Genomic DNA, 102,933 nt, shown 5'->3' on the forward strand with positions numbered 1-102,933 from the left:
AGTGGTGAGGTTGCAGATTTCAACCAATTGAATACCCCTCACCCTCTTCCTCCCCTTCCAAGTCTGGGTTACTGTAAAAACATAGCGGTGCAACATTGTGGGCTCTGCTCCCTCTGTATATATAAAGGGCTCATTCTAAGGTAATGAAAACACAACAATTCTTATTTTCAGGTTATTATACACTAATTAAAACATACTTATGAATATTACATTCAATTTCTGCCAATAAATCCCCCTAAATCTTACACACTGGTCCTTTAAGCTGCTAGTACTTACTTTTATATTCATATTACCTTCAAGGTCCAAAAAGACATTTTAGTAGGAAAACACACCACTACCATGAGCTGACCAGATTTTTACAATCAGATGTCAGCAGATTTAGAAAATAGATGATGTCTAGTGATGGTGACCATGATTATAAGACTTTTCCCACCTGAATTTCCCTGTGTATTTTTCTGTCGATACACTGCACTTTTACCACTGGAACACCTTGATGAAAATATTTTTCATCATCCAATGAAAATGAGAAACTGCTGGCTCTCGACATGGAGCTCTGTAAAGCAACATGAACATGTTTATTGCTCAAGTAATAAAGAAGGAAAGTAGATACAGCTCTTTCTCCTGCTGCGAAAATCAGAACACAGCAAGTAAAAATGTTGGTTGTTTACACATGTGAAGTCAAATGAAATGGATCCAATTAACAAGCAAGAGTGTGTGTGTGTATATGTGCATTGTTTTTGAGTTTCAAGAGCCTAGGGAGAGATGGATAACACATTTGTAACACACATGTAGTCAGAGTAGAAATGAAAATAATTAAGGCACAATGGAATGATTTTGGAACATAATATGACATTTATTTCTTTTACATAAAACACAATAGTGTAATACTGAAGGAGGTGAGTTGTTCTGATGCTGTCAAGACAAGAATATGAAGCGTCCAAACATATGGAGCACCGGACACAGATATGCATGAGTGATTGCTCCCCCACCAGGACAAAAAAAGCCGCAACTCCCACCCCCTAACGTATGGCGGCAACCAGCTGTCAGCTCATTAGAGAGGAGAAGGTTAGGGACTGTGTGGTTGCCAAAGTGTCTCCATGAGGGTTTTTTAGTGACACTTTTGTTGGTTTGGCTCAGTTGGTTCAAGCTTCAGAAACATGAGCGTCTCTTCTAATGGTAGGAGGGAGGAAACAGAGGAGAGGGAGGAGAGTGAAGAGGATGCTGATCGGAAATCATAGAAGAAGGAAATGATCCAGCATGATGACTATGCTGTTGCTGCTGCTGCTGCTGATGATGATCCAAGATGTTTTAGAAACACAGCAAAAAATTGGTACAGCTGTTATTGAACAAGAAATGATATTACAACATACAGTATAACCACAATGTTTTACAAGTACAAAAAGGTCTTCAATGGACAAATACACACAAAGTTCCTATTATAGCTGTATTGTCTGTGAAAAATTATTTTATATTATATATATTATATTTTCTGATATATGTGGCAAATATATAGAATGAGGTAAATGCAGTATGTGTTAATAAATGTATACCTTTTGCACAATGAAAACAATTGTTGATATATTTAGCAAATAAATTGACTCATTAACATACATGATCCCCTTTATTTCCCCTTAAGTAGCTGTAAGGTTTTTTTTTATTTTTATTTTTATATATCCTCTTATTCCACAATGTCTTACAGCACAAGTTCTGTATCACCATGTGAAGCTATATGAAGTTTGCACTGGGTGATATATGCACCTTTCTTATAGGTTAGTGCAATCCAAAGTGCTTTACAGATGAGTGAAAAGCCAATGAAATAGTAAAACAATCTTCAATCTTCATAAAAAACGATGAATAAAAAAAGTAATAAAACCAATAAAATAGATTTAAAATAAGAGATAAAGCAGATAAAAGACAAAAGAGATGTTTTATGGCTATTTTATCAAATGGAAATGTTACACTTCCCCAAAATTCAAAGACATATTTGGAAACTTTGGAAACGTTGGCATGTTTATAAGATGATGTTTGGCAGAACAGCACCAGTTTATAATGAGGTTTTAATATCTGATATATTTCGCAGTTCATAGTGAATATTGGATTATTAGGCTTAATGTATATTGGATATTTATCTATGGGGAATATGTTTACTTAGCCATAATATTAAAGCCCTTATAGGATGGTTAAATGTTAAAGCCATGCTGTAAAGCTCTTTGTCACTGATGTGATTCGTCATGTTCAGCCTGCATGATGCGAGGTGATCCAGTGACGTCATGATGAAGTCAAAAAAGAGGCGGAGAGAAAGAGAGAGAGAGAGAGAGAGAGAGAGAGAGAGAGAGAGAGAGAGAGAGAGAGCTTAGATGTAATTGAGTCCTCTGTGCATAACAGTAATAATACAAACACAGCAAACACACTATATGTTCCGGTGAATCCGGCTCCAGGTGAATCCTCTACTTCTGGCTGCCAGCGGCTCTGATGCGGGCAGGACAGGCAGCGTCCTCTCCGGCATCCAGAGGTGCATGAGAAGAGCCGACAGGGAGGGGTCCTTTGATATTAGGGCTGCTTCCTCCTGGATGGAGACCGGCTGTTTGCAGGCAGCGATGGCCATGGAAGATGTCTCGAAAAAGGCGTCCGCCCGGAATGTGGCAGTGGAGCGAAAAAACCTCATCACTGTTTGCAGGTAGGCTGTATTTTCGAGGAGACGCTGTGTTTGTGTATTTAAAGTGTCTGAGCTCTGATGGGCGGCGAGATTTAAGTGGTCATGTTGTAGGTGTTTGGTTAATTTGTGTCTTATAACAACAAAATGATGCTGGACATGTAAATATGGCATTTTTTAACATCCACGCTTACGTCATCCTCACAATAAGTAATTTTTTCATGAAGTGTGTGGGCCTGCATGGACACGAAGCCTGCATGTGCACTAAAGACCTTTAACTATAAATATAACACATACATACCTCTATCCGACAGCACACAAACAGTCTGTGTGAGTTTAGCCATGTCATCTTTGTCTCTGCGATTCATTTTCTCCCCGCTGATGGCGTGGTTGCTATGACGACAACCTTCCTGGGGCAAGGACTAACTGGCACCCCAGGGACTCGGGGCAGGGAGGCACTATAAGGCCTGTACATCACGTCCTGATTGGACTTTGTGGGCTTGTTGAAAAGAGGATTGAGCTTAAATTGTCTTCGCTAGACATAGACGAATGAACACAGGCTATAAACTGCATAGTGTGCAAACACATATACACAAACTCTATAACTGTGTTTATAAATGGATTCTGCAGACATGCATTTATTCTATAACTTGGGTTAAAGCCTTTGATGTCAGCAGGTGTCCACCTTACTGAGGAGACCGTGAGAGAGAAAGATCTGTAACTGTGTCTGACCTCTGAGCCTCCTATTTCAAAATGTAAACACCTGTACAGTTTTAGTTAGTAGCAGCACATTTAAACAGGCATGAATTGTGAATGATTTATCCAATTTGTGCTAATTAACCTTTCCAAACTTCCCAATCACAAAAGAGATTTTAGTATTTGACTAAATCCAAAAACTGTACTGCAGTTGAAATGAGATTTAGACTCTTCAAACTAGAGCACCACAGAATTTAACACTCAAATAGCCTACTAAATATAAGGAAATCTGTCTCTTTTCTGTCCATCCTTCTCTTCCTACAGATATACACTAGATACCTAAACTATATCCTGACTTAAAGTTATAATCGTTCACTCAAAAGCACGTCAAAAGTATTGACTTCCAGAAAATCTATAGTTTGAACCCTGGCTTCATGTCTGCTCTGCAGCTAAGCTGCTTGTGCTTCAAAGATTCGAGTCATCAATGTTAACGTCAAAGTCTAAAGTCATCAAATCACTCAAGCCTGTTTCATGGGTCCATTTCAAGCCCAAGTCATATGAGTGGAGTCCACAGAAAGGACATGTCACATGTCACATGGTCACATGTTCAGTCATACAGCATGTCCTGTGTATGTTACACTTATTAAACACATACAAACATTAAACACATATTCAGACAGCTGGACAGGTGAACTAGACAGGACTGCACCTCTGCTGAGCCACTGACAAGCTTATCTGGGTCATGACACGGCCCTGCTGTGTGTAATACAGTGAAAACACAGGGGATTGTGCTCGTTTTGATGTGGAGGATAGTCAGCCAATTATTGTCCAGTATCTGGCCCGGCTGAATGAGACATTGTTGTGTTTGGAACAATGGGGAGTGAAATCACTTGCCTCACTGGCTCGTGTTAGGATAAGCATTGTCTTGTGGACACGCAAACTGAAAGTGTGTGTATTAGTATGTTTTACTAATAACACGTCCAATAAAAACAGTTTAAAAGTAGCCACTGAGGCACAAACTTGGTGATTCCAGAGTCAGCAAAACATGACCAATATCTATATCTGAAGTCATTTCTCTCTATCAAACGTACATTAAATTGCTGACATATCTGATTTTGCAAAAGACTATTTCTCATGGTCACTGCAGGACCATATCTAGTAGGGTTTAAGTAACCCATATGGCCTCTCTTGGCATATCTCCTTGTGTCTGGACAAATAGCATTTGGCAGGTATTCTTGCAGCAAATAGACCTGCTGAATTATTTAGTCTTCAGGAACATATTTAGGAGCGGTCATTTCAGGGGAAGGATGATGTGGCCTGGAAAAAAAATGTATTTTAGTTACCAAAGGCACATGGGTTTATTATTGTGGCAGGAAATTACATGAAACCCCTAATTATGCAGGTACATTGTTACACTAGAGAATACATATCCATAAGTTATATCTAAATATGTTTTATCAGCTACTGTAATTCCCCAGAACAGTAACAGTAGCAATGAAATTAGCACATGCTCATTGGAAGATATTACAGAACCAAGCTCATCCTATAGTGTTAGCATGGATAGCAGGATGACTGGATGACTCAATGTCCTGGATCTGATCTAGAGCTGTTCTGTTTCAATTATTGATTAATCTGCTAATTTATTTTCTCTATTAATCGTTTTGTCTTTAAATTGTTGGGAAATGGCCACTATGTTTTCCCAGAGCCCAGGGTGGCATATTGCTTGTTTTTTAATGGTAAACAGTCTAAAACCCAAAGATGTTCATGATGATGTACAGTAGACAAAGACAAACATCAAATCATCACATTTAAGAGGCCAAATCCAACTAACATTTGGCATTCTTGCCTGAAAAATCATGGAAACTATTTATCAAATATTAATATAGTTGTCAAATTTACTGTCAAACGATTAATCAATCAACCATGTCAGCTCTAATCTGATATTTCAGCCAAAATTCACTGACCTACCACCACAGTTACCCAGTTATACTGTACATCACTATTTCACTAACATAGCATTCACATAATGACTAAGAACAAATTAATAATGTAATTTTATGAACATGTTTAAGATTGGGATCACAACAGTTTGTATCAGGTATCCTTTACTTTACTGTCATTACTTTCATTCACAATTTTTTTTGCCTCAAATCACATTAATTGTACATTTTCCCTACCATCCCAAATATTTTTCTCCTGACTGTGCCTTAAACTGCTTATGTTGGGTGTTTTGCTGAAGTGTGTTTGCTGAATATATTCATGTATGTCAAAAAGTACATGGTAAGCTACAGCGAGGTGCATCACAAACAGGCTTCCTTACAACTGTGAATGTATTACATCAGAGCAGAGTCATAAATCCAAGCTGTCCAATAAAAGGTGATTGAGTAGTTGGAGCTTCCTGAAAGCTCTGCCTAAACGTCTTCCTCCCAGTAAATGAGTGACATCAGGCTCAAGTATGGAGATGAGAGTCAGCAGCAAATGGATTGTACGATGTGACTGTGGTGGAAATCTACAGTCATATGAGATGCATATTATTTGACCACAGTGTCTCTAATGCATTTCATTCTCTTTTACTAAATATACTATAAAGATACTTACATTGATTTATTTAATCAGATACCAAAAAGTTGAATTATAGTTTCATCTGTGATTAGTTACCTACAGTAAACTGAAACTAAGCAGTAATACATTAAAGGTAAAATATGTAATTCTTCTGCATTAAAACGTCTAAAAAACGACTAGACCTATGTTATATATTTTGTTGAGTTGTCTACTTACATTATCCCAAATGTCTCCAACAATGTTCAAATTCAGAGAAATCTGTCATTTCAAGCTCATTCTCATTCATTTGGTCGGCAGTCAATGGCATCATATCGCTGTGGTGCGTGCGTCAGTGTTGTGGTTGTCTGCCAGAAGCTTCATAAATTGACTTTTTATCCGGTTTTAAGTCACATTTTTATGATATACTTTTTTAGATCTTGGCCATTTTTAATTATATCTTTTAACCAGATGAAGGATTTTAGTAATCAGATGTCTGGATCCTTAGTTGTCAGAGAAACAAGTTGAGCAAACGTTAGCAGCAGCTTGGCTCGCAACCCCTCCGGACATCCTGTGTCCGCTGAACAGTGTGGAAGAAACATAGATTTTTAAAGCGAGACTGCTTTATTTAGTGTTTTTACCAGTTTTAATTACCAGGTCTGCTTGTTTTGGAGAGGAGGGGGACTCTGCGGATGATTTAGCTCCCAGCAAAAACATCCTGAACGATGAAGGAATCCTAACCAGGAGAAGCTGATTGCAATGACGGCAATGGTGGTTGTTTAACAGTGAAGACAACAACTCCCATGATCACATGCTACTTCATGACGTCATCAAACTCTGTCTTTTGTTTTTGTTTTGATTGAGAGACCCCTGGCGGCAGAAATGACATATTATCATATTGTGCATCTAATCTGTGACTAGTTTAATCCCATGATGACCATTACTGGAAAACCAAACTCCCTGTATGAATACTCACTCTCTCTCTCTCTCTCTCTCTCTCTCTCTGTCTCTCTCTCTCTCTCTCTCTCTCTCTCTCTCTCTCTTAAATAGGTTTTCAGTAAAGACTCTATTAGAGAAATACACAGCTGAGCCCATTGATGATTCATCAGAAGAGTTCATCAATTTTGCAGCCATCCTCGAGCACATCCTCAGCCACCGCTTTAAGGGTAATGAACCCATGAGGAATTTGTCCCTTATATACTGCATATTATTTAAGATAAAAATAAAAAAATACTGAAACATAAATGGAATCTGATATTGAAAATGTCCAAATGCTGTTACTGACAATGGATTTTTAGAAGACAATACAGGTTTCCACAAAAATGATGTCATTATTAAAACTTTAAAACAAGGAATTAATGTTTATTTGTCATTAATACACATAAACATAAAGAGGAATCAATTTAATGTTGCTACTAATAATGAAATTACTGCATATCATTATTATAATGTATCTGTATGAAAATGTTGTACTGAGTTTTTAAACAAAATACAGTCGACCCTTAAAGACTGAAGTTCCAGATGCATTTACGAAGTGATAAATTAGTAATTTATTGTGTCTGTGTAGTAAAATATGTATATATATATATAATTAATAAACATTATATACAGTATACTGACATGTTACATGTTTTTAGAGCAACATAGAGACAATATTATTGTTGCACTGTGTTTCTAGGCTCCAGCAGCTGGTTTGATGGCCAGAGAAGTTTCTGGGACTTCATCCGGCTGGCCTGCGCTAAAGTGCCCAACAGCTGCATTAGCAGCATCGAGAGCATGGAAAACATCAGCACCTCACGAGCAAAGGCAAGTCCTACCAACAATGATGGTGGAGATGAAGATTATTAAAAAATATATCATGATAAAAAAAATGGTAAACAAAAACATAGAACATATGAAATCACTGTGAAATATGGTAAAATGGGCTATGTTATGTTATATAGGATAAAATAGTATAGTTAAGTAGTAATTTTTTATTTGACGTGACTATTTAAGTTCATTTTTTAACCTCTGGTGACCCCCTTAGGGCCGAGCCTGGATTAGAGTAGCCCTGATGGAGAAGAGGCTGTCTGAATACATAGCTACTGCTCTGAGAGACAGTAGAACAACCAGGTTAGAGGCTTCAGCACACATGTTTTATACAGTAGTATCATCTAATCCCAGCTAGAACCTTGTTCCCACCTGGCTGTACCTGTGTCTGTACTTCAGGAGACTCTATGCAGAAGGAGCTGTCATGTTAAGAGAAGAAGCCACAGTGCTAACAGGGATGCTCATAGGTCTTGGAGCCATAGACTTCAGGTGAGGAGTCTTGCCCTTCATACAGTGACCTTTTATGCATCCAAATAATCGTTGATGAGTCTCTGTAGTTTTTTGTCTTATTTCTATGCGGTTTCTCCTCCACAGTTTCTGTCTGAAAGGGGAAGCCTTAGATGGTAAATCCTCTGCTGTGATTGACTACACGCCATATTTGAAATTCACACAAAGGTATATCTTTGACACAACTTATAAAAAATCTTATATACTCAACAATACATTGGAAGACCCAATAAATATTTAAACTTTTATGTACTTGAAAAAGAAATGGTTTCATCTTGGTATTTACATTTTTTAATCATGAAAATACTCTTGATATCTTTACATATTTTTCTTTGGTTTTGTGCAAACTTACTTTTTCATACAGTTACATACCAAAATGTTTTCTGTAAAATAGGGCAATTACAAAACGCTGACTGTGCTGTGCTGTAAATATGATTAAGCAGTTTCAGTTCTGTCAGTTTTTCACTGTCCAGTTTTTTAGGGGAGTTCTGCAATCTTGAAACATATTGCAAAAAAGATATAATTTGACTTATAGTCCAGTTTGAAATGTGTTAAAAACGGTACGTGCAAAGTCAATATTGGCACTAAAAAACAGTCAAATTGACTGCTTCTGTTGTAGCTATGATTACATGAGTGATGATGACGATCGACGGAGTGTTGACAGCAGCACAAGTGATGACAGCGTCCCTGAACATCCCTACATCCCTCTGGTCACTGATGAGGAGAGCTGGAGCACAAAGTGTCGCAAGATGGAGCAGAGGTTCAAGATCGTCAATGCTCAGAAGGTGCCATCTTTTTATGTTTGAACATACACAGGACAGGATTGCTTAAAGGAATATTTTGACATTTAGGGAAGCAGACTTATTCACTTTCTTGCTGAGAGTTAGATGAGAAATTTGATAGTGCTCTCATGTCTGTGTGCTGAATATGAAGCTATAAGCAGCAGCCCTTTAGCTTAGCTTAGCACAAAGCCTGGAAACAAGGGGAACAGCTAGCCTGGCTCTGTTCAAGGGTAACACAATCTGCCTACCAGCACCTGTAAAGCTCACAAATGAACATGTTATATTTCATTCAGCTTACATAAGAGTGGTGTTGATGTTCTCATCTAACTTTCGGTAAGAAAACAAATAGATGCATTACTCAAAACTATTTCTTTAATTGAGTCAGCTGACACTTGTTTAGCTCTGCATAAATGTTAACTGTAAATTTTGAGTGTTCACAGTAGTGTTGAGCAAAAGTGGGCACATCCTAAATTACAACATCACAAAATAAATTCTGTAATATCACAGCTGATGATCACAGATGAATACGAGTATGCAGGGGTGTCATTTCCTTTTACTCAGTGTGTATGTGCGTTGTCAGGGTTACCTGGAGGAACTTGTGCGTCTGCGTGAGTCTCAGCTGAAGAACACAGAGACGGAGAACAAGAGGCTAAAGGCCCGGCTGGAGGAACTACAGAGCCAGAGCCAACAGGAAAAGAAGGAACTGGAGGGCATAGTCCTGGAGCTTCAGGAGCAGCTGTGAGTACAATAGACAGATGGTAGTGCTCAGATTTCAGATTGTTTTAGTTATATCATCAAAGATGTTGAATTTGTTTCTGATAATGTACTGCACGCTCTTGTTTGTCAGGACAAGCTTGATTCCATGTGACTCCAACCACTTGGCCAAAAACCTTTCAATCCCCCTCGTCAACCAGTGGCCGACGCTAGAGCCGTTCAACAACGAGGAGGACGTCAAGCTGTTCCGCAGGTTTGACTGAGTGTCTGTCTCCTCTCCTGGTATAACTGAGCTTCAATGCAACACAATTGCTCACACTCTGCAGCATATAATCAACCAGCAAATGTCATTTTAGAGAATAATTTTGTTCATGCAATACTGAACATATATACAGTACATACACTGTATTCATGTACAGTACATCACATCACACCATGCATGTTCTACTCATTCATACATACTGTATATTAAGTTGCACATATAGTTACACATGCATTTGCTACCTATGCCCATATACAATATATTTGCATACTTTTCAATTCAATATTTGTTTACTGTTTTTACATAAACAGTCAAGATATGGAGCCTGAAATTTGACTTTTAGAGCTGCAACAACTGGTCGATTAATTGATTTGTTGCCAACAATTAAATTAATCTCCAACTATTTTGATAATCAATAGTTAATAATAGTTTTGAGTAATTTTTTATGATCACTCGTTGGCAGATCAAGAGTGATCAAGATTTTTCACAATTTTCTGATATTTTGTGGACCAAACAATATAATATAATAATCGTTATTTGCAGCCTTAGTGACTTTTACCAGTGACTTTTTAATTATAATCAACTGATAAATTGATCCATTTTAAAAAAAAGCTTTTATAATGCTACGTTTTTGGCAGTAGTCTGGCCAGTCAGAGCTACTTCTACTCCTCAGCTGGTTGGATTCCATGTCATTTTTAAATGGCGCACATGTCTTTAATTAAAGAGAACTGTCTTTAATTAAGCCGTATGTTAAAGCTAGAAACAAATGAACTGTGAGGTAGAATATGATAGGCAGTCACATTAGTAAGTATAATGACAGAACATTGTATTTAAAAGCCTTTTCATTATTAATTGGTGATTCCATTTTTTTAAAATTTACTTCAAGTTTTATAATGAATAATTTAAATTCAATCTTGAAACATTACTGTATAATGGCTTTTTCAAAATGTATCCATTTATTAATTGATTATGAATAAACACTGAATGAGTCTGAAATTATTCAGGTGACATGCTCCATGGTTCAAGGACATAGTAAAGCAAGTTTTTTCAGCTCCAACCAATAAAAACCCCACATATTTCAGACCTGCCTGCCTTCTACTATAGTGTTGACCTTTGTTGTCCTTTTGTTGACCTTTAGGAGAAGTTTCCCCAGCACAGAGCTGCTGTCAGTGGAGATCAGCCTGGATTCAGACTCTCAGAGGATCGAGGGGAAACAGAATGGAGGAGCCTGGTGCACAGGTGACATTTTAGACAGTCACACACTTTACCACACTGTGTTCTTATAAAATGATAACTGCGTAAAAACACACACACACACACACACACACACACACACACACACACACACACACACACACACACACATTTGAATTCACCCTTCTTTCCCACCCCTTCAGGAAAGGACTACACTCCCTCCATGATGGGCCTGTGTGGGTCCTTGGCCTCCATTCCGAGCTGCAAGTCCCTGGCAAGCCTCAAGTCCAGTGAGTGCCTGGTCAACATCAGCACAGAGAACAGTCCTGCCCTCTCTCCCAGCTAGGGGGCGCCAAAGAAACACTGCCAACCACTGAACAGACACTGAGACAATTCAACATGAAAACAAAAATGACTTCTTTTGGTAGGCGGACAAATGCTTGCTCTTTCGTGGCCCTTACGTGAGTCCCTTTACTTTTAGGCTCTGAGCCCAGCTCTCTGTCAACTTACACCTTTTTGTGAAAGAGTAGCCTCCCTGTGTGGGACTGTCCAACAAAGACGCAGGAATAGCTGCTGTACTGCCCGATGGCCTCCTTCAGTTTCACTGTCTTTCATAATCTCGACATGATTAAGCCTCGTGCAATGCAAACAGACGGTTCAAGTTTGAACTCTCTTACGTCATGAAGCTTGATTTTGTGCAATTACAGTCATGTATCTGTACTGGTCATATTCATCCAAACTCACTGTAGTGTTATGTACGTATTTGTCCATTTGTCTGTGTCTTATCAGTCTGTCACTGTATCTTCTGCCTGTTGCATAATACTGGCAGTGCAGGATGGATGAGCTGTTATAACCCTTTAGGGAACAGAAACAATGTTTTGCCATACACTTATAAGAGGACTGGTTAAATGATTACAGAGATGAAAGAGGGGCTTATAATGTGCGAGTTAAAAATGTGGCTAGAGGGTTTTATGAAAAAGATTATTTAAATTTAACAGAAGCAGCTTTATGATATTCAGTTGAATGACAGTTTAGGCCTTATTCAATCATACATTAGTTACAGATTTTAGGATGTGACATGAAAAACCTGTCAGGCTAACAAGGTTTGCAGAGCCGCTACAATGTGAACATAAAAAAAATAGACATACTATCTATTGCATACAAATGCAAAGTGCATTGAGACTATGCAGAATGAATGTTTTCATTGTCTTTCTCTACAAACCTGGCTTGATACAGCAGGAGAGAAATAGTGAATGTGCAACGTGCCTATGTGTGTATCATTTGATTTTTGGTTTTCATTTTTTCCTGTGATCTGTTCTTCTTCTATTATCATTTATTTTATGACATACTTACTTGTATCATTTGCCATTATGTAAATTGCAATCTCATGCAGTGTTGTTGAGAGTCGGGATAAATTGTGTTATTTAAAACTGCAATAAAACTGCCTTTTTTTGAAACGTTAAATGCTAGTATGCATTGAATATGTACTTTTTTTTTTAGCCACACTAGCGGTATGGCTCCTGGGATGGCAATGACAGTGTTTGTTTGCTGGTCAGTCGGTCCACCACTTTGTTGCAGACTGAAATATCTCAACAACTATCAGATGTATTGCCATGAAATGTTGTACAAACATTCACCGCCCCCAGAAGATGAATCCTTCTGACATTTGTCATGCTTTGACTTTACCTCTAGTACCACCATGAGGTTCACATTTATGGTTTTGAGTGAAATGTCTAGACAACTATTGTCCGATTTGAAACCTGTTGACACAGACATTCATGTCTGCCACAGCATGAGCTGTAATAACTGTGGTGATCCTTTGACCTTTAATTTTACACCACCATCATGCTAAGATTTCAACTTGTCCAATACTTTGTTTATGACCTGCAAAATTAGCAACATCCCCATTAACTTAAGATGAGCATCGTAATTAGTGCTAATTTGCAAACGTTAGCATGCTAACATGCTAAATGAAGATAGTGAATGTGGTAAACAAACCTGACAAAGGAGATTAGCATGATTATTTAGCTCATAGCTCTGCTGTGCTTTAGGCTCACACAGTCTTGCTCATGCACATATTGTTCATGAATTGCCTCCACACTCACATTCAACAATATCTTTTTCTGCAAGTCATGTTGCTTGCATTTGACCATTTACTTACTCACTACTAACTTGGTAGCTGTTAAATGTCACGATTTACAATAAAATAAGACACAAAAATGACAGACTGGGGAGAAAAAGAAAACGTATTCTCAATGCTGACGTCATAGCTAAGTCATTTACTGTAGATTCAAGACACTCAACACATGATCTTTCCCCCTGTGCCTCGGTCACTCTTTGTGTTCACGTCTCCTCTTTTAGCTTGACTTTGTGAAGCATGAAGCATTTGTGTTTCTCCTAAAATGGGTTCCAAACAGCCGAGGCCTAACGTGGGGTCATAGGTTAGAATCATTCATTCATTAACACAGACAAATACACAGAGCTAAACAAACAGCAGCTGAAAGTCCTTTGGTAAACATTGGAAATGCATTATGTAGGAGACACATTCCAGATTGACATACTGTCCAATTAACTCCCTGGCTGTAAATGAATGGATACCAAAAAGGTTGTGAAAAGTTGGTTTCAGTTATTTGGCTTTGTCTTTGGCTGTTTTGTGTTGGTGACATCAATTGTTGGGTGCAGTTTCACTAGATAGATGAGCAGGCTGCTGGACACATGGTTCAGCACTTCACCCTTCTGTGATAAAGCACATTCACTCCCATTTTGTCGTGCCACACACAAGCATGTTATCTAAGAATGGGCTGAGGTGAATAAGTTCAAATGTTACGCCAGTTTGGTTTGGGTGAGGGCATACTGGAGCCACTGGTCTAGGATCTGCTTAAGTGCACATCATGTTATCTATGCCTCCTTTCCCTGACCCACCATTGGCACTCCCTTTTACACAGAACATTTATCTCCCACAATGCACACTGTCTTGCACATACATGCACACACACCACCCCAAACCACCTCATAGTCCACCCAGATGGTGCACACACACACCCAGCTTGGATGATTTCATCAGCCTACAAATAAATGAATGAATGAATGAATTAATGTGTTGAGAAAGATATGCTTCAGTACACTAAATATCAGTGGTGGAAGAAGTACTCAGATCTTAAATAAAGTAGAAGTCCTGCATGAAAAATCCCACTTAAATAAAAGTACATAAGTATTAACAGCAAAATGTACTTAAAGAATTAAAGTAAAAGTACTCATTTCTCATTTGCCCCATTTCGGACTGATATATTGTTATATATGACATCATTAGATTATTAATACTGGAACAGCAGTCAATACAAAGAGCAGCATTTAACTGTTGTAGCTGCTGGAGGTGGAGCTAGTTTGAACTACAGTACTTCATGTACAGTTAGCTAGTTTAGCCCATTGGTTCCAAATCTAGTGTTCGGGCCCCTCTTAAGGGTCACCAGATAAATCTGAGGGGTCGTGAGATGATTAATGGGAGAGGAAAGAAGAAAAAATTAAGTTCTGATAAACAAATCTGATTTCAGACTTTTTCTCTAGTCTTTGATTTTTGGTGAAATATTGCATCATTTGAACATTTTTTGAAATGAAACCAGAGGGGAAAACCAGAGGGAAAAATCACTATTTATTGGAGCTGTTAACAACTCATAGACATCTGAAATGTGACCCCAACTACACACTGCTTTTTGTAAGACGTCAAAAGCCAAAAAGATTGGAAACCACTGGTGTCATCTTTAAAAGTATGTTGTATTTTAAAAGTTTGTTATATTATCCATTGTGTCAAATCTTCTGTAACTAAAGCTGTCAAACAAATGTAGTGGAGTAGAAAGTGCAATATTTCCCTCTGAAATGTAGTGGAGAGGAAGTATAAAGTAGCATCAAATGGAAATGCTTAAGTGAAGTACAAGTACCTCAAAAATGTGCTGAACTACAGTACTTGAGTAAATGTATTTTCCACCACTGCTAAAAATGGTAAACTACAGTAGCTTGTTTAAAAAAGTAGTCTGTATTTTTTTTAACTTTAAATGTGACTGTTTAAAGTTACTACTGCTGATTACCAGGCTTTAAAAGTTCAAATAAGGCATTTAAACAAGAATTTTATGGTGAAAATCAGTTAATATGAGATATGAATCGGAGGCGGTGACAACACATTTCATTGTCCGAGTTTGATGGATTTATGGCAAACTGTCCAATAGGGTCGAAGCTTGACATTGCACAAACCAATCAAAAGTGAGATCCAGGGCTAGTCCCGCCCCCGACATAATTAAACCCACACCAGCGTGGAGGAGGAGGTGGAAGTGTTTGGAGTTGAAACAAGAACGCGGAGGGCAGAAATCTTCTGTCCACCTCGCAACTTTTTTCTGGGCCACCAAAACTCGCTCCGGCCCGAAAAATTATAATGAAATATACACCCAGGTTTGCTCAGAAGACGTAGGAGTTGACGTTAAAGTGACTTTTTAAAGCTGGAGCCGCTTCCTTGTTCGACAACGGGGCGAAATATCTCAACATCTTCACAAAGAAACTTTTGCTTGCTAGGCAGCTAACTCGCACTCAAGCCAGAAAAAAAAGTATGATCACCGCCGAAGACTTGATCACAAGCCATAAATAACGACTCATCTGTCGAGCTAAGTGTTGCTGGTAGTTGTATAAACTTGGAAATGGTGTCTGTGTGACTCAAGACTGAGTTTTGTAACGGTTTTTGAGTAGTCATCATCACCAGGAGGAGGAAGAGTTGCAGCTGGTAGCCAGCACACCACCAGTGTTTCCACCAGAGCGCCCCCAGATCTCCATCAGGCAGGACATACATTGCTCATTTCAGCTAGTTGAGAGCCAGGCTGTCCCAGATTTGTCACTGGAAAGATGTCAGGCCGAAGTGGAGCTGGACAGACCCGGGGAGCTGCGGTGGGTCCACAGCCCCTCAAGGCGACCATTCCCTACCAGCTGGCCAGCAAACCTCGACCCAGCCGGAGAGATGGAAAGTCAGGTATGAACTACACCTGTCACACTGTATGGATCATATAGTCATGAAGAAATTGTATGATGGGAAATGCAAAAAAAGGGAAATAAAAATAAAGCTTTGCACAGGTTGCAAGTAAAATTCATGACTATAGTTAGTTTCAAACGTGAAATTGACTGATTTACCTCAGAAATGCCTGACCCAATAAAGCCCCAGTGATTAGAAAACATCTGTAGCTTCATCCAATCATATAATAATCAATAATATCAACACTGAAGTCACTACAGCATCTCTGTCTGTGATTTCCTGAACAAAATTTTTCAACAGACAACCACTAATCAGCTATTAACCTTCACTGTTAAATGTGTATTGTGTGCTATGAATTTAGCTGTGTTCAGATTAAAGATTTGTCTATCATACTATAATTTGATTTTGATGATAAAACAATAACATTGACTTCATATAAATAAAGTATTAATATTACAGCAGTGTATGGCAAATGGTTGTTACTATATAGATACTATATAGATCTGTTAAGGCCCACAACTTACAATTATTACAGTAATGATTGATTAATGATGAATACCTTGTCGATTAACTGTTAACAACATGAAATACTGAAAAATGCTCATCAGAGGTTCCCAGAGCCCAAAGTGACGTCTTCAAAGTGTTTTTGTTTTGTCTGAACAACAGTTCTCAACCCAAAATATTCAGTTTATTATCATAGCAGACATAGAAAAGCAGGAAATATGAACATTTAAGAGGCTGGGACCGGCCATTTTGTCATTTTTCCTTAAATTATTTAAACCATTAATCAAGTATCATAATTGTTGTCAATATAACAATCAAAAGTATTTACATTACATTTTATGTTGATAAACTAACTGATTAGTCAACTAATAATTTCAGTTCAGTGTGATCAGTGTTGACATGAAGTAGCCTAAAGCTTGCTCACTGTAGCTGTTTTACACTTTTCACACACTTTTTGAATTAGAGCTGCAACAATTAGCCTAATCGACAGACAGAAAATGAATCGCCAACTATTTTGATAATCGATTAATTTTGTTGAGCCATTTAATCTCGTTCCAGCTTCTTAAATGTTAATATCTTCTGGTTTCTTTAGGCCTCTATGATAGTAAAATGAATATCTTTGGATTTTGGACTGTTGTGTCAGGACAAAACGAGACATTTTCGGTTGCATCTCGGGCTTTGGGAAACAGTGATCAACCATTTTCTAAACGACTTATTGATGAATCAAGAAAATAATCAACAGATTAAATAATAATGTTGGTTGTAGGGCTGATGTGGGAGCTGTATACATAGACAGTCAGTAACCACAGTATTGTTCATGTGGTTTCTGTTATGTTGGTGAAAAGAGTGAATGTTAATGAGTACAAACTGATATTAGCCTCAAAAGTCTGTCACCAATTGAGGCAAACATAAAAGATATTTGAGTCTGTTGCCACATGTAAAATAAAAAGTTGTTATCCTACTGACAGCTGGGAAAGCCAAACCGCAGCAGCTGAGCCCCGGCATGAGGCGGACGATGTCTCTTGATGCCATCATCGGTCCGTACCTGCAGGGACACTGGCCTAAAGAACCAGAGGGTCAGGGCAGCCTGTCTCGCAAGGACAAATCCACTCAGGTCAGCTCCGGATGAAGAATGTTCCTTGGTGTTAATATATTTAGGGTGGCAAGTTTGAATCGAAACCGTTTTGTCAGGGAGAAATGCGTGGAATGCAACTTTACCACTCATGTTTCCATAGTCAAACTGTAAGTCTGACTTTTATATTTTAACTCTTTGAATGTGTCTGTGTAGCTGTGGTTTATTTTTGGAGTTGGGTTATGTGTTAAAAGATTAGTTAGCACTTTTTGCTTAGAGAGAAGTTGCTAGGAGACGGACTGAGGGAGGGAGGGAGTGAGTGTGCTTGCACAGTTATTACAGAGTGAGAACCACAGCCATGAGAACAGTCCCTGAAGTCAGCTGACGAGGCCGTTTTGGCTGCACCCATCCTCTCTGCTCAGTGTGCAGGCACTCGCCACTGCTTTTTGGTTGCCCACATCCTCCCCCCCCTCTTTGTTTTTCGGTTTCCCCTGCTCTTTTGTTCCTCTACAAGTGCGAAGACAGAGACTCTGTGGGTGTGGATGGTGTGATTTGGCTACAGATCAACCTTTCGGCATGAGAATCTGATCTGTGCTAAGTGTGCAACAAATTAGTAAAATATGTGTGAAGTCCTGATGTAATGTGCAACTTGAACGTAACATTTTCCAGTCAGGCTGAAACTTTAAATATTTATAATCACATTGAATGTTATTTGAATGGTGTGAGTCACCATATTGTGGTTTCTTCCTCCTCAGACCCCAGACTCATGGACAGACAAAACGCAGAGCAGGAGAGGCAGCAGCAGCAGCAACAGCAGCAACAGCAGCAGCAGCAGTAGTCACAAACGGTCGGCATCATGGGGCAGCGCTGAACATCTCCGGGAGGTGAATCTCTGCCTTTATTGCTCAACTTTTGTGTTTGTGGGAACCAGATTTGCTAAAGTGAGCGTTTATTTTTTTTTTTTTAATTTTTGTATCAAGGAGAGAAAGTTCTTGAAAAACACCTAACTCAATTATTTTGACAGCATTGAGCAACACGAGACAAATGATCTCATCTCTCAAGAAACTTCCCTTTCTGACACTTTTCCTTGAGCCGCACTCTTCATTACTCACTGCTAAAATAATACAAAATACTTATGAAGAATTCTTGTTGTAAAATGTGGCATTTGTCAGTTTGAAGGATTTCCTGCGAGCTGATTGACTGACAATAACCTCTGTTCATTGCAGATTGCTAAACTAAAACAACAGCTGCAGCAGCGCAGCAAACCTGCAGTCTCAGGGGGACATGACAAAGACCGCCAGTGTGGGTATCCTCAGGGGAGCTGTAGCCTGGGAACTACTCAGGTACTTTACCATCTCATCACCACACATAAACATATACTACACAGCCTCCTTCATACATGCATGCGTGTACATTTTTAAGAAGTACATCTGACAGTATTTTTATATTAGCGCAACCTCTCTGGCTTCATGCCATGTATGTATCTTTATCTTAATAGTGTTTAATACAACTATGTGAACTCTCACTCATTACATTCATCATCAAAGTGAATAAACGTTGCTGCTCATCAGCAGGAAGTGAACAAAATCAAACACTGAAGCAACAGGAAGGCCACTACATCACGTTGCTTCTCCTTTTCAGAATGAAAAACGTTCTTCTGCTTTTCAGCACAGCTGTTCTGCACTGTTTAGTTGGTGGTGCCACCCTCCACTGGGCCGAGGAGGTTTCAGATTTGTGTGTTGCAACATGATAAACCGACAAGGAAGTTTATGAACCTGATTCGTGCCAGAAAGTGTTTATAAGTTTTCATGAGCACCATCGTTTTAGGACTTGGTGAATTTCTGTGATCTCTCCAGCACATGCTGCTTCAATATTTAACTCATGAAGAATGTGCTTTGTTGTTTGTGTTCTCAGACTCAGCCAATTCCCATCCCTCTCGCTCCCCTGTCTACACTGGTCCCTCGGCTGCGCTGCAGCGTGGAGGGCCTCAACCAAGAGCTGGAAGGCATGTTCATCTGCCAGCCAACACATCAGCAGCACAGGGTACCTCTCACCTCCCCTCCACACAACAAACGCATGTGCAAAAGGATCAGAAAGTATTTAACTTGTATAAAGACTCCGAGATTTCTGAAAAAGCTTCTTCTGATGTTAATTAAGCAGTGTAAACATTGTTGTTTCCTCCTCTTGGCTCAGCTCCTTGAGGTTCCAGACGGACACCGGGCTCCAGTCCCTTCACAGAGCCGCAGCAGCGGATCTCAGAGTGACCCCGCCGCCACCACACCTCTCTCCTCATCTCCCACCTCCTCCTCACCCTGCTCCTCTCCCACCTATATCTCCAGCTCCCTGCCCAATTGTGAAGACGCACTTCTGGACTCGCACCAAGGTTGGTTTCAAAGTACAAGGTGTCATTCAGTCTTTTGGTCACGACAATCAGGATAGTGCAGTTTCTCTAACAAATGTATACAAAGGTGAATGATAGATGAATAGAAAAAGACGTGTAGATGAAAAAAACAGAGAAAATTCATACAAATTCCACGGTGGTTAAGAGTTTAGTCCAACACATCTTTTTATAGCACATATGTGCTATAAAAAGCCTTTCCACTTCTTGGAAAGGCTGAACGAGAGAATTTTGGATTTATTTATGACCACTAAGTTGACCACTAAAGTGATTGCTTTGTTTTTTTTTTTTTGCTTTTGTTTTTAATCACCACAAAAATTGTATTTTTCTTGGTTTTTAGAATATACTACATTGACAATACCTGTAGTTGCCATCTAGTATGTTCTGTACAGAAAGTCCCTTTTTACAGGCATCACAGCAAACCAGCAACTGTTTGTTTATCATGTCAATAGTAGAGCATTTTCAAATGTGAGACCTAGAAGTAGCCTTCAAACATGTACCTGGGAGTCGATGCTTTAGGACAAAACCAGTTAGTAGCTTTGAAAAGCAGAAATGTTAGAAAACAAAAGGGAAAGTGAACTGCTGCTGTGTGACATTTGCACCTGTTGCAGACAATCAAGAAACAGCCTAAAATCAGAAACCCACTCAGACACAACCTAAAATCAGAAAACCAATCTGCATATAAACACACGTTCCTGCAGCCAAACTGAAACAAACACTCACATTCAAAACAGGGGTTTGGGGAAACGAATGCACATATTTTCCCCTTTTTTTTTTATAAATTACAATCAACTGCAAAATGTGTGCGTGCGATTGAACCTCATATCCCACCAATTTCACTCATACAGTTAACCATAAATGGAACAATGCAAAAGGCCACAAGAATATTGTCGTACATGTTGTTCCTGTGGAGAACGGCAGCAGTATTAAAAACAGAAGAAAGTTCGAGAGGCTGAAGGCTGCAGCAGTAATGCAGTCGGTGCAACAAACGAAACAATTCAATAAATAAAACAAAGTGGTCAGACGCGGAAGCACCAAGAAGCTCATGGCTGCACACTGTCAGTGTATAGACTAGTGGAGGCACAGGGGACGCTGAAACTCACCGCTTGGTATTTAAGAATCTACTGTAGGCCTATATAGATACATGCATGACTGATGAGACCTCACACTCAATATCTAAAATACAATAATCACAGGTGCATGCAGGTGGTGAAGTGAAGCGGTTGAAGTCGTTGTCTTCAGTGCTCTGTGCACCTGACAACGTAGTCATGTGTTCACTGCAGTGATTTTACACACAAAAACTATATGAAAACTAAAATGGTACGTGGTGATCTATGCACAGTATTCGAAGATATTATCAAATAGCTATCAGCGATCAGTTCTGCAGTTATTTAAAGCGATTTGAGGTAATCTTGGATTCTCTACAACCGATAATGATAATTGCATCAGTTAACATGATTGAGGTAAAAAGGAATCGGTGTATTTAAGCTGAATATCGGGGGGTTGGGGGGGAAGGCAAGCCAGACTTCCCAGAATCCTGCCACATCCTGGCATCATCCTGACGTTATCCTGGCATTCCAGCAGTGCTGTGCTGCTCCACAGCTGACCAGGAGTGGGAGCACCGTACGGCCTGGCCCTCTCCTCTTTACTTTAGGGGTTAGGAATGTGATTGTGAGAAAGTGCATTAAGCTCAGTGTTTCAATAATAGTTCAATAATAAATTACAGATGTTAATTGAGTAAGATTTTAGCTGGCTTGTATCTTTTTAACATTGAAAGGTTCTTATGTAATAATTATGGCTCACTAGCACAAACAGAAGTAACACTGCTGGCTTGAATGTTTATAATAAAGTGGATCTATAATTAACGTTTGATTATGAAATGTGTGAGAGGAATCGTTATACAATCTGGCTTTAATTTACCACCTCACCATCTGCGTCACCAGTTTCCCCTGTCTCTAAGATGTTTGTACGCATTGGTCAGAGTTTCAGTAAAAGTGCACACATTCTCCCGTCAAGTTTGTTTTTATAAATCCCAGCTTTGTCGTGGGAAGTGACGTATGTATCTTTGAAATCCCCGTTTAGCTATAAATTTGTCTTTGGTGCTCATGTCCTCATATTGCTTATGTGTTTACACAGAGCTACTAGGAATTATACTACTTTTATCCTGTTTTAACACACGGTACTAAATTAATTTGACACATAATCAGTTGGAACAAAATAAACTGAGAATAAACTTTTCTGAGGCTTATTTTGTTCAGAGACCTTTAAATGACAGATCACATAAATAGTTTGTGTAAATTGAAACCGTTAGGTGCAACTAACTAATATCAGTCGATTAAGTAGTGTGTACATCACCTCGAATCTTGGTGTAAACTTAAAACTGTCTTCAGAAATGTAGAATCTTTCAATATACTGACACTTTTTTGCTTTCCAATTTCAGGGTTGATAGACGGCGCAGAGATGTGCCTCCTGTCTCCGTTCTCCTCCCAGAGCGAGGCTGACCTCTCCCTGCCTCTGCTGATCTCCTCCTCACCAGGGCCCAACAAAAGCTGCTGCTTCCAGAGAGAGCCTCCAGAAGGCTGCGAAAAGATCCGAGTCTGGGAGGAGACCAGGTACATTTTAGTCATTAGTCATTTAGTTATTAGTCATTTTAAAATGTCATATTCTTCAACCTTAACCAACGTTTTAGCAGACTTCACACAGCCTTTGCAACCACAAAAATGCTTTACACAATTTGTTTCCCATATGCTGTAGTGTTCCTCAAGACCTGTAGCCTTTGATGTGTAAAATAGGAGCAATTACTTACTCTGTTATTATTACTTAGATGTTTTTGTGCCTTTTTACACAGAGAAATATCTAATAAAAGGCTATTTGGAATGAAGTAAGAGCTCTAAACCTGTTTAATTTGACTAATTGTAGCATCTCGGTTCAGACTGAGTCAGTGTGTGGGCGCCCTCTGGTGGCGACCAGTTTGATGTGTCCTCATACATTGACTGTAAACGGATATTTATATATAGACCTGATAGTTTAATTAATGTGCCTTGAACAAGTTTGGTTAAAGTTAGGCAATTAAAACAGTTTTTTAAAGTTTAGTCAATAAAATTTAAAAAATTTAAAACTGTCTAAAGTTTCATTAGGATTTTAGTCCAGATAAAGTACAAACTTGTGATTACTCATTAATAGAACTGGAGGAAATGTAGAAGATGTGTATGTACTGTTCTCTTGCCTCCACCCTTTGCCTTACTGCCTTAAGTTCCTCCTCCTCTTCTTACTCAACATGTACAAGTGCAATATTTCTTGTAACTGCAGCTATAGTTGCGATATACTTCTGGTGGTTGTTATTGTTATAATTTTAGTGGGGGTTTTTTTTTCCTCTTGTGTCTCTGTAACTTGTATCATGTTACACTCCGAGCACATTAAGTGAGGTTTTAGCACAAGAAGTGACTACTTTTAGTTAATTTGTGAGGGACAAGTGTATTTATTGCAACATTGATAACAATATCTGACTGTGTGTGTGTGTGTGTGTGTGTGTGTGTGTGTGTGTGTAACCAAACCTCATTTCTACCAATTCTATTAGTTTTGTCAGTTTTCTCACAGCCTCCCTCCTCTCATTCTTTTTAGCGCTCCACGCGAGCAGAAACCAGCCCTCATCTCCTCCTGCCCAGACCCCAACAAGGTCAACTTTACCCCCCATGGGGGCTCGGCCTTCTGCCCCGTCAGCCTCCTCAAGCCGCTGCTCCCCTCCATGGACCTGTTGTTCCGCAGCCTTGCGGTCTCCCCAGCAGGCAGTTGCTCAAACCAGGGAACAAGCTCCTGCCAGGCAACCTCCTCCGGCAACCGGGCCGCTCCTCCAGATCCCCCCGCACCCGCCGCCGTCATGGGAGAAAGCTCTGGAGAGGGCCTCGCTTTCTGATCACAGCGGAGGATCTCCTCTGCGGAAAACGACAAAGCGTAATGCAAATATTTCAGATTTGTTGCTGTTGCTTTGTTTTAGGAAAGGACCATTCCTTTTTCTAAACAGGTATAAAATGTTTAAAAAAAAAACAAAGATAATATTGAAAAAAATAATATCATACGCAATCCAAAGGATATGCTTTATAAGCTACTTGTTTTAGGTGTCCATGCATTTCTAAATTAAGACCTTTTTTATGTTCTGTCATTTCATAATCCAAAGATATATTTTTGGCCAAACACGAGCGTGTGAGAGATGAGACGACTTCTCACTAACTCTACTCTTAACTCACTTGCTGCACAGATTTTTTTTTTTTTTTTTTCCCCCCCAAAGAAGCAAACACACACACACACACACACACATGTACGTTGTTGATACTGATTTTTAATCTCTGACTGCAGTGTGTCATCTCTGTCCAAAATGTTACAAATAGAAGAAGCAGCAGAAGAAGAAGCAAAACCCTTCTTGGATAAATTTGGTTGTTTTTAAGTATTCAAAGATATTTTTCTGCATTTCACCTCAATATTTTTTTTTATTTTTACCTAACTTGACCTTGCACCGTTGGTGGTGTACAAAGCACGACAAATCAGTTGGGTTTTATTTACCTGATGAAAACATTTCACAATGAAATCACATTTTGATTATTGTAGACTGAAGGGAATTATTCCAGCTGTTGGACTCTGGTAGCATCAGTACCTAAAAGACTTCAGCTCCTGCATTCCTGCTTTAAAAGTTGTACAGTATGTTATTTTTGTTGTCATTTGTTTACTTGCAAAAAAAAAAGTAACGTGCACGCGTTGATGGATAAAACCTGTTTATTCCTTGATGTTCTAGATGTGTGCTTTATGGTATGTTTATAGTTTTGAGGTTTCACAGCCTAGTAGACTACCTAACCAGTTTTAGTGGTGTAGTATTGTGATCCTTCATGTTTAGCATTTCTCTGGAGATGTTGTTTTTGTTTTTTTGTTTTTTTTCTCTGCCAAGCTGACAAGTTCACGTTCAAATAGTTTTTATTTCTGGTAGATATGTTTGCACAAATTGAACTGCTACTTTTGAGTCGCAATTCTTATTTTTATATTCACTTTTGTACTTTTGGTAAATGTAAGAGTAGTAATGTGTATTTTCTACATCGTTTTCAGTTACCTGCAACATAAGCTAAAAAAAAAAAAAAACCCTGTTACTTTTAGTTTTGTTCTGTCAGTATAATCGAGGCAGGTGTTATACATGAGATATTGTATCGGGTGGATTTTTATGCACTTCCAGGAGAGGGGTTTTTTATGTGGAGGAAAAGACGTTTTCTTCCATACGTTAGTCCTGGGTTTATTGTGTCTGACAGGATATTTTGTTTTTGTGTGTGCACGTGGATGGAAGGTTCATTAGTCTGATCGTTTGATTAACTTCTCCTAGTTTTAGTATCCTGGTGAAATGCTGATGGATTCAAACATTGTCTTTTTTTCCCAAATAAGCCTAAATTTCAATGTTTTATACATCAGTGTGAATGCTGGGGACATACTGTTATCTCAGGTTCTGTGTTCTGTCCACATAAATATATGATTGATAACGTGTTGTCTTTGTGATTTATTAGACTAAGTCATAACTTTTAATACTCTGCTCTGGTCTGCAGTGAGGTGTAGTAACTGGAGTCTGAAATTGGTCTGATTTGGGTCATCATGAAAGTAGAGCATGAGCAAAAACCATGTAAACATATGTGATTTTTACACCATGTGCTCCCTGCATTGCTAAACTCCTGAAATTTATGGCTAAACCTACTGTTATATCTTCTCTGTACTGGCAGATGTTCAACTGAATTACTTCCATGTGCTATTGTGACTATTTTTCCCTCGTCCTACGTCAGATTTCTCAAGACCTTTTAGATCTTTGACTTTTTTTTTTTTACATATTATAGTTCTGTTCATTCATTTCTACAAGCCTCTTTAAAGTGTGGGAAACAGTCAAATCAGTCCAGTAAACTTCCAGCGAATTGTTAACTTTCTCTCGGCTATTTTTAAAATTGATTGAGTCACATTTTTTCAAAATGCCAAACATTTGCTGGCTCCAGCTTTTCTCTGTGGGACTGTTGGATGAACCAAAAAAATGATCAAATTTTTCAGGCTCTGACAGACTGTGATGGCCTAAAATAATAATCTAGAAAAAGTCTTCAGGATTTCTTCTTCTTCTTCTTCTTTGGAATCAGAATAATTGAGCACAATGTTGGTTTATGTTTTTATTTTTTCAAGTTTAAAAGGATTTAAATGGTCCCCTTCTATGTTTTAAAATACAGAAGGTGCTGTTTTAGATTTATTTTCACCATCTCTGGTGTGCATGTTAAAGATCTTTAACATGAGGCAAGGCAACTTCTCAACAACAAGGCAAATTAAAGTACTTTGCATAAAACAGAGACATTTTCACAAAATGTGAAAGAACCACAAGACATAACAATTTAAAAGAGTTAAACAGAATAGGAAATTGCTGACTAATACTGGCTGCAGGTGACGTCATGTTTGTAAGACAGCAGCGCTCTGCACTGAGCCAACATATGACACACAAATAGTAAGCAAGATCAGATTGTCATATAAAGTCTTCTAATTGCATAACAATTGGGGGTTGCAGCTCTGACATTCTTAATGGCTTTCACTAAAGGGTGCTGGACTCGCATTGCATGATGGTAGATAATCATGTTAAGTAGCTTCATTTACAAGAGCAGAATTAAGAGGAGTGCTGCCCTGAGCGAGTACTGAACCCAGAACCTTGCAATCTCACAGGGAAAGCATTTTGTTGAGGAAAAATTAATTTGCCAAAAACGAAGCTTCTAGCTCAGAGATTATTACTGACAGCAGGATTTGCTGAGAATGAGGAAGTGTTTGAAGGAAGAGAATCTGTAAATGTAGGAAATGGGAGAGTGAGAGCCTTTGGATTTTATTGTATTCAATGAGTGTGACACCTGTCGAGTAAGGTTTAGATCTCAAAAACTAAAATTCCTATGTGAAATATATTTCCATTTTGAGAGAGAGGAGGCTTGTGGCAAGATTTTGAGGTATGATATGTGCTTGAAGAGTTAAAACTGTGGGACATGTTTAGAATTTCTTTGCGTGTCTAAAAACTCTCTGCTGTCCCCTCTGCCTGATCACATGACACACTAGTGAGACCTGAAAACTGCTGTAAAGGCCCTCACTTTGGACTTAGATTGCTCCAAAAGTACAAAAGATCTCACAACATGGAATACAACTTTGAAAATTCAAAGTTTTGTGAACGTTTTAAAGTTTGAATGGGGTCCCAAGGATAAGATATTGTATGTCCAAGCAGTTGAGTTTCAAAGTGTCAAAGGTTTCAACTCAGTTGGATCAAATTCTCTCATAGACTATTATAAAATTTGATTTTCAAAAAATAACATAAAATGGAATATGCTAGAAAACTAGAAAGTAAGCTAGAAAGTAATAGCACACATCTGCTGAATGAGCTGCAGTTTGACATTTTCATGGTATGCAGCAGTTGAAAAGGTCCAAAAAACCTTATGGAAGAAGTAGCTGAATAATAAAGAGTGACAAAAACAAAGAGTGATTGTTTTCAGACAAAAATAAGCGAAAATAGAATAAGACAGCTAAAACAGGCAGCCCTGACTATGTTGGTGCCCCAGGCGAGATTTTAGATTGAAGCCCAACCTGCAGTCCAAGAACTTCAGATAGGAATTCACACTAAAATCAGCTGCCACAGTGGTTCCTCCAGCCCAGACGAAGTCCTCCCAGTCCTCCAGACAAAAAGGCCACTGGGGGTCAAGGTGCATTCAAAAGTGTTTGCTGGCATGGCCTGTTAGCACATGAACTTTGGTGGCTGTTGTTAGAAAACTGACTGAACAGTAAGGCTTTAAAAAAAATCTAATCAGATGAAAATCCATGCAAGTTAATGGAGTAAACAGACGGTAAAAACGTTAAGAGGGGAGAACATGTGACATGTTTTCTTTACGACCTACACTTGGCCCACATATGACATACTGTACAGATACATAGTACAGCTGTTATCGTTGCATTGTCGGATTGGCTAACAGCAGAGGAGGAGGGGAGAGCGCATTGCACTGCATCAGGCCTGCAGGAAACGGTAACAGATCCCTCGCAGCCCCCAAGAGAAGCGCGCCTTTCGCCCCGCATACATTCGCTTTACCGGACCCTGTCAGTGGGAGGATTATCCACCATGTTGGGGGTCGTCGCCAAACAACTTAAGAGCCACCCTGCTGTAAGTATAACCCATATTTTTTGTAATATGAATGGTGAAGGACCCGATGACATTGACATGTGTCTTGAAAGGACGCGCACGCGCTCGTTTCACCAAATCACTCCTTAATTATCTGATGTGTGATCGCCCATTAATGCGCTCAAGTGGCATTTATTAAACACATCCTTCTGCAATTAATGCGACAATTAGGATGTCAGACAATATAATATAATATATATATATATATATATATATATATTACAGTACGTGTAATATTTCTTTTATATAGGTCCAGAAATTCGCTGATGTAGCTCCAGATTTCGGATGAAATGGATGATTAAGGCAATTTTTCATCAATACAATTCACTTAAACCTTTAATAAAGCCCGCATTTCCTTTTACCGTACACCTGTAATTATTCTCCCTCATGTAGAGGCTTTTATCTTTGCTCGACCACCCTCTTCAGCTCCATGACAGGATTATTTTTTGCTCTTTGTATTGGACAGCTTTAAAAATGAAAGTCACCTGCTCTGATGCGGTATGATCCATTCATACAGAAATTAAATATCGTAATCGAAATCGTTGTAATAATGATCTAATGGCACGATGTGAGTGGAAAAACACGCGTGCCTCAGAGGAACAGCTCCACAGCCATTCCTGTAGGTCGCTGCAGCACGTATGGTTTCCATACTGGCATGACTGAAGGCCAGGCCAGTGCATGCAAGAGAGTCACACTGTTTATCCAAGGACGACGGGGTGAACGCGTCCATATTAATAGACCACTGGTGATATGTGTTTGTCCCCCGTTAAACAGTGACTACAGCCACACTGGTTCCTTTAGTGTGATCCATTCTTGCTATTGTACTTAAAAAAACATGACGTATAGCTATAAAAAAGGGAAATCTTATGTATTTTAAAGTATGTTGTCATGTGATAGACTGTTATTGCGTCTGTTCTCACAATCAGCCTTTATGATTTTTTTTTTTGAATATATACACTGTATATATACTGATAAGCTGTATACACTTGTGATTTTGCTGCTGGAATGGAATAAAACCAACCTTGAAAGAACAAGAAAGTCCTTTTTTAAAGACTTTCTTTTAATCATTGTAAAATACTGTACATTATAAAAATAGAACAAAGGGGGGAAGTTAAGCCAAATGTTTCAGAAGCACTGGAGTAAAGGATAGTAATATGAACAACAGCATATCTTTGTTGTTGGTTAGCTTGTATCCTCGTAATACAAATAATGTTAAGTGATTTTGTTCTTTGCCTACCAGCTGATCCCTCTCTTCATCTTCATCGGTGGCGGGGCAACCATGAGCATGATGTACCTGGGTCGGTTGGCCTTGAAAAACCCTGATGTCTCGTAAGTTCCAGAGACATCTGAGGATAAATCCCTCTTTTTTTTTTCAGCCCTCAGTTGGCTTTTTGTTCATTAATGTTTGTTAAACCTGTTAAGTATTAAGTTTTTTGTGAGGAACGCCAATAACCTCAGGGATACTTTGTTTTACTAACAAGTTTTCTTCTTCTCTTGTCCCCAGATGGGATCGCAAGAACAACCCTGAGCCCTGGAACCACTTGGGGCCCAATGATCAGTACAAAGTATGAGCCTTTCTGCATATTATCCTTAAATTCACTCCTCCAATTCTGATACATGTTGATGATTTTGTGTCATTTTTCATACTTCTTTACATGGCATGTTGGTTAGATTTTAAAGCACAGGCCTATTTTTGTAGAGAATAAGCCATATCTTTTCTGTTATCTTGCCTCAAAGTTCATATCGCCTCCCTCATACTGATTGCATACATTTGTTTTCCTGTGTATGTGTGTGTGTGTGTGTGTGTGTGTTTTCAGATGTTCACAATTAACATGGACTACTCCAAGCTGAAGAAGGATAGGCCCGATTTCTAAGTCACGGTGTCTTTGCACCTCGGCCTCTGATTGTCGTCAGCCTGAGGAGCCTTTGCACTTTTTTGCTAAATATAAATAAACCTCTGGCACTGAATGAAGTTTGAATCACGCTGTGTGCTTAACTCATTCTGTCAGTTCCTTTCCAGTGTGAAGGGGGGCGGGATCATGCATTTATCAATGACTGTCTCAATAAAACAGACAACCACCTGTTTTACTAATTGATGAATTTATTTTTGACTTTGCTGTGTTGTAAATTATTAAAACTGTTTCAATCACCCCTCTCACTGACATTTGTGATTTTTGCACAAATCCAAGAACATTATGGTCACATTGCATCTTACATTCAATACGTGTAGCATTTCCCTTTAAAGTAACGCTTGTTTTAGCTGTAAACTGAGTTGTAAAGTACATTCGTCTACATCATCCATAATCTACTTTTCGTATGGTGATTATTCTTTAAATTATACTATTCCACTTTTAACAATTTCCTTTCATCTCTTTATGGCAACAGGTATAATAGTTGTAATAGTTAAGATCCCAGTATGTGCCATACTGCTTTGAGAGTTTGGACTTTAGCCACCCATCTTGCTTGGTTTGCTTTAATAAATCATCTCAACCCAGTAACGTATTGAATTTCTGTAAGCTGTTATTCCTTTTTTGGCCAGAGGAGGATGCTGTTGCATTTACAGTTTGAGAAATAGGTTATAAAAATGTAAGTTACTGTGAGCAGGAAAGGGATAGAAACATTTTTTTAAAAAAGAGCAAAGTCTCAAGTTTTAGGTTTTAGGTTTTTTATTAAACGTGGAAACAGTAGTGACAGATCTCAGGTCATCTGGTAGTTTGTTCCAGACAGCAGGACCAAAGTAACCAAAACCTCCCTCTGAAGACCTGGATCTTATTCTGGGTACAGTTAGACGACAAGCACCAATTGTCCTGAGGGGTCTGTTTGGACTGTACTCAGTCATGTACTGGGGAGCCAAACCATTAAGTGCTTTGTGGACTATTAGCATTATTTTTAAGTTGATTCTGTGCTGTACTGGGGGCCAGTGAAGAGATTTAACAAGGCTGAGGGTAGGACACACCAGACTAAACAAAACACGCATTAAATAAGCAAACATCCCTCAAGATTATGTGTATTTAGAGGAATCAGTGGAGGATGTGGTTTGTCATAGCCAAAAGAACTCTCAAGAGACATTAAAGTGGGAAATCAGGAAATTTAACCAGAAGACCTGTAATTAAGGAGGAATAGAGGGATAGGAGACTGCGAAGGCCATAGCATATGATTCATTCATACTCATCAAACCATTTAGTGGCTCCTCGTGCCCTGTGACTTGGGGCATAGTCTTCCTGGAAGAGACCACTCCCATCAGGATAGAAATGATTCATCATAGGATAAAAGTAATGACTCAGAACAACTCTGTGTTGATTTGCAGTGACCCTTTCCTCTAATGGGACAAGTGGAACCAAACCATGCCAGCAAAATGCCCCCCACAGCATAACAGAGCCACCAGATCCCCTCACTGTAGGGGTCAAGCATCCAGACCTGTACCAGTTTTTCCTTTAATTTGTCACCTGTCTGTATGTATAGATATGAGTATGTGTGGCACATGTATGTTGTTTATGCATAATCATTGGCCACTACTACATGGGATGTGCAGTGTGTATGTAACCTGAGCTCAGTGTTTGTTCCAGGACATGGATATATGCAGTGAATTTACTTAACCACCTTGTTATTTTGTTTTAAATCTTTTTTTTCTGCACTTGAGCTGATATATGCAACGTTTTATTTCTGTAAAACAGCATGAAATTAATAATAAAAAAAGAAATCTAGGTGTTTTTTTTTAAATTAATTTATTTTTTAGAATGTATTTATTTATCAAATGTTCTCGTGTCTATTTGTGGGGGCAGACATAACTGTGGTTCACACTCCAACCTGGTGGGTGGCGGTAATACGCTTTAAAGCTCGTTTGCCACCCGCCATAAAACCGAAAAGAGAAGATGCTAGTCTCGCGAGACTTCACTTAAAAATAACGCGGGACCGCGAGACTGAAGAATGAATCCGTTGACTTGAATCAAACACGAAACAGCGAAAAGACGGTAAACAATGGAGAAGTAGCTCAAACCTGTAAAACATGACACTGTCGTCAGTTGAACTCCGTTTGTTTGAGACAGTTTCCGCCTGAATTATCAAAAGCTGCAGCTTAGAAACGACCAACATTACTGTTTTACGGTTCACAAACGTTTGCTAGCTCACATCAGTTAAACAGCTGAGATGGACACAACGGAGGACTTGTCTGCTCGGGTCCTGCTGAAACATATTCTCACTACCGAGACACCCAGGACTCCCATCACCCGCAGGTATTTGAGCATCTTATTAGCTTATTCTGCAGAAGATAACCTAGCTACGTTAAGTTGACTCAACCTTAACTTAACTTAACAATTAACTGTAATTTACTACTGCTCTGCTTGACAGCGAAAACATGTACTGTGCCTTTCTTCACTCCTTTCTGGACTTTTCCACATTTTGTCATGTTAAAAATAAAAATTCTGAAAAGTGTTGAGTGCATATGTATTCACCCTCTTTGCTGTGAAACACATAACTAAGAGGCGCAACCAATGGCGTTCAGAAGTCACATAATTAGTTAAATATAGTCCACCTGTATGCAATTTAATCTCAGTATAAATACATCTGTCCCGTGAAGGCCTCAGACTTTGTTACTAAACAAACAGCATCATGAAGACCAAGGAGCTCACCAAACAGGTCAGTGATAAAATTGTAGAGAAATGCAAAGTGGGGTTAAGTTATTTAAGAATATCCCAAGCTTTGAATATCTCACGGAGCACCATTAAATCCATCATTAGAAAAGGGAAAGAATATGTCACAACAGCAAATCTACCAAGAGAAAGCTGTCCACCTAAATTGATGGACCGGGCAAGGAGAGAGTTAATCAGAGATGCAACCAAGAGGCCAATGGTAACTCTGGAGGAGCTGGAAAGATCCACAGCTCAGTTGAGAGAATCTTTCTACAGGACAACCATTGGTCTTGCACAACACAAATCTGGCCTTTATGGAGGAGTGGTGAGAAGAAAGCCATAAGAAATCCCATTTATATTTTGCCACAAGCCATGGGAGACACGGCAAACATGTGGAGGAAGGTACTCTGGTCAGATGAGACCAAAATTGAACTTTTTGGCCCTTGTGCAAAACGCTATATGTGGCGGAAATCCAACACTGCACATCACCCTGAGCACACCATCCCCACCGTGAAACATGGTTGTGGCAGCATCATGCTGTGGGGATGCTTTCCATCAGCAGGTACTGGGAAATTGTTCAGGATTGAGGGCAAGATGGATGGAGCCAAACACAGGGCATTTATTTCAAGAAAACCTGTTTCATTCTGCAAAAGACTTGAGACTGTGGAGGCGGAGGTTCACTTTCCAGCAGGACAATGACCCTATGCATACAGCCAGAGCTACGCTGGAATGGTTTAAGGCAAAGAATGTTAATGTCTTAAAATGGCCCGGCCAAAGCCCAGACCTCAATCCAATTTAGAATCTGCGGTGAGACTTGAAAATGTTCTCCATCCAATCTGTCTGAGCTTAAGCTATTTTGCCAAGAAGAATGGGCAAAATTGCAATCTCTAGATGTGCAAAGCTGGTAGATACATACCCCAGAAGACTTGGTGCTGTAATTGCAGCAAAAGGTGGTTCTACAAAGTATTGACCCGGTGGTGGTATGGATACTTGTGCATCCAACAGACATCTGCTCTTTCATCTTAATTATGTTTGTGTCACAACACAAAGTATTTTGAACTTTCAAAGCACCGTGTATGTTGTGTTAATCAAATGGTAAAAAGCCCAATAAAATCTATTTGAATTTCAGGTTGTAACACTGCAAAATGTGGAAAAATACAAGGGGGTGATTACTTATGCAAGACACTGTATGTCTCCATCTATAACCTTAAGACTTATATTAATCCTGATAAAGGACATGAAGTGGCTTTATATCAGGTTGCCATAACCCAGATTTTCAAATTGTTACAAATGAGTCGTAATGATTTTGTATCCAATATAGAACTAAACAGCTCATCTGTTTTATTAGCCAAGTATGCAAGCATACAAAGAATGTGTCTTGGCGTTTGCTCCCTCAAGCAACAAGGAAGAATAAAATAACAAAAGTAAGGTAATAATAATAATAATTTAATAATATAATAGTTTTGAAATGGGATATAAAGCTTGAAATTAAATATTGACTGTACCAAGGAAATATGGACTGCACTATGGACAAAGAAATTAAGTGTATTAAATGTATGAAGGTGACAAGTGCAAAAAATTACATATGATGTACAATAAATAATAATAGTAATAATAATTAAAATGTACTGTAACAGTGGAGGTTGAATGCAATGTACAATGTTAAGTCCAGTTTGATGAAATATATAAAAGTGATCAGTTCAGGGATTAAACTAGGGTTGTGAAATGTAAAGTCTGGTTTGATAACAGAACAGTTCAGCTATTTAGTAGTGCAACAGCTTCTGGAAAGAAGCTGTTTCTGTGTCTGCTGGTGGAGTTTTTATGGATCTCAGTCTTTTTTCCTGAGTGAAGAAGTTCAGAGAGTCTGTGTCCAGGGGTGGGATGGGTCAGAGATGATCTTGCTTGCATGCCGCTTGGCCCTGGAGGAGTGCAGATGATCAATAGTAAATGTCTTTTCTTTAGGACCTCAAAAACACAGACTGACAAAAAGGCAGCCTCCAGCGGGACCCGGCGCAGTGCCAGATTAAGCAAGAAAGATGCTGGTGGCCAAACCCCACAGGACATCTTACGGCGCAGCCTGAAACATAAGATTCGTGAGGTGAGGAAGACGAGCAGAGTATTCGCAAATCATGTACTATGTTGTTGATACTCTCAAACTTGACTATCTACCTTCCTTTCCAGAGTATATCCACAAAATCTCCGCTGCCTGTTAAAAGGAGAACCACTGTATTCAGAAATACACTCACGTCTGCCCGGGCCTCAGAGCTGTTCGATGAGGGAGACACTCCAAGGCACATACTCATGAACATCCTGCGGACAGGTATGCACGAGCCTGCCTTTATTCTCACATCATGTTGCAGTTGTTTGTTTCTCCTTTTTAATTGTCTTTTGTCACGTGTTTCAGAGCCTGTGAAGTCCCCTGTTGTTCACGAGAAAGCTGCATCAGAAGAGCCACAGCTTCCTTCAGCCAACTCCAGCATTACCAGCAAGGATCCTAGGTGAGCTGTGTGTGTAACAGGAATGATATGTTGCCAACATTTGGGAGGTCCATCCAACAGTATTTTAAATAACTGAACTAATATTAATTGTGAGGAATGGACTTTTGTATCATTGTTTGTCCTTAACAACATCCACCTAACCTGCAGTCTCTACTAATACTGGCTATTTGTATACAACTTTTTCTTAATTATGTTGTGTGTGTGTGTGTGTGTGTGTGTGTGTGTATAATGAGTTTATATTTACTTGGTTTTCAGTATTGAACTGTCAGGGTTGGAGCTGTCTGATATAACTATTGGCGGTGCAGCAAGCACTGCAAAGGGACTGAGCAAAAAGAGACCACGTCGCAGCCTTAATGTAACTGCTTTTGAAAAGCGACTTCAAGGTGGAGATGGTAAGTTTAAAGCCACTACTGATAGGCCTCAGTACTTTAATGGGATTGTATAAGATGTTGAGACGTTGTTGTTGTTGTTGTTGTTGTTATAAATTCATACTTTTAAGGGTTGAATTGTTCTGTTTACTTCTGCTGCTACAAAAATGTGAGACACATAGAAAAGGTTTTTGTACAGATGGTGTTTACAGCTGTATTAGTGAACAGTTATCATGAATTGTGTGTTTTGTTGACTAGCTGTTGGATGCTTGTGCTTACAGATGTTGAAGATGAAGAATCAATAGATAACCATTCATCGCTTTCTTTGTCGAGGTAAATTTCATTAAAAAAACTATATCATGTCTACTTTTCTTTACATGTTAACAGTCAATTAAGGTATTTGACTGTTCACTATGTCAATGAACAAATACTATAGATAAATATTTGGCCTGTCCAATCTGTCTTGCAGTTCCACTTCACTGAGTCTAAAAACACCCTTTGTGGATGTTCATACTGAAAAAAGGGGCCTGCAGAGAAGGGTTTCTAACCGTCGCAAAATCACAGAGGAAGAATTTGACGCTAAGATGCAAATGGAAGGTGATAACGGTGATCACAATACTCTTCTTAAGCTAGCATATTTTTCATGTTTGTTCCATGTGTGATCATATGTTTAACAAATCAATGAGAGCACTGATAAATAATCTGTCATGTAACATTTTATGTTAACCACTTAAACTGTAAAGTGTCAAAGATAATGAAAAATACCCATCAGTGGATCCCAGATTGTTTTTTCTAAGATTTCTTAGAGATTGATAAGCAGCTATAAAAACCAAATGATACAAAACAAAGAAAAGCAAGCTGATACAAGCATTGTTGTAACCAGCATTTTTTTCTACAATGTATAATGTTTTTACTTAAGATAAGCATTTGTAAAAAAAAAAAAAAAAAATGTAGTAATTTTTTGCTAATTGGCAATATTTTTTTTAACCCACTAATATTTCAAGACCAGACCACGTTATGTTTAAAATGTACCTATGCTGAAGTGTTATCTGTTACACTGTAAATGTTAATTTTAAATCCCAGCTACATGAACAAGCAGGTAGAGGGAAGCAGAGGAAGCTTGTTACTTTTTTGAAGGGAGGTGCAAAATATTGTAGTATGTATGGAATGAATTTTAAGATGTTTTCAACTACTGTTCTCAGTGTCACTGCTAATGCTTTTTTTCCCCCTGCATTGTTTGCTCTCTTTCATCCTGTCACCCAGAGGTGGGCAGTGTTGTGCTGGCAGAGCAGGGTCTCAGTGAGAGCACCCACTTTGAGGGCTTCACTTTAGGCCTGACCAAGCTCAGTGAACCTGATATCACAACTGACATCATCAACTGTGACACGGCTAACTACGCTCAGACTGATGTCATGACATCCAACTTCTCCATCGTTGCAACGCAGGACAAGCCCACTGTCATGGCGTCTCAGCTTCAGAGAGAGATGGGAGAGATGGAGCAAGAGGAGCAGTTGGAAGTGGAGCAGAGCCAGCTGGAGAGGGAGAAATCCGCTTATGTATTTCCAACTGAAGAGGGGGCTGTGGTAGAACCTCAGGATGAAGACTGCCAGTCTCAGTCAGAGAAAGAGGAAACTGAAGCTCAGACCGAGGAAGGGAAGCATACAGCCGATTGTCAACCTGAAGATGCTGTAGCCATGTTTGAATCTGAAGATGTAGCGGAATCTCAAACTAGTGGAAGGGATGATGCAGACGAGTCTGAGGAAGATGAAAATGGAGTGGAATCTCAAACAGAGGAGGAAGGTGCAGCTGATTCTCAAACTGAAGAGGATGTTGCACCCAGGTGTCAGTCTGAGGAAGAGGAGGATGCTGAAGAATGTCAAAGTGATCAGCAGGATCCTGCGGGAAATTCTCCGTCTGAGGAAGAAGATGTAGAAGCTGATTCCCAGACTCAAGATGAGAATGATGGGGAGCAGAAGGACGAACACATCAGCCGAAGGGCTTATCGCTCTGAAGGTGGACTCATTATGCCTGTTACAAGGGTAGAGGGGGATTTACCAGACTCCACAGAGGCAGGTAAGGATGTCAAAAATATCAGCTGTCACTGTGGATATTTTGGCTGCAGCTAAGCATTATTTTCTTTACTAATTTCACAGCTATCTTTTTAAATTAATAGTGTACAAAAGATATTTGTCATAGGAAGACAGAAAAGCCACAAAATGCTCACACTTGAAATGCTGGAACCAGGAAGTGTCTGGCATCTCTTTACTAAAGGAAGGAATCTCTGTATGTATGTATGTCCTTCGCATATCTTGAGAACTGTTCATTTGATCAATTCCACACTTGGCGAGTATATTGCTGGGGACCCAAGGGAGTGCAGTGTCGAATTTGGTGCAGTTTGGACATGGGATACGTTTAATATTTAAACTTTTAATAAACCAGCAACCAGCGAGCTGCTCCGCTCTGTGCAGAGGCAGGGCGGAGCTTCAGGACTCTGCCGACTGACTCATCATGTCAGGGAGAGACAAGAGACGAGCTGTGACACGAGTCAGAGAAAAGTGCTCTAAAGAGAGAAAAGTAGACAGCGAAAACAGAGCTTTCAATCAAGAATGGACACTCTTACCCTGTGTTCAGACAGAAAACATAGTGTTAGCAGCACGTTTAGCAGATAAGCAGCAGCGAGTGAACCGTTGTGTCTATACAGGAGGCGTTCAGGTACATTGTTGATTGTAGGTCACCCGTGTTTTGGAAGTGCTCAGAATGTTAGTTTCTTTCATGTTGTTCGTGTATATGCTCGTTCACACCTCATTTCAACTCTATTCATTTTTCTATGCGTTGAAGTAACAGCCAGAGGCCAGGCAATCTGCATGTTTTGAACGGGCACTGCACTAGTCTTAATAAAAGCCTCAAACAGTTAATTGATCAAAATTCCTGGTGATTAATTTTGTCAGTTGATTAATTGGCTGATTGTTTCAGCACTAGTGGACAATACTGTATATTTACAGCCAGCTGAATATAAGACACCAACTATATTGAGTACACAATATACCTTAGACTGCCCATGTGTGTTTAAGTGAAACAAAGCAAAGATTAATCCTGTTAGTCGATCGTCAGGAAAGTAATCAGCAACTATTTTGATAATCAAATAATTGTTTCAGTCATTTTTCAAGCAAAAATGTCCAACATTTCTGGTTCCAGCTTCTCATATGTAACTATTTGCTGTTTTTCTTTCCTTTCTTTCTCATATTTGACAGTGAATTGAATATTTGAAGGTTTTGGACTGTTAGTCAGACAAAACAAGCAAATTGAGGACATCACCGTGGCCTGTAAGAAATTGTAAATGCAATTTTTTCACTGCATTTCTTTAACATTTCATAGACTACACGATTAATCAATTAATTGATAAAATTATCAGCAGATTAACCAATCATTAAAATTATTGTTAGTTGCAGCCTTAGGGCTGGGTTATACAGGATGAAAAAATAAGAATCGCATAATCCAGAAAGCCGTCTTTCCATATCTTCATATAGCACAATATTGTTGAGATTTAGAATATCATGACTGAGCGATAAGTGGAAGTCAAACATATTGCTACAGTATAATATAATCTGAGATAAAAAAAAAAAAAACAACAAACCTATCCTTAATGCATGTCAAGGTATTTGTAAGTGACATTTATCGCTAAACATCTAAATGATGCTTGTGTGTAGGATGGTCTGAAGAGAAGTCCAAAGCTCACAGTGCCAGTGATCTACACAGTGGCCTGGAACTGGAAGGCTGTGAGAGCAGTCCACCTCATACTGGGATCCCTGACTTGGCTGAGTCCTCAAATCAAGGACTTGACCAGAATGATGTCTCTAGCACAGAAACAGAACTGGATGCTGATAAAGAGAACTCCTTTCATCTTCCGGAGCTGACGCATGATATGGAAGACAGTGGCCACCTGAGTGATGCTTCACCTGAAGAGGCTGCAGCCTCAGACCCTGCTGAACAGGAGGAGAAGGAGGAAGAGGAGGAGGAGTGGGAGGATGATGAGGAGAGTGAAGGTCAGTCTCTCTTTTTCTCTTTATGTGTGTTTGTTCTTTTTTTATGTCAAAGTTTTTTAGTTTGATAAATTAAGAATAAAAGTAAAAATGTCTTCTTTTCTAACATCTTTAGAGGTCCCCATGAAGACTCCAGCATTTGTCAAAGAGAAAAGGAACTTTTTCCTCTCTGATCTTCTGGCCTCACCTACTGCTTTTAAGAATATTCAATCCAGGCAAGTTGCTGTTCCTGTTTCCTAGGAACATCTATTCCCCTTTTCAGAAAAACTGCATTTTTGACATTTAACTATATCTTTTGGCTGATAAAACATTGTACAATTGTTGCAGAATGTCAGATGTAAAATAAAGTGTTTAAAAAAATCAGTTAATTCAATAGTCAGTACAGTCTCAATAGAAGTTTAATTATGCGGATTGCATGTATCATATTTTATGTAACTGACAGTCTCTTCCAATGTCTGTTATGCCACCAGTGATGAAGGCTTGCCTCCAGGTAAAACCAAGCAGGTGAGACAGAGGAAAACTGGAGCAGCTAAGAGAGAAACAGGCCTTCCCAAGAGCTACCTTATGAACGTTTTCAAGCACTTTGCCAAAACAAAGGTCTCCGCGGATGTTTACCCTGTTCTAAAAGATATGTAAGTAACTGTGACTTATAGAGGTTTTGGATCGAAATAAGCAAAAAGTGGATTACAAAAAGTGTTTGGAACCTCATAATTGAAAACTGTTGAAATTCCTTCAAAGCCAAGTAGCAAAAGTGTTTTTTCTGAACTGCAATGTAGGGACAATGTCATGGATTCACTACTCATATGTACCTGCTTCATTGTATTTTACTCTCTTTAACAGAATGGACAAATTCTTTGACCGCTTGGCGGATGACTTGGAGACATATGCTGTTCATGCAAAGAGAAAAACCATAGAGGTTGAAGATGTTGAACTTCTGTTGAGAAGGTAGGTGTGCAGACTGTCTTCATGCTGTTTATTGACATTTGGGATCGAATCTTTTACATGTGATAATAAAATAAAATACAGGGGGACAAGCTCAGTTTTAAAAGTAAAATAAGATTACATTAAAGCTTTTCTGGACTCCAACTCTAAATGTGTTTATGGTCACAAACATTATTTGCTATTCCTGGATAATTGAAATATTGTTAATTCTGAACTACTATGATTAATTGTATGACTTCTGCATGCAACATTTTAAAATGAAACATCATAATATGTGTATTTCAATATAAAACACTTTCCACCATACATAGATTCTTTTTTCTTCATAATGGACTTTCAGCTCTACCTGCCATTTAGAGTTGGGTGAAATTAATTAAATCCACAATAATTAAACCTGTATCAATGGATTTTTTGGACACTTGTAGGCAACAAAACAGGCTGTAAACACATTATTACCTTATAAACTTGTTCTGGCAAATGTGTAAGCAAACAATTTTGGAGTAGTTTTTCTGGCAACCTGAGAAATGTGAGTCAAATATTCACTCTTCCTTTCAGCTCTGATTTGGTCTCCACCACCTCCTCAAAAATATTTTTCTCTTAAGCCGCTAAAATCTTCACTATGTTCAGCAGCTTTAACAAAATACCAATTTAAAGCCTTTTTAAAACCACAAATGCAGCAATCACCAAAAGATTTGCTACTATACAGCTGTAATGTTGTCAGCTGTATTGTATATACAGTACTGTACAGTATAGTATGAAGAAAGAAATGCTAGAGCAGAAATGACAAAAAACACAGCCACACTTCCACTGGGATTATACTGACCTCTAGTTGGCAAGATCGAGCTCCATATTGAGTCTGAAGAAAAGGACTGGTGACTGTGACATGATCAAAGAAAGAAAGAAAAAGATTGAAAAACTCTCTAAAACACTCATCTGTCACAACCCAGCTCTAGACTGTGGCAAAAAAGGGAAGTCACACGGGTATTCAATAATAAAAAAGTAAATTTATTTAACACAAAGTACTCAAAACAGACAAAAGATAACAATAGGTAGAGTTAGTCTGTAAAATCAGTCATGTAGGGAGTGGATGAGTGAATGTGTGCTGTGTGGGTGTTTGTATGGTTAAACAAGAGAAACAGAACCAAAAGCAACACAGGAATGTGTGGAGGAGAGAAGAGAGGATCCCATCCTGCTAATTAGTGTGCTCAGGAACCCGCCTCCGCAAACAAAGAGCACAGCAGCAACGAGCACAAAGCAGAGGGGCCGTGACGGAGAATACATATTGCCAACAGTGAAGACGCATTATTTTCTCACATTTGACCTCACTGATGTGTTTTTGCACTCTTCAGGCAGGGATATGTGAACGACAAAGTGCCAGTGGAAGTGCTTATCGAAAAATATCTTCGCATGGATCAGCGCAAGCTCCTGATCCCCATCGCAACCAGCGGAAATAATGTTGTCCCTAAAAGACGGAGATGAAAGCCTTGTTGTATGGCTGTTGTTGTCTGATCATCTCTGGACTGCTACACATTTTAGCTACACTGCATTTGAGTTGGACAAATGATGTCTCCATTTTTGACTAGAATAAAGTATTTCTATGTGATGTTTGTATAGCCTTTTCTTTTTCATATTATCAATTAAAACAGAACACACTTGTGCCCTTATTATATTGAGTGGGGGGACGAGTGTGGCTGTAACTTTATTCATTTATCATTTCATGTATATACTTTCTTTTTATGTGTGAAACAATTGAGGATGTGTAGACTTCTACAATGAACAAATATTAAAATAAAGCTTCCTGATGTTTCACATGTCTGTGCTTTGTTAGTAGACATTGAAGATCTGATGCCTGAACTGTAAAACTGGTGAAGAAATACATTTAAACAGCCTTCTTCAATCCTTATCTTCCCCTCATCCTTTTCAGGCCTGAAGATGGATAACTTGTGAGTGTTCTCTCATATAATATATTTTTTTGTTTGTTTGTTTTGTTTTTTATTTAAACAATTAACTATCAAAATTACACTTTCTGTTAACTGATAATTCGTTATAGACTAATATTTCAGCACTAGCTGTATAGTTTTTCTTTAATGAGCGTATCTGTAAAGAAAGAAACATGCTTTTGCTAAATATACTGTGTGTGTATATATATATATATATATATATATATATAGTACATTGTACATATACTACATATATACTGTATATGGTGTATTCTTTATATACTAAAAGATCACTGCTTGGGCCAATATGTGCACTAGATGGCGCAATTCATTAAAACTAAACCTGACCCTCACCACAACCAGTCGAACCATATGGTCCAAACTAACAATATTAACATAAAAGAAGTACAGTAACTGTAAAAAACACTTGAAATTTTTATCGACATTGGAAGTTTGTTCGCACAGTTAATCACTCACTTCACAGACATCAGGTCGTGAACATTAGAGGTTGCAGAGGTATTTATTAAAGCCGCCTTCAAGGTGAGCTGATGAGTCCAGAGATTAATTCACTCCACACCTTAATTAAAGTCAATCTTTTAACAGTCGATATCCGTTAATCTTCGCAGACTGTGTTAATAACCTTGGCACAAAGCAATAGCTCATCTGCTCTGCTGATTAAATTATGATAAAGTCGTTTTCAGTGGTGGTAAAATTAAACCCTGCATCTTAACTACGTGGACGACCTGTAGACACAACAGAGCTGTAATTCAGTTTCACCCCTCACAAACAGCCAATGAAGAGTTGTTTAAGTTAAGAATTAATTATATAAGCTACACCATACTAGACAGATATATGATTAATAACACTGTGTAACACATTTTACCTGTTTTTTGTTCCTGGGTCGTAAGTGTTAATTCCTAATTGTGTATACCTAAAAAGTATAGAAAACGACTTTTATTCCCTTCACACTTTGCTCTTGTGACCAGAACATTGATATTTTGAAATTAACCTATTTTCAATGAGAAAACCGGCGAATTTGCACATTTTCATTCACATAAAGTCAGAAAAAACAACATATGAATGACAGGATAAGATGATGGGAGACAATATTTTGGGACTGATTGGTGGAAGTCATTTACAGTAAACTACTCAATTCTAAATCTTTTGTGGTCATTTTTGTATAACTTTAGTATAAATACACATTAATTATGAGTCATGTTTTTTTTTCACAAAAGCAAAATGTGAAGGTAATAATAGCCATTTTCTATACTTTTTAGGCACAAGCAATTAGGAAATAACACTTTTATTGAACACACATATAAGAACATACAAGAACTTGTAGAGAATATATAAATATAATACAATATAAATGTTATCAAAATAAATGAAGAGAGAAGAAAAAAACAAAATATGGAGAATTTATTTACAAAATATTATATATATCTTCTGTATATCCTTTACTTAACCAGATAAAAGTCTCATTGAGACTAAAACCTCTTTCCCGAGACCCAGCATAAACATTGTTACAACAATAAACACAAACAATACAAACAGACAAATACAACAGTCATCATCAGTTAACATAGCAATACAAGGTCAAGGACAAATATCTAATTATGATGCATAAACAGGTACAATTCTTTAAAATGATTTCTTTGAAAACTTAGGAGCAATCACATTTACCAAGAGTACTATTTTCTCGATCCTTTAAAATTAACTTAAATTCCCCCAGAGTAATCAGCTCTGACAATTTCAGGTCCTTCTGTACATTAATCCAGGAGGAAATGGCAGCATAATTAAAAGTTTTTTTTATTTGTTTATTTTTTTGTCTAATTCTTTTCTAACTCCAGGGATCAACATCTGTAGATAAATAAATACATAAACAGTGAGTAAATCAACAGTAAATAAACATTTCTTAATCACTAGGCACAGATAAGAACAGAAGAGGAGCAAGGACTTCAGAAATAAGGGGCATAAATCAAAACAAGAGGTGAGATATATGTCCCCACGAATCTTTCTTGCTTATTTTAGTTCATTTTTTTATGTGATGAGAAAAATAATTTGAAGTCATTTACATGCCAAACAAAGGAGGGCTTGCTATTTCTCCACTTCCTATAATGAATATGATATTTGGAAATAACACCTAACTACCGAGGAACAAGAAGTTGTGTGAAATGTTAATTGGTGACGGGTCCTCCAGTACAGCAGGGGGCGCTGTTGGTGAGACAACACTGTTCATGTCTGCCACTATCTACAGACAGCTAGCCTGCTAGCTAACAACAACAGAAGATCCCGGACAACTAGCGTTATAATTTAACTCAACACAGAGGTAAGCCCGCCGGAATATAAAACAAAAAACAGAAATAGAAGAACTAAAGACTTCAAAATCAACCCGGTAAAGGATGTTATGGCGTATCTTTAGTCGCAGCTGTTTCGGCAATTTACGACCCTTTTTGTTTGGCTTAGCTAGTAGCAGATATGTGGCTATCAAGTTAGCTGCTGGCGTGCTAACGTTAGATTGGATTTTTAAACATTGTGTATTTATAAATGAATCAGATATTATCACCCCTATGTCTTTCTCTTTAAGCAGACTCGTCTGCTCGGGTGGCTAAAGTATATTGTTGTTATATTGCTGCATTGTTAGCAGGTTAACTACCTGCTACTGTCACCGCCTACATTAATTGCAAAGTGAGTGAGTTTCAGCTTCCAACGTTGTCTGTTTATATTCTAATATTAGTCTGTTACCTCAATGGAAACATGTTGAGAAAGGCTAGGATACGTTTAAACATTGGTTCAATAGTATAAATATTATATGTAGTGGTTAATAGATTCAGAAATGAAAGAGACATTAATGAAATCAATGTTTTGGGCGACCCTTCATCATAATTTTTATCAGAACCAGCACTATAATATGTAATTCAGTGTGGTTAGATTACTTCGGTTTGCTAATGAGTTATGGTTTGTTTTCCCAAGTAATGGTTATCCAAGCTGCTCACAAACAGCTGATGAGAACAGAAGTAACTGAGACAGGATCAGTAGACCAAGCTCAATCAGACTGGACTATTAGGTCAATACACCAGCTGTCATATATAATTATTTGAATAGGAAGAGATGAGTAAAAGTCAAGTGTTACCCTGAGCGAGTGAACAGTGTCATATTGATGCGTCAGTACATAAACAGAGGTTTGAATGACTCAGGTCCACTGGAAACAGACCAAACACCACTGCAGTGATGTCAAATATGTCTTCTTATTGAAAGGAGGTGGTGTGTATCTCTCATGCAACCATACACTGTAACATAAACATAAATATAATCTAACTCCAGTACAAAATGTCTGCCAGAAATACAAAAATGAAGATTATGTGATTATGATTTTTTTGTTGAACCTTAGTTTGTGATGCTGTAACTGATTACAGTATATTAAGTAGGTGACTAAGGTGTCTAATGTCCTAGTCTTAGGGAAAATTGCAAAGGGAATAACCTAGTAGCCAAGACCTCTTGAACTATATTTCAAATGCATGAACAGTATTTTAAATCATCAAACCTAAATGCAACTGTAATTTCCATTCTGATGATGTTGAACAGTACTGTTCCCCGCAAGTCAAGGCCCTCTTGTAGTAGCAGCAGTTAAATTAAATGTCATAAAGCTGCCACACAGCAGATTTGAAATGGCTTTTAATGAAAGTTTTCCCTGAGTCTGTCTTTTTGCCTTCTACATACACAACTATACACAACTCTTTTTAGCTGAGTTCACCTTTTGTGTGATGACCCTAAGGAAAATCCTGTACCATTAAGCTTTCCAGTTTTCAAACTATGTACAAAAGAAATGCAATTTGGAAGAATGACTTAAGTCTCAAATCAGTTTCCAGCTCAATGCAAATGATCCAGTCTTTGTATCAAGAAACTGAGTCACAAACCAGTATTTCATCCCTGCTAAGTTAAGTATTTTAACACTAAATAGCAATTTCTAATGTTTTAATGTTTTATAATGTTTATTAGGATAGACTAGTAATATGGTTGAAATTATAATAACACTATTAGTTGTTACTATTAAGATTATCAAGACTTATTTAGATGCTGGCCCTTTTCTGGCAAGAAACAAGAAGTAAGTGGTTTGTTTTCCTCCTGGATCTTGAGGTCAGACTGATCTGCCTCAGTTAGACGAATTGTACAACTTAAAAAACAGAAATCAAATGCCCTGGCCGTGTTTCCCAGCAGTCATGAGACTTTTATTTTATTAGCTGTCATGATGGCACTAACAGTATCAAGACAGATCTGGTAATTGCAGGCATGTGCATTCCAGCGGTGGAGCTGCCAGCAGTAGAGCTGAGTGGTGTCAACATATTCACATTTTGATATTGACTCACAATTTGGATTCACTCATAAAAACAAGTGGCCAAAAGAAATAAGTTATAAATAGGCTACTTGATTTTAAAAAAAAACAAAAACAAACAAAAAAACAATGTCTTGAAATGCCTGTGAATTGTTATTACAGTTACATGGTTCATAAGTGTATCTTGTTGATTTCTGGTGGCTTTTTTTTTGTTGACATGAAGTTTAATGTGTTGAAACTTTTTGCGGTGTGGACACAGATACAGTCCAGTCACACTTCTCTTAAATTACAAATAGAGCCAGAGAGCCTTTCTGTGATTTTTAGATATTTAATTATGTGCCTTTTTCAAACAGATGGATAATATATTAAGCCAACCTATGGGCATGGATGCCTGGCAAATTTAGACAAACCAAATTAATTTCTGAAATTGTGCATAGTAAAACTAATCCTTTGCAAGAAGCAAAAATGAAAGTATCCTAATTATTGTAAATCAGTGAAGTTTTAGTTCCACTCTTTCTCATGTAAGCCCAAAACGGCTGTAATGACTGGACTATTTGTGGTGTTTTTCAGCCTGCAGTAGCGTCTGCCCTTGTAGGTCAACATATCAAGAGTAACTGCTGGTAACAGTATGAGCCAGGTGACTGGAGACATTAGATATGCATTGAGGTCCCTCCTCCCTTTAACCTCCCGTGCCTGGTGAAGTGAGCAGGGTTTTAGTGAGGAAGTACAGGCAGGAGGTGAAGCCAGGCTGCTAATGCTTTTTTCGCCCTGTCAAATCCCCCTTCAATGTAATTGTGGGTCTGCACAAAGTCAGGGATGAGAGCGAGGCGGGCTGATCGCTGTAGCAAAATCAATAGTTCATACCTCTCTGAGATTGAGTTTTTAGGAAAGGAGGAGCACCGTGACCAAGGGCAGAATATGAAATCACTCCCATAGAGGCCCAACACGCTCTGTGCAATCGATCCCCGGTTCCTGTACCAATTATAGTTTTAAGGTTTGTCTGTGGCTTACTGCAGTCATCAAAGACCAAAGCTTTGGAAATAGACATTGTGTTCACTGACACTTTGACAAGAGTTGCAATTTTTTTACCCCCCCCCCCCTTTGGAAATTGCCGTCTGAAATGCCTCCATACCTCCAGTTTTTGATTTAGAGCAGAGATTGATTTTTTCTTTTTGGTCAAGGGAGTGAAATTTCTGGGAAAAAAAGCTTTGTGGTCAAAACTGCCATCTTATGTATCATATCTCCACAGATATACATGCATACATTTTAATTGTTATTCCAGATGTGTGGTAGATTTGTTTTTTTGGACATACAGTTTTAATTCTGTGTTCCTCTTTTCTGGAATTTCTTTGCTTTGGTACTGTTTTACTGAAATTCATGTAAATTAAGTTCAGATGACTCTAATTAGAGCTCATTTTCTGAGCAGTAAGAGTCACAGTATTATATCCTCATATCACTCAAGTCTGCTGATACAGTAAGACATAGTAGTGGATTGTTAAAGAGATTTGCACAAGGTTACTAAATGTTATCTTAGTTGTTGAAGTCGTTACAGGGGTTGTTGTGGCCATGAATATCACCTTGTATCAAGCTTGTCTGGTTTGTCTTTATAGGATCAATGTGGACAAGTCAAAAGTCTTCTACCTAAGATTGCAATGATTGAAGGCTTCATAGATTGCTTGTTTTACCTCCACCATCTCCTTGATTTTAAATAGATTTTTAAGAATGTTTTTGCTGTTTGCTGGATTTTGATCGCAGCCCTTACAGTTTTAATAACCTTATGGATTTTGTTCATATTATTAGACACAGATTAGGCATAGATACAGTTATCGGTGATAAGTGTATTGATTATCTGGTGAAAGTTCAGCGGACAACCAGAATTTATCACCCCTGTCTTTGACCTCTGCTGTGGTTTTTCTGTGTGTTTTTGTTTTTGGAAAGCGTCATCGATCGATAAACCTTTCAGAGTTTGGGTTGGTGCAGGTTGTTACTGATCGCAGGTCATGTGAGAGAGGCTCTCTGGCTGATATGTGTTCAGCTGTTTCACTATAACTGGATTACCTGTCCTTAAATCTGTGCTCAGTTTACATCTCAGTTCGTGGGTAGCTGAGAAGGAAACCGGAGAGCATAAACTGTCTTTTTAAAAAAGGTACTGGGACTAACATTTCAATGCAGCATGCGTCTTCATCACAACCCACCTGTCCACGAATCTCTCCTTGATTTCTTTCTCACACCTTTTGATTTTCTTTTGTCTCCATCTAACCTCTTTTTGTGGCAATTTATCTCCTCGAACAGTTCCACAGACAGTGGCCCATCTGTCATTTGCCACCTGTTTTTTCATTTGGCTTTCTCTATCACTTTACTATTCATTTTCTTTCTCTCTCTATCCCCTTCCTTTATCTTCATCGTCTCACTCCATCTTACCGGTTGCCATTGTTAAAGAATCAAGAAGATTGGTTGGTTCTTTGTTCATTGGAGTTTTTTTTTTTTTTTAAACAGTCCTTGGAACTAGGCTGAAGCAAGCTCCTGATATGGATTCCTTTATGTTGGCTACAGTAGGTAATGCAGTTGGAGCGGTGAATAACATGACAAGTACTCCTCAGTTCATTGGGGTCACATTAGGCTAAACATCTTGAATCAGCACAGAGATACGCCTACTGACAGTGACACTGTACTGATATACTGTATTAGTTACACTCACATTTTTCCCTCTAGAATAATCTTTTTTTCCTCCTCAACCTGGCTCTTGGTCCACTTTGACTGTGACTTTGTCGTATCACTCAGTTCATGTTAAGTTTTTAGCCTGATATTCGCTCTATGTAAATCTACACTTTAACTGTGTCCTTGTTTTATATACCGTACGTTTAACATTCAATCATTTGTGATTTTTTTATTTTTTATTTAAAATAAATTTCATAACAGCAGCAGAGATGCTCTGTATCGGATTTAGCGACTAATTACTTTTCATCTGCAGTTTCTGGGCAGGTAGACATTTATAGTTCGTTTTTTTGGTCGTTAGTATACAATAAATATATGTAAATATGTATTAAAATTATTCATTTAGTGCTCTTATCAACAAACTGTAACTTTTGAATGCTACTGCCAAGTAAATATAGTGAGGAGAATGCAGACCATCTCACCACCGTCCCCAATTTGAATTTGTTCTAATTTTTTTTCCTTTTTTCTTCTCCATTGTCTTTGAATATTGAATTGTGGGACATCTGTGTATGTACTGCTTTTGTTACCTTGCCCGAAATTGTGTTTACTCCGCTGCATTGGTATGTAGAATGGGATTGAGACATACTCCTGGAACCATCTTGAGACAATTAGATGGCATCTTGTCAGAGGTTTTCCAATAGACACACTGTGATTTTGAAGGGATGCGTCTGGTCAGTATAACAGCATTAAAAAGCTCTGCAAACCCACAGAGGGTGTTTTGAGTTACTCTGCTGATTACACCTCTGTTCAGGTTGAAGTTGGGAAGAGATACGTTGTGAGTTATACTAAACTTCATAAGAATCAAAATAGTTATGCTAAAGCTGTTCTGTTCTGTCAAGTGCAGCAAATCTGACAGGAAAGTGAAGGGAAAGTCAGTCATGCACAGTCTAATCACACAGAACCAGTACCACGGATTTGTAGAGGCTTTAAATGTGCCGTAGCATACAGTAGCTAAGTAGATTCAAAGGGGTTCAACAAAACAGTTTACACCATTAGACTGTGCAATACACATACTGTTCAAATTTTACAGTTTTCACAGCCTTTAGACAGCATCACTGTCATTGTAGCACCAAACGTAATCATCAGGAGCAGAAAGCTCAGCTCCCAGCCATCACAAATTGAATTTATGGATGAAGGTGTAAAGACATTAAAGCCTGTGCGAATGAGAGATAGGTACGGATGGAAGGAGGGTTAGAGGACTGGTGAAATAGAAAATGATATTGAACAGTGGCCACAGATCAACTGTACGAGGGCCCAGAAAGACACTGACTTGTATTATATAGGAGTGATTGGGTGAAATACGGTACATTGTTCAGCCACTGACCTTGCAGCAAGATGAAAAAGTCTTATGAATCTGGCATTGTGTCAATATGGTGTCCAGCAGTGGGTCTTTATCCTCTACCAAAGGTGTAGAAATGGGGCAATCTGTATACCTTTATCAGATAATTAAGCAGTGACACTGATTTGTGTGTCCTCCAGTCTGTGGTAAACAACCAGGTTTGTCTTTATTTTCTCAATCAGCATCAACATCTTATCGGAGTGATGATGTCCTACACAAACACATAGTTTTGTGCAATAAGTTGGAGGAGTTTTTCTGTCGGTGCTATTTTATCTCTTCTCAATGATGTGACTCAGTTGGAAAACTTTGATGTCACATATTTCCATGCACCAATAAGGATTTATTTTGCAATTTTTGAATCAGAATGTTTTGACGCGTGTGTGTGTGTGTGTGTGGAGTTGTTCACTTATGCTGTCAGTACTGTCAATCAAATCTGATCAAACCACAACCATACAGTCCTGATGAGTATAAAACTCTCAATAAATAATAATGACTGAGGATGTTGTTTTTACAATTTTGGACTTAAGCTCATTTAGATGTGAACATTTAATGTTTTACATATATGTTAAATGTTTGAAACTAATGTTTTGTGTACTTTAAGAATAGTGTGTGCTTCTTGTGTGGAAAAAAATAATTGTTTTTCAATCCAAAAAATTAGGAGCTCATAGTTATCCATTAGACTCAAATCATTAATATGTAGAATTTGAGATTTTACACCTGTGTGTGGACTATCTGTTCTTCGATAGCCATCCCACAAACCAACCAAATGTGAGATTTAAACCACCAGCAAAAATGTATTTAATTGTGAGGCCCACTCAAATATATATCCCCACTCTTGTTTTCAGAAGTCTGTGATTAATTGAAATATGTCAGAATTCTGCTTTGTTGTCAATGCTTAGTGCAGTTTGTTGTTGCAGTTTATAACAGTTAATATATATATACAGATAGACCTTTTTCAAGACTTGATTTTACAGTTTTTCATAGTTACCTCTCACTGCATCACAGCAGAATCCAGAATTTCCACCCAATGAGCTGCATATCCAAGAAAATGAGATGAGAAGTGTCAGTCTCTTTATCAAGAGAATTAAAACTTATCTAGCATTAAATGGTCCCTGCTGACCAGTTTAAGCTCTTGCAGAGAGCTGTGCATCACAGTTAAACAGTCTGTGTGTAGAGCCATGTGTTTGTGAGTATTTGGAGGAGGGAAGTGTGTATAACAAATCTGCATGTCCTGCTTATGTGATTTGAAGGTAATTTGGGAGCCTTGGATTTGGCCAGTGGCTGCAAACATCACCACTACTGTCCTGGGAGACAGTTTGCCACCTTGTTTATTTACAGTTCATTTTTGAGACTTAATTGCAATTGCAGAGGCTATTGATCTTAGAACAGGCATGGGCCATCGATCTCCTGCTGTCTCCCTGTGGGTCAGGGACAATTCATCTAGCCCCCAACACAACGAACCTCAATGGCAGGCAGTGTGGCCACATGAATTAAACGATATGAAGTCTGAACTGGATTAATGAAAGATACAGTGCCTAGGTGTGAGCTGTGTTTTGTTTAAAGAATGTGCGCTATGTGATCGCCTGCCTGTGTGTTAGAGGAATGCGTTCCAGACTAAACTGAATTTTCAAGGAACTTCAAGGAGATTTATTTCTAACTCTAGTCTGATCAATTAATCACGCTCACGTTGTGTGTTTTCTAGGGGGCAAGCTGCTTCCATCTGGCGTGTACTGATGCAGATGGACGTCAGGGCTGAACGTTGACGAGTGGAAGTGACGGATCCTCCTTCTCCTTCTCCTCCTCCTCCTCCTCCTCCTCTTCCTCACCCTCTTGCCCCCCAACACCTTCTGTCACGCTGGCAATGTCAAGAGTCCCGAGTCCCCCTCCCCCTGCGGAAATGTCCAGCGGGCCTGTGGCTGAGAGCTGGTGCTATACACAGGTAAAATACCTCAACGGGTTAACTGTTCACCAGCCAGCCCACACTCTGTAACATTGTTGAATAAATCTGCTACTCTGAGGTTTACTGAATCATTTTTCCTTTTGCTAGATCAAAGTGGTGAAGTTCTCTTACATGTGGACCATCAACAACTTCAGCTTCTGTCGCGAGGAGATGGGCGAGGTCATCAAGAGCTCCACCTTCTCCTCTGGGGCCAATGACAAACTCAAATGGTGGGTGAGCAAGAGAGGTGCTTTGTTTTTTCACGTTCAAAGCAGTGCAGCAGTCTTCATGACACCTGATGTTGCTGTACTTTATTATTACAAATTGTGGCATGTTAAACAAAAACATGAACACAGTTGTTCTCATCATAATGTGGTCAGGTGGTGGTCAGGTGTATACCCTGTATTGATTCCCTTTGTAGCCATTTACAATTCGTCACTTCATGCATCTGGGGTAGATCAGATAGCTATTTGGTCTCAAAATCAAAGTGTAAATACATCCAAGAAGCATTTGAGATGGATCAAGTTTCATTTGAAAATTCTTGGCAGATGTTGTAGGATGAAGGTGTAAACCAAGATAGATTGAAATCAGATTCATGATCTGGCCAATGGAGATGCATACATGCGGCAAAGAGTAAATTAAAGCGTCTCATCTGGATTTTATTCCATATTTGAAATGACAAGTGCAAATGCAGTCGTAGCCACATATAAAATGAGTATAATCAGGAGTGTTTACAGTCATAATAATTTGTTTATACTGTACTTTGTTATCACTTCAGCTTTTTACAATCCCCTCTAACTGCTCCACCCTCCACCACCACCTTCAGGTGTTTGCGAGTGAATCCGAAGGGCCTGGATGAGGAGAGCAAAGACTACCTGTCTCTCTACCTGCTGCTGGTCAGCTGTCCGAAAGCCGAGGTCCGCGCCAAGTTCAAGTTCTCCATCCTCAACGCCAAGGGAGAGGAGACCAAAGCCATGGGTGAGTCAGCTGATAAACACAAAATTTTAACTTTACAGAGGCTTTGTAGGAGTTATATTCCAGTTGTAAAAAAAAACATTTTGTGTAAAGCTACATTTCCATACAAAAAATCCTAGAGACTTCTCACAAGCAATTTTTTAATATCACATCTTTACTTTACTTTACTTGGACTGACCACCTTGTGACTTGTGTGTGTCGTGGATGTGTGCAGAAAGCCAGAGGGCATATCGCTTTGTCCAGGGGAAAGACTGGGGGTTTAAAAAGTTCATCCGGAGAGACTTCCTCCTAGATGAGGCCAACGGTCTTCTACCTGACGACAAGCTCACGCTTTTCTGTGAGGTACGCTGCCTTATCCTGTTTGGGCTGCAACAACGGCTACGAATTTGCTTAAGCTGAAATAATGTTTTTTCTTGGTCATACAGCATTTTGGAATAAAGCATTTAATTTCCCTCCATCAGGTGAGCGTGGTGCAGGACTCGGTCAACATATCTGGGCAGAACACCATGAACATGGTGAAGGTGCCTGACTGCCGGCTAGCAGATGAGCTGGGGGGCTTGTGGGAGAATTCCCGCTTCACTGACTGTTCCCTGTGTGTGGCTGGCCAGGAGTTTCAGGCCCATAAAGCCATCTTGGCAGGTACTGACATGAATCAGACACATGCCATGTGTTTTCTTTCTGTTCCTCCAGTTTGAAATGCTTGGCTGTGTGTATATATGTGTGTAAACATTTATGCATGTATTAACCGTTGCTTGATCCAACAATTACCTAAACATCTCTCTATATCGATGCTTTCAGCACGTTCGCCTGTATTCAGCGCCATGTTTGAACACGAGATGGAAGAGAGCAAAAAGGTGAGCCCAAGGTCTCAAAGATTGAAATAAATTTGTTTTTTTCCTCAGCAGCTCTAATGCTCAGATGTTCGCCGCTGTGTTGAGGGGTTAAGTGAGTGAAGGATTGTGTGCTGTCAAATGGCTGCAGCACAGAGCTGTTTGGTGAAACTGAAAGATAGCACACCTGAAATGAAATTGTCCTGCCGTACTTGGGGGTCAGGATTCATCCTTCACTGACAAAGCTGTAGAAGCAGAGAATTGCTTTTTTTTTCATTTGTGCACATGTGATTGTGAGAAATGAAATTGCAGGAGAAGCTGGCCAAATGTTTTTAAAAATGAAGGCCATTTTAGAGATCTTTTTGCAAACATTTTAAAAGATTTAAACTTTTCATTCAGTAATTAACATTTAAAATGTGGAGCACGTTTTACCAGCAAACAAAAGGTAGAGTAAGGGGCAAGAAAATGATTTTGATGGTTTTTAAGTGATGGACAAGGTTTGGGGCTGTCAGAGGATGTTTTTACAAAGAAGGTTTAAGCTATAGTAAAGTAAAATCAGAATATCAAGCAATCCTGTTATTCCAAAATACAACTAAATAGAGACTTAACTTTTTTTTCTTAATTATGAGATGAACACTAAAACAGAGGAGCACAGATGAAAGCCGTGTCATGGTGAAACGCATTAATCTAACGTCCTTCTTCCCCATCTGTTTTTGTCAGAACCGCGTGGAGATCAACGATGTGGAGCCCGAGGTATTCAAAGAGATGATGTGCTTCATTTACACAGACAAGGCTCCCAACCTGGACAAGATGGCCGATGACTTGCTTGCAGCAGCTGACAAGGTAATATAAGATTACAAAACTAGTACATCAGTATATCTTGATATATTGAGACTACACGCTGCCCTTCTGGGGGCTGTTTGAACCTGAAAAGTGTGTTTTAATTCTACTGAAAGTAAAGCTTAATTTTATTGCATTGACATCATTCACACTATACATCACTACAGATGTTACTATTGCAGTCTGTATTTACAGTGATTAGAGATGCATGTAATTTTGTTGGCAGCATACAAGCTGAAGGTTAGGGAAAGGTAATGAGATGGATTAGGACCTGAGATGTATAAGTGCACAATATCTACTAAACCTTCCAGCAGGGTTTCAAGAAACACTTCACACTTTTACACTGATCTCACTACTCCATGACACCAAATGGAAGACTGACTTTGAGACACAGCTTCTCCTGAGCATTTAAATACTCATTTTATAGTAGTAATGTCAAATTTGAGTTTGCATTTCTGTTTCCATTTTTATCCTAAAGCCTGAATTTATTAAAGGACCATCAATGTCAGTTATTATTTCAAGTTATTCTTTTCTGAGGTGTGACATCACAGACAATGGGATCAGACTGACCTTTCACTGTCATATTTGCAAAATACCACCTGAACTGTCACAGCAAATACCACATGAATACTGATGAAGAAGGAAAAGTAAATTCACCCTCTTGTATCTCCTCTCCCTCAGTATGCTCTAGAGAGACTGAAGGTCATGTGTGAGGACGCACTGTGCACCAGTCTGTCTGTGGAAAACGCAGCCGAGATCCTCATCCTGGCCGACCTGCACAGCGCCGACCAGCTCAAAACGCAGGCTGTTGACTTCATCAACTAGTGAGTTCACACACAGAGAAAAGAGCCGGTGATCACGTATAATTATGTCTCCAGCACCTCACAGATGCACAGCATCCGCTGCACATGTTGTCTCTGTAGCTTGTGTTGATTTGTCACATCTCTTTCCTTCTGTATCTTGTCGTTGTCATTACTGATTATGCCAGGACACAGTCTCACCCTCCCGCCTCATCTCTTGGTGTTGCAGTCACAGTAAATAATTTAATTTCACATGTCTCCTCATCGAGTGGCCCGTCTGATATTATTAAACCCTGTCGAGGTTTTCAGAGGGATCAGGGCAACCTGACTCCTCACTAGGTCTGCTGTCACCTCCTCTGTTGACTCGGATGAATGTGTGATAATAACTGTGAACATGTGTCTGCACTGATGTTGAGCTCGCACATATTCCCTCAGATTGTTTCCTTCCCTCAACTACAGGATTCATCGTCTATATTTACAGAGCTGAAATGTTTGGTGTTAATTAGTTAACAGAAAAATAAAAGGCAACTGTTCTGATAATTGATTAATGTTAAAGTAATTTTTCAGGCAAAACTTCTCCATTGTGTTGTTAGTTTGCTGTTACTCAATTTAAGTCAGAAACCTCTTCAGCAGGTCACAGGATAAATCTGAGGGGTTCACAAGATGCTCAGTGTGATAGGTGAACTCAGTGAATTCTTATCTCCAATCTTTGCTTTTTTGGTCAACTATTGAAAAATTTTAACATTTTAGCTTTTAAAAAATGTATTAAAATTAGATTATATGAGGAGTTTATGGGTTGAAATTTGTAACTTAGAGACTTCTGACACATCCAGAGGGGATCATGCTTTATCTTAATAAGTCAAAAAGGTTGGGTAACACTGTGTTATGTGATGGTAAACTGAATATAGTAACTGAACTATCATGGGGATTTTTCTACAAATCTACAACATTTGTGACTCCAAAGGACTAATCAGTTAATCAAGGAACTAATCATCAGATTAATATGTAATTGTTAACTGCAGCCCCATATTTCCATTTATGCAATTGATTTTTACTAATTGAATTTTTGTATTTTCTTTCTGTTTCCCTTTTCTTGCATCTTGTCCTCCAGCCATGCTGCAGAGGTGATGGAGACAGCCGGTTGGAAGTCCATGGTAGCATCTCATCCTCACTTAGTGGCTGAAGCATACCGCTCTCTGGCTTCAGCCCAGTGCCCTTTCCTCGGACCCCCACGCAAGCGCCTCAAACAGTCCTAACAGCCTCACAGCGAGGCGTCTACACACACTTATACACACACATACATAAATACACAAAGACACACAGACACCCCCGCCCTCAAACACACAGGGACAAACTTTCCCCTTGCTGTTACCTACTACACTACCTACAGCCTCCCCCCGATCCCCACCTTCTGCCCCATCCAGAACCTGCTGTATTTAGTCTCTTCTAAAGATGGAGGGAAGAAGAAGAAGGAGGAGGAGGAGGAGGAGATGGAAAAAAGAGGGACAGGTGGGCTCGTGAAGTGGATGTTAGTCGTTTACAAAAAAAAAAACAAACCCTTTCCTCACCGGCTCTGGCTTAGCGAGGTCCGACATTGTGCTCTTTTTCGCGTGTGAAGACTCGATCTAAATCCTTCCGACATCCTGCTAGTTCCTACTTTGGAATCTGTTCGGGAGAAAGAAATGGACACAGCAACTCAGTAAGAGCCAACTGTCTGGAAATGTGGAGGCATAAAGGACAAGCCCAGATAAATAAAGTCTTTAACTGTCTATTTCATCATAAGGCTTCTTTTTGCTCTGTTCTTAGTGTAGAGCGGTTGGAGAAGCCCCTTAACTAAAGAACTCATGGGCCTATGAGGGACTGAAGAAGACAAAGAAGAAGAAGTGGGCCTGTTATTTACAAACTAGAAGACCCCCGAGAAAGACAACCAAGGGCTAGTCAAAAAAGCAGATGTGGGACAAAATCATCAAAATAATTTTTTTCCCAAAGAAAGTTGGGAAACATTGCACTAAAGTCACAGGTCACCCCTTGTCAACCCTTACCAGCAGTAAAGTAGAAATACTGTAGGCAAGCACACATTGAAGCAAGCTTCATGGACTAAAGACCCAGCTGGACCACCAAGAACAAGTACCCTTTAAGATGATTTATCAGCAAGTGACAAAAAACAAACACATGTACTCCCATATAGAACTCTGCTTCATCTGCGTCCGTTTTCATTTTTCAAATAGCAGGAAGAAAAAGAGCAGTATATAGTGAGGATACAGAAAATAGCAACGCACAACTGGATGTCATTCTTGGGGAAATTGTATTCTGTGTGTGGATCTGTCCTTGTAGCCCTTGAGAGAAAATAAAATCCAAGGTGTCAGCAGACAAACCAATGGAGACAACAAATGGAGGGAAAAATAAATGTCAAGAAATGGTTACAAAATAACATTAGGATTCAATCAGGCATGTTCATGTTCTTTTATAATGGATTTCTTATTTGTCTTTCCTCAGAACTGTCATTTCTATTTTTTTCATAGGAATTTGTACAGACACTAGTGTTTTTGAAGTTGTGTAAACAAAATCATTTTCAACCGTGAAATTGAAAAAAGCGGACAGACGTTTTCTTTGCAGGCATGAAGACTGAGGGGAAATGAAATTGAAATGAACACGTTTTAATGTTCAGAATAGACAGAATGTGAAAAAAATGCACACCAAGGCAAACCACATGTAATACATTTTTGAAGTTATCATTTGAAGCTGGTAGAAAATGGTAATTGATAGAAGGAACCGTTGTTGTTTCTTTCCTGTAGATATCGCTGGTTATGAGAAGTGACACTTAGTTGTTGCCATTTTTTGTTCCCGAAAGAATAAACCACAACTATTTTGTATTGAATGCAATGCAAACTTTGTCTGGGTATTTTTCTATGAATTATGTGTTTTAGCTGTCACACAAAATGACAGAATCTTTAAGAAATTAGAATTATGAGACTGCAAAGAAGTAGAGGAGTTACAACTTGAACAAGTATTTTTATGTAAGATCCATTTGACTCGTAAGAAACTTTAAAACAGAATAAAAGAAAACATATCCTGTTGAGATCTATGTTTTATGAGGGCCAGAGTAACTTTGAGATTATCTTTTTTTGTACTTGGTAATGAAATTCTAGCTCCTGAGCAGGTTTATGAAACCTGTTCCAATTCCCAGCAGCATTAATCTAAACATTCACAGATCTGGGTGTCTTAGTTTGTTACCTCATATATTTTATATATTTTTTAATGTCTTAAATCTCTTGTTTGAACTAACAATTTTGATGTGTCTTCACTTCTGTTTTTGGCGCTGTCCAAAACAAACTCCTTCCCTTTTCCTTCAGTGACAGCAGAAAAATGTAAAGCCCATTTATTAGTGTTGAAGGGTTTCTCTTGCTACCAGCTCACCTCTATAAACAGGAGCTTTACAATTTCATAGGACATTGGGCCTCAGTTAAATTTCTAACTTGTTATCTTAAAATTCATAAAATGGGTTTTCTTGAAAAAAAAAACCCTGTGCGCTAAAACAGAAAAGAAATAGCTTGACACGCAGATAAGATGTTAAAAAAATCTGGTGCTGTTTATTGGACTAATACTGTATATGCTATGGCCACTGTTGCTCTGTTAAAATGAATCTAATGCAAATCAGGTTTTATTGTCACATACAATCATACGATGTAGTGAAATTTGATCTCTGCATTTAACCCATCCCTGAGGGGCAGCAGGCACTCATTCCAGCTCTAAACTAATGCCACTGACAGGAGAATTAATTAATATACATGTTTTTGATGGGGAAAATCCACACTCCATAAGTCCACACAGAAAGGCCCTGCCCTAGTTGGGATTTGAACCTAGGACCTTATCACTGTGAGGCAACAATGCTAACCACTTAGCCACTGTGCTTCCCTGAGATTTACAGCACCTGGTCCCATTCGGTCCAGACCTGACTCTGCTTAGCTTCCAAGATCGGATGAGATCAGGTGCACCCAGGGTGGTATGGCCATAAGCCATTCTGAGAGTAACAGGAAAATCGACTCTACAGAATGGCTCTCATTGATTATAGAGAAGCAGCCTGTGCAGCGTATCAGATTGTAAGCTGAAGCAAAAATTTGTGTTGACTTCAGTTGTAGCTGTTAACTGGAGCTTTCTGTTTGCTGTCTCAAAGCTTCCCAACTGTGTCCGAGCACAGCTGTGATGCAGAGGGGAGTGCATGACCATGATCACAGTGGTGAGCAAGGGTTTGTCGGGGCATCACCTCTGTCACCTACGTAATTGAGTTAGCAGTGTGCGCCTGGTTCATTACACATCCTTTCACCCAGTAGAAAAGGTTACTTGCCAGTGCAGCGAGTGTAGTGACAGAAACAAATATCTCTAATCCCCAGCATGTTACAGGGCCCCTGCCAAGCTCTGGGCCCCCTGAACCATTCAGCACTCAAACCCCGACCTGCTCAGACACACCAGCTAGTCAGTCTAGTCAAGACACACACACACACACACTGTTTGCAAGGCCAAAGAAAAAACACATTTAACAGTTTTACATTGCCCTAACAGATAAGCTGCATGTTAGTTTAAGTAAAATAAACAACAGACTGAAATAAAATGTTCTTACCATCCTAACTTATTATCTTAATTACCTGTTAAGACTTCAAGCTGTACATTGTGGTGTTTATAGATGACATGAGGTTTTAACTTCTCAAAGTGAGTTTGTGTAAAGAATTAACATATTCCCCTTTCACACTGAAAGACAGTACTGCCTCATCACAAATGCTTGTTTGTGAAGCTGAATCTTCCCCAGATGGTTTAAAGGACTTTCATGGTCACTCTTTGCTATTTTGATATTTATTTTTTTATTGGGCAAAATACAGTGCAGCATGTTAGGAAATACATGAGATAATGAGAACAATACATGACAATAGTGTACAAACCGAAAGATTAGCATGGTACCATCCCTGTACCCAATGACAGAAGAATCAATCAACATGACAAAGATCATCCATGTAACATCACATCCTTCCTCTTGAACCACACCACTCCCCACTTCCATACAGTGTTACTGAACAGTCCAAAGAGATGTCTTAATCATAATATACTTTGTAAAATGGTGGACTGAAATGTGGAGATTTGTGAAAAATCTACTCATCTCATTTTAGCGACATATTAGGGGAAGAACTGCAGGTGTTTCATAAAAACAGGCCAATATAACCATTGTAGCCTACAACAAGCAAGATACTGCACTACAAAACAAATGCATTAAAGTATTTGCCATCATACTTGAAAAAATGCTAAACCTAAAAACTTCCTAGTACAGACTCAAAGACTGTCTCGTAGCTTCTCAAACTGGATTTCTCTTTGTGGATTAATTGAATCTTTATTTTCCAGAGGTTCAGCCTCTGGTTAAACTGTTGGCAGGTAAGCTCCTGGACTCTGGTAGCTGTAGTCCGGACAGACTTTTTGAACCAGCCTGTAGTCCGTGCTGTAGAAAGACACGTAGATACAGATGACCTGGAAAGGTTTGGAGCACATCCAGGTGACATGGCTCTGGGTCTGCTCCTGAGCACACGTCTTGGATGGGTCGTAGTTACACAGCATCACCTTCTTGTTGCTTTCCGTTTTCTCGTAGTCCACCCTGCAGTTGAACGTCTTGGAGTCTTTGGGGTGGACCACGCTTTGGCGCTCAAGGTCAAACTCCACCTCCTTCATCGGTGGGACGAGACTGACTGACACGTTGCCCACACCTGTGGAATTGTGGCGGAAGTAAACCCCAAGAGAGCCGTTCCTGTGATCCACGATCTTGCCCATGATCAGCAAATTCAGTTTGACTGTCTTGATGTTTGAATAAAAGTCCCCCCAGCTGAACGTCCTGGAAAACTTTGAAGCTCCATGAACTTTCATGATTGGGCGAAGCTTTATCTTTAAGGACGGGTTGGAGCGTGATTGGGAGTGTCCTCCAACTATTTCCCAAAGTCCCTGCTTTGAAAGAGGGATAAAGGGACTGATGGGTAGTTTGGTGTTCTCATTCAAACTCCTGGTTTGGAGCAAGTTCTTTGAAGAATGGTCTTCAGTTAATGTTCCCTTGCCAAAGGTGAAGTTGCTGTGTGACTGTTGTTGCCCAAGAACCAACTAGAAAATCAAACAAGGAGAGAAATTGGACATTAAATACAACTGGAAATGAATTAATGAGTAAAAGAGAGTGGAAAGGCTAAAAATGTGAGGGGATTCAATTCACGCTCTTTCTAAGTTCCTGAAAAATGTCAAATTTATGTCAAAGCCCCAACAAAACATGATGGTGATGGTAAGCATAAAATATAATCTTGTGTGTGATCTAACTACACCACATACTAAACTCCAAAAATGCATCATATTCAATGAGCATATATTGTTATTTGGCATGTAAAACTGCAACATACTGTAATAATTTCACATATGAATGAATAAAACGTACAATCATTCTGTGTGAAATATAACAAAAAATCACAAAAACTCACTTAAAATGAAGACTGTTACTTTTCACGTGTTTGCTCCATTTCTTATAATTTGACATCTAATTCTTTAGTTCATTGCTTCTGTTTAGTTTACTTACCAAACAAAAGGTCCCTTTCACAAGTATCTGAACAAAGCGCTGCCTGGCAAGCATCTCCATGGTGCATCAGTTACCGTCTGAACATCCATCCACTCTCACCTGAGGTTCATTCAAGCCAAGTTGACTTTTGGAAGAGAATACAAGTTGTGCTCAAGTGTCTCTCAAATCCATGTTGGAATAACTAAATCCACATTAAACTCTGTCAGAAACACACCAGCAGGAAACTCTCTGCGAGCTGCTGCTGCTTCTGCTCACAGCACACAGACTGGGGAAGCTTCTCTCAGATCTCAAGATTTTTAACACCCAGTTTTTCTGTGACTGCTCTCTCTCTCTCTCTCTCTCTCTCTCTCTCTCTCTCTCTCTCTCTCTCTCTCTCTGCCCCCCTTTCTCTCACTCACTCATCCAATCACACACATACAAAAACACACACTTTTGTTCATGGATATGAAGTGTCCACCCTGCCTCCTCGTGTATTCCTGCCACTGAAAAAAACCCATCTTGGATTATGTTTTGAATGATTCAATTAACACGTTTTAAATGACGATCCATTTACTCTCGCGAGATTTGTTGTTCCTTCACGTGCGCGTAGTTTGTCATTTTACAAAATAATTATGTTTTATGGTGTGACAATACTGTGGTTGAGGTCTGGTTAGGTTTAGGCACAAAAAACACTTGGTTAGTGCTAAGGGAAAATCATAGTTTGGGTTAAAATGATCACTCTCGCGAGATCTTTCGCAAAATTAGGGTTACCATCTAAACATGATCAAGGTAAACTCATACAAGGTTATGTGACACTGCCATCTTGTGGCCGCATAGCATAGTACAGGCTGAGCTAGACTCATCAAGGCAGCCACATTTTAGAGGTGACTCCCATACATTATAATTAAGATGTCACATTAGGAATAATGACTCAGAGACTCTGGATAATTGGATCAAAACATGTTTACAAGCATTTTATATTCAGAGAACTTCAGTCCAAAGTGAGACATCATTTATTAAAATTAACACTCACTCATGTGCGACGCTCAATGTGAAATGTATGCAAATTAGATTTTTTTTTTTTTTTAAAGAAAAGGCCTCTCTCATCTATAGATATCTCACCTACATTCACACTTTCTAATTATACAAGATCACCCAGCTGGGGTGTTTGAAAATGGAAGTCCTGTTAACACCAGAAGTGCAAAATATCGCCTTTTGATTAGCATTTTCTCATACAATATATACTGTTCAAATTCACGTAATGGGGCCAATTCAAGACTTATTTATAGTTCACAAGTTAACCTATATATCTAAAGCAACTCCACATTGTAATTTGCGAATACTAGTGATAGTAGTAGTGTTGTATGTGTCATGGTGATGGATTTGATCATATGTCCAGCATTACAAGATATAAATCTAAATTTTCTTGTCCAGGATAATATTCCATAGTGGCTTTATATATATTTTATAGTGGCTGTATATGTGACTGCCATCTTGCATGCAGTCCATTCACATATTTACTTCTATATAATACTGGCTTCATAGGGAGTTTAACATGACTTTTATCACATTTTCTCTACACACTTCAATTTAAATTAGCAGGTTTTTGTGATAGCTTGCTTTACTGTTGCTAAACCTTTACTGCTTAGGCCCGTTCTATGGTTTACACTGGTGCGATATTCAGCACTTCAGCACTTTATTAGGAGATGAAAAAATGTTCCATTGTATGTGCGTGTGCGCTTACAAGCCTGCAGGTGATACCAAGTTTCCCCTCATCAAAGAAATCAAAAAAACTCTGGCACTTCCTCATCTTATAAAAGGGTATCACCTTAAAACATATTGTGGTGTGTTTGGGCTGGTATGTTAGTGAAGAAGAAAAAAATTCCTAAGAAGACTGAAAGTTATTGCATGGCAGTGAGCCAACAGGAAGATCACACAGTTCTGACAGTGGCACAGATTTTATCTTTACAGCATGTTTTCATGCATGAAAGATTCTTCAGTAAAAGAGATGTGATTGATAAATGGTCACACGCTCTGAATTTCCTGGCAACACCACTACCAGGAAGTCCAGAGAAGACAAGAACTACTGAAAATAACTTACACAATAGTTACTGTCAATCCTTTCAAGTGAAATAAAGAGAACGAAAATACCCAACAACACCTTTCTTTTGAGTGATAGGTTCTAGGACTAACTTGCACCTGCAAAACCTCCTGCCTGCCCTACTTTGCCTTTGCTTATGGCTCAGCTCAAATTGCAGGGTTTTTGTTTTTGGATTCAATATCTAAGGCCCAATTTACAGTGAGAAAGAAGATCATCAAATGTTACTTCATTTTTATTAATGTTCCTGGTGTGTCCTGGTAAAAACTGACTGATGGTAAATTTTACTGTGTAAAAAATGTGTTTCATTTTTCCTGATTGTCACAATGTTTCATGAAATCCTTCACACAGGACATCCAAACATAACAGTTAAACATAAAGTTAATTATTACCATTAAATAATCAGTACAGTAACCTGTAGCGCAGAGCAAAGAAGTGAAACACATGTGTACAACAATAACTGTAACTGAGAAGACAAGTAAATCTCTTTCTTGGACAATGTGTGTGTAAGTGAGGAACAGCTGAATCTCTCCCTTTATGAGTGTACCGTGTCCAGATTTCATACATCACCCCCTTTGTCTTGACTCTGACAGTTGACCTCTCATCATTTTTGCAAAAAACAATGAATTTTATGAACAGCAATATACTCACACAATGGTCAATAAGAGATAAAAGCAAACAAATGTCTGCCAACATCTCCATCAAGGCACAGGGGGCGGTGTTTTAAACTGGATTGTATTTTTAGTGACAGAAACATGGATGTGATCTGAATTGCTCCAGTGAGCTTCTCTCTTGTATTTTAGGAAAAATTAAGGTGGTGTATTCTATAGTATGCTGGAGAATAGATAATGTCAACATGTCTACCCTGATTTGAAATTAAGAAAAGATCAGCATTTCAGTCTAAAAAGAAAGATATCACAGACAGCTCTGTATGCATGATAAGCAAATTCATAGAGGATAGTCAGATTTAGGAGTTGACAGCCACACAAAAAGAGTGTTCGGACACACTTGTACCAGCAGCACTGATGCTACTTGTTAAACAGGTTTGCTGATATGTGGTTGTTGGAGTGGGACAAGGTGTCCCAGTAGAGAGCAGTTGATGCCAATATGATGGCTTCTACCATGATGTGAGTCACATCCTGGTGAATCACAGTTTTAAATATATTCATAGTGTATATAGAGTTATGACTGGTACTGTATGTTTGCTTACAAGTGGCACAAATATCACCTCAGGCTAAATAATATGTAGTGTCACAAGTTAAGTGTAGTAAAACAACTAATTCACCTTTGAATATTGATCCAACATGCATTTAGTTGATAGAAATTGACTTTCATACAGATTAATAGGCCAACAGTGTTATTTATCTTTACAGATCATGGTATTTAAACAAAGGTTAAACAGTCTGATAGTGCTCTGATAAAACCATCAGGCACAACACACTATAACAATAGCTGGCTGAAATTCGAGGGAGATAGGTGTCCCTCCAAAAAGACACTGGAGATGCTAATAAGTCAGTGGGTAACCAAATATTATTGTGATTTGTTAGAGGTTGATACGTGCGGTCCATAATTCATAAGGTAGTGAACAGTTCAGATTTAGACATTTTCTAGGGCGTCACTGTTCCAACAGTGCTCCAGGGCAACATGAAGAACATGGAGATCCCTTGAAAATGACCTTTCTGACCTTTCCGGGTTAAAAAAAACAAAAAACAAAACAAACAACAAAAAAAAAAACAACTTTTTAAAAATAATATAACACTGTCAAGCATCTACTAGGATGCAGGATATGTTCACTTTACAGGTGAAAAGATAGCGGGCAGACAGGAAACAGATGAGTAGGCAGGTGGAAATATTGAACAACAGATAAATGACAGGTGAAAATACAATATGCTGTTATGGTTGACATGCATTGTTGCATAGTATCTGACTTGCCACTAAATAATAATGAAAGTTTCTTAAAAGCAGAATATACAGTGAAAAAGCAGAATATACAATATACTTTTATTGGTTAAATCTACAGATTTAACCAATAAGCTTGGACAGGAAACATGGACAGGCTGCACCAAAAGGAAATTAAGCTTTTCATTTAGAGTACAAATTAGTTTGTGGTTTCACCACAATAGTGATATCATTAAATGTTTCCTTTTTGAAATTAATATCTTGACACTTAATAGCACTACATCGTCTATCTAAAGCCTTTGGTAGAGTATTACATCTCGTTTTTTGTCCTGAATACAATTTGATGATCTTCATAATACTCAGCAGACAAAGATGTATGGTTACAGTTTACCAGGAAGCAAGATTTATTATACACTGACCTATTTGAAACTGATCAAAAAACAGGTTTATGGTACAGTGCCAGCTTGTACTGTATAAAGCCTGGTTCCATCCCTACAGTCTCAAATGGATGAGAAGGAAAAGGACAGCTTATATCACCAGGTAATTATTTAATTTTCTTTTTAAGGGATATGCCTATTTCTAATTCCAATTACTCTACTGTCTTGTAATTTAGCATTCAATTGTAGTTTATAATAAAATGACCAAACCATTATGTTTGGTCTGAATTGCCTAGGACAATGGCATGTCACATCACATTGTCTGTGCTGCTTTTGGGGATGATAAGTAAGTCATTTTCATAAAATGCAATTTCATTTTATTTTTTGAAATATGTATGTTATCTCATGGTCCTGTATATAGTGGTGTTTTTAAATATTAGCTTTATTTAAATACTTGAATATCCCTTTTAAATTTTTCTGGTCATATCCGTTTACTTACACATGCGTTTTTGCTTCATTTTTGTGTAATTTACAGGTACAGTGATTCCCCAGAGTACAGGTAAGTTGAAGTCTACATGAATCTTGATTTTTCATTGGTCCGTTGTCTTATCATGCTAGTCACACAATCGTGCTAATTCATTAAGTCATAGAGGCTATTACATCAGGAGGATTATACTTGATACAAATGCTGTATGGTAATCAGTGTGATTGTTAGCCAGCACGACTTGCTTGGAATAGAAGTTGTTATCTACACCTTACCTCAAAGTCATATTCAATGTAACTGCAATTTTGATGAATCATTATGATTATTAAGGCATATGATTGCTAATGAACTAACCAATTCATTTTTACACCTTAATATCACCATTAGCCCATCTGTATAAGGATGTATAATAACTGGATGTTGGATAATTTCAGTGAAATTCAAATTGTTTGAAGTCTCCCTCCAGTCATGTGTTTTGACTATTATTTTTTCAGTTGGATGTTTGAACTTCACTGTGCAGGATGATGTATGTGCAGAGTTTGACACTACAAGACTGTTTTCAAATTAATCTGCTGAGGGGAAGTTTTCTCTGTGCTAACTTTCAATTTATGATGTGTATCCATGAGCATAATTTATATTGTGACATCAAAACAAGTTTGGAGCCAGTCGTGGTCCAGTATGAAACTTATACATATGTGATGTGAAAACTTGAAGCCTCCAGTGCACATATGCCGAAAATGGACTGTTCAGGGATTAACAGGGATGAAATAAAGGAGAAGGAGGAAATGTCGTTTTAAGAATTTAATTAAACTTGTTTATGTAAAATTCATATTAGATAGATTATTATTCAAAGCAGAGTATTTTTTATATATCTGAAACATGTCTGGAGGGGATCTTTAACATATGTTATACTTACAAAATCCCTTTGGATCTCAGTGGAGCATTTTATTATACAAAACCTTTTCATGTTTTCAAGTTTCAATTATGTTTTTATGTTTCTGGTTTTGGTCTGTGAAGAATATTATGTATTTTAGGATTAAAAGACATGCTCTGCACTCTACAAAAATTACCAAGTCAAACATGAAGTTGAAGTAAATAATTTCGCTGAGTACTCTTGAAGAAAGAACATATTTTGCAGGAATGATGAAAATTCAGTGTTTTTTTGTTTTGTGACTGTAATTGTGTTCCTCCTAGGACCCCTCTATCCAATATCAGGAACTATGAACTCTCAAACAGATGATGGAAGCTCACCTTTAATAACCTTGCAGCAATCTTTTGTCTTTTTTGGACGGACTTATAACAAGATTTATGTATGTAAAATTATGTTTTCTAAATACAACATACATATATAAGTAAGTGTGTAGACTATGAAAACCACTGGTTAACCACAGAAAAAAACTTTTTTCCTAAAACTTAAAATGTGAAATTTCAATTTAAATTCAACCTTACTTCACAAAAACTGAGTTGTAGTAAACATTAACATCTGTTTTTATAACATACTCTAATAAATCTTTGATAAGATGTAGTTGTCAAAGACCATAGTCAGCATCTCGTGATTTCTTGTTAGTAAGAATTGGTTTACCCAAATATTTGTTTTCAGGTCAACCACAATGGACACTTGACATTTCGAGCTCCTTGGTCAAGTTACATACCTGAAAGTTTTCCAATATATGGATCCAGAGACATCATAGCTCCATTCTGGACAGATTTGGACAACAGAAAAACTGGTCAGGTTTACTACAACCAATACACAAGTGGCAGTGTTCTCCAACAAGCTACATGGGACATAAATAAGTATTTCCCAAGACTGAACTTCCATGCCAAATGGGTCTTTGTTGCAACATGGTATGAGGTGGCATACTTTCCAAATTCAGGAACAGTAAGTCAGTGTATTTGCAAAACACACACAAATCTCCTATTATCAAATTTGATAAACATTTTGTTTTTTTCCAGCGCACAACTGCCCAAGCGGTCTTGATCTCTGGTGGCCAGTACTCATTTGTTCTTATAAACTACGGGCTACTAGCCTCAACAGCTCGCCGTGTACAGGTTAGAACCTTTTGTGTTGTATGTAATTTACTACGAAATAAAGTGTTTTAAGTTGCTGTAACTAAAAGTGAAAACAGTGTAGTATATTACCCATGTGGTACATATTTTTTCATTTGCAGTATAACAAAAAAAAAAAACACAAACAGATCTGACATCAAATAAATTCATTCTATATAACATTTGCTGTATATTCCAGGCTGGCTATGACACAATCAATTCAACTCACCATTTCACCATCCCTGGATCATTCTCTAACAATGCAACAGGCAGTAACTCAAATTTCCGCCTGAGCAGCAATGTCAATTTACCGGGTCGCTGGGCCTTCCGGACAGACCATGGATCAAAAGGCTGCACTTTCAATGGTAAGACCACCCAAAGTGACACTTTGTGCTTTATGGACTTTACTTTACAGTGATGTACAATATATCTACAATGACCACTCATGAAACTTATGTGCCAGGTTAATAATAAATCTGCACTTCTTGAACAAATTCATGTTTTATATGTTGTCTGCAGATGAGTTTATTGTACACTGAACTTTGGTGACATTAGGTTTAAGTGTATGATTATCTTAGTTGTAAAGACGTAAATTTGCAGTTTCTTGTCCATTATTGAGTAAAATGTAAAAGTTACTTGCATTGGCAAGTATATATGTTTTTTCTCAAACATCAGTTGGTGTCTATGGTGGTGTTATTTTTGAGTTGGATTAAAGAAAATGTTTTGAGTGACTATTTCCTTTTATTCTTCTCAAGGTGAATCTGTGCAGCTGGGAGACTCATTCTGGAGCGATAGTACCTGTGCACAGATTTGCACCTGCACCTCAGCAGGTCTGCGGTGCCATTACCAACCCTGCTTCTTTTCCCAAATATGCCGTCATGCTGCCTTTCAATTCTCTTGCCAGACTGTGCAGAGACAGACCTGCACCATTGCGGGTGATCCACACTACTATACCTTTGATGGGACCCTGTTTCACTTCCAGGGCACTTGCACTTATGTTTTCTCTGAACAATGTGGTCATGGGCTGCCCTACTATAGAGTAGAAGGTGCTAATGAGCACAGGGGCAGCAGTCGAGTTTCTTGGAGACGACTGGTCAAAGTGTTTGTCTATAATGAAACTATTGAGCTTGTCAAAGGACGTCGTGGTGAGGCCAAGGTAATTTTGATGGGTTATTCTGAGTTCTTCAGTCCTTATGTATTGAAACAACTATTTCTTTGTTGCTCTTGACATACTTGCTGGTGTGTTTACAGGTTAATGGAAACTTTGCAGCCGCTCCATTCTACCTCAATAATGGCACTGTCCAGGTTTATGAGTCAGGTTTTTCTGTGATCGTCAGTACTGACTTTGGTTTGGAGGTATCCTATGACGTTAACCATTATGTCAGAATCAGTGTGCCCTACACTTACCAGAATGCAACATGTGGCCTGTGTGGAAACTTCAACAATGATCGCAGGGATGACTTTCGAACTCGCCAAGGTGAGGTTGTGAGCTCTGATGTGATTTTTGCCAACAGCTGGCAAGCATCAGGGGACGATGAGCCTGGTTGTGAGGCACCATGTGGAGGTCTGGACTGTGCTGTCTGCACTGAGGCTCAGAATGCTTTATACAGCAACACTGCCCATTGTGGTATCCTTCAGAGCAGCTCTGGACCCTTTGCTGCTTGCCATCAACGACTTCCTCCACAGCCCTTTGTGGAGAGTTGTGTGTATGATCTGTGTGTAGGAGGAGGGTACCAGCCCATTCTGTGCCAAGCACTAAATGTGTATGCAAGTCAGTGCCAACAGAATGGCATACAGCTCCCAAGCTGGAGGAGACAAGGCTTTTGTGGTATGTCTGTCAGTCACATAACATTATTTCAAAAATATTATTTTGGTAAAATGTCTATGATGTCAAGATCACTTTGATTTTTTTCCTTAGAAATCCCCTGCCCAGCCAACAGCCACTTTGTGTCCAATGGCACAGGATGTCCTGCTACCTGTGTCAATCCCAATTCTACCAACAACTGCCCTCTCCCTGCCCAGGAGAGCTGCATCTGTGATTCAGGCTACATACTCAGTGCTGGGGTCTGTGTCCCTCATGCTGAATGTGGCTGTAGCTTTGAGGGTTGCTACTACCGCTCTGGAGAGACTGTAATATTAGACCAGGACTGTGGGAGACGTTGTAGCTGCAGTTATGGCTCCATGACTTGCCAACCCTATAGTTGTGGCCCACTTGAATCATGCGGTGTGGACGAGGATGAAAGAGGATGCAGACCTAACAGCTATGGAACATGCTGGATTAGGGGCAGAGGGTCATATCATACATTTGATGGTCTGACATACCAATATCCTGGGGCATGTCGATTAACCCTTGCCAAAGTAGTGGCGATGTCTAGTCACTCCCACTTTGCAGTGACAATTGAAAAGGTACCCAGTGGCCAGCAGGGCTTCGCCAGGGTGCTGAAATTTGAGGCAGAGGGCACACATGTGTCCATTGAGATAGCAAGGAGCAGTAGAGTACAGGTAAGGCATGACAAATGTGACAAAATGAGTTGAACATGAATATCATTTATACTATGCTGCAGTAACCTCACACTCATGTTAGTTAATTTCATTTATTATCCTGTTGGAAATCTTGTCAACTATGAAATGAAAAAACAATGATTTAAATTACCCTTTAGGTTGATGGTCAGATCATCAGACTACCATTCAGCTCAGTGTCCAACCGAATCCACATCTACCACAGCAGCACTGACAGTATCATCCTTCGCACCTCCTTTGGTGTAACGGTACAAACAGTCTGGCCTCACTTTGTGCGAGTCACTGCACCTGGAATTTACAATGGTTCACTTGGTGGACTCTGTGGTGATTACAATGGTCATCCAAATGATGATTTCCGGACACCCAATGGCATCTTGGTTAACAGCTCTCAGGTCTTTGGGGACAGTTGGCGAGATGGCTCCCTCGCTAAGCATTGTGTGGAGAGTAGAAATTACAACTCTACAACAAATTACAACTCTAGTGAGTACTGTGGCATTCTTGTCTCATCGCATGGGCCATTTGCCCAATGTTGGGCCACGGTGGACCCATGGCAGAATGTTCACATCTGGAATGAGACTGTTAAGTCCTCTAGAAATCCAGGAGTGGTGTTTTGTGAGATTCTGCAAGGTTACGCTCTAATGTGTCAACAGAAAGGTATTGCCATAGGATACTGGAGGAATGCAACTGGCTGCGGTAAACACTTTTTCCCTTTTAGATCAAAATTAGCTTTTATACTGATTTAAAAAGTTTTTAATCCATCTTTTTGTTTTTCCATAGAGCATCCATGCCCTCCAAACAGCCATTATGAACTCTGTGGAACAACTTGTCCATCCGCCTGTCCAAGCCTTTCCTTCCCCTTCTCCTGTGACACACTGTGTCAGGAGGGTTGCCAGTGTGATGATGGTTTTGTCCTCAATGGCAACCAGTGCGTGCCACCAACAGACTGCGGATGCCATCACAAAGGACGCTATTGGGAAGGTGGTGAACAGTTCTGGGATGGTGAGGAATGTCAGAGCTTGTGTACCTGTAATGGCACAACTGGAGCAGTCCACTGTATCCCAAACACTTGTGGTCCCCAGGAGTCCTGCCGTGTGGTGGGGGGTGAGTTTGGCTGCCATCCGAACCCTCATGGCACCTGCTCTGCCTCTGGGGACCCCCACTACTTCACCTTTGATGGCAAAGCCTATGACTTCCAGGGAACCTGCCGCTATGTTCTGGCAACCATGTGCAACACCACTGATGGCCTGCATCAATTTTCTGTGGAGGCTAAGAATGAGCCGTGGAATGGGTTGCCAGTTTCAATTACAGCTGAAGTTTATGTGAACATGTGGGGCTATCGAGTGCATATTTCAAGGGAGACAAATGGTGTGGTAGAGGTGAGTTTACCAACTTTTGAACCATTGCAGACATTAATCAAATCTTATCTACACCTGGATAAGACATCATTTGAAAAACACGTAATGGCACCACATATGATTATTCTTCCAATTTTGCTTTTCTAATCTTTTAGGTGAATGAGTTAACTAAAAACTTACCTATTCTCTTGAATGGTGGTCATGTGTCTATCTATGCAAGTGGATCTTACACATTTGTCAATGCTGATTTTGGCTTAAGTGTCACCTATGATGGATATAGTACAGTGTTTATCTCTGTACCTTCAAATTACAGGTATCTGCAATTCCCCAAATTAAAATTGGAATCTTTTGACATGCTTAAAAAAATACAATCACAAATGTGTGTAGGATATTCAATAACCATCTATCTTTTGAGCCACTTCTTTTCATCAATACAGTGGAAAAATGTGTGGACTTTGTGGAAACTTCAACGGAAATCCAAATGATGAGTTCCGCACCCCATCTGGAATGATGGTCACCACTCCAACTCAGTTTGGGACAGCTTGGAAAGTGGCGGGCAATTACACCTGCAGTGATGGGTGTGGCTCCTCCTGTCCACAGTGTACCAATGAGCTTCCTGCTAGAGCTCAGTGTGATGTAATTCAGGCAGCTGATGGCCCCTTAAGCTTCTGCCATGAGCAGGTGGACCCAAGACCATTTTTCAATGACTGTGTGTTTGATGTGTGTGTGTCCGGAAATGAGGGCCAAGATCTCCTGTGCAGGGCCATTCAGGCATATGTCAGTGCCTGTCAGTCTGCTAATGTGCGAATCTACCCTTGGAGACAGAACACCACCTGCAGTGAGTTGACCTGTCACTGTCTCATTTAAAAACTACAAATAAATAAATAAATAATGCAAGCAATCTACATTTTCTCAACATATCTCCTGACTGACCTTTTATTCACAAATTTATGTAATGAACATAACTTATTATGATGGTCCCCATTTGTTTCCTCACTTATTTAGGACTTGACTGTCCAGCCAACAGCCATTATGAGCTGTGTGGTACTGACTGTGGACACACGTGTGCCAGCAGTGTTCGTGGCAGCTGCAAGCAGATTTGCTCTGAGGGATGCTTCTGTGATGAGGGCTTTGTCAGGAGTGGGACAAGGTGTGTCCCTGTGGAAAGCTGTGGCTGCCAATATAATGGCTTCTACTATGAAGTAAGTCACATCCCAGTTAATGCTTTCTATGTTTGCAATAAGCCACATTTTCATGAAAAATATGTTCTTTTCTCTTTCTTACGCTAAAGGCTGGTGAATCGTTCTGGACAGAAGGATGCTCCCAGCGATGTGAATGCCATGCTCCCAATGACCTGCGCTGTTCTGCTGCATCTTGCACCTCTGCACAAGAGTGCACCATCAAAAACGGCCAGCTGGGCTGTTTTGATACAATGTCTACTTGCACTGTGTGGGGGGACCCACACTACATCACCTTTGATGGGGCACTGGCTCATTTCCAGGGCACATGCTCTTACATCATCACTGAGAGTGTGAACCACGGCATCAATGAAACACAGTTTCAGGTAGTAGCCACCAATAATCACCGTGGCAACAACCGTGTGTCATTTGTGTCAGCAGTGGATATATACCTTTCAAATCCACCAGAGAGTGCATACGTCAGGATCGGCCCTAACAAAAGAGTAAAGGTACAGTAAACTATATTTACTTTATTTTATACAACTTTCTTTATATTAGGTGTAAACATGACTGACAACAAGTACCTCCCCATCTCTTCTCCATCTCTTTTTAATCTTTCATCCTCACAGGTAAATGACACTGAAGTGTCTCTTCCGACCACTGCAGGAACCTTAGCTTGGGTGTTAAGGCAGGGAAACTACATAGTGGTCGATGCCAGTGACCTGATAGTCCAGTTTGACGGTCAGAGTACTTTACTGGTCAGAATCGGCCAACACTGTGAAAACAGAGTCACTGGGATGTGTGGTAACTTCAACAATGATCCTGCAGATGACAAAGTCTTGCCCAATGGTACACTGGCACAAAATGACAATGACTTTGGACACAGCTGGAAGGCACCCACAAGTCAACCAGGGTAAGTTGTTAGGAAAAACAGTGAAGGTTAATTTGAAGTTAATGTAATAGACTATAATGGCAGCTATACTATGCTGAATATTCACACAAACTACAAAATATTGTCATTGTATTGTCAGTTAAATTTATTTCAGTGTATGACCTTGTTTTCTGCCTGACCACCCCACATTTCTTATTTACCAGTTTTTCAACTTAGCTAGCTAGCATTTTTTTCATTTGGAAATCACCAAAATTGCATTAGTGATATATCATTGAGTCAGCTGCAGTGATGACAAAAAATATGTCTGAGCAAAGTTTCTTTTTAAAAAGGCCAGGTGTTAGAAGTGTAACACTCTGTCTTTTGTAGTTGTGGATCCACAGATGATCAGAATGGTGATGGACTGAATGACTGTCCCTTCATGGAAGAATACTCTGAACTCTGTAGTGTCATCACCAACTCTAGCGGTCCATTCAGTGCCTGTCACCTGCACTCAGACCCCCAGCCATTTTTCAGTTCCTGTATCTACGATCTCTGCCTCTACACTCCAGCCAATGGCATGCTGTGTTCTGCTGTATCAGCCTATGAAAGAACCTGCTCTGTGTTGGGGTTGAATTTCCCCGAGTGGCGCTCTGCTTTGCTCTGTGGTATGTTTTAACAAGGCTGATAGGTTTAATAAAAATGAGGACATAATAGATCATGCAAAATTCTTCAAGCTGAAGGTGTTTTGTGGAAGTCCCTCTGTTCAATCAGTCTTTGTCTCATTGCTTCCCCACTATTTTTCTAGCTGAGTCAGACCCTTGTGAAGAGTTGAACTGCACAGAGTTTGAGTGGTGTGGTGAGAAGGATGGTTTTTATGGCTGCCTCTGTGATGAGGACCATCCTCGGCCCAACAATGAGAGCTACGGTGAGGGAAGCTCCTATTGAAATACTGCTTTATTTCCTCAGATAACAGTAATAACAATGATGTGTATGAGCAATGATGAAGAGTGTATATTGCAAGTGAATTATTAGCCCTGCTAGCTGCATGGTTGTATGGTTGGCAATGTTGGTCTGTCAGTCAGACAGTTCACAGCTGTGGTCCATACTGAAACATGTCAATAACTGATGGATTTCCATGAAATGCCACGAGCAGGTCAAAGTTTTCACTGTGAAATATTTCTAAGTTTAATTGATAAATTGGCACAAAATTTTCTACATCCACCCATGGAGATACTTTTCCTCTAGTGCCAACACGAGGATCACATTTATGGTTTTGAGTGAAATGTCTTAACAACTGTTGGATGGATTGCCATCAAATTTGGTGCACTCATATCTTCCTCAGGATGAATAACTTTGCTGAACCTCTGAGTTTTCATCTTCTTTGATATATTACCAAACACCTGAAACACTAATGACACCATCAGCCTCAAATGTACTGCTAATTATCAAATGTGAGCATGCAACACACTAAACTACGATTGTAAATATGGTAAACATTATACCTTCTTAGCATCACCGTGTTAGCATTGTCATTGTGAGCATTTTAGCATGCTGAAGTTAACATTTGGCCCAAAACACAACTGTGCACATGTACAGCCTCACAGAGTCGCTAGCATGGCTCTCGACTCTCAGTCTTATTATTGTTATTTACATGGTAACTCTGGAACAAATGAAAAATAATATGCATTTATGGCAGCACAAAGCATATTTACTCACTTTTCTATGTTCCGGTTGGGGATTTGGTAAACAAAAATGCATTGTTATCTTTTTTTCTAGACTCGTCCATCACATGTGTCAGTAGTTCAGGCACTATATCCCTGTCGCGCTGCAAGCTGTTTGAAGCTGGATTCCATCCCCAGACCCTACATCTCCTAGATGATTCTTGTAAAGGGACTCTTCAGGACGGTCGACTGGTGTTCCACTTTAATAATGACGACCAGCTGTGTGGGACAGTGCTCAAGGTACAGTCCATAACCTCCAATAATGCACACTGAGAAAGGTTTTAGATGTAAATGTACTACACAGGCCAGACTGCACCTGGAATATACTAACTATACTTTTTATATTAATTATACTTCTTTTTATCATCTCAATATTACAGAGCAATGGAACCCACTTCAACTATGAGAACACCATCCAGGGCGACGACACCTTGAACATTAGTTTGGTTTTCTCCTGTGAATACCCTCTGACTCAGGCCCTGTCTATGGATCAGGGTATCAGCCTAGTAGAGAGGTGACAGTCACAATACCATCTCCTCAGCAATGTTTTATTTGCTTTATTGTTTTAGTTTTAGGTGTTAATGAGTAAATTACATTTTTTTTTTTACAAGAGCACAGTATGTCAACATCTAAGTTCTTTTTATGGTGAAAATCTGATCTGTATCAGAGTATATGTAACACAACAAAGTTTTCAATAATTTCATGTATCTGCGTCAATATATAAGCTACACAATGCTAAATCTGAACTTCAGGAGGCACACTAAAATGTTAAATCTGCACCTACAATAAGACCCCTTCAAACAAGTGATTTGAAGCAGTGGTTAAATTTTCAAACCAGGAAAGGGTGTCTAACCTCATTATTAACCCCTCAAACAACTGCATTTAAAGTTTATGTGCTTTTTACTATTTACAGTTTTACCGCTGTATAAACTATATAAATGTGTTAATAGGTCAAAATACTTGTGTGTGTATTTAAATACTCTTTAAAATCATATTTGGATAAATATATCCAAATGTGATTTCATCCCAATTCTGTAAATGCAATCCTAGCTCCCTACACAATTGTTTCTCATCTCATTTTTAGTCACGTTGTGTTGTTTTTCTGTAGCATTGTGAAGAAAAAGCTTCCACCTGGCCATGGACAGTACCATTTGAGAATCATCCCCTATCAGGATGCTGGCTTCCAATTTCCCCTCACCAGTGACAGAAACATAGAAATGGAAATAAACCAGAGGTTGTATGTGGAAGTGCGAACAGAAGGAGTTGATGAACAGCAGATCTTCACCATTCTGGACTCCTGCTGGGCTACACCGGTCAACATCACAAACTACCCTGTCCGCCAAGATCTCATTACCGCAATGTAAATAATCAAAAGCAATTTCACCCTCTGTTAGCAAGCACATTTGATTCATTTGCCAGATTAAGTTTGCAGCCAGTCTCTAGCCTCCCTCCACTTACTTTGCCAATCTTCTCTTCCACATATTAACTCTTTTTTCACCTGCTAAACTTGTTGATGCCACTGTCTTCCAGGTGTCCTAATACAGCAGATGGTACAGTTGAGCTGGTCAATGGCAGTTCCACTGTGGCCCGATTCTCCTTCAGGATTTTCACCTTTGCCAACTTTCCATCCATTTACCTGCACTGCCAGGTCCACTTGTGTCTTTTGAGCCACAACAACTGCACAACTGTATGTACCATTTTCCATCCATCCACACACTTTTTATAATCTTAAAATGACCAGAACATCAGAGGTGGAGGGAGGCAGGGTCGCTAGTCTCACACAAGGCGAACACTCAATACAGGACTTACACATACAGGCAGATACATGTAGATACAGTCAGACACAAAAATCCCTTTTAGAATCACATTCACATCTGCATTAATTTGGACTGCAGACACTAACCACTGGAAAAATTTGTAAAATAATCCTGTACTCCAAAAGCAATAGGGTTGATTTCTGAGCTGTGTTAGGTCAATGCAAAGTGATCATTTCCTGTGAGACACTTTGAATAAATGCTCATGTTATTGTCCTGCAGCATTGCAACCCTGATCACCACAGAGTTAAGAGAGATGTATCGTACCATGACATAGTTATGCTCTCACTTGGACCTCTGGTCACCATGCCAGGTAAATACCAGGGTAGGTACATTTCTTTTTATCTTTGCTGTTGTTGTTCTACTTCTCTGTCCCCCTCTTCTCTTTCTCTTTCAACCCAACCGGTCAAAGCAGATGGCCGCCCACCTAGAGCCGGGTTCTGCTTGAGGTTTCTACCTGTTAAAGGGGAGTTTTTCCTTACTGCTGTTGCCAAGTGCTTGCTCATGGGGGGATTGTTGGGTCTCTGTAAATTAAAGAGCTGGTCTAGACCTCCTCTATGTGAAAAGTGCCCTGAGATGGCTTTTGTTGTGTTTTGGTGCTATATAAATAAAATAAAATTGAATTGAATTGAATTACCTCTGTATCCTTGTAGATGCTACATATGTGGATGGATTATAGTTTATATTTTGGTTGTTCTCTTGCAGACACAATGATGAGACCTCCACGATGATCTTGCTTGCCATTTTGCTGACTGCAACAACTCAAAGATGAACTCATATACGCTAAGGAGGCGAATGTAATGTTTTCATTACCAGATGAATGTGATATTTTTTTAATCAGAGAACAGTAGCCTAATCATGCCAGTTATTTTTCATCTTGGGTAATAGAGTGAAAGCCTTTGCCTATATTTAGAAATGAACAAGGTTTATAGAGGCCTATGAAATCTATATTTTACAGAAACTTGAAAGACATTACCATAGCTTTGCTCTTGAATTTTATTTTCCTTTGCATAGAAATTACATACATAGAAATAAGTAAAACAACAATCTATACTGTATTGTTTGTCTGGGCTGTGACCCATCGGTGGGTCATGGAGGATTTTTAATGGGTTGCCAAGGGGTCACTACTAAAAACAAAAATAACATTAAACTCCTTTTTTGACAGATATAATTAAATTTGTATTGATTTTTTCAGATCTCGTCTACTGTAGAATTATTTTTTACTATTACAGGAAAAGTTGCTTCATTTCAATCACAGTACTACAGTCATTGAAATTCAACTGTAACTCTAAATGCTATCATATATGACTTCAAAATGCATGTGGGTAACCTTGTATATGCACTAGACAATAAAATAGCATTTGCATTTAAAGTATGTTTTCCCGTCACCTTTACTTTGGGTTGCTAAAAAAAAACCTTAAAAAAATGCCTGAAGGTTGTCCTGTTGTAACCATTGACTGTATATAAATATGGACATCATGACAGCTCCCCAAAAGTGAAGCCAAAACATCTGGATCACCCCCTGGTGGCTGGCTGCAATATAATGATGGATAGACAAATGTTGAAACTGTTGACATCCGGAAAGACGGGATAAAAACCAAAAACAGTCCGATCATATTACAGGTTTGAAGTAATGTTAACCAAACTTATTTGGATGAAAAATTAAAGGCAATTCTTGCTTGTACACAATCCACTTTCACAACAATCCCACCTTTGGTTCATAGGTGTATAACGTCTCCTGACAGCCCACATTCAGGTTCAAAAACATTTTATAATTAACATTACTGAAAGATAAAATATTAAAGATATTTGTAAATGCTTTTTAAGACCTGCAGATCCCCTGTAATAACACCTCACTGCACAGAATTGTCACAAAGGTGGGTGAATGGAGCAGGTGGACCCAAATGCAGAGACGGCAGGCAGGTTGGATACGATGCTGAATATTTAATGAAAGAACTCAAAAATCACAAGAGACACTGGGAACAGGAACAAAGACCATAAACACAGGAAAAAAACTTGGCGCATACACAGAGCGAAAGCAGAAAAAAAAAAAGCAGACAACTCAACAAAGACCGAACTGAAAACTGGACTATAAATACACAGGGAGTGATTGCAAATGAAACACAGGTGAGGAAAACAAGACACAGGTGAGACACATGAAATAATCAAACACAGGAAGTAAAGTGACCAGACACAAGAAGGAAATATTTCAAAATAAAACAGGAAATATCATAAACAAACAGGTGACACAAAAACACAGGAGGAACACACAAGGGAACAGAAAAAACCAAAACCAGGAAACAAATGCAACACAATGAAAGAGTCCCTCAAAAAGTCAGACAGGGTAAATTCGACCAACACATCTACACATAGAAACACACACAAACACAAAATGCAAGCAAACATTACACAGTGTTACACAAACACATTTCCGATCCAAGACTGTACTAGCATATTAAAGGTGAGCAGAGAGCAGAATCTGTCTGTTTCTGACAGTGTATTTGTCGCTACAAAATATAATGACTGTTAATATACTGTAGGTCATACATTTACCAACGTAAGCAACATTGTCTTCCAAAACAGAATCAAATCATTTACTCTGCAGGTTTAGCTGTGGTCATTGCACCTGACTCCCACCCTCAACCCACATGACAGCTTCCCTATGCTGCTCAATCTGTACATCAGCAATGAAATATATATATATATATATATATATATATATATATATATATATATATATATATATATATATATCCATAATTTTAATTCAACTTGTTTCTGCATGAGAACAATAGATCACTTACAAAGTTGCATGTATACACATTTTCCTCTTTCATAATGTAGACACAGCAGTTTAGTTTTGCTTTTAATCATTCAAGAACTGAGTTATTGTGAATAATTTCTCTCAAATGAATGTATTAAGTACTGCAACCACGATCCTCATCATGTCACCAGGATTTATATTATATTTATATTATCATTGTTATTTTTCTCCTTGACACCTCCCAGATTCTGTAGCTGCACAATAGAAGTGATGAATATTTTATCAATATGTTTTAAAGGGCCAGTACGTAAGATTTAGTGGCACCTAGTGATGAGGATGCAGACTTCAACCAAATGAATACCCCCCCTCCCCTTCCAAGCGTGTACAGTATGAGAACTGTGAAACTCCGTTCTGGGCTACTGTAGAAATATGGTGGTACAACATGGGGGGCTCTGTAGAAGAGGACCCGCTCCCTCTGTATATATAAAGGGCTCATTCTAAGGTAATAAAAACACAACGACTCTTATTTTCAGATGATTATACACTAATTAAAACATACTTATGAATATTATATTCCATTTCTGCCAAGTCCGTTCTGCTAGATGCCACTAAATATTACACACTGGTCCTTTAACATTATAAATGACCACATTTGCTCCTTGGTCCTTCATCGCCAAATAACAGGTTGAATGACTGTTACGGTATGTTCAATTGAAACATGGTCTCCTTAGTTTATGTCACTCATTGTAAGTGTGTTGCTGTGGTCATTATTTGGAAAATTAACTGGGGGAGAGACACCACTTCATTAAAAAAGTCGGTACACTATTAAATTACATAACTTTAAAAGACTCGACGATATCATTAGCAAACACAGTGGGGAATAAAACTGGTTCAGACAGACACAACATAAAGACACCTGGAACCTTTGGATAACACTTGTTGCATACCCATCTGTATTTTGTTATGGACACTTGTTTGTTTAGTTAGTTTGTCATTAGCTGTGTGTGCACTTCTGTTGATTTTTGCACATTTGTTTCACTTTTGCAAGCAAGAAGATTTCAATTGTCTCAGTGTTGACCATTCAATTTTTTGCTGTTTGTTGGAATTATTACATTATTTATTCATAAAGATTTGTACCACAAATGTTTGTTCCGACTACCCACACTGGTTTTACTTGTCTCTACAGCCAGTAAAAGGAAAGAACAACAGAGAAGACAACAGCATACGTGCCTGAAAGTCTCACTACCTTCATTATCTGTCTTTCCATCATTTGCTTTGGCATTTCTTTATCTATTGTGCTGTTGTTTCATGTCATTGCACTCTTTTTATTGTCATCATTGACATGAGCTTTTTAAACAAATAATAAAACATGGATGAAAAAATCCTGTCAATCGTTTTCAACGTGTGAATTAACAGTAAGATATAGAGCAAATTCTGTGTCCTCATTGCAGGTTCTAATCATCAAATCTTTATTGGGGTGTGTGTTATTAAGATGTAACAGATTTTTTCTTTCAATTTTCTGCAGATTTACAACTGAAAATGATTTATGCTGAAAAAGCTTGGCACTGTCAGGATAATTGGTGCCAAGTCGGGTAAGCCAAGACAAGGAGACGTATTAGATATCGTCTTGTTGTTACACCACTCCTTAATCCGTGGCACCATTTCCAAGAGCCGTCCCATTGTTCTTTTTAGTGTCTTTATTTACTTAAGAATTTTACACATTGTTTCTTTGCACGGCATGTTTTTTCAGTAAAGCACACTTTCATTTCATCATCAGAGTGTCATATGGATACACGCCTACTTCAAATATTTTCAAGATGTACCAGTTGGGATTTTACTGTCATTGTTTCAAATGAATAGAAACTTAAACTGGGTAACTAATAATAAACAACCTGGAACTTGAAAGTAAACAAGTAAGATGAGTGGTCACTCAAGCAAGTCTTTTTTTCTCATCTCAGAGATGTTGTCAGTTGTGCAGTTGTACTGTATACTATATTTATACCCATATTTTTATTTAAATTCATCCCATGAAAAACTTTCACAGTCTTCAATTTGTCACTGTACTATCAATGAAGCAGAACCAAAACAGAAACAGAACTTAACCACACATTCCTTGTGAGTGGAATGTTGTATGGGTAAGGTGATTTTTTTTAAAAATTCCACTCACCTGCTTTGTACTCTGAGATAATATCTCAGAGTATTATCTCATAAAACTCTGAGATAATATCTCAAAGCCTTGGCAAATAAAACCAGAACTAACTGGTTATATAACACTAGACACAAGTGAGAAAAAAAAGCAGTGAAGCATTCCTTTGAGTAGTTTTTGAGATACCTTGCTAACTAACATATTGGACTGAAATCATAACCTCCTTGACAGAGGTAATAACTTGCAACAAAGAGTAGGTTTTACATTCTCAGCAGTTAACAGTGAAAGAAAAGTATACAGTTCTCTTATCCACTTATGAGTGCCCACAGAAGGAATTACGGTTGTTAACCAATACATTTCTAAACACTTATACACAATTACAATTATTTGTATGTTATAAACAGTTTATTAAATGTTTATATACTGCTTGTAAATGTTAAATAGGGTGAGGTTAAAGTACAGTCAAAAGTTACTGTTGTTACTACATTTCATAAGAATATCACTTGAAAGTTTTCTCGGCAGTAGACTTTAGTTCATGCTTTACAACAATAGTTACCAATATTGTTTTGTGATATAAAATCTTGATAAATACCACTTTACAGCAAGTATTTTGACACTTAACTTATCTTTATTTAATTACTCAATAGAATATAGAATATTACACTTCCTTTATGTTGAGTCTGATGATCATCTTAATTTCCTCATCACCCAATGGAATGTTTCATTCACTTGTTATGAGGAAGTAATCAGATATTATCCATCAATACACCTGTAACTGGTTGAACAACAGATTTATGGGACTGTGCCAAATTCAACAGTATAAACGTCAGTTGCAACCCTGCAGTCTCACACAGATGAGAAGAAAAAGAACAAAAGAAGCACGCGTGGACAGGTAATTAATTTATTTTGTAGAAGGGAAACAATACTTCCAAACTGTTGTGCCGCATTATAAGATTTCATAAAAATGTGGCACTTATTTCCAACTGAATTATAGTACTAATTTCTAATAGAGCGAAACGACAAGTGATTTGTTTTTGTTGCATAAAAAGATTCAGGTGCAGATCAGGGATTTTTTGACAGGGCTTCTTGACAATGTAAGATTTGGCTCTTTGTGCCATTTTGTCAGTAACTATTGCACTTACATGAATACAAAATGTTGCACATATACTGTATGCCACTGTTTGCTACCATGGGCATTTTGATGCATATTTGAAACAATATAAATATAGTTCTTTGAACATCCTCTGCTATTAATACAGTATAACTAATTTACAGGAATGTGCAGCTTTAGTAAAGTATGCTTTCTGTGTGCTTTGTAGTTTTTTTCTGAATTCTAATTGATTATGTTTGGTCCGCAGATTTGAATTTTGAACTTTGGATAATGGCAGGTCAAGTCATCTTGCCTGTGCTGCTTTTGGGGATGATAAGTAAGTATTCAATAAAACCAAATTTAATCAAATTCAGTTTTATTTTGGTTGATGCTTTCAAGTTCATTAACTGACCTTTGTGTATTGATGTTAGCATTCTCAGATATATGTCCAATTATATTTATGTGTTTGTTTACATAGGTACAGTGACTCCTCAGAGTTCAGGTAAGCCAATGCTTAGATTTTTTTCTACTTTTAACAGAACAGGCATACAAAGTTACAAAATCAGTAGCTCAAAGCAGCTATTACTTCAGAATTATACCTAACGCCACTGGAGTACAGCTACTACCACAGCTGTATGTAGGGGTGGAGTGGGAATAAAAATAAGTCCAGAACTCTGACTCTGACTGGTCTGCCAAAACCCACATTTAGACATACCATCACACATAACAGCCCATGTCGCACTTTACAAAAAATATGCAGAAATCAGAAATCACTTTGACTGTCTGTCAGTTAGCACTGAGACTTTACCCTCATTTGAACTTCATATGACTAAAGTTGGTTGGTTGAAGCCTTTCTATTGTATTTTAATTTACAGACCTCCTGGCCCATCTGGCCCTTTTCTGTCTGATTTTACTGAGTTCTTATCTTGAGTTATAAAGTTGAACAAAGTTTTAATTATTGCTGATTTTAACTTTCACGTTGATGATGTTACCTCTAAGGTTGGATCTGAATTTCTTGATATTACTGAGTCCTTTAACCTTATACAATGTGTTTCTGGGCCCAGACATAGAGTGGGGCATACCCTGGACTTTGTTTTGCACACGGTCTAACTACTGATAATGTTCGCTTGGAGGATTTCCTTGTCAGCGATCATAAGTGTGTTCTTTTTGATGTTTCTTGTAATTTGGATCCACTGCCCCATAAACATATGTCCCGTAGGCACATCATTAACCAGAGCACAGCTGAAAACTTCATAGCTTTATTTGACCCTGATGTCCTGTTAATCTGTAATGACGTAGAGACCTTGGTCCAGTTATTTAATGGACAGTGCTCCTCTGTATTGTATATACTGGCTCCTTTTAAATCCAGACAATTCTCTGTCAAATCCTCACCCTGGATTTATGAGTCAATCTGCAGTTTTAGGTGGAAATGTAAGGAGATAGAGTGCTTGTGGAAAGCCACCAAACTGGAGGTCCATCAGCTACATCTTAAAGAGAAGTTTCTGTCCTGGGTCCTATGTTGTTCTCTTTATATATGCTGCCTCTTGGACAGATTATTAGCTGTTATAGCGGCATCTCTTATCATTTTTATGCTGATGATATTGTTGTATTGCTCTTTTAAACCTGATGAGAGTAACTGATTGTCCATTTTCAATGAATTTTTGGATGCCATCAAGATTTTGATGGCTGACAACTGCCTTCAGTTAAATGCAAAAAAGACCAAAGCTCTTATAATTGCTCCTGAAAATTTTAATCCAAATATCAAGCAACATATGGGGTTGTTGTGTTTGGGTTCAGCATAACCTTTGAAATTCAGGTGTCATCTTTAACCAATCCCTGTCCTTTGATAATCATGTCAGCCAGCTTATGCGCTCCTGTTATTTCCAATTGAAGAACATTGCTAAATTATGAGCTATGGTGACCAAGGTTGAGATGATTATTCATGCTTTTATTTCTTCTTGTTTAGATTATTGTGATATTCTTTTTGCCTGTTTAAATCAAACTTCTCTGAACCGTCTCCAAACTGTCCAAAATGCAGCTGCTCGGCTTTTAACTAGAAATAACAAGAGATCACATATCATGCTAATTTTACCCTCTCTGCACTGGCTCCCAATTGTCCTGGATCCACCCTGCTGTTCTGTTCCTCCTCTCTGGCTGTTGTTTGACGAGTCAATGCTGTTAAATGCAGAACTATCTGACGCATCTGGATGCTCTCATTTTCATGCATTTTCCTGTCACAAACTGGGTCAAACTCACATCCATCACTGCTACAAGATAATAGATCTCTCCACACCCAACCTCTCAGAGCTCAATTGTAAGGCCATCACATGCATTGCAAATACAATAGCACAAGACATCACACACCCACTCAATCGCAACTTCACTGTAAAGCCCTCTGGGGTGCTTGTACAGGTCCCTGAGGTGCAGAAGGGCTCACTTTGGCAAAAGCCTGGTACCCACAGCCATAGCAGCCCTAAATAGGGTGACTTGCTGAGGGAACTATGAGTGTTGCACTACATGTATCCTGTCTGTCATTGTTGTGTGATGATATGTGTAAATGTTGATTTTTCCCTGTGATGTCCAGTGCTGTGAAAAAGAATTGCTCCCCGGGGACAATAACGTCTAACTAACTAACTGACTGACTGACTGACTGACTGACTGATTGACTAATGCATTAATTTTTTCATGATTTTATTGTCTTTTCTCCAAGCTTTTCAGCCCAGCCTGTCCTTTTTTTAAAATCTTTGTTATTCATGTAAAGTGAGTCCGCAATAGATCACTGTTAGCTGGGTGTGCGTTTAAACAATGTTAAAAAATATTCCCACAGAGACAAGGGTAGGTGGAGCTGCGGGGAGAGGGAGGCAGACTTGAGGTATTTGACAGCTAAGCCACAAACCATGGCAGTCAGAGACAGATAAGGACTGCCATGACTATCTTTGAACAGACAATGTTATCTGCAGTTTATGTCAAGTCAAATTTCAATTTATTGTCCCTTTCAAATTTTTAAAGTATATATGGTACATGGAAATTTCACATGAACTAAGCAGATGTGGACAGTAACCAAGTACAAGTACTGTAAAATGACAGTACACATCCTAAAGTATTGTACATGCTTTCTGGTAAAATAGGATGAGTCCTTTGTGTACAATTTACATCCAGTGCCAATGTTTAGTGCGACTTAAAGTAATAGTGTTTTGACTTTGACACCAGAGGCAAGGCTTTGCTTTGTTGTAAGCCCAAAAGTTGGCTTTTGACTTTTTTTAATACTTAAAGAATAACTTAACACCAGGCTGAGCTGTAGTGTTTCACAGCCTCCTTTCATTGGAATTTACAAGTGTGATGCATCTTGGATAAGGTCAATTGACTTTGCTGCACCTGTAGCCACACCCAGTAGTGATGTCACGGTGTACTGACACACCATAGAGTGCACTTCATTATCACTGCAGCAAGGTGAAAAGTAAAACCACTGGAGGTCAGCCAAAACATGATTTTCAGCCGGTGTTAAATTGCTCTTTAACATGCTCTGCACTCTAACAAAAATGTATAGAAAAATACCAAAATAAATAAAATAAAATAAATAACACAAAAAAGCATATTTTTGTTTATTAGATCAGACACTATACAACATTGGCAGGATACTGTACAAGGCCAACATGGATGTTCATTCTATTTTTTATTTTTTAATGTGATGTCTTTTGTTCTTTTTAGGACTGCTCTACCCAATTTCTGGAACAAGAAGCTCTCAATCAGATGATGGAAGTTCTCCTGAAATTGCCCTGCAACGACCTTTTCTTTATTTTGGACACTCGTATGATCAGATTTATGTATGTAATAATTATTTTGGCAACATAAAACATCTATTTTTTGTAAGCTTTGAACAATTCTGGTATAATTTGTGAAAGGATAACATTTTCATACACTTTAACTGTCAAAACAAGAACTGTATTGTGCACATGCAAAAACAAATAAATAAAATTAAAGAATGTAGCAAAAAGTGCAATATTTTGCGAAACTAATAATACTCCACATTAAACTTCAAATTTTACTCAGTATTGGATATAGTTGTAGTCAATATATTGTGATATCTTATAATATGGTAATAAAATACTATAGCAAAAATATATTATTTGATAACAGGCAATTGTCTGAGACTATAGTCGATATCTACTAATTCTTTACTAGTAAGAACTGGTTGATGTGTTTACAGGTCAACCACAATGGACACCTGACCTTTGACTCATCATGGAGTGTTTACGTGCCTCGGAGGTTCCCAGCACATGGATCCAGAGACATCATAGCACCATTCTGGACAGATTTAGACAACAGAGCAAATGGTCAGGTTTACTACAACCAATACACCAGCGGCAATGTTCTCCAACAAGCTACACAAGACATTAATAGGTATTTCCCAGGGTTGAACTTCAATGCCAACTGGGTCTTTGTTGCAACATGGTTTGAGGTGGCATACTATCCAACAACTGGAACAGTAAGTCAACTTATTCTAAATGGTGAAATACATATGATGTGTAATATGTGTTATCTACAGTATTATCATTATTATACTACCATAAAACTATTACTAAATTCATTATAAAAACAATGAGTATTTTTTTTTCAGGAAACAACTGCCCAAGCAGTCTTGATCTCTGGTGGCCGTTACTCATTTGTGCTGATGAACTATGGGATAATAGCCTTAACCAATCGCAGTGTGCAGGTCAGAGCCATTAAAATTATAGCCATTGTACTACAAAATAAGTCTTTTTAAGTTTACATGCCTTATTTAACAGTAATGTACAAATTCAAAACATAAAATTTGTTTTATCTATGTGACATGCATTTCCAGGCTGGATATGACACAATAAACTCCACCCACCATTTCACCATCCCTGGATCATTCTCTAACACTGCAACAGGAAGTAACTCAAATTTCCGCCTGAGCAGCAACGTCAATGTACCTGGACGCTGGGCCTTCCGGACAGACCATGGATCAAGAGGCTGCACTTTCAATGGTACGGTAATACCACAGGACACTGAGGGTGATCACCTTAGGTACTTCTTCTTCAGTAACTCCACTTGTTGAAAATCTGTGCTGGTTGTAGAAATAAACAATCAAGTTTTATATGCAGCACACGGCTGAATATATTGTGCACTTAAAGGGCATTACATGATAACATACTGATAATCTAAGTTGCAAGTAAAGTTGAAAATAAATGTGTAATTTGTAATGATATGCCAAAGTAGTTCTCAAAAGTCAAATGGTAGGGGGCATCTTTGTGTCCTACAAGGTCAAGATGCTGACAATGACCATGCAATGTCCCTGGTTTAAGGCAACTGGGAATCATTCTTGCCTGCCGTCCTCTTCTCTCTGAAGGCAGTGAAGACAAAATGCCCCCCAAAATTTAAAAAGTCAGATAGTTAAAATGATAATGGTGTTTGCATGTTGAAGTAAATGCTTGACTGACTTTTTTCTTCTGTTCTCTTCAAAGGTGAACCTGTGCAGCTGGGTGACGCATTCTGGAGCGACAATACCTGTGCACAGAGGTGCACCTGCACCTCAGCGGGCCTACAGTGTCATTACCAACCCTGCTCCTTTTCCCAAATATGCCGTCGTGATACCTTCCAGTTCTCCTGCCAGACAGTGCAGAGGGGCACCTGCACCATAAGTGGTGATCCACACTACTACACCTTCGATAACACAGTGTTTCACTTCCAGGGCACCTGCACTTATGTTCTCTCTGAACAATGTGGTCGTGGGCTGCCCTACTATAGAGTAGAGGGCAAGAACGAGCACCGGGGCAGCACTCGAGTTTCTTGGACACGACTGGTCAAAGTGTTTGTCTATAATGAAACTATTGAGCTTGTCAAAGGACGTCATGGTGAGGCTAAGGTTAGTAATTGAGACTGCATTGGTCAGCACTTGGTGAAATATTTTTAGCTTGTTCATAATTTTATAACTGTCTTTGCTTCCTGCTGTGCTTGCAGGTTAATGGAAACTTTGCAGCCACTCCATTCTCCCTCAATAATGGCACTGTCCAGGTTTATGAGTCAGGTTTTTCTGTGATCGTCAGTACTGACTTTGGCTTGGTGGTGTCCTATGACGTCAACCACTATGTCAGAATCAGTGTGCCCTACACTTACCAGAATGCAACATGTGGCCTGTGTGGAAACTTTAATAATCACCCTGAGGATGACTTTCAAACCCGCCAAGGTGAGGTTGTGAGCTCTGATGTGGTTTTTGCCGACAGCTGGCAAGCATCAGGGGATGATGAGCCTGGTTGTGAGGCACCATGTGGAGGTCAGGACTGTGCTGTCTGCACTGAAGCTCAGAATGCTTTATACAACAACAATGCCCATTGTGGTATCCTTCAGAGCAGCTCTGGACCCTTTGCTGCTTGCCATCAACAACTTCCTCCACAGCCCTTTGTGGAGAGTTGTGTGTACGATCTGTGTGTGGGAAGAGGGTACCAGCCGATTCTGTGCCAAGCACTAAATGTGTATGCAAGTCAGTGCCAACAGAATGGCATACAGCTCCCAAGCTGGAGGAGACAAGGCTTCTGTGGTATGCCTGTCAATTATTCAACATTTTTTTCATTGACATTTTGGTTAAATGTCAATGTTCAATGTTGTTTTCTTTTTCTTAGAAATCCCCTGCCCTGCCAACAGCCACTTTGTGTCCAATGGCACAGGATGTCCTGCTACCTGTGTCAATCCCAATTCTACCTACAACTGCCCTCTCCCAGCCCAGGAGAGCTGCATCTGTGATTCGGGCTACATCCTCAGTGGTGGTGTCTGCGTCCCTCATGCTGAATGTGGCTGTAGCTTTGAGGGTCGCTACTACCGCTTTGGAGAGACTGTAATACTAGACCAGGACTGTGGGAGACGTTGTAGCTGCAGATTTGGCTCAATGACTTGCCACTCCCATGGCTGTGGCCCACTTGAATCATGCGGTGTGGAGGAGGGTGAAAGAGGATGCAGACCTAACAGCTATGGAACATGCTGGACAAGGGGCCCAGGGTCATATCATACATTTGATGGTCTGTCATACCGGTATCCTGGGGCATGTCGATTGACCCTTGCCAAAGTAGTGGGATTGTCTAGTCACCCCCACTTTGTGGTGACAGCAGAGAAAGTGCCCAGTGGCCAGCAGGGCTTTGCCAGGGTGCTGAAATTTGAGGCAGAGGGCACACACGTGTCCATTGAGATGGCAAGAAGGAGTAGAGTACAGGTATGTTACTGATATGACGACTACTATATTTCAAGAGACAAACGTGATGAAATGAATAATAACACCAGAGAAAGGTTTTAATAAAAATGTATATTATTATTTCTACATTGCATGCCCCTTTGTTGTATTTTTGTTTTTGAACTTGCAGGTCGTTATAAAATATCAAACTAATTGTTTAAATTACCCTTTAGGTTGATGGTCAGATCATCAGACTACCTTTCAGCTCAGTGTCCAACCGAATCCGCATCTATCACAGCAGCACTGACAGTATCATCCTTCGCACCTCCTTTGGTGTAACGGTACAGACAGTCTGGCCTCACTTTGTGCGAGTCACTGCACCTGGAATTTACAATGGTTCACTTGGTGGACTCTGTGGTGATTACAATGGTCATCCAAATGATGATTTCCGGACACCCAATGGCATCTTGGTTAACAGCTCTCAGGTCTTTGGGGACAGTTGGCGAGATGGCTCCCTTGCTGCACATTGTGTGGAGAGTAGAAATTACAACTCTACAACAAATTACAACTCTAGTGAGTACTGTGGCATTCTTGTCTCATCACATGGGCCATTTGCCCAATGTTGGGCCACGGTGGACCCATGGCAGAATGTGGAAGCATGTGTGGAGATAATTAGTGCCTCAAGAGATCCAGCATCAGCGCTATGTGAGGTCCTTCAAGATTATGCACTAATGTGTCAGCAATTGGGTGTTGCCCTAGGACAATGGAGAAATACAACTGGTTGTGGTAAGCATTTTCCTGCTTTTATTTGAGGCGGCTTTCATTTAAATATACAGTTGATAAATTAATTGATTTGATTTAAATTAATCTTTTCTCTTCTCTAGCGCAAACCTGCCCCCTAAACAGCCATTATGAACTCTGTGGAACAACTTGTCCATCTGCCTGTCCAAGCCTTTCCTTCCCCTTCTCCTGTGAAACTCTGTGTCAGGAGGGTTGCCAGTGTGATGATGGTTTTGTCCTCAATGGCAACCAGTGCGTGCCACCAACAGACTGCGGATGTCATCACCAGGGACGCTATTGGGAAGGTGGTGAACAGTTCTGGGATGGTGAGGAATGTCAGAGCTTGTGTACCTGTAATGGCACAACTGGAGCAGTCCACTGTATCCCAAACACTTGTGGTCCTCAGGAGTCCTGCCGTGTGGTAGAGGGTGAGTTTGGCTGCCATCCCAACCCTCATGGCACCTGCTCTGCCTCTGGGGACCCCCACTACCTTACCTTTGATGGCAAAGCCTATGACTTCCAGGGAACCTGCCGCTATGTTCTGGCAACCTTGTGCAACACCACTGATGGCCTGCATCAATTTTCTGTGGAGGCTAAGAATGAGCCGTGGAATGGGTTGCCAGTTTCAATTACAGCTGAAGTTTATGTGAACGTGTGGGGCTATCGAGTGCATATTTCAAGGGACAGAAATGGTGTGGTAGAGGTGAGTTGAACAATTCAAGATTTGTTAAACTCTTACATATCAACATTGTTATTAGTTGTAAAAGTATTGCCCAGGTTATAATACAAGTATAAACATCATTTCAAAATTTTCATTATTTTTCAATTGTATAGGTGAATGGAATAATAAACAATTTACCAGTTCTACTGAATGGAGGTCGTGTGTCTGTCTATGCAAGTGGATCTTACACATATGTCAGCTCTGATTTTGGCCTGAGTGTAACATATGATGGATGGAGTACAGTGTTTATCTCTGTACCTTCAAATTACAGGTATCTGCTGTTTACCAATGCTCAAAGTGGAATGCATTACTGTGATAATTACACACATACTCTACGCAAATGATAATGACCTATTATTGTATTTTTGGCACTTATTTTTTCATTTTATTATTATCTCCAACAGTGGACAAATGTGTGGACTTTGTGGAAACTTCAATGGAAATCCAAATGATGAGTTCCACACCCCCTCTGGAATGATGGTCACCACTCCATCTCAGTTTGGGACAGCTTGGAAAGTGGCGGGCAATTACACCTGCAGTGATGGGTGTGGCTCCTCTTGTCCGCAGTGTGCCAATGAGCTTCCTGCTAGAGCTCAGTGTGATGTGATTCAGGCAGCCGATGGACCGTTAAGCTTCTGCCATGAGCAGGTGGACTCAAGACCATTTTTCAATGACTGTGTGTTTGATGTATGTGTGTCAGGAAATGAGCGCCAGGATCTTCTGTGCAGGGCCATTCAGGCATATGTCAGTGCCTGTCAGTCTGCTAATGTGCGAATCTACCCTTGGAGACAGAACACCAACTGCGGCAAGTCATTGCATTGTTTATGTAATATACAAATATGAAACAGCAGGAAAGTCTCTTGACCTATTGTATCTATATACAGGCTTAGTTAATCAACACCTGACATTGACCACTATTTGTTTCCTCACTTATTCAGGACTCGACTGTGCAGCCAACAGCCATTATGAGCTGTGTGGTACTGACTGTGGACACACTTGTGCCAGCAGCATTAATGCCACCTGCGAGCAGGCTTGCTCTGAGGGATGCTTCTGTGATGAGGGCTTTGTCAGGAGTGGGACAAGGTGTGTCCCTGTGGAAAGCTGTGGCTGCCAATATAATGGCTTCTACTATGAAGTAAGTCACATCCCAGTTAATGCTCTCTATGTTTGCAATAAGCCACATTTTCATGAAAAATATATATATAATATATATTCTTTTCTCTTTCTTACGCTAAAGGCTGGTGAATCGTTCTGGACAGAAGGATGCTCCCAGCGATGTGAATGCCATGCTCCCAATGACCTGCGCTGTTCTGCTGCATCTTGCACCCCTGCACAAGAGTGCACCATCAAAAACGGCCAGCTGGGCTGTTTTGATGCAATGTCTACTTGCACTGTGTGGGGGGACCCACACTACATCACCTTTGATGGGGCACTGGCTCATTTCCAGGGCACATGCTCTTACATCATCACTGAGAGTGTGAACCACGGCACCAATGAAACACAGTTTCAGGTAGTAGCCACCAATAATCACCGTGGCAACAACCGTGTGTCATTTGTGTCAGCAGTGGATATATACCTCTCAAATCCACCAGAGAGTGCATACGTCAGGATCGGCCCTAACAAAAGAGTAAAGGTACAGTAAACTATATTTACTTAATTATATACAACTTTCTATATCTATATATTAAGTGTAAATATGACTGACAACAAGTACCTCCCTATCTCCTCTCCATCTCTCTTTAATCTTTCATCCTCACAGGTAAATGACACTGAAGTGTCTCTTCCGACCACTGCAGGAACCTTAGCTCGGGTGTTAAGGCAGGGAAGCTACATAGTGGTCGATGCCACAGACCTGATAGTCCAGTTTGACGGTCAGAGTACTTTACTGGTCAGAATCGGCCAACACTGTGAAAACAGAGTCACTGGGATGTGTGGTAACTTCAACAACGATCCTGCAGATGACAAAGTCTTGCCCAATGGTACACTGGCACAAAATGACAATGACTTTGGACACAGCTGGAAGGCACCCACAAGTCAACCAGGGTAAGTTGTTAGGAAAAACAGTGAGGGGTAATTCTGAAGTTAATGTAACAGACTGTAATGGCAGCTATAGTATGCTGAATATTAACACAAACTACAAACTATTGTCACTGTCAGTTAAATGCATTTCAGTACATGAATTTAACAGTCTTGTGTTTCTGCTTGACCACCTTGAAACCTTTTACTACATTAAGAAAATTGGCTTTTTTGGCTTGACCACCACATATTTTAACACAAATTTTGCAAGCCACGCCTTGTACTTCATTTCAAGTCATGTATAATGGTTTTTCTATTTTAGTTGTGGATCCACTGATAATCAGAACGGTGATGGACTGAATGACTGTCCCTTCGTGGAAGAATACTCTGAACTCTGTAGTGTCATCACCAACTCTAGTGGTCCATTCAGTGCCTGTCACCTGCACTCAGACCCCCAGCCATTTTTCAGTTCCTGTGTCTATGATCTCTGCCTCTACACCCCAGCCAATGGCATGCTGTGTTCTGCTGTCTCAGCCTATGAAAGGACCTGCTCTGTCTTGGGTTTGAACATTCCTGAGTGGCGCTCTGCTTTGCTGTGTGGTATGTTTGCACTGTGTTAGTTATATGTATGATCTGTCATTTTGTTTCAGTTTCATCACTCTTTGTCTTATTCTCTCCCCACTATTTCTCCAGCTGAGTCAGACCCCTGTGAACATCTGGACTGCGCAGAGCATGAGTGGTGTGGTGAGAAGGATGGTGTGTATGGCTGCTTCTGTGATGAGCACCACCATCGAGCCAACAATGAGAGCTATGGTGAGGGCAGCTCCTATTAAAGCACTGCTTTGTTTTTCAGATCTCTTGCGTGTGAGCCAAGATAACACTGAACTTTAGCTTGTTTTAATTGTTGGAATATGATTTTTTTTCATGGCTGAAAAGTTGAATTATGCATTTTATTTATGAGTTTGCAAATTATAATAGATCAGACTTTCTACATTAGATAACTTTATCTCATCAAACTTTTAAACTATGACTTAACTACCAGACATCAGCAATCACAGCTGTCAGCCAACGATTTGGTCTACTGTAACACAAGTTCATAACTGTGAATACAAACTTAAAAAGTCACTCACAACAAATGACTGTTTGCCTCAACAAGCTTAAACACATTATGTTGTCACTTGCAAATATTTTTTTTATTTCTATCTCTCTTTCACAGACTCATCCATCACTTGTATCAGTAGTTCAGGTACCATGTCCCTGTCCCGCTGCCAGCTGTTTGAAGCTGGTTTCCACTCCAGTGCCCTACACCTCAGAGAGCACTCCTGCAATGGGACTGTCCAGGACGGACGGCTGGTGTTCCACTTCGACAATGATGACCAGCTGTGTGGAACAGTACTGAGGGTACAGGCCATACATTTCATAGAAACAGTCTAAACAGCATTTTAGATGTAAACTTCATATGGATCAGTTAAAAGCATATTACGTCTAAAAAATAAACAATCTTTATTGTCTTACATGTAAATCTTTTCCATAAGATGTATTAAGTTTAAAGTAACTTATACCACTTTGTTATTTAAATTTAAGAGCAATGGAACCCATTTCATCTATGAGAACACCATCCAGGGTGATGTGGACCCTCATGAAGGTCTGATCAGCCGCCAGAGGAACATCCACTTGCGTTTCTACTGTGAATATCCTCTGACCGAGACACTGTCTATGGCTGTGGGCATCAACCCTGTAGAGAGGTGATAGTCACAATAAAATCTCTGCATGTTTTATTTGATTCCTGTTGCTACTATAGCTAATTCAAAATTGCTGTGCATTTTTTTACAAGAACACAGTGATAACGACAGTGACAAAGACTGATGGGAATAGGTGCCCTTTGCTATCAGTTTGGTGTAATTGGCCACTACTCACATTCTACACTTTCAGTAATCAACCTAGAATATGAAAAAGGGCGGTCTGTCCCTTGTATCTTAATTAATGAGTAACAGTCACCTTATGTGTTGTTTTTCTGTAGCATTGTGCAGAAGAAGCTTCCATCTGGCCATGGACTTTATCATATGAGAATGATCCCCTATCAGGACGCAGGCTTCCACTTCCCCCTCACCAGTAGCCATAACATAGAAATGGAAATAGACCAGAGGTTGTACATCGAGGTGCGGACAGAAGGAATTGACGAACGGCAGATCTCCACCATCTTGGACTCTTGCTGGGCCTCACCTGTCAACATCGCCAACTATCCTGTCCGCTGGGATCTCATTACTGAAGAGTAAAGGAGCTATTGCAATTTCACCCTGTCTCCGCACACTGGTTTCTTGTGCTTGATTAGCAAAATCTGAAAAATTAATAGCCCCTACAAGGGCCTCCCTTCACTTGCTCTACCCATCTTCTTTTTAACAACTTAACTTTCTTGCTTTACTTTATCATCTGCCTGCTTACATTGTAACTTTTACCATCTTCCCTGTCTTCCAGGTGTCCAAACCCAGCAGATGGTACAGTAGAGCTGGTTCAAAATGGCATCTCCACCGTGGCCCGTTTCTCTTTCAGGATGTTCACCTTCACCAACTTTTCATCCATCTACCTGCACTGCCAGGTCCACCTGTGTCTTTTGAGCCACAACAACTGCACAGCTGTAAGTACAACTCTGTGTGTGTTTGAAGTGAGATGAGATAGATTATCAACATGTGCAATACTCTGTGTAAAAGTGTCAGCAGAAGCCTCTAATGCTGTTTTCCTGCAGCCCTGCTACCCGGGTTACCACAGGAGAGTTCAGAGAGATGTATCCTACCATGACACTGAAACCATCTCACTAGGACCACTAGTCCTGATGCCAGATAGCAAAGGTAAAGCTTGCTTATGCTTTCATAACTTTAGCAAGCTTGTAGATGACATCTCAATCGATATACTTTATGTAAACTTTGGTTCTTCTCTTGCAGGCAGAATGATGAAAGCAAGCAGTGCCTCAGGCCAGTTAACTTCCCTGGTGACCCTGATGATCAGTCTGCTGACTGCCAAAACTCTGATCTAGGGAAATAAAAGATGATACAACGTAAATGTGAGGACTGCCACTAGAGTGCGTTTGTTAGTGAGCAGTGGCTAAATTGTTGAGTATAGATGTAAGAACTGCAAGTTACTTTTCATCCTCAAAAGAATGAAAGCTCAACATTTGAACAGGGCTCAGTCACGACAACTGATTTGATATTGTTAATATTATAGAATGCTGGTTTGGTTTGGTTTCTTTGACAGTCTTTTTTCCTTGAGCTGTGCTTTCTACTTGTGTATTTGTACTTGTCATCAGGGGAAAAGTAGAAGTAATTTTGCTTTACATCAGTAGGGGGCAGCAATGTACAGTACACTGAAGTTGCAACCACTTCCTGTATTCACTCTGTGTCATGTCAATCAATTGTATCCTCTGTTCCTTTGTGGTGGTACTTATAATGAAATATCTGTCATATAATCATGTTTAATGAAGGTTAACGGTATAAATGAAGACATTTTTGAATGAAGTACAAATCCCATTGTTGCCTAAGAATTTCCTTACATAATCCCAGTCCAGTGGACATTTTAAAGTTGATAAGGATAAACCTTTTTTTATCTTACATACATGCTAGAGGGTTCTAAAATATGCTAATATTTGAGGCTTTTTCTGCTGCTCACATACCTTGTTGCACCCTGCTGGCCTGACTCCAAGTTACAATGTAGTCGCTCTAGTTCTCCTCAGTACTCCCTTCTCTAAATGTGACAGTGGGTGTGGTTACTGCAAGCTGCAAGCAACCACAGCAATAATCAGCTAATCAACAAGTATAAGGGTTTGGCTAAATACCCATGTGGTAACAGAATAAATTGCAAATTACTGTTGAAATAATAAAAGCAAGTTAATAATCAGAACATGAGGCGCATCTATGAATCTTCACCCTCTTCATCCTCTCATATAAACACACACACACACACACACACACACACACACACACACACACACACACACACACACACACACACACACACACACAGGCACGCACACAAACACACATATATACACACACACACACTCTCTCTCTCTCCTTTCCTCTCCTCTCCCTCTTGCCACTTGCGCTTGTGTACCACCTCATTGTTTCGGGATATATACACATTTTTCATGTGTGGTGGGTGAGTGGGCTATACATTATACATTATATGCTTGTACTGTCAAGGTATGATATACCGCATGAATACTGTGCAGCTGGCAGCCAGGGGTTTTTGTTTGTTATTTTTTAATTAGCTGAGGGGCTTTTTCATACTTTTTTGGAGAGCACGACCTGAGTGGAGAAGTGAGGATGTGTGTTGTGATGTGTTGTGGTGTTCCCACCTCTAGGTGGAAATTCATTGTACTGTCTTGAGGTAATCTGACAAGCGAAATGAGACAGACCCCTGTTCAGGTCACACCAACTTTGGATTTTGTAACTCCACTATTTGAGCTTTTTTGGAACATTGCCTGTTGTGTAGTGATAAAACAACTCTGAGCAAATGTGTCAAACTATTTAAACTGTTTGGCAAATCATAAACAGGAAATAAGTGGTGATTTTGAGGAAAAGACACTGTCTATCTCTTCTCTACTACTCCAGTTGGCATGTTTTCTTCCTGCCTCATAAAGTACTGTTTGTAGTAGGGAATTCAGCTCAAATCAAGTTGTGTGCTCCACACAGTGGGAGGACATTTGTTTTGCTGCAAGAGTTTTAATATGGTTACTGACAACCATATCAAACATCTTACAAAAGTCTATTTAGGTAGCTTATTGTAAAAAGTAAGAGTTGCATAATAAAGATGACCATAAAAAACAGTGAAGACAATAAGATGATGAAAAAACAAAACAATAAAGACATTAAACAAACTATAAAAAGGTAATATAGCACAAAGATTCAAGAGATGTGGCAAAATAAAATTTTTTATACAAGGTAGGCTACACGGAGTATCACAGTGTCACACTACAAAGATAAATGTTTAACATTATACTACCACAGTATCATTATTATAAGTGTGAGCCATATTATGTAATTCTAATAATAGCCACTGAAACAAGTAAATCTTGTTTCCCCCTTTAACAAGACTGACAATCATGCTGGGTGTAATGGTTTACCAACTGTATCTCAGTCCAGTTTCACATGTCTACAGGTTGATCTTCATACATTATTAAAAAAATATATTTCTTGTTGTTACGTGGGAAAAATACATTTTATATTCACAACCACTTTTCATAATATCTAAATGTCTTGAGGATATATGATAAAGGTAATATAAAGAAAAAAATAATAAAATAATAAAAATAAATATGAAAAAAACCTTTAAATGGTAATAAAAATAATAAAGTAATAATCTGCAGCGTTTACTTCAAAAACAAAATACTGTACATAGAAATAGAAAACGTAATGTTACAAATAAAACAAAAACAAACTAACTTGTTTCAATAAAAGATTAAATACATATATTTGGTTGAAAACCAAATAAAAGAGGCGTCCTAAGAATTTTTCTAGAGTTCTGGAGGTCAGCTCAACTGAGTTCAGTTAAGCTTTCCTCTTTATAATTTGTTCATAAACAGGCAGAGTTTTGGGGTGTCTTTAAAGGTTTTTGTGCCAAATTGTTGATGAATATTCAATTTCTTTGTTTTCGGGGACGTTAGACTTGGCTGATGACTGCAGCTGGATCCTCTGAAATAAAGGGAATGTTTTGGGGAAGTCTAAATCTGAGTTTTTGGATGAAGAAATCACACTTCAAGTCACTAGGTCTGACTATGTCCAGTATCTAACCTTCATTGATTCAACTTTCTCAAACAATTTACACATCTCAAACCATCTACACTGAAATAAAAGTTAAATGTTATAGTGAAATGAAATAGTTAGGCAACACTTATGTGATTAGATGACTTTCAGAAATATATTCAAATATAAATTCAACATAACCCTTACTTCATAATATAAAAGCATTCAATGTGAGTATTAAATTATAATAATAAGACGAAAAGGAAACTTCAAACTAAAATAAAAATATGATTGTCTATGAGGTTAATAGATCAAAACTTAAACACTTAGGTGACTTTAAAATACAAATACATATTGACCAAACATTCATCAAAAGTCCTCAGGAATGTGAGTTAGAGCTTCTATGTCCCATTTAAGGTGGGGTTTTGTTTGGTCTTTCTCCAAGTGGCCTTAGAGTCAGCTTATACTTTTAGTTCAGGCCATAATTCAAATTATTGATCAGAAATAGTTTCTCAGAAGGTCTGTTCAATCTCCATTTTGTCACAGTGTTTAAGTTTTGGGTAATATCCTGCTAACAGAAACCCACTTAGCAAATAGGTCAGTTCAAGGGGTGAGGTATTCTCCATGTCTCTTAGTTTGAAATTAAAGGAATGCTGTTTTACCAATGAATTATCTATGAATCATCCAAGTCATCCTACAAGGAGGACATTTGTTTTGCTGCCAGAGTTTTAATATGGTTACTGACAAACACATCAGACATCTTACAAAAGTCCATTTAAGTATCTTATTGTAAAAAGTAAGAGTTGCATAATAAAGATGACCATACAAAACAGTAGAAACAATAAGATGATGAAAAACAAATCAATAAAGACATTAAACAAACTATAAAAAAGGTAATATAGCACAAGGATGCAAGAGATGTGACAAAAAAAATACACAAGGTACACAGTGTATCACAGTGTCACACTACAAAGATAAATGTTTAACATTATATCTTGTTTCCCCCTTTAACAAGACTGACAATCATGCTGGGTGTAATGATTTAC

At 39.0% G+C, this 102,933-nt stretch overlaps 8 protein-coding genes across 10 annotated transcripts; 7 read left to right on the forward strand and 1 right to left on the reverse strand.

Annotated features, from left to right (window-relative positions):
- Nucleotides 1–2,244: 2,244 nt before the first annotated feature.
- Nucleotides 2,245–12,619, forward strand: rundc3ab (RUN domain containing 3Ab). The gene is made up of 11 exons (XM_044338690.1): nt 2,245–2,677; nt 6,938–7,053; nt 7,566–7,693; nt 7,914–7,999; nt 8,096–8,185; nt 8,291–8,371; nt 8,823–8,988; nt 9,566–9,723; nt 9,833–9,952; nt 11,100–11,200; nt 11,359–12,619. The coding sequence occupies exons 1-11, from the start codon at nt 2,517–2,519 to the stop codon at nt 11,499–11,501; spliced, it is 1,350 nt and encodes a 449-aa protein (XP_044194625.1). The 5' UTR covers nt 2,245–2,516; the 3' UTR covers nt 11,502–12,619.
- Nucleotides 12,620–15,454: 2,835 nt separating this feature from the next.
- LOC122971658 (protein FAM117A-like) lies at nt 15,455–25,650 on the forward strand. Its single transcript, XM_044338397.1, has 8 exons — nt 15,455–16,163; nt 17,636–17,781; nt 18,495–18,623; nt 18,966–19,082; nt 19,654–19,782; nt 19,933–20,122; nt 22,578–22,749; nt 23,759–25,650. Exons 1-8 carry the CDS (start codon nt 16,040–16,042, stop codon nt 24,048–24,050), a joined length of 1,299 nt encoding a protein of 432 aa, XP_044194332.1. The 5' UTR covers nt 15,455–16,039; the 3' UTR covers nt 24,051–25,650.
- A 2,500-nt stretch (nt 25,651–28,150) lies between these two features.
- Nucleotides 28,151–30,485, forward strand: ndufa4b (NDUFA4 mitochondrial complex associated b). The gene is made up of 4 exons (XM_044338606.1): nt 28,151–28,316; nt 29,575–29,663; nt 29,839–29,899; nt 30,152–30,485. Exons 1-4 carry the CDS (start codon nt 28,275–28,277, stop codon nt 30,206–30,208), a joined length of 249 nt encoding a protein of 82 aa, XP_044194541.1. The 5' UTR covers nt 28,151–28,274; the 3' UTR covers nt 30,209–30,485.
- A 1,740-nt stretch (nt 30,486–32,225) lies between these two features.
- Nucleotides 32,226–42,619, forward strand: cenpt (centromere protein T). 2 transcript variants are annotated; one of them, XM_044338597.1, is made up of 13 exons: nt 32,226–32,566; nt 34,925–35,060; nt 35,144–35,282; nt 35,367–35,460; nt 35,716–35,852; nt 36,110–36,161; nt 36,298–36,434; nt 37,092–37,901; nt 39,536–39,871; nt 39,984–40,083; nt 40,339–40,500; nt 40,709–40,813; nt 42,160–42,619. In XM_044338597.1, exons 1-13 carry the CDS (start codon nt 32,481–32,483, stop codon nt 42,287–42,289), a joined length of 2,424 nt encoding a protein of 807 aa, XP_044194532.1. In that variant the 5' UTR covers nt 32,226–32,480; the 3' UTR covers nt 42,290–42,619. The 2 variants fall into 2 exon arrangements, with proteins under 2 accessions (XP_044194532.1, XP_044194533.1); XM_044338598.1 differs by having other exon boundaries at nt 36,298–36,425.
- A 2,345-nt stretch (nt 42,620–44,964) lies between these two features.
- LOC122971441 (speckle-type POZ protein) lies at nt 44,965–59,404 on the forward strand. The gene is made up of 10 exons (XM_044338087.1): nt 44,965–45,079; nt 52,840–53,076; nt 53,185–53,306; nt 53,903–54,054; nt 54,266–54,393; nt 54,513–54,690; nt 54,850–54,905; nt 55,602–55,724; nt 56,403–56,545; nt 57,633–59,404. The coding sequence occupies exons 2-10, from the start codon at nt 52,999–53,001 to the stop codon at nt 57,775–57,777; spliced, it is 1,125 nt and encodes a 374-aa protein (XP_044194022.1). The 5' UTR covers nt 44,965–45,079; nt 52,840–52,998; the 3' UTR covers nt 57,778–59,404.
- A 1,974-nt stretch (nt 59,405–61,378) lies between these two features.
- LOC122971325 (neurexophilin-1-like) lies at nt 61,379–63,764 on the reverse strand. 2 transcript variants are annotated; one of them, XM_044337921.1, is made up of 3 exons: nt 63,541–63,764; nt 63,111–63,234; nt 61,379–62,650 (listed from the first exon to the last, which is right to left on the reverse strand). In XM_044337921.1, exons 2-3 carry the CDS (start codon nt 63,168–63,170, stop codon nt 61,925–61,927), a joined length of 786 nt encoding a protein of 261 aa, XP_044193856.1. In that variant the 5' UTR covers nt 63,171–63,234; nt 63,541–63,764; the 3' UTR covers nt 61,379–61,924. The 2 variants fall into 2 exon arrangements, with proteins under 2 accessions (XP_044193856.1, XP_044193857.1); XM_044337922.1 differs by lacking the exon at nt 63,541–63,764 and adding an exon at nt 63,325–63,472.
- Nucleotides 63,765–69,147: 5,383 nt separating this feature from the next.
- LOC122971689 (alpha-tectorin-like) lies at nt 69,148–80,569 on the forward strand. The gene is made up of 22 exons (XM_044338431.1): nt 69,148–69,257; nt 69,548–69,826; nt 69,901–69,996; nt 70,193–70,358; nt 70,749–71,149; nt 71,245–71,821; nt 71,912–72,495; nt 72,654–73,206; nt 73,291–73,889; nt 74,024–74,181; nt 74,306–74,706; nt 74,874–75,070; nt 75,160–75,555; nt 75,676–75,959; nt 76,305–76,582; nt 76,723–76,842; nt 77,694–77,878; nt 78,019–78,152; nt 78,747–78,998; nt 79,169–79,325; nt 79,675–79,777; nt 80,158–80,569. The coding sequence occupies exons 1-22, from the start codon at nt 69,168–69,170 to the stop codon at nt 80,181–80,183; spliced, it is 6,036 nt and encodes a 2,011-aa protein (XP_044194366.1). The 5' UTR covers nt 69,148–69,167; the 3' UTR covers nt 80,184–80,569.
- Nucleotides 80,570–85,743: 5,174 nt separating this feature from the next.
- LOC122971729 (alpha-tectorin-like) lies at nt 85,744–98,975 on the forward strand. Its single transcript, XM_044338472.1, is given in 23 exon segments — nt 85,744–85,789; nt 85,931–85,954; nt 89,161–89,276; nt 89,660–89,938; nt 90,071–90,166; nt 90,296–90,461; nt 90,939–91,339; nt 91,435–92,011; nt 92,094–92,677; nt 92,869–93,421; nt 93,520–94,118; nt 94,250–94,407; nt 94,541–94,941; nt 95,075–95,271; nt 95,374–95,769; nt 95,896–96,179; nt 96,475–96,752; nt 96,846–96,965; nt 97,369–97,553; nt 97,737–97,897; nt 98,173–98,424; nt 98,628–98,886; nt 98,888–98,975. Coding segments are annotated over 23 exon segments (6,213 nt in total). The 3' UTR covers nt 98,969–98,975.
- Nucleotides 98,976–102,933: the final 3,958 nt, after the last annotated feature.

Source organism: Thunnus albacares, chromosome 20, assembly GCF_914725855.1.
Source record: "Thunnus albacares chromosome 20, fThuAlb1.1, whole genome shotgun sequence".
Lineage (NCBI taxonomy): Eukaryota > Metazoa > Chordata > Actinopteri > Scombriformes > Scombridae > Thunnus > Thunnus albacares.

What these genes read in the sequence shown, in the direction of transcription:
- rundc3ab (XM_044338690.1), top strand. Translation starts at nt 2,517, where the DNA reads ATGAGAAGAGCCGACAGGGAGGGGTCCTTTGATATTAGGGCTGCTTCC. An exon ending in TATTTGAAATTCACACAAAG is followed by an intron (nt 8,372 to 8,822) that starts GTATATCTTTGA and finishes CTTCTGTTGTAG; the next exon opens with CTATGATTACATGAGTGATG. An exon ending in TGGAGGAGCCTGGTGCACAG is followed by an intron (nt 11,201 to 11,358) that starts GTGACATTTTAG and finishes CCACCCCTTCAG; the next exon opens with GAAAGGACTACACTCCCTCC.
- LOC122971658 (XM_044338397.1), top strand. Translation starts at nt 16,040, where the DNA reads ATGTCAGGCCGAAGTGGAGCTGGACAGACCCGGGGAGCTGCGGTGGGT. An exon ending in CCGGAGAGATGGAAAGTCAG is followed by an intron (nt 16,164 to 17,635) that starts GTATGAACTACA and finishes TCCTACTGACAG; the next exon opens with CTGGGAAAGCCAAACCGCAG. An exon ending in CGAGTCTGGGAGGAGACCAG is followed by an intron (nt 22,750 to 23,758) that starts GTACATTTTAGT and finishes CATTCTTTTTAG; the next exon opens with CGCTCCACGCGAGCAGAAAC.
- ndufa4b (XM_044338606.1), top strand. Translation starts at nt 28,275, where the DNA reads ATGTTGGGGGTCGTCGCCAAACAACTTAAGAGCCACCCTGCT. An exon ending in TTGAAAAACCCTGATGTCTC is followed by an intron (nt 29,664 to 29,838) that starts GTAAGTTCCAGA and finishes TCTTGTCCCCAG; the next exon opens with ATGGGATCGCAAGAACAACC. An exon ending in GGCCCAATGATCAGTACAAA is followed by an intron (nt 29,900 to 30,151) that starts GTATGAGCCTTT and finishes GTGTGTTTTCAG; the next exon opens with ATGTTCACAATTAACATGGA.
- cenpt (XM_044338597.1), top strand. Translation starts at nt 32,481, where the DNA reads ATGGACACAACGGAGGACTTGTCTGCTCGGGTCCTGCTGAAACATATT. An exon ending in CATGAACATCCTGCGGACAG is followed by an intron (nt 35,283 to 35,366) that starts GTATGCACGAGC and finishes CACGTGTTTCAG; the next exon opens with AGCCTGTGAAGTCCCCTGTT. An exon ending in TCATCGCTTTCTTTGTCGAG is followed by an intron (nt 36,162 to 36,297) that starts GTAAATTTCATT and finishes TCTGTCTTGCAG; the next exon opens with TTCCACTTCACTGAGTCTAA.
- LOC122971441 (XM_044338087.1), top strand. Translation starts at nt 52,999, where the DNA reads ATGTCAAGAGTCCCGAGTCCCCCTCCCCCTGCGGAAATGTCCAGCGGG. An exon ending in AGAGGAGACCAAAGCCATGG is followed by an intron (nt 54,055 to 54,265) that starts GTGAGTCAGCTG and finishes GGATGTGTGCAG; the next exon opens with AAAGCCAGAGGGCATATCGC. An exon ending in AGCTCACGCTTTTCTGTGAG is followed by an intron (nt 54,394 to 54,512) that starts GTACGCTGCCTT and finishes TCCCTCCATCAG; the next exon opens with GTGAGCGTGGTGCAGGACTC.
- LOC122971325 (XM_044337921.1), bottom strand. Translation starts at nt 63,170, where the DNA reads ATGGAGATGCTTGCCAGGCAGCGCTTTGTTCAGATACTTGTGAAAGGG. An exon ending in TGAAAGGGACCTTTTGTTTG is followed by an intron (nt 62,651 to 63,110) that starts GTAAGTAAACTA and finishes TTGATTTTCTAG; the next exon opens with TTGGTTCTTGGGCAACAACA.
- LOC122971689 (XM_044338431.1), top strand. Translation starts at nt 69,168, where the DNA reads ATGAACTCTCAAACAGATGATGGAAGCTCACCTTTAATAACCTTGCAG. An exon ending in GACGTCGTGGTGAGGCCAAG is followed by an intron (nt 71,150 to 71,244) that starts GTAATTTTGATG and finishes GTGTGTTTACAG; the next exon opens with GTTAATGGAAACTTTGCAGC. An exon ending in GCACCCACAAGTCAACCAGG is followed by an intron (nt 75,960 to 76,304) that starts GTAAGTTGTTAG and finishes TGTCTTTTGTAG; the next exon opens with TTGTGGATCCACAGATGATC.